The following is a 115763-nucleotide window of genomic DNA, read 5'->3' on the forward strand; positions in this document are numbered from 1 at the left end:
AGACTACGTAGCCACGCCCTTTTGGGAGTGAATAAAAGGCCCGTAGCACCGTGGGCCCTCCCCTAGCTGCCCCATGCCTTCAGGTGTGTGGCCTATCTGCTTCTTCCCTGCCTCTGCTTGCCTGCCTGCCTGCCTGCTGCACGTGGCTCCCGGCCTGCTCTCTGCCTGGTGAGGGACCAACTTAGCTTCTAGACTTCTTTCTCCCCTAATTAAAGCCCTCACTTTCCTGTGCATTTCTCTCACTGAATAAAAATGCTTAAAAGCTCACCATGTTGCCAGGTCCACTTGAGCCAGTATTCAGAATTCTCTGGATAGATGGCAAGAACCCACAGGATTATTAATATTGAAATTATCAATAAAGCTGGACAAGGTCAGCACCACACCGTATCCTCTTCCTCCTCTTTCTTTTATTTCCTTCTCTTTCATTTCCTCATGGCCTCCGAGTGTTCCCCCTTGTTTGGTGATTTCCTCCTCGGCTAGAACGCACGCACCATAAGCTGATGATAACTGACACTCCCCTAACTCACTGCACGTGAGGCACTGTTTGCTCTGAGCACTGCATGCGTGTAGACTCATTGAGCTGCACTCTGAACATCTCCATGTTTCAGAGAACAAAACCAAGGAACAGAGAAGCAGAGCAACTTGCCCTGGTCACACAGCCTGCAAGGGGCGGAGCTGGGAGCTGGCCCCGGTTGGCAGGCCATGCTCTCAGCCCTCGTGCTTCATGGCTGTAGTGGGGGGTGGCGCCTTCATGTGCGTTGTACTTAGCCACAGTCCCAGCTCTTGTACCCACGCCTAGAGGAAAGGAAGCACCCACAAATCCTGGTGGAATAAACAAGTGTTGCATAACTGGTTTAAAGGTAACGTCTGCCTTTGAACCGGACTGGTCCGACTCCAAACGCATACCTGGTGGAGTACAGACACTGGGGGATGCCAGGCTTCAAAGCAGGAATTCAATGTTGCCTTCCTCTCTTCTAGACAGGTTCACAGTCCCTAGGGAGAGCACACTGGCAAGGAAAGAACCATCCGCCAGGCAATAGACCCCGGTGCCCCAAGCGAGGGGCACACGGAGTTCCAGCCAGGGATTGATGACTTTTTTTTTTTTTTTTCAAGATTTATTTAGGGGCCGGCATTGTGGCATAACAGGCTAAGCAGACACCTGTGATGCCAGCATCCCATGTGGGCGCGGATTTGAGTCCCAACTGCTCCATTTCTGATCCAGCTCCCTGTTAATGTGCCTAGGAAAGCAGCGGAAGATGGCCCAAGTGCTTGGGCCCCTGCACCCACATGGGAAACCCGGAAGAACCTCCTGGCTCCTGGCATCAGCCTGACCCAACCCCAGCTGTTGCAGCCATTTGTGGAGTGAGCCAGCGGATAGAAGATCTCTGTGTGTGTGTCTTTCTCTCTCCCTCTGTAACTCTGCCTTTCAAATAAATAAAATCTTAAAAATAAAAAATTTATTTATTTATTTATTTGAGAGGCAGAGTCACAGAGAGAGGGAAAGAGAGAGGTCTTCCATCTACTGGTTCACTCCCCAAATGGTCACAACTGGGGCTGGACCCATCCAAAGCCAGGAGCCAGGAGCTTCTTTGGGGTCTTCTACTTGGTACAGGGGCCCAAGCACTTGGGCCATCTTCTACTGCTTTCCCAGGCCATAGCAGAGAGCTGAATGGGAAATGGAGCAGCTGGGACGTGAATCGGTGCCCATGTAGGATGCTGGTGCCAAAGTCGGAGGCTTAGCCCACAGTACCAGCCCCAGGGGTTGGTGACTTTTAACTAGGAAGGCAAGGAAGCTCCAGAGGAAATATGAGCTCCACCTCTAGGACATCCTCCTTGTGAGGTCAAAGGAGGGAGGGCTTCTAGATGGAGGTGCCAGCAGGCAGTTAGGAACGCTAGACCAACCAAGAGGAAGCCAGGCTGCGGGGTAGCACTGGCTACAGAGATGTGGTTATTGGGTGGGGATCGAGAGCCCACACACAGGAGGAAGCAGCCAAGGCCAGACCTCGGAAATGATGGCGCTACTGACTTGTCCCTGGGCGCCATGCCCACTCTACTCTGTGGTGCTGGGGCTGGAGGTCATCAAGCAGCCCCTCCCAGACCCCCTCATACGAGCTCACTGCCCATGAGCTTGTGGACGGGAACCACTGGGACGAGAGGGGGTGGGGGGCGTCCTCCCTGTGGCCAGCTCCTGCCCTAGGGTCAGCAAGCTTTATCTGTGAGCAGCTGGGGGGGAGCAGTGTGGACTTGGCAGGCCTTGGTCACAGCTTCTCGGCTCTGCCCCTGTGGTGAAAGCAGCCGTGGACAATAAGGCAATGACCCAGTGTGACCGTGAGGCAATAAAACTTGAGGGAAACTGGCATGTGAGTTTTTTTTAATAGTTTTCATGTGTTATGACCACTTAAAACATGGTGAAAACTGTCCTTGGCTCCCAGGTCATGGGGAAGCAGGTGGCAGCCAGACCTGGCCTGGTGGGCTGTAGTTGGCCCGGCGCCCACCTCCAAACTCCAGAGTCACTCCCAGCAGCTGCTGAACTGCACCTGCTGGAGATGTCCACGCCCCGGCCCCCTACAACCCACAGGGCAGCCCCGCGCAGAACCCTGAGTCTGAACCGAATGGGGGCGACTCTTCTGAGCCTGACAGCTCTGGGGACACCACTCAGGGAGGGGTGGGGGCGCAGGAATCAGGTGCAACCTGCTCTTGTGAGAGTTTGTGGGGAGGAGGGTGAGCAACTTGAGGGCAGGGTCTTATGTGGTGCCTGGGCCTCCCACCCATGAGTGGAAGCGTGGAGATGGTTCTGCTCCTGTCTGGCCATCAATCACCTCCCCTGGGCCTCCTTGAACCCTGGCATCCCTTCCCACGCTGTTCCCTCCCGACCCTGTGTCTGAAGACAGAACACACTTGGGCTCTGGCTGGGGGGGTCCCTGCTCCTGCAGATGTCCTCCTGGTGGACTCTGCCCTCCCAGGTAGCAGGCGCAGGTGAATTTCCCTCCCCCACCCCCACCCCCTCTACCTCCTCAGCTCTTGCAGGGGCTGAGCCAAGCGTGACAGCCGGGTCAGCCCTCCAGAGCTGCCGTGCAGGCGCAGAGAGCACTGTGGGTGTTTTCAATGCCATCGTGAGTTACCACTGCATTCAGTAATTATGTCCCTCATCCCCGTCCTCCGGCCCGGGCCCTGCTGTAGGTGCGGGTGACACAGCAGCAAGGAGAAGGAGGTCCACGCCTTCGAGGAGCTTGTGTTCGGGTGGAGGGGGGCAGGGCATACACAAGTGGAACAGAAGGGGCAGCTCTGAGAGCAGCCCTGAAGAGAAACGCAGTGCAGAGACGGGGCCCAGGGTGTGTGCCGCAGCGGCCAGCTCAGCAAGGTCACTCTGAAGAGGCCACAGGTGCACAGAGGCCTGAAGGAAATGAGGAGGCGAGAATGTTCCAGGCAGCAGGAAAAGCCAAGGCAGCGGCTGGAGGTAGGAGGACGCGTGGCACAGTTCAAAGACCGGCAAGGGGGCCAGGGCTGCTAAAGCGGCTAAAGCGGATGGGAGGGAGGGAGGGGGAGGAAGTAAGTCAGAGAGGGTCGGGCTTCCAGATCGTCTTGCTGACCTCGCAGGTTCGAACAGAGAAGTGACACATCTGATTTGCATTGTACAACGTGTGCTGTGATGACCACAGGGAGAAGGGACTTCGAGCTGACCCCTCCATTCTTAGAACATTCTGAAAATAGAATACAAAGTGACATCCCCCAGATACAGCTCAACTGGCTGCGTACAAGAATAATAGAAGGGAAGCTCTGGGTCAGAGTGCCCACAGGCTAAATATGACTTGGTTAGTGCCATGCTATGGGGAGAACCCAGATGCCAGACTGTTCCGGAATGTGTCGGCATAGAATCTGACACACGGAACTGGGTCGCCAGCCGTGTGCCGCGTTTGGCGTTTCTGGGACTCCCTGCCATGCCTTATGCTTGCTGGTCTGCCCACCTGCCCCGCAGCCCGGCCTGCAGCTGGGCCTGTTTCCCTCCACGAGGGCTGTCTCCCAGTTTTTCCTCCTCTGCTGCCTGTGCCTTTCACACTGACGTTCGTTTGGCAACTGCCATCCACACGACTGAATGAAGAGCGCCGTGGGAGACTCTGGAAGGCCCCTGACGTCCAAGGCCTTTGTTACCTGTGCCTAGAGAGCTGTGTCTGCTGTTGGCTGAAACCTCCGCTGAGCAGCTCTAACCCTGGGCTCTCCGCCACCTCTCACGGTCAGGCCATCACAGCCAGCCTCCGGCTGCAGCCCCCGAGGCTGGTAGGGGCAGAATCGCGCAGGGAGTCCACGGGTCCTCTTGAATGCCTCTCCCCTCCCCGCTAAGCACAGCCCTTTCTTCCCCCAGCAAAGCGGGACCCTGTGTGACTGAGTATAAGGCTAAAGCATGCGGGACACACAGCCGCTCTCCCTTTTCTGGAAGGGAATGGAGATGCGTCCGGAAAGGGTGAAACCTGGAGGCGGCAGACACTGGGTGGCTGAGCCAGGGCAGGGGAACGGGAGCCAGTTCCCACCCTGCAGAGAGCGGGCACAGGTGTCCTCTTCCTCCTCCCAGCGTGGAGACTTCCCAGCCATGAGGCTCCCCGAGGCGTCTGCGGCCTTGCACCCAGCCTCCTGCTCCAGGGCCCCTGGAAGAGTCCCCGGGGGTTGGAAGCGACAGCCCCGAGAGGCCCGAGAGGCCACGGCTGGGGAGTGGCTCCTGCACTGCCCCAGGCCCAACACTCAGGTCCTGTGTGCACAGAGGCGGGGCGGGATGGAGAGGTGAGTTGCCAACAAATCACAGAGTTGGCCCTGGCTTCCCTCCCCTTCCCTGCTTCCTGCCCTTGCCATCCCAAGGCCCATCAGATACAACACCCACTGGCAATGGTGTCTAACGAGCACGAATGCACTCCCAAGGGAGGATAGCTCCAGCCCAGGTACCCTCCGCACATGGCCTCCCATGTGAGCACTGGTTTGAGTACTGGCTGCTCTGCTTTGGATCCAGCTCCCTGCTAATGTGCCTGGGAAAGCAGAGGATGATATCCCAACTAGGTGGGCCCCAATCACCTTTGTAGGAGAACCGGATGCAGTTCTGGGCTCCTGGCTTCAGCCTGGCCCTGCCTGGCCACCATAGCCATGTGGGGAGTGAATTGGCATATGGAAGATCTCTCTCTCTCTCTCTCTGTCTCTCTCCTGGGCTGGGCAGGGGCAGAGCCACGTTGCTGGAACAAGTCTTCCCAGGCTGAAAGAAAGCTATGGGTGTGATTAGGGTGAGTAGAGTGGAACTGGTTGTTCATCCATTCCATCCCCACCAAGGGCAGGATTTGAAGGAGTTACCAAGCTCTCTAATCCGCAGCCTTCTCATCTGTACAGTGGGGGTGGCAATCGTCTACTCTGGAAAGTTGCTGGGGATTACGTGACACACTGCAAGTAGAATGCTTAGCACAGGGCTTGCTGCATGGAAAGCCTCCCAGGAATTCAGTTTATCAGTACCACTGTCTTCCATGTTATCTGCAAAACAATAAGAATCCCGGGGTCTGGTCAGTGTCATGGTCAATGCCCACAGCACTGATGGGAAGACTGTCCTGGGGCCACTGTGTCAGGAGGCAGGGACTGCAGGGAGCTTCTGCGAGGTGCCCTGGGGGAGAGCCCAGCAGTTGTGCCAGGCAGGAGCTGCCAGGCGGGGGCCCCCCAACACGATGACAGAACTGGGAACATCCTGCCTGCTTGGCCCTCACTGAAGAGTGGAATTGGCTTGCTGTCTCCACGTCCCCACTGTGGTCAGCCTGCACCACCACCTACTCCCACGCTGTTGGAAATCTCCGTAATCAGAGTGCACAGTGGAAGGGGGCCCCGTGCTTGTGCAGAGACCTCTCTAGGGGAGTGTTGGGAGCCACCCCCGTGGCGTGGATGCCCTTATGCTTATGCGAGGGGAAATTCGGCGCTTTGAGAATCTCTGACCTAAGACAGAGTCTCCAACTTCCCTAACCCACAGTCTTGCCCAGGGGAATCTGGGCTTTCAAACACTGGGAACTGGGTGAGAAGGAGGCATCAGATCGAGGCTGAGGAGAGGAAGGGCGGGGCACTGCCAGCTTCATGAGGCAGAATGAGAAATTTCTTTGCTTTAAATTTTATTTATTTGGAAAAAAAAATTTTTATTTATTTGGAAGGCTGATGAAGAGAGACCTCTCACCACTAGTTCACTCCCTAAATGCCCGTAACAGCCACAGTTGGGCCAGGCCAAAGAGAGCAAGGAACTCAGAATCTCCCATGCCTGGACTCAGGAGTGGAGCCCGGACTCGAACTCAGGCACCCGGACATGGGATGTGGACGTCCGGGTCCCAAGCAGCATCCTAATCGCTGAGCCAGACGCCCAGAGAGAAGCTTCTTTACCTGGAGATGTAGCTCAGAGCCGCCAGGATCTCCCACACTTATTCTCAGCACACATCATTTCAAACGATTGCTCCCACTTTTCTTCGAAGATGCCACTTTTAAAATATTTTTTCGACTTTTCTATTTTTATCGAAGAATCGAGGAGATGTTAATCTGTCTTTAACACCTGCTAATTTCCTGTTTAATAAGGGAATGCTGTGAGAAGTAGCAGTTGCAGCTGCGAGAGGTAAAAATTCCACCCTGGGAAATCAAATGGTTGAGCTGCCGAGTCCAGAGCAGGCATCAGAAACAACGAATCGCGAGGCCTGAGCGGGATTTCCTGTACTCACGTGTGTGCTGTAATTGTAGTTTAACCGCCAGGCCTCTTCCGGCTTCTTCCTCTCCGCGCAGCTGCCAAATAGGGATTTAGGTAATGATCCCAATTTGCTGCTTCTTCAGGTGGCCTTATCTACAGATATAAACCGGCCGCTGAAGAGGCAGTGGGACTCAGCCTCTCCAAGCCCCCAGCTCCTCTCCCAGCTGCGGGTCAAGCCTGCATTGCTCTGGGAATCTTGAGGGTCCTAACTCCACCTCCCACCCACGTTTGCATGGGGTTAAGGCAAAGCAATGGGCTGACCGCTGTGGTATAGCAGGTAAAGCTGCCGCCTGCAGTGCCGACATCCCATATGGATGCCGGTTCAAGTCCTGGCTGCTCCACTTCCAATCCAGCTCTCTGCTATGCCTTGGGACCGCAATAGAGGATACTCCAAGTCTTTGGGCCCCTGCACCCACGTAGGATACCCAGAAGGAGCTCCTGGCTCCTGGCTTTGGATCGGCCCACCTCCGGCAATTGTGGCCATTTTGGGAGTGAGCCAGTGGATGGAAGATCTCTCTCTCTCTCTCTCTCTCTTCTTCTCTGTGACTATACCTTTCAAATAAATAAATAAATCTTTAAAAAAAAAAAAAAAAGACTTGGAGCAAATCTGAAAAAACAAAAAAAGACTACAGCAATGCCCCCAGAAGGCAATACGTGGCTGGTGGCCACCCCTCTTGGGTGTCTTGGCCACTTCACCCCCAACTCTGGCTCAGAACAGTGGGCTCCAACCCCTCTCACCTCGGCTCAGGCGTGCTTCCCCTGATCCCCTGATCCCCAGGCCAGCCACTGAAAGCACACAGCGCGTGCGCCTCTGCAAGAGGCAGGGTCCTTTGCTGTTCACTCAAATCTCACGTGGCCCTGTGACAGCCCAAGTGGTTGCAACAGTATCATCCTCCCCCCCCCTTCCGCACTCCATCCGACCCCAGGACAGATCCGGGCTCTGCCCTCAGCCCCACCGATGAGGAGGAAGGTCCAGTACCAGGCGGATCTCTTTGCACCAGCACGGGAAGCAGACAGGCTTAGGAGAGCACCGTAGCAGATGCTGGGCTTTGAGGGACATTGTCCTCTCTCCAGAGGGGCAGGGAAGCGATATACATGTCCCATTTGCCCAACTGCAGAGGATTCACGGTCCCTGGGGCCCTTCCCTGTGTCTCTCAGTCAGTGGACCTCCAGTAAAAATCTCTGCTCTCATGGAAACATGAACAGAGAAAGAGCAAAACCAAGATCTCACAGCCAGTGTGGTTTCGGCCAGGCCATCACCCCTCTCAGCCAGCCAAACCTGGGAATGAGAGGTGGGGACAGGCAGGGAAGGGCAGTCTTACAGAACATTCTGGAATTGTGATCTGATGAGCAGAGGGGATCCGTGCATCTAGCTGGCAGTGGCCAGACAGAGGAAATGCAGTGTCTGGCTGCTGGCCACTATCACTTGCTCCCACGGGCAGGATCTCTGGCCCTCTCCTGACCCCTGGCGGCCCACAAGATGAGGCAGGGGAGGGCAACTCCTCCCTGGTCTAGGGGCAGGGGGCAGCCAAGTGATCCCAGCACAGCTGGAAAGATGCAGCCCCTACCCCACAGCCCCAGCAGGGGTCCCCACGAAGTGCCAGCATCCTTCGCGGGGGATTTGCTCCACGGCAGTCACCAGATGTCTTCTCATTAAGAAGCCTGTCAATCATTCAGATGTATACAAAGAATGAACTTTTTAGCTGTCAATATGGTAAAATGGATATGTGTGTGTGTATCCCTGTGTATCTCCATGTGTGTGTGTCCCTGTGTGTATCCATGTCAATCTGTATCTGTGTGTTTGTCCCTGTGTGTATCCATGTCAATCTCTGTGTGTGTCCCTGTGTGTATCCATGTCTATCTGTGTGTGTGTCCCTGTGTGTATCCATGTCAATATGTATGTGTGTGTGTCCCTGTGTGTATCCATGTCGATCTGTGTGTGTGTCCCTGTGTGTATCCATGTCAATATGTATGTGTGTGTGTCCCTGTGTGTATCCATGTCGATCTGTGTGTGTGTCCCTGTGTGTATCCATGTCAATATGTATGTGTGTGTGTCCCTGTGTGTATCCATGTCGATCTGTGTGTGTGTGTTTGTCCCTGTGCGTATCCATGTCTATCTGTATGTGTGTGTCCCTGTGTGTATCCATGTCTATCTGTATGTGTGTGTTTGTCCCTGTGCATATCCATGTCTATCTGTATGTGTTTGCCCCTGTGTGTATCCATGTCTATCTGTGTGTGTGTCCCTGTGTGTATCCATGTCTATCTGTATCTGTGTGTTTGTCCCTGTGTGTATCCATGTCAATCTGTGTGTGTGTCCCTGTGCGTATCCATGTCTATCTGTATGTGTGTGTTTGTCCCTGTGAGTATCCATGTCTATCTGTATGTGTTTGTCCCTGTGCGTATCCATGTCTATCTGTATGTGTGTGTCCCTGTGTGTATCCATGTCTATCTGTATGTGTGTGTTTGTCCCTGTGCGTATCCATGTCTATCTGTATGTGTTTGCCCCTGTGTGTATCCATGTCTATCTGTATGTGTGTGTGTGTCCCTGTGTGTATCCATCTCTATCTGTATGTGTGTGTCCCTGTGTGTATCCATCTCTATCTGTATGTGTGTGTGTGTCCCTGTGTGTATCCATGTCAATCTGTATGTGTGTGTGTCCCTGTGTGTATCCATGTCAATCTGTGTGTGTGTCCCTGTGTGTATCCATGTCTATCTGTATGTGTGTGTTTGTCCCTGTGAGTATCCATGTCTATCTGTATGTGTTTGTCCCTGTGCGTATCCATGTCTATCTGTATGTGTGTGTCCCTGTGTGTATCCATGTCTATCTGTATGTGTGTGTTTGTCCCTGTGCGTATCCATGTCTATCTGTATGTGTTTGCCCCTGTGTGTATCCATGTCTATCTGTATGTGTGTGTGTCCCTGTGTGTATCCATGTCAATCTGTATGTGTGTGTGTCCCTGTGTGTATCCATGTCAATCTGTGTGTGTGTGTTTGCCCCTGTGTGTATCCATGTCAATCTGTGTGTGTGTGTCCCTGTGTGTATCCATGTCAATCTGTATGTGTGTGTGTCCCTGTGTGTATCCATGTCAATCTGTGTGTGTGTCCCTGTGTGTATCCATGTCTATCTGTATGTGTGTGTGTGTCCCTGTGTGTATCCTTGTCTAAGTATCTGTGTGTGTGTTACAAATAAAGGCCAGTATAGATCAGGGTGCAATGAAACCAGCATTCTCATTCATAACCCATGAGAGTTAAATTCATTCAAGTGATTCTGGCAAAATCTTAAAAAGTCCTTCTATTCTGGGACCTAATAATTGTATTGTTAAGAATCCAACCTCAGGGGTCAGCGTTGTGGCACAGCAGGTTAAACCTCCACCTTAGGCCTGGCCCAGCCCCAGCCTTTGTGGCCATTTGGGGAATAAATTAGTGGATGGAAGACCTCTCTCTGTGTCTCTCCTCCTCTCTCTGTAACTCTGTCTTTCAGGTAAAAACACAAATTTTTTTTTATAAAGAAACTTATTTTAAAAAAAAGAATTTAACTTCAGGGGCCAGCGCTGTGGTGCCGTGGGTTACACCGCTACTTGCCCCACCCAATACCAGAGCACCAGTTCAAGTCCCAGCTGCTCTGCCTGGGAGGGCAGCAGGTGATGACCCAAGGACTTGGGTCTCTGCCATCCGTGTGGGAGACCATCATGGAATTCCTGGCTCCTGGCTTTGGCTGGCCCCATCTTATCCACTGCAGGCCATCTGGGGAATGAACCAGGGTGGTGGATGGAAGCTCTCTCTCTCTCTGTCTGTCCCTCTTTCTCTGTGTAGCTTGCCTTTCAAATAAATAAATCAATCTTCTTAAAGAAGAAGAAGAAGAAGAAGAAGAAGAGGAGGAGGAGAAGGAGTCCAACTTCAAGAAATCAAGAGACTGACACCACAGAAGACCTGGAATTTGGGTAAAGGTGGTGGAGGGGGATAAGGTGAGCCAAGAGTGATAACTGCTAAAGTGAGGGCATGGGCAGGTAGACAGAGGCTGTTTATTCTATCTACTTTGGCTTATTTTGAAATTTTCAAGGATAAAACATTTTAAAGAAAAGTCAGAGATACAAAGATTTGTACACAAAGATTAATTTTTAACAGCAAAAAAGTGTAGACAGCATAAAAGAGCTACACTAAAATAGTAAAAAAAAAATATGGTGCCTCCAAACAGGGGAATATTACACAGTCATTCAAGATCCAAGGAGGTTTTAACGACGTGAAAAAAATGCTTACCACGTAAAGCCAAGTGAATGAGTAGGATGCAAGATCTTATGTGCAGCATTTAGCCAATTATATTAAGTAAAAATACATGGAAGCGACTCTGAGAACGTACTGAGTGTTAGACAGTAAGTGTTACACGGTGATTTCCCTTTGTATTCCTGCTATTGTACTGTGTTCTCCAAATTTCAACAATGTTCCCACTTTGCTTTTTTTTTATTTTTATTTTTTGACAGGCAGAGTGGACAGTTTTTATTTTTATTTTTTGACAGGCAGAGTGGACAGTGAGAGAGAGACAGAGAGAAAGGTCTTCCTTTTTGCCGTTGGTTCACCCTCCAATGGCCGCCGCGGCCGGCGCGCTGCGGCCGGGGCACCGCGCTGATCCGATGGCAGGAGCCAGGTGCTTCTCCTGGTCTCCCATGGGGTGCAGGGCCCAAGCACTTGGGCCATCCTCCACTGCACTCCCGGGCCACAGCAGAGAGCTGGCCTGGAAGAGGGGCAACCGGGACAGGATCGGTGCCCCGACCGGGACTAGAACCCGGTGTGCTGGCGCCGCAAGGCGGAGGATTAGCCTGTTGAGCCGCGGCGCCGGCCCCCACTTTGCTTTTATAAAATGGCATCTGTGAGTGCATACGAACTTGAGCACCAAGGGCTGCCATAGGTTAGCTGTGCAACACTGGACAAATTAATTAACTTCCAGGGCCCTGATCCCTTACCTCTAAAACAGGCCAATTGCCAATGTATTTTCAAGCCGCTATTACTATGCACTGGGCACCAGGCCAAGTAGTCCACCCTCCATTAATAAGCATACATTCTATCCATGCACACAATTTGCACGTGATCATCTCCATCTTCACCATGAGCTACGGAGTAGGTCATGATATCCCCGAGATACACGCAGGCTGTCAATCAGAATAGTTATGCGATGCGCTCAGGTTTACTCTGCTCGTAGCTGGAAGAGTCAGGATGCAGCCGTAGGTCTGTCCATCTTTGGAAGCCCAGCTCTTGGTCCCCAGCCTGGATGGCTCCCGGTTTCCGTTCGGTTGTGAGGAGTGAATGAGGTCATCCAGACAGCGTGCCAAGCACAGTACCTGGCTCCCAGCACAGAGCCACTCCATGTAATGCTAGCTCCCTTGGCCCTGACATCTGAACATGGGCATATGGTGGCCAAACAAACCAGTGAGCTCTTGGAAGGAAAAAAAAAAAAAGCATTCCTGCCCTGAGAGGGGGACTGGAGGACATGTGAGGACAGAAGAGGACAGGGCCGGAAGGCTGGCTCCCCCAGGGCTAGCGTCTCACATGTTCTGGGCAGCTGCTGTCAGAGACTTTGGCACTTCAGCAAGCCCGAATACAGGCACAAAGCACCTGCCCCAACTTCCACTTCCACCTGCTTCCTTGGGTCTGTGCTGTGCCCATGGCTTGGCGTGGCTTTTCCTGTATTCTCCCTTTCTTGGAGAAAAGAGGGGTCTTAACTGCGGAGTAAGACAAGACACCACGAGAAGCAGGGAGGGTTAGCTATCTAAGGACAGCTGACACAGCCGCAGCTGCCCCCGAGCTCCCTTTCGGAGTCACCGTCACTGCCTCTTTCCCTGGGGAACAGCGGGAGTTCAGCTCTGGCCCTAGTCTCTGTTCCCAGCCCATGGGCTTGTCAGGGCACTGGGACCGGCTAGCTGTCCACCTTATCTGCTAGGTGAGAGCAGGCACCACGCTGTTCACCACCGGATCCCTAGCTCCCAGCAGTGGGCCTAGTCCACGGTGAACTCCGTAATGCCTGATGGAGAACTGAATGAATGAATGAACGAACGAATGACACAGGAGCTCTCCATCAACCATCAGGTCCCCAGTGGACACTTACCCACCCTGTACCATGCTAGCATTTATAAGATGCGGTCCCTGACCTGGAGACATAACACTGACTTTTTTTTCCCAACGTCATAGAAACTTAGTAAAAACTTAGAGCAAGGGAAATCTTGCTTACTCCAAACCTCACGCTCTCTATTTCCCAACCCCCCACAAAGAACTCAAAATGGAGCCCCTGAGTCTCAGAAGTACATGGGATCCTGAGAGGAATTACAGGGCTCAAAATATCTAGCATCCTGTGCCCTGATCCTAGCTCTGCCGCCTCTGCTGTGTGGCCTCTGGCAACTGACTTCCCACTCTGGGCCTTTTCAACATATAGTAAGGCTTGGGAGGGGAGCAGTGGAGCAGGTCTTCTTAGGAAGCAAGAGCAAGTATTGGGTCTGACAGTTAACCTGTCGTATGTCCTCCTTCCTAAATGCTTAGAGACGGGTGGACAGAGCCGCACAGTCTACAGAAGCTTGGGTGGGGGGCTGCTTGAGGCTGGACAGAGGCATGGTGGGCTGGAAGGGTCTCACTGCTCAAAGGGCCGGCGCAGCTGTGTGCAGCAGCATTTTTGCTGAACAGCTGCAAAGGAGGAGACCTCCAAAGCCCCCAGGGTCTTCACGGCATCACCAGGCATGACCCCCTCCCCACCCTCCACCCCCACCCTACTTCCCCCATTTTAAAATAACACACCCCTCCTCTTCAGTGGCATGAACCAGGGAGCAATAGTTGTTGGGGGTGGAGCTTAGGGAGGCCTAGAAAAGCACAGGTGGTGCCAGGTCCCCCCCCCCCCCCCCCGCTTTGCCCCCTCAGGTCAGGCCCCCATCAAGCTTCCTGAGAAGGCATAGCAGAGTGAGGCGCTCGGTCGTGGGCTCCCTGGACGCCCGCATCCAGGCCCAAAGGCCGCCTGGCTTCCAGCCAAGCTGCTGGCAGGTTCATGCTCCCCGCCTGGACCCCACCAACACCACTTCCGGCCCTCCAGTCTCCATCTGGGCTCTTCCTGCCTGGATGTCTATACCCACGCCTGCCCTTCCCTCTGCAGCGCTTTCTCCCTCCCTTCACAACCCTTCTCTCCATATCTATTTCTTTCCCCTCCCTCCCTCCTCCCCTGCTCTCCCCGCAGAACCATCCCTCACCAGCACCAGACCGGGTCTCCCGCCCCCCCACGCCCGCGATAGCCACCCCCCTCCTTGGTGCTCACCCCTGCACCTCTCTCTTTGTATTCCTCTCGCCGGCATCTCTCCTCCCCCGCCCGGCCCGGGCCTCCCCCTGCCTCCCCATCTTCAGCCCAGTCTCCTCCCCCTGGCTCCTCTCCCTCCCTCCCCCCCACCTCACCCCACTCCCTGCCTGCAGGCCAGGGTTTCTCTCCGCCCTGGGGGTCTCAGTGCCTCTCCCTCTGCTCCCTACCTGCCTCTCCTACACTGCAGCTTAGCCGGCACCCATCCTTTCTGCCTGGGCTTCCCCCCTCCCCATCTTCTTCATCTGCCTCCTCCTCTCTCCACCCTCTCCTCTCCTCTCTCTGCCCCTTTAAATCTGCCTGGTCCAGCCTCCCCCGTGATGCTGGAATGGAGCAAACATTGATTTGTGCTCGGATGGAATCGGAATTTTGATTTTTTTTTCCTCTCCCAACCATCAGAAGAAAAAAAATAATAAAAAACACCCCCTCTCGCTAGCCCCCTCCCCCTTCCCATCCAGCTTCCAGCTCCTCTTGCCTGTCTCCATCCAAGACAGATTTTTTTTCCCCTACACTATTCTCATCTCCCTCCACCCCTGCCGCTGCCTCGCCCCCCACTCCATCAGCCTGCTCCTTCAGCTGGAAAGAGAGAGAGGGGCCTCTCTTCCAACGACTCCCCACCTCCCCTGTCTGGGGTGGAGCGGTCTCTCCGGAAGGGGAGGGGGCTTGGCTTGTCCAGGCGAGGTGGGAGTGGAGGTGTCCGGCCATGGATTCTGAGCCCGGGAGGCGGCCTGAGCCTCAGCCCACAGGGTGAGTACCGGCCCCCTCCCTGCCTGTCTGCCCATCCCCACCCTGGCCTTTCCCCTGCATAGCTACCCCCTGTCCCCAACCTTCCCCCAGAGGAACCCTCTCTCTGCCCACCTTGTCTGATCTCCCCCCAAGATTTTTACCCCACCCCCACCCCTGCTTCGCCAGAGAAGTCAGAGAACCGGAGCAGAGGGGTCCTGACAGCACCTGGGAAGCGGGTGGAAGTCTGCCCAGCCCCCTCTTGAGACCCCTAAACTGCCATCCTCTCCATGCGCTTTGGGGTTCTGGGCTGGAGAAGTGGGACGCCCGCTTGGGGTTGGGGCTTGCAGTCTCTACAGGGAGGGAGGGATGGGGAAGCCTCCGGGCCCCCCCAAAGCTTTGGGAGCTGCTACCGGGGGCGGAGGGGGGCGGCTGGGGGGCGGTGCTGAGGCTTTGGAGCCGCCCGGCCAGGGAGCGGCGGGCAGAGAGGAGGGGCCTCGCTCACCACCTTCCCCCCACCCCGTCTTTCTCCGCAGCCACTCAGGATGAGGGTCCGGCCCTGCCTGCCCGCGCTGGGGGCCCCCCGCCCAGCCCCGATCTAAGTGCCCCCGCCCCCAGGCCTCGCCCGGCTCCCAGGCCCCCAGCCGGCTCTCCAGCCCCAGGATGCGCTGAGCCACCGGGGGGCTGAGGCCGCGCCAACTACATGCATGTCCCCCGGGGGCAAGTTCGACTTTGACGACGGGGGCTGCTACGTGGGGGGCTGGGAGGCGGGGCGGGCACATGGCTACGGCGTGTGCACGGGGCCCGGCGCCCAGGGCGAGTACAGCGGCTGCTGGGCGCACGGCTTCGAGTCACTGGGCGTCTTCACCGGGCCCGGCGGACACAGCTACCAGGGCCACTGGCAGCAGGGCAAGCGCGAAGGGCTGGGCGTGGAGCGCAAGAGCCGCTGGACGTACCGCGGCGAGTGGCTGGGCGGGCTGAAGGGGCGCAGCGGCGTGTGGGAGAGCGTGTCCGGCCTGCGCTACGCCGGGCTCTGGAAGGACGGCTTCCAGGACGGCTACGGCACCGAGACCTACTCCGACGGAGGTGCGCGGCCCGGCCCACCGATGTCTGTCTGCTCCTCCGCCGGCGCCCTCCCCACCCCCCCGCCATATGCCCCGCGCCCCGTTGTTCCCCACACGCCTCCCCCAGCCATATGCGACCCCGGCGCCCATTCCCCCGCCCTTCTGCCCTCTCCCGCCACCGCCCGCCCCTGCCATCCTCGTGCGTCTCTCTCCCTCGTCCCCCGTCTGCCTGCCCTCACCGCTTGCTGTCTGCCTGCCCCTCCCCACCTGCCAGCGCCCGGCACCCCTGCTCAGCCCGCACGCCCTCGCTGCTCTCCTCTGCGGGCTTGCCCGTCGTAGTGCGGGTGGCTTGCCCCGGGTTTGTCGTAGACATATTGTCAGGTGGCCCTCACGCCCTCTGGGCCGCCTGTGTGCGCCTCCTCCTCGCAACGTCTCTCCCCCTCCCCCCCGCCACTGCCCAGAGCCACGTGCCTCCCTGCTCCGCTGGTCACCCACCCCTGCCCACCCAGCAGGGCCTCCCCACCTCCCACTCTCGGGACCGGGGCTGCCCACAGCCCAGCGACGAGGTCTGACGGTGTCTCCCATCCCCTCCCCGCCCGCAGGCACCTACCAGGGCCAGTGGCAGTCCGGCAAGCGCCACGGCTACGGGGTGCGCCAGAGTGTGCCCTACCATCAGGCGGCGCTGCTGCGCTCGCCCCGACGCACCTCCCTGGACTCCGGCCACAGCGACCCCCCGACGCCGCCCCCGCCTCTGCCCCTGCCGGGCGACGAGGGAGGCAGCCCGGCCTCGGGCTCCAGGGGCGGCTTCGTGCTGGCCGGGCCAGGGGACGCCGACGGCGCGTCCTCCCGAAAGCGCACCCCAGCGGCCGGCGGGTTCTTCCGGCGCTCGCTGCTGCTCAGCGGGCTCCGGGCAGGCGGGCGCCGCAGCTCCCTGGGCAGCAAGCGGGGCTCCCTGCGCAGCGAGGTGAGCAGCGAAGTGGGCAGCACGGGACCCCCGGGCTCCGAGGCCAGCGGGCCGCCGGCCCCAGCGCCGCCCGCCCTCATCGAGGGCTCTGCCACCGAGGTGTACGCGGGCGAGTGGCGCGCCGACCGGCGCAGCGGCTACGGTGTGAGCCAGCGCTCCAACGGGCTGCGCTACGAGGGCGAGTGGCTAGGCAACCGGCGGCACGGATACGGGCGCACCACCCGCCCCGACGGCTCCCGCGAGGAGGGCAAGTACAAGCGCAACCGGCTGGTGCACGGGGGGCGCGTCCGCAGCCTCCTGCCCCTGGCTCTTCGGCGTGGCAAAGTCAAGGAGAAAGTGGACAGGGCTGTCGAGGGCGCGCGTCGAGCCGTGAGCGCAGCCCGCCAGCGCCAGGAGATCGCCGCTGCCAGGTGGGCATCTGGGGAGTGCAGAGCCCAAAGCTTGGCAGAGAGGCCAGAGGGTGTGCTGGGGACAAGGGAGGAGGAGCTGCATCAGGGAGGACCGAGGCCCAAGGCCCGGAGGGGGAGAGCAGGCCTAAGACTAGGCCACAGTAGTTCTGGGCAGTTGGGGGTGTTTAGATGTGAGGCTACAGGTGGATGTGGGTGTCATCATGGGCAGCTTTGCAAAGGAGGACTAAGACTGCACGTGTGTCTCGGGATCCTCTGTGTGGTGATGTGTGTCCCACTGCTCTGTGTGGGAGTAGCCACGGGCACTGCTTTGTGCAGGCCCAAAGGCCTTTCTGGAACTCAGACGTGTCCCCAGTGGGAAGACTGGCATCCGGTCCAGCCTTCAGGCCAGAACATCAGCCCTGGGCGGAACAGGGAGGGAGTGTCCCTTCCTAACCACATCCTAGGCTGACACCATTTCAACCCTGGGCCTGGGGGAGGTCTCACTTTCTCACTTGTCCGCCTGACTTACCCACCTGAAAAGATGGTCTCTCCCATTTTGCCTCCTCTGCCTTCTTTCATCCGAGGGCTAAAGATGTGAGAGGAGGAGGAGGTGGCTTGTCTGTAAATGGAATTGCCTTTCTGCAAATCAGATTACAGTTCACACCCCAGGAACTTGCTGTCTAAAGCAGTGCTGTCCAATAAGAAAATAAGTCAAATATGTAACAAAGTCTCCTCATAGCCGCATTAAAAAAAAAAGACACAGGTAAAAGGAATTTAATAATATATTTTTACTTAAACCAGTATGAGTATATCCAAAAGATTATCGTTTCAACCTGTAGTCAATATAAAGCTACTGAGATAGTTTGCATTGCTTTCGGACCGAGTTTTTGAAATCTGGTGTGTATTTTACACTGACAACACATGATTTCAAATTGGACTGGCCACATGTCAAGTGCTTAATAGCCACACATGGCTTTTGAGTACTGAATTAGATAGCACAGATCGAAAGCAAGCCAGAAATCCATCTGTAATGAGATTCAGAGGCCCTTGATTTATACAACCCACACATTTGAATTTTTATACGTTGGCTTTTCTTTAAAAGACATGGGGGCGTGGCTGAGGGATTTTGTTTGCATCTGAGACTATTCCAGAGGGTCGGAGAAGAGGATCTCTCCAGTAGGCTCCTGTGGATTTGTATGATGGTGACTCTGAGTGTGTGTGTGTGCATGTGTGTGTGTGTGTGAACGTATCAGACCCAGGGACTGTGCATCTGTAGATGTTTCTGAGCGTCTGGGTGTTTGCGCGAAGCCAGGGAAGGGGGAAGGCAGAGCACCGGGGAATATTTAAGGCTGGAGAGGGTGGAGGCATGTACAGGAAAATCTGATCTCAGTAACTAGAGGATCAGGCAGTGGGAAGAGGCTGGTTGGTCTCCCCAGCAACAGGCCTGGCAACCCTGATTGGCTGCCAGCTGCCATGGAAACAGCAGAGCCTCCAGAGCAGGTGCCTCTGTCAGGTAGCCTGCGCTTGGCCTGGTGCCTGAGCACAGATGAAGGCCGTGCCTAGGATCTGATCATCCATATCCTCCTTCTGCAAAAAAGCCGGCTTCACGGCTGCCAGAGAACTTGGTGCAACCCAAGACTGATCCTCACACCCTGCCCCAGACTCTGAGACCTGCTCCGTTTCAGCCTGAACGCCCCAAGACAGAAGGGCGGGGCTCTCTGAGGTCCCTCCAAGCAGGCCCTCAAGGTCCCTGAGCCTCCAGGTTTGAGGACAGGAGACTGACCATATCTCCCCCATAGCACATAAAACAGTACGTGGATAAGAGGTGGACTTAGATGACAAGAGCGGCCCCACCCCCCACCCAGGCTGCCTTCCTAAGCCAGATAAAACAGGTCTGTAGCCAGAGACTCTTGGGCCTAGATCCATGCAAGCCCATGACAAAGGCACCTGATCACGTCTGTCTGTCCCTCTGTGCTCCATCTTCAGTCAGGCACACACACACACACACACTTAACAGCAGACAATAAAGGGGAAGGGGAAATTGAGGAAGCATCTAACCTCAGGGAGAACTGAGAAACTACAAAAAGAGGTGGAAGATTGATGCTGCTGCCAGGGTCTCTGTGCCCGAGGAGCAGGGCGGGAGGGGATGGGGCTGAGTTACAGTGCTGAGAACACAGGCACAGGATCGCAGCAGAGGGGAGGCCCACCTTGCTCCAGTGCAGGGGCTCAGAAAAGCACGAGATGGGGAAGGGGGTGGGGGTGGCAGAGAGAACAAATGTGAACACAAAGGAGGCTGAAGAAAAGCAAGATGGGAAATTCTCATGTCAGGAAATCCATGCTGGAAGAGGTAGGATTTAAAAAACAAGGAGAGCAGGCAGGGGAGAGGGGAAGGGAGGCCCCGGGCCAGGGGGTGGGAAAGGCCGGGATGCAAGTACGGGATGGTACCCTGGACCCTACAGAGAAACCTGTGACCCCGGGGAGTGTGCAAGGGGTTGATACCAACAGGAGCTTGCAGGCACCTTGCTGGCCTGCAGAGGATGTGCCGGCACAGAGGTCTTGCTTGTCACCCAGAAGGGAGCAGGACAGGAACGGAATAACTGGAGGGCCCAGCCCCTGCCGCTGGAAGAAGGAAGTGTTACTACGGGCCCTAATGGCAGAGGGTGTGAGAGGAGCAGGAGGGTGTGATGGCAGCGGGCAGAAGCAGCCCCGGCCTGTGCAGGCAGGGGAGCAGCAGGCAGAGGGAAAGCAAGGGTGAGGAGCTCAGCTCAGGAGGATATGGCGGGATGAGGGCAGGGGTGAAGGTCTGAAGGGCCTGGGCAGGGGCTGATTTGGAGCTGCGGGGGGAGGTCTGCTAAGTCCCTGTCCCTGGGACCCGACAGGGCCGCCGACGCCCTCCTAAAAGCAGTGGCAGCCAGTAGCGTCGCTGAGAAGGCCGTGGAAGCAGCACGGATGGCCAAGCTGATAGCCCAGGACCTGCAACCCATGCTAGAAGCCCCAGGTGAGAGGAGGGCAAACCCCCTGGGGAACCAGAACCGCTCAGGTGTGGAGCAGCGGGGATGGGAAGCCCTGGAGGGGGACTGGGGAGGTGTGAGGGTCCAAGGGGGCGGATGGCGGGGCCAGGCCCTGTTGTCTTGGGTGTGGGACTGGGCATTTATGAAATAGGGTGATGGGAGGTTTGGGGTTTGGGAGCAGCTATGGGCCGGTGGGGGTGGGGTGCAGCAGATTCCTGGGCAGTGCTGTCATGGGTGGTGGGGCTAAAGCTGTGAGCCCCCAGCCCAAGGCCTGTGAGGCCCCGCTGATTCCCACCTATCCCTGCCAGGCCGCAGACCCAGGCAAGACTCAGAAGGTTCCGACACGGAGCCCTTGGATGAGGACAGCCCCGGGGTGTACGAGAACGGACTAACACCCTCAGAGGGCTCCCCCGAACTGCCCAGCAGCCCTGTCTCCTCCCGCCAACCCTGGCGACCCCCTGCCTGCCGGAGCCCACTGCCTCCCGGAGGGGACTGGGGTCCCTTCACCAGCCCCAAAGCTTGGCCCGAGGAGTGGGGGGGCCCGGGGGAGCAGGTGGAGGAACTAGCTGGCTACGAGGCTGAGGATGAGGCCGGGCTGCAGGGGCCAGGGCCCAGAGACGGTTCCCCCCTCCTCGGAGGCTGCAGTGACAGCTCAGGAAGTCTTCGAGAGGAGGAGGGGGAAGATGAAGAGTCCTTGCCCCAGCTGAGGGCCCCAGGAGGCTCGGAGCCCGAGCCTGTGGCCACGCCTGTGCTGAAGGGCCCATCCTCGAGGGGTCCCGCTGCTGGGTGCCTGCTGGAAGAGCTCGAGGAGCCGGCTGCCACCGAGAGGCCTGCCCAGCCGGTGAGACCCCCTCTGTCCCCAGTGTGTGCCCTCTCTTCCCCAAAGCCTTGCCTCCCACCCTGTCCAGATCTCTGAGGGGCCTTGATTGCAACCCAGCTTCCTCTCTGCCCAGCCAGTCTTGGACCATCTCCCACCTTCCAGACCTTCTGAGCTGGAAGGAGCCGTAGAGACTGTGAGGTCCAAGCCCTTCGTTTGGCAGAGAGGGGAACTGGGGCCCGGAGCTCCTAAAGTAACTTGCCCATGGTTACCAACTAGTGATTAACGGCAGAGCCAGAACATTTGCCTCTGTTCTCTTTCCATATCATTTCCAGTCCCCAGATTCCTACTCCACCCCCACTGCCACCTCCGCACTTTCTCTCTTTGGTGCCCAGAAATAAAAAAGGAAAAAATCGTTCCCTCCCTATTCTGTCTCTCCCTCCCTCTCTTGGGAAGAAGAGAAATTGGAAAAGAGGCAGAAAACTGGGAGAGGCGGGGCTTCCCCAGAACCCTCTCTGCTGATTGGACTCCAGGCCCTCTCCTGTTTCCTAGCAACCACATCCTCACCCCTTCATCTCCCCCCCCCCCCCCCCCCCCATTGCAGCACAAGGCTGCCGCCAATGTCGGCTTCTGAGGCCGGGCTCTGTCTGCCTGGGCCACAGACTACGGGTGGGAGGAGTGTGGAGAGGGCGGCAGGGGAAGTGGGGAGCTTTGCAATACAAAGTATCGCCCGCGCCTCTGCAGGGCAGCGACTAGGACCCTCAGGCTTGGCCACTGCAGCCAGCCCAGGAAGCTGGGACCTAGCGCTGGCCCCGGCCCCCAGGGACTCAGCCTGCTTCCCCTTCTGTCTCTCTAGGGAGCTGCCAACCCCCTGGTGGTGGGAGCCGTGGCCCTCCTGGACCTCAGCCTGGCGTTCCTGTTCTCCCAGCTCCTCACCTGAGGCTGCTCCCCGGCCCAGTTCTGGCTTCAGTCGCCTGCCTCTTCACCCCGCGACCTGCCTCTCTCTCTCCCGCCTCCTGGTTGTTTTCTCGCCGGTCCGCCCTCCTCCCTTTCTTTTCTCTCATTCCGTCTCTTGCTTTTTCCTCCCCTCTCTTTCCCTCTGTCTTCCTCACCTTCTCTCTCTAGATTGTTTACATACGAAGGGCTTTTCTCTCTCAGAGGCGCTCTCCCTCCTGTCTCTGAGACACACAACTCTAAGTCAGACCATTGCCCCACATGCTCCCCACCTTTTCTTTAAACCTAAACTTCGCTGAGGATGGGGGTTTGGTGTCCTGAGGAGTCTCTTGTGAAGGAGGAAGACCACGGGGAAGAGGTGACTGGGGGCCGGGCCCGGTGTGGCCCGGCCGGGCGCTGGCTGAGCCCCTGAGGCTTCCGGGCCGTCACCTCCCGCCCTGGAGGACCTGCTCTTCCGTCCACGCACCGAGCTCGGTCCTTGCCTAAGCCCGTCCTTCCCAGGGGGAGACAAGGGGAGGGAGTGCAAAGTGCAGGAACTGCCTGGCGGCTCCCTTGTGCTCTCTTCAGCAGCCGGCCAGCCCCTCCTCCAGTCCCCGCGGCGGGGTGCCATGCAGAAAGGAACAACCCACACCCAGGTCCACCACCTCTCAAACTCTGCCCCCCACCCTGCGACCTCGCCCACCCTTCTGTGTCCCCCTAGAAGTTTATTATCGGTTGCTCTGGACTCACTTGTGGCCTTTGATTAAATTCCTAAGGGGCCTGAAGGAGACACTTCTGTGGTAGAGGGTTAGGGGGGCACAGCAGCCGGGACCCCACTCCCCAACTCCAGCAGTTGTGGTGGTGGCGGTGGGCTTGGCACTCGGGGGGGACTGGAAGCAGGCAGGAGAGCGGGCGCTGGGACACAGGGCAGCGGCAGAAGCGGTGGCAGCTGAAGCAGCCTCCCAGTGGGTCCTGTCCCTGCCCCCATCACACGACCATCTCGTGAAACGGGAAGACAGGAGGCCATCGAGGGAAGCCATCTCTCACACACTCTCCACGGCAGGGCTGAGGCGGGAGGCAGACCCCAGCTGAGAGGTGGGTGTGGGTGGAGAGCCCTGGAGAGGTTGTGGCTGATCCCCGGGACTAACTCACCCCCAGGGAGCTCTTTCCTCCCTCCCCTGCATGAGGCATAGGCAGACCGCCTGCCAACCCCTCCCTCAAGGAATGGCCTTGCCCGGGAATGCCCACCACACACCCCCTCTTCTTTTTTTCTAGTCAAACTGTTTACTCCTTGGCCTGCCTCCCTCCTTCCTCCCCTCTCTCAACCTTTACTTCTGATTTCTATTTCATGGAATTTGGGATTGAAGTTATACAACAGTGCCGCCAACACCAAGTCTTGCAGGAAAAACAAAGAAATTTAACAAAAAAAAAATATATTAATAAAAAAGTTCAAAAAAGGGGGGGATTGTCATCTCCTTTGGGGTGCGGTGGGGAGGATGTGCCTGGGGGAACCGCAGGACTGGCACAGTGTCTCCGCCCCTCCACCCCCTACCCTTCTGCTGGCAAGAGCTCTTAACCCCTGACCTCCAGAACCTTGGCTCCAGGTCCCAGGCTTTAAGAGGCCTCAGCAGGTTGGCCCAGGAGGGGCGGGGTCCCGTGGTGGAGGCGGGGAGAGGGAAGAACCCGACGAAGCGCCAACCCCTGCTCGGCCCTGTATCAGGAAGCGCTGGGGCACAGGAGCGGAGTTGAGACCCACGCCAGGTGAGCCTGGCGTCCTGAGGTGGGGAGCCGGGGCCTCCTGGGATGGGATTGCGGGAAGGAACCCCGCAGCGCTGGCTAGGAGAGGGATGGCTGGGCTAGAAACCGGCGCCCAGGTGCAGGCAGCGGGGGGGGGGGGGGGGGGGGGGATAGGCGGGGCCCTAGCGCCTGCTCGGCGCGAGCGAGCGCAGGGTGGGGCGGGGGCGCATGCGCAGTGGGGGCCCTCCTCGGGCGGTGGCTAGGGGCGGGGCGGGAAGACAGAGGTGGGGCTCACTGTTAGGGTAGCCGTGGGACCCAGGCCCTCAGGATCTTGGCACAAGGCACGCTTGGGCAGAAAGGCCAGAGTGTAAAAGCCCTCTGCTTGCACTCCCGGGCTCTGTCCCCCAGGATGGTGGTGACTTCGCTGAAGCTCCAGGATCTAATCGAGGAGATCCGTGGGGCCAAGACCCAGGCGCAGGAGCGGGAGGTGATCCAGAGGGAGTGCGCCCACATCCGGGCCTCCTTCCGCGACGGGGACCCTGCGCAGAGGCACCGCCAGCTGGCCAAGCTGCTGTACGTCCACATGTTGGGCTACCCCGCCCACTTTGGACAGGTACTGGCCGGCGACAACCTGCCCCTGAGCCTCAGCCCCTCACCTCCAGGTGCCCTGATTGCGTTCCCTCTGCACACGGTTTCTGAGCGCTCACAGCCCGCGCCGCAGGGTTCTGTCCCTGCCAGCTGGCCCGAACTCTGCCTTCCCTGGCCAGTGCTATTCCGGGCACCTCCTCTCCTCTCCTCTGCCCTCCTCCTCCTCCACTCCTGGTCTCATGAAACTGTTCACTCGCGCCGGAACCTTCTCCGCCTCTCCTCTTGCTGAAGGGAGGATGATGGGGCGTGCCGGCTCCCCAGTCGAGCTGGTGTTGAGGAGGAAGGCAGGTGGAGCCCGGCGAGCCTCGGCGCCTCTGGTTTCACCCTGGCCCTCTGGGTCTGCTCCCTCCCCTGTAGATGGAGTGTCTGAAATTGATCGCCTCCCCCAGATTCACAGACAAGAGGGTGGGCTACCTGGGGGCCATGCTTCTGTTGGATGAGAGGCACGATGCCCACCTACTCATTACCAACAGCATCAAGAAGTGAGAGGCTTCTGGGAAGCAGGGAGATGGGCGCGTGGGAACTGGGACAGCCCACGGGACTGCCTGCGCAGGTGCTGGGAAGGTCTGCTGTTCCCGGGCTTGACGGCTGGCCTCCCCACCATGCAGCGACCTGAGCCAGGGCTTTCATCCAGTACAAGGGCTGGCCCTGTGCACTCTGAGCGCCATGGGCTCCGCTGACATGTGCCGGGACCTGCTCCCAGAGGTGGAGAAGCTGCTGCTGGAGCCCAGCCCCTACGTGCGGAAGAAGGTGAGACGGCAGGGGCTCCCAGAAACTGCCCACAGTCTGCCACGCCGCGGAGGTGGGGAGTCCATCCTCGGGGGTCCCTGCCCTGGCGTCTGAGACCCCGGACCTCCGCAGGCTATCCTGACCGCAGTGCACATGATCCGGAAAGCCCCCGAGCTCTCTAGTGTCTTCCTCCCGCCCTGCACCCAACTGCTTCAAGAGCACCACCATGGTAAGGCTGCAGGGTTCCCTAGCCTGCCTTTGGACAGAAGTGAAAAAATGAGACAGGAGCACTAGCTCCGAGGAGAAGGGCAGTGCACACCCCCAGCCCCCCACCCCCCCACACACACAGCAGACTCTCCCTGCCCCGCCCCCAGGCATCCTGCTGACCACCATGACACTGATCACTGAGCTCTGTGAACGAAGCCCTGCAGCCCTCAGGCACTTCCGAAAGGTGGGCAGGTGCAGGGGCAGCTGGGGAGGAGCGGGCTTCCGGTTTGGAGAATGAAGAAGGCCCAGGCAGAGCTGTGCCCTCCCTCCAGGTGGTGCCCCAACTGGTGCAAATCCTCCGGACCCTCGTGACCACAGGCTACTCCACAGAACACAGCATCGCTGGAGTCAGCGACCCCTTCCTGCAGGTGGGCCGACCTCTCCCTGCTGCCTCCTTGGAGCGGAGAGGGCTTTGCAGTAAGACCGGGCCAGTGGTCACCTCCCAGAGAACACCTGGGTTCTGGCAGTGTCCTGAGTAGGAGGACAGCAGGTGAAGGACGGCTCTGGTGGAAAGATGAGGCACAGAGAGGTCAGAACGTCCAGGTTGGTAACCATGGAAAAAGTCTACTGGATTCCGCTGGCCTCGCACACCTGTGATCCCTTCCAGGGCTCAAGGGGCCTGTGGAGGTGGGAGAGGTGCGCAGAGCTGCAGGGCACGGCCAGACCCCTCACAACGCTGCCCTTTGGGTCACCAGCCCCGTGCCCCTTTCTCTAGGCTCTCTTCTGCCTTTCAACCTTTAATCCAACCACAGGTGCAGATACTTCGTCTACTTCGCATTCTGGGCCGGAACCACGAGGAGAGCAGCGAGGCCATGAATGACTTGCTGGCCCAGGTGGGGCGCTGGGGAGGGGCATGGGTCAGCTGTGCTGCTGTGTTACCCCAGCCCCGCGCACCCCTTGCCCTCCCTGTCCCCTCAAGACGGTGGGCTCCCTGCAGGAGAGCTCAGTCTTTAGCGCCCAGTCTGGCCTTGGCACCTGGCGGCCACTCCTTTGGATGGCTGAGGGGTGGAGAGATGATGTGGTAGAGACCTTGCGGAGCCCCGTGCAGATGGAGCTCTCCTTACTGTCCGCTCAGGTGGCCACCAACACAGACACCAGCCGCAACGCGGGCAGCGCCATCCTGTTTGAGACAGTGCTCACCATCATGGACATCCATTCTGCAGCCGGCCTGCGGGTATCGGCCTGTCCTGCTGCGGCCCCGCCTACTGCCCCTGGCCAGGCACAGGGGTCCTGTTCACCAGTCTCTCCTTCCTACCCTGCCATCCGGTGCCCCGGGGTCCCTGCTCCTGAATGAGCAGGTTGCTCCTCCCCTGACCGCCACCTCCCTTAGGTCCTAGCTGTCAACATTCTTGGCCGCTTCCTGCTCAACAGTGACAAGAACATTAGGTAACAGACCCAGGTGTCTGGCTGGGCTGTGCCACCGCGTCCTCCAGAGCCCCCTCATCTGCCTCCCTCTGACGGGGCTGCGGGCTGATGGCCATGGCGTGATAGAGCCTCTCCCCCCCCCCCGCCCGAGCAGGTATGTGGCCCTGACGTCGCTGCTGCGGCTGGTGCAGTCCGACCATGGGGCTGTGCAGCGGCACCGGCCCACGGTGGTGGAGTGTCTGCAGGAAACCGACGCCTCCCTCAGCCGGTGAGCAGAGAGCAAGGGCTCACCCGGCAGCAGGGGAGAGGGCCCACAGCAACTCAGAGCACCTGCAGCAAGGGCATTACAGGGACGGCTGCCTGGGGCAGGGGAGGGCCCGCATAGGCCCTTGTCTTTTTCCCTCCAGGCGGGCCCTGGAGCTGAGCTTGGCCCTGGTGAATAGCTCCAATGTGCGAGCCATGATGCGGGAGCTGCAGGCCTTCCTGGAGTCCTGCCCGCCTGATCTCCGGGCCGACTGTGCCTCGGGCATCCTGCTGGCTGCGGAAAGGTGAGGCGACAGGTGTGGGGAAGCAGAGCGGGGTGAGTCCCGGCAGGGTCAGCCCTGATGAGCCATGTCCCCCAGGTTCGCTCCAAGCAAACGGTGGCACATAGACACCATCCTGCACGTACTGACAACGGTGAGGCGGGGGCTGGCCAGGGAGCGGGGCAGGAGTGGGCAGAGCTGAGCATAGTTAACTGGCTGTGTCCCCCCATCCCCCCCTAGGCAGGCACCCATGTGCGTGATGACGCAGTGGCCAACCTGATCCAGCTGATTGGGGGGGCCCGGGAGTTACACGCCTACTCAGTGTGCCGCCTCTACAGTGCCCTGGCAAATGATATCTCCCAGGTACCAATCCCACCTTCCCAGGCCCAGGGCTGCCCACCTGCTCCCTCCATCCCAATCCAGCTACTTGGTGCAGAAGACACCCAAGGCCAGGGCTGTTTTTAGTGAGAACACTGGGCTTCTGTCCTGGCCTTGCTACCTACTGGCTGTGTAGCCACAGATGACTAATGGGACTTTATTTAGGTTCCTTCTACCCTGCCTGTCCCCCAGAGCTGCCATGAGCATCAGATCAAAGCTCATTCTGCACGTCTTCGATGTTGCTATTCCCTTGAATGCTGAGTTAACTGATGCCAGCCAGCATCTGTAGTGTCCTTTTTCATCTTAAGCCCTGTGGGCCGAAACCACCACCCCTTCCTGGGGGGACCCCCTGCCGCCATCGTGTGTTTAGGGCATGTAGTTCTGATGCTTGGCCACCAGAGGGCAGTGGGCACCAGGACAGAGCCAGCTATCAAAGTCGGCTCTTCCCACCCTGCCAAGCCCCACTATCTCTGCACGACCCAGGGAGGCTGCAGAGTATGGAACTGACCCAGACACTGACCTGGGGGTGTTTCTTACCCCACACAGCAACCGCTGGTGCAAGTGGCAGCCTGGTGCATCGGGGAATACGGGGACCTCTTATTAGAGGGGAACTGCGAGGAAACTGAGCCCCTTCAGGTGAGACCTGCATGGGGGTTCACTGGAGAGGGACAGGGTGGGCAGGGCTGGGCCCTGGCTCACTACTCGTCCATGCCCGAAGGTGGAAGAAGAGGAGGTGTTGGCACTGTTGGAAAAGGTGCTGCAGTCCCATCTGTCCCTGCCGGCCACCAGAGCCTACGCCCTCACGGCCCTCATGAAGCTCAGCACCCGGTTCCGCGGGGACAACAAGTGAGGAGGGGGCCTGAGCCCGTGAGACTCCCTTCGCTGAGCACCCCTGCAGACACAGGCCCCACTGCTCCCCTGGTCCCTAGGGCCAGCTATCCCGGGGGTCTCCTTACTCTGTGCAGCCTCTCCCTGCCCTGCCAGAGCGTGGAGCGCAGGGCAGGGCCCACTGCCGCTGCCGCTCACGCGCCGCACTGTGGCGCAGCCGCATCCGCCAGGTGGTGTCCATCTACGGGAGCTGTGTGGACGTGGAGCTGCAGCAGCGGGCTGTGGAGTATAACGCGCTCTTCCGGAAGTACGACCACATGAGGTGTGCCTGGCAGCCCGCTGCAGTGCGGTCTCACTCGGCCCTCGCCTGTGGCCTTCCCCATCCACGTGGGAGCCTCCCCCTGAGGCTCTCCGATGCGGTGCTGGCTTCCGGCCCTCCGGGCTCACGTGAAACCCACAAAGAACTCACAAAGGCCCCTCCGACCCGCCCTGCCCCGCCCTGCGCCACGGTGCCCTGTGGTCTTGGCCCCCACCCCCAGATGCTTCCTGTCCCACCCGCCCTCCCATCCTCTCAGGGCTGCCATTCTTGAAAGGATGCCCCTGGCGGAGCGAGGCGACACTCAGGTCGAAGAGGAAGAAGAGGAAAGCAACAAGGCTGCCCAGCTTTCGGAAGCCGCAGCCCCTGTGCCCACGGAGCCCCAGGTGAGGGAGGCGGAAAGCCTGGCTTGAGGCGGCCCCGGGGGAGCCTCCACACCCAGCCCTGAGCCTTCCGTCCTTGGCCCAGGCCTCCAAGCTCTTGGATCTGCTGCACCTCCTGGACGGCTCTTCTGGGGAGGCCCCGTGCCCGCCCCCTCAGGGTCCCCTCCCGGGAGGCACCTTAGTACACCTCCTCGACCTTCCCTGTGCACCTGCACCCCCAGGTGAGCTGCAGCGGAGGGAAGACGCCTCAGAGAAGGCGGCTCCTGATCCTGAGCCAGGGACCAAGGCTCGTCACCCTTCCCGTGCCTGGGTCCCCCAGCCCCTTCTCAGCAGGGGGAGGGGTCACCCTATTAGGCCTCTCTTTTGTCTTTTTACCATGGCCTGTGGGCCCCCCCTATCTCATGCCACATCCCCCATCACCACTCCACTGGCCCTCACCCCTCAAGCCCTCCCCGGCCATGCGCTTGGTGACTCAAGTTCTTTTTATATGGGGTGTTCTTTCCTCAGCACTTCAGACTGGCTCAGCCGTCAGCTCAATGCCGGCTGCCTTTCCCTGCCACTCCTTGCAGTCGGGTCTTCCCAGTTAATCCCGGCATAATTTCTCGCCTTCCCGATACCACTTACGGCCTGTGATGGTCTGGCTTCTTTCCTTTATTGTTTCTCCCCAACACCCCCGAGTGTAAGCGCCAACCTCATGTTCCTGTCTACTTTGCCACTACCAGTAAGTCTCGCTGAGAGCGTGCTGAATGGACGAAAAAATGGACGAACGAGTATGTTCTCAGCCTGCCCACTGAGCGGCCTCTCTCTCGACCCTAGCTGCCATCCCCGACTGCAAAGCGTTTGAGCGTGATGGGGTACAGCTGAACCTCTCTTTCATTCGACCACCTGAAACTCCCGCTTTGCTCCTGATCACCGTCACTACCACCAACTCCTCGGGGGGTGATGTCACCCATTTCACCTGCCAGGCTGCTGTGCCCAAGGTTTGTAAAGATCAGGGTTCAGACCTGGCCTGGGCACTCCAGGAGAAAAGGCCTTAAAGTAGAGGGGGTGGCTGGAGACAGACCAAGACGGGCACTCGGGGGCCGACGGGAAAGCGGTCTGGAAGCACCGTGGCTGGAGGCTCTCTCCAAACCACCTGTGCCCAGAGTTTGCAGCTGCAGCTGCAGGCCCCCAGTGGGGACACGGTTCCAGCTCAGAGCAGCCTGCCCATCACCCAGCTTTTCAGAATCCTCAATCCTAACAAGGTGAGCTGGAGCCCCTGGGTGGGAGACCCAGGGATGGGAGAAGTCATGGACGCTGCCCCTGGTCTCCACGCTCCTGTCCCTAGGCCCCCTTGCGGCTGAAGCTGCGCCTCACCTATAACCACCTTGGCCAGTCCGTCCAGGAGACCTTTGAGGTGAACAACTTGCCTGTGGAGACCTGGCAGTAACTGCCCACCTGTCCCAAAGCCTTGGAGCCGCAACAGCTGGAGGCCTACACCTGAGGTCTACCAGCAGGTGGCGCTCCGGCCCTGTGTTTGCCACTGCAAGAACAGGGGGGAGGGGTGGTCCCTTCCCCCACAAATAATGAAAGCCCAATAAAGCCTGAAGGGGTTGGAAAGCCATATTTGGGTATATTTGAGGTAGAAAATGCGTGTGAATCACAGCGAGGGGAGAGCCTTCTGACACGACATATGTGTCTCCTTCCACGGCATCCTGGGAACCCGTCTCCACCAGGAGTGTCTTCAGATGGGAGCAGCTTCCACAGGAGGCACTCTACCAACTGGGGCAGAGCTGGGCACCGTGGCACAGTCAGACCAGCACTCCCGCAGTTCCGGGATTCCCAGCCACTTCCCCAACCTGCTGCTACTCCCCACACCCCCAGGCAGGGAAATCCCGCTGCCTCCCCTCATCTCTAACTCAGCTGTAAGGCGGTTTAGGAGCCGCTGGCAGAATCAATGGCATCGACCAAGGGAGGGGGGGTGGCAAGGGATTTTCCTGTGCTTAACTACTGATCACGGCTAAGTGGAAATCCTATAAACACGAGCGGAAATCAATGGAGGCTGCTTAGCGGCCAGGGGAGAGGGGCGGCCCACAGATTGCATCTGACGGATGAGAGAAAGGAGGCAGCCAGGGAGGGCTTGAAGAAGGGCAGCTGGGGATGGGGTGAAGGAGCAGGCAGAGCTGTGGACGGAGGGGTCACTGTGCGATGGGAAGAGACACAGCGACCCCAGGAATGCATCCCACTGGGCCCAGAGTCCCGCTTGATCTAGGAAGGGCCCCCGGAGCCCAGGCTGTCACCAGGATGCTTGGTCCCCATCCTCTCTGCGGCGCTGTATGCTTCTAGCAGGCGCTCATAGTCCTGGGGCCGGAAGCGCTGGAGGTACACGATCAGCTTGGCAGGGGCTGTCTCCCGGGCTGGCACACCTACAGGCAGGGTGAGGAGAGAAGCAGAGCAGGAAGCTCCCTGAGTCCAGCCCCTATCCACCCAGCCGGGACCCCACGGTCATTCCCAAGGTAGCGCTGGGATTCTGAATGCCATCGGTGCAGCCCACTGGCCCACGCCCTCACCGGCCTGTGGAAGTGGGCCTTCCTCCAGCGAGGAGAAATGGCGAAGAGGTAGCCAGGCACCATGACGACAGCACGCTGCCGCATTGGCCCCTTGGCAGTTACTACCTCTGTCCCCCAGGCAAGAGGAGAGCCTGCAGAGGCAGGCCGAAGCCCATCAGCTAGGTACAAAGCACACGCAGAGCTGTGCATGTAGAAAATTGGAGCTGCAGCCATGGGGTGGGATTCACACGGGACATTCTCCGCGTGGCAGTGGGCCTGTTGCAGTGCCTAGTGTGAGTGCCCGACACCAAGCTGAGCACGGAGAAGGCGACTGGGCACACGTCTGCCGGGAGGAGGGGGAGGCCCGAACAGCCTCCAGGACTGTGAGACCCCAGGGATGCCCAGCCCCATCCTTGTACTGGACAACCAGCCGGACGGACCAAGCCTGAAGACCAAAACAACCCGGCCCAAAGCTTACCCCACTGTCTCCCAGAAATACTGGTTTTGCCTTTTACTTAGAGCCACTGGGACAAAAGAAGCTATTAAAAAAAAAAAGAAGAAGAAGAAGGAAGGGGTGGGCGTGCCTAGGTTCCGTTCCCAGCTCTAACTCCTGGCTCCAGCTTCCTGCCAGTGCACTCCCAGGGAGGCAGCGGATGACAAGTACGTGGGTCCCTGCCACCCACGTGGGAGACCAGGATGGAGTGCTTGACTCCAGCCTCAGCTCTTGGGGGCTTTAGGGGAGTGAACCAGCAGATGGCAGCTGCTTCTCTGCCTCTCAATTTTTTTTTTTTAAAGCTTAGACGTTTGGGTGAAGGTAGGGTCCAAGCAGAGCACGGACAAACCGAAGTGCAGGAGACCTGCCTACAGGTATGAGAGCGAAATGAGATACAATTAGAGACACACAGGAGGGTCAAATCCAGACTGCACAGCTACTGTGAAAGAAGAAAGTGGGTTGGATAGAACTTGCAGCCAACTGGGTCCTTCCGAAAATTGCTAAAGCAATTCCTGTTACAGACATGATCCAGAGACACCCCACCCCCACCCCGTGATCTGAGCCAATGGGTGCCACCCGGAAGGAAGAGTGAGGTGGGAGCAGGACCAGCCCCGCGCCCTCACCAAGCTTGATGCTGAGGCCATGGATCTTCTCCAGCGCCGTGGGCACCTCGGCCTCCTCCTGCACCAGGGCCTCCACCTCCCCCACAGCGTAACCAAAATCGGCTGTATCCAGGTCCACCCTGAGCAGCGGCTCCTCTTCAGCTCCTCCAGGGAGCACCAGTTTCCAGGCACTCCGTGTTGTCACAAAACTCGCTACCTCTTGCAGCCCCAGGGAGCCCAGCACCGCAGCCACGCCTCTTGCCTCAATACCCTGGGGCCCCAGCACCTCACAGAGCCTGGCCACAATGGCAGGTTCAGCTACAAGTTCCCTGTACTCGGTGTGGGGCCCCGTGACACCTGCGGAGCCAGGACATTTGAGCTCCCACCCCCTATCCTCCCGTTGTCGCAGCCAGTGGTCGGCTCGCATGAGGCTCAGCTCAGGGGTGTCATAGTAGGTGTCTCGGAAGGTGACCCGGCGCTCCAGGGTGGCCCCCAGCTCCTGCAGCCGTTGCTCTGTGCCAGGCCCCGGAATGAACTTCCGCTCCACCTCAATCAAGCCCTGGGCCATGCTACCTGCAATGGAAAAATCAAACATTCGCGGAGCTCCCAGGGGTGCTCGGCTTGCGGCGTGACCGCCCGGCACAGACCGCAGCCCAGAGTGAACGTGTGAGGCACACACAGGTCGCAACACCCTCTGCCACGCTACAGCCCCTGACTCAGTGGCAGGAGGCCCCCCCTCGGCTGCGATGTCCCAAAGCTCTGCAACAGTGACAGGGCTCCGGTTAAGTCCCTGCCACCGCTGCCGTCCTCAATCCAAAGGCGTCCCGAGAGAGCAGGCCGTGGAGCGGGCATCCCACTTCCAACGCCCTCTCCGTACACCGGGCTACCCGGCAGGCCAGAGGCTCACTGCCTGGAGCGACCTGCCTGTCCTCGCTTCCGCACCGGCCGGCGGAGCCTCGGGTCTCACCTCAAAGCCCGAGGGTCTCCCTCGCCAGGGACCCGGAAATGGGGGGAAGGGGAGCCCACGCCACACCGCGAGGAATGCCGGGAGCAGTCTCTGGCCCCCGACCTCGGCCCGGCTCTCCGCGCGGCCGGCCGGTCCCAGCACCAGCGGCCATGTTAGGCCGATGTGCCGGTGCCGAGGGAAGGCCGGAGCCCGGGAGGCCGGCTAGGTTACGGACGGCTAGACCTCCACGGTGGACAGGCGAGCGAGCTGTCCCATGGCGCTGTGCTTCTTATTCTCGAGCCCTCCTGGCTGCCGGGGGTCGGCCCGGGTCTCGGGCCTCAGGATGAGCAGGCACCTTGGGGTTCCAGTGCATGATGGGAGATGTAGTTCCAAAGGGAGAGTTTTGCCTGCCGGGCCTCCCCACCCGTCGCTATGGTAACTGGAAAGCTGCAGTCAGTGCCCGCGGGACTCCACCCACCTACAGCTGAACTAGGGCTGCAGGGCGGTGGGGAGAGTTGGGTGCCAGGAGCTGAGGCTTCAGGCTCCAGCCCCTCCCCAACTAGGCACATGGACAAGGGGTTTACACAGCCACTCGTGCAAACACTGTCCAGCAGGTACCTAACTGACCATTATGGAGGACCACTAAGGGCAAGCCAGCGGCCATGGGCTGGGGTGGGGGCATAACGGGAAATTGAGTCCAGTTAAGCTCCTGTGCAGTTTTCAAGGGAACCTCATACTGCCATGGAGGTTTAGGGTAAGGGTGGATGAGAGACTGTCAGAGGCAGAAGTGATGTTTGGGATGGGAACGAAAGATGGGGTGGGATTTCAACAGTTGGAGACCCAAATGGAGACCAGAACAAAGGGCCAGAAACTGGAGAGCACCTGGCCAGAAAAAGATGAGGCTGGGGCCAGTGCTGTGGTCATAGCTGGTTAAGCCACCTCCTGCGATGCTGGCATCCCGTGTGAGTGCAACTGAGTCCCAGCTGCTCCATTTCCAAGCCAGCTCCTCGCTAATGGCCTGGGAAAGCAACAGAAGATGGCCCAAGTATTTGGGCCCCTGCTACCCACATGGGAGACCCGGATGGAATTCCAGGCTCCTGGCTTCATTGCGCTCATTTGGGGAGTAAATCAGCAGGTGGAAGATCTCTCTCTGTCTCTAACTCTGCCTTTCAAATAAACGAATTCAAAGAGAGAGAGAGAGAGAGGAAGGGAGGGAGGGAGAGAGAAGAGAGAGAGAGAGAAGGGAAGAAAGAAGAGGCCAGAAATGCCATGGAGGAGCAGATCGGAAAAGACCTTGAGGGACAGTCGCTGAGCAGGTCGGGAGCCTAGATGTGTTTGTTCCTTTAAAATGCAGGGAAGACATGGGGCTGGCCTTTTGCTTTGGCAGCCAAAACAGAGAAAGCTCCTCCTCTGCACTCCCTCTGAGGACCACGGCTGACTCACACCTTACCTGGCTGACTGACGCTCCCAGATGGGTGACAAGTGCTTGTTTCTCCATGCCTGCTCCCCAGGGCTTTCCTGGAAGCACGTGTCCAGTGGGAAGTCCCGTGGGGAGAGAAGGCCGCTGGTTTACAGACTTCTCCCCACCCCAGGCCGGCGCCACCCTTCTCCCTGGCCCGCATTTCATCCCTGCCTTGCCTCTCAGGTGTGTGGACCCAGGAAGGAGACCTACTGTGTCCTCTATTAGAAGGTCCAGTCCAGCAGGCCAGAGGCAGCAACCTCCCGGAATGGCACGAGCAGACCCAGGGCTGAACCTGGGCTTGCCCGCCCAGCTTCCCTCTCTGCTGCTGGGTCTTGGGCGAGCTCCCCCTCCCCCCCAGCCTCTCCATGGGTAAATGTGTGTGAGGACTCAGAAACAAACCACATGTCACATGGCAGAACCTGGAAATGTCACCTCAGGGGGCGTTATTATATTTTGAGAAGTATGCTTAAACAGCAAGTGTGGGTTCTGGAGCCAGACCAACGAGGTTGGAGTCCTGGCCTTGTCACTTATGGACCACGGGTCAGTTAACTCTCTTGTGCCTTGGTTTCTTCAACTGCAAACTGGGACTAATAGTAGTGTCCTGCCTTGTAGAGTTGTGGGATTAAATAAGTTAATACACGTAAAAAGGCTCGGAACTGTTCCTGTGCACACAATCAATCCTGGAAGTTACTGTTTGTGTTGGTATAAGACCATGGGAGCACTCAGGAGCAAATCCACTTTAGAGGAGGAGGAGCCAGAGCCTTCCTCCCCCTCCCCAACTCAGAGGAACATGGGACTGCGGGAAAGGCAGGATCCCAGATATTTCCAAGTAACTGGTATAGAAAGGAAGGTTCTAGTACCCAATCAAGGAATAACAAGACAGGAAGAAGGGAATGAAAAAAGCCTCCGGCGGTTCCGGGCAGCCCACAGAAGCCAGGGCTTGCCCTAGAGCCCATTTAAAACAGAACAGCAAAATACACGTATGGTTTCCATAGGCTGGAGGAAGAGGACGGGAGAGTTTAAAGCGACCTGCCCTCTACAAGCACTGGCTTGGACACGGAGCGAACCAAGGAAGCGCCCGAGCCCCTCGGCCCGCCTGCCCCGGGGTCCCGGGTGCGTGAGGCTGACGCACGCGAAGCTCGTGGGCCACGGGGCGGGGGCGGAGCGGACAGACTACAACTCCCGGCATGCGCCGCGGCGGGCGGGCCGCTGCACCTGCTCAGTGGGGCCGCCCCGGGCGCCTGGGTATTGATTATTCCATTGTGTGGGACGCCTCGGCTCCAGCCAGTGAATGAGGCGGAGGAGTGAGGGCGAGGAGGAGGAGGAGGAGGAGGAGGAGGGCGAGGAGGAGGAGGAGGAGGAGGAGGCAGGGAGCGAGCGAGTGCCCTGGGTGAATCAATGGAAACCCCCTCACGAAGCCGGGAAAACACTTCAGCCGCAGCCAAATAGCATTGATTATTTTCCTTCACTTCCCTCACCACCGTGAATTTATTTATTTATTTTTTCCATCTCCGTCCCCGACGCCCCGGAGCGAGCGCTGGAGGGAGGGAGGAGGAGGGGAAAAAAAAGGAATCAACACATCGGAGAAGTCCCTTCCAAGAGCCGCCCCCTCCCCTCCCCGCCTCGCGCTGCTCGGCGGCCGCGGTTCGACTCCCGTCCCTGCTTCCAGCTGAGGTGTAAGTGCATCGATTTCCGATGCTGCTGGGTTGGTTGTGTTTTTTTTTTTTTTTTTTTTTTTCTCTCTCTCCTCTCCCTCTCACTCTTCTCCCCTTCCTTGCTCTTTGGAAGCTCGAGACGGAGGGGAGACGAGGCGCTCGGAGGCCGCCGCTGGAGGGGACGGAGAGGGACGGGAAGGGGCTGGGGGAGGGGACGCGGACGGACGGACAGACGCCGAGAGCCCGGGGGGAAGTGGGGGCAGGAGAGTGGGAGGGCGAAGGCGCGCGAACTGGGTCGGGCGGAGGGGGAGACGGGGAAGGGAAAGGCAGGGGCCAGCCGGACACACGGAGGGTAACGAAAGCCTAGACGGGCCGCGCCGAGCCATGCGGGGAGCGGGGTTCCTGGAGGGAAGGGGAGGCCGGGTGAGTGCCAGGGCTCGGAGCTGTCAGCCTGAAGGGGCCAGGGTCTCGTGGCCCCCCGCCGGCTGCGGGATGGGGGAGGAACCGCGGCTGCCGGCTGCATGGGCCGGCGCGCTAGGGCGTGGGGCGGAAGGGGACGTGGATACCCTGTCTTCGTTTTTGCCTGAAGTTGAGTTTTTATTTTTATTTTTTTTTGAAAGGTGCTAGTAGGTGAGGGGAGGCCCTGTTCATGGTGCAGCGTGTCCGTCCCGGCCCCCGACCCCGACCCTACACCCGCTCCTGCCTGCCCCTCTCTGATTATCCGTACCGTTTCTGAGCACTGGACCAGGCTGCTCGCAGTGCCCGGAGCCCGCTTGATCTCTTGGTCTTGCCATGCTTCACCTCGTGTCTCCACCCCATCCGTGTCCAGTTCCGTGTCGCTGCCTCTGCTTGTGCCCCTTGCCATCTGCGCGATCCCCTCTCGCTATGGGTCCCTGTCACCGAGGGGCACACGCTGCCCGGCTGGGGCTCCCTTGCTCTCCCTCCCTGCTGGGGCTGTCCGGATCTCTCGGGCCTTTTCACGCTACTTTGGAGTTTTCTTGTCAGTCCCGATTGTGGTTGTCGCTGGTCACCGGGCCTGGATGTGTTCCCCGACAGCAGGGCCGCCTCTTCCGCCTGGGCTAGGAAAACTCTGGAACTACCTAGCATTGTGGACTGTTCCCACTGCCATGTGCCTGTCTCCCCCGATCAGGATCTCACCTTCTGGTCTCCTGTGTGTCATCGGCCTTTGCGGGAGCCTTCTACCACAAGCCTCTTCCCTGCTCACCCAATTTTCCTCCCTTCCCCCACTTTACCATCCTATATTTTTCACCCCTTTTTTCCATCCGCGATCCTCATGATCTCCCTGCTTATTCTGCACCTTTGTTCCACAGTCTGCCCTCTCCCTACCTGTTCTCCTTGGTCACCCTAAGTTCCTTTGATCCCTTATCCTCTTACCCAGCATTTTAACTCCAGTAGCAGCAGATACCACAAGCTGGGAGCTGTCGGGGTATGGTTTGTGAAGGCACATAAACAGGCAAAGAAATCAATTGAATGGGCTTCCAGGGGCATATAACCCCTTCACCAGTCAGTGCCATCATGTCAGTAAACTGTCAACTTTGATTCTGTAAGGAGACATTCCCTAGGACTCTAAGCTCCTCCCAGCCTGGTGGCACCCTCCCCACCCCCCATACACACACACACTCTTCAGCTCACTCTAAATACCAGTGACTTTTTCTGCACTTTTGAGTTCATCTTCTTTCCGGGCCCTGGCTATGACAGTGTTTCGATTCAGCACCATTCTCAGTGAGGCCGTTTTTCTCATTGTGACAAGCTGTCTTACGCACGGGGCCACATTCATCCGGCCTCACGGAAGGGCCAAGCTGGAGACAGAATCTGGAGAGTTTATGTTGGTGTTAAGCCCATCACTGTCTCTCCAGACCTCGGATCTGGAAGGGTAAAAGCAGGAGGGAGACAGATATGGGTAGCAGACAGATGATTTCAGAGGTGAACAGAATTACAGAAAGGGGGGGCAGGTGCAACAGACACATGGGAAGAGGAACGCATGACGTGAGGGATGTGCAAAGAAGGGAGGGAAATCTGGGGGGGGGGAGCGGGGGAACTCAGGGTGATTGATGAAAAACTGAGAGAATGAAATAAATACAAGTAATAGCTATAGGAAGGGAGAGGAGATAAATGATAGAATATTCCCAAAGAAGAGGTCGACAGGAACGAATACAATGGGGAAGGGGGAAGGGAGGGAGGAAGTGACATTGAGTAAGAGAATGTGGTACAGCAAAGGTAAATGGAAGTGGGGGGGGGGGGGCTGAAGCTGAGCAGAGCTGCGTGGAGCCAGCTCTGCGGGTGGGGGGGAGAGGAGAGGAGGAGGTATCAAAGGAAACAGATGCCTCTGGTGTGAGGAGGGCACAGCGGGGCTGATGCAGAGACAGCACTGCAGGGGGGTGGACGATTTGGAAAGGCGCAGCAGCAGTGCCACGGAGCTGAGCCCCCAAAGAGAAAGTCCGGAGAGGGAGAGGACACAGAGAGAGCAGGCCAAGAGAGGGAGCGAGAACCTCACACGGTCATTCCAGGGGCCTCATCACTCACTTCCCTACCCATCTTATTCCCAAGCCAGGAGAACACAGCAAAGAGATGAAAAGTAGAATTCCCATTCCCTTCCACTGACAGGAACTTGAATCTTCCTGGCCCCTTGAGAACCGAAGACCTCAAGCCTCTGATGTCATAAATTGCTAGTGTTGCCTTGGCAACCGGACAAGGTTCCTCCCTCCATGATGTCAGAGGCAGCTGGTGTTACCTTGAGACGCATCCAGGAACACGTTGCTGCTTTGCTGGGGAGAGCTACATCACATGTGGGGCTGGGGCCTGAGTAAAATCTGTGGGATTCCTGGCTCTGGTAGTGTGGCCTTGCCTCTCTCTCGGGAGCTGTTCTTAGCTCAGAATGACAGTTGTCACAAAGCAATGTTGTTAGAGCCTGACGGGAGGGACCTCAGGAGACAAGGGGCATTGAGGAGGGGATGAAGGCAAAGGAGGAGGCCGAGAGCTGGAAACGCAGTTTCAGAACCTGCAGGGAGGCAGCGCGGTGAGCAGCAGGCAGAGTGGCTGCTTGTGTGAGCTGAGCCTGGCTTTGGATTTAGGAACGGAGGCTAGAGCTGGCAATGCCCGGGAGTGGCAGTGGGAGCTGGATGAGGATGTGCACTGTGGCAAGGACAGAGAAGAGGGAGGGGTCTGGGCTGCCAGGGGGCCCAGTGGGATCTGGCGGTAGAGGAACAGGGAAAGGGGTCCCTTTAGTCCAAGAGGCTAAGCTGTCTGGTGAGAGGCTGAGGGTGGTCACGATGACCACCCGAGAAGGGGCTGCGTCTGTCTGGCTTCCAGTTGTTTCCTAGCACCTAGCACAGCGTCTGCTACCCAGGATAGGTGAATCAGCGTCATCCAATGTGGAATTAACAGGGAAAGGCTCAAGAGAGGAGTTGGCCCCCTAACTAACTCTTGCCTCCCATCGGCACCCCCATAAACAAATGGGCAAGTTGGGAAAGTAGAGACGGGAAAGGGCTGGAGGGGCGTTCCCCGGGGATGGAGAGATCTGAGGCTGAGACAGGACAGACTTCGGGTTATAGGCACACTTGGAGGCAGCCAGGGTTGATTTGGGGAGTCTTTTTTTTTTTTTTTTTTTTTTTTGAGATTCCACCAGGAGGGAAAAAAAAAAAAAAAAAAAAACCATGAATGAACAGTCCTAGGAACCCAGAGGAAGAGGTGGAGGCGGCTAAGGGAGGGAGGCGGTTTCCAGAAAAGGTTGAGAGTGGCTTCCTAAAAGAGTCAGCAAATCTGAATAGGAAGTGGCACTCCCACCTCATCCCCAAGGGTGGAATCGGTCATACCCGCGTGGACACGCTGGCTACTTCATCAAGCAACACCTGGCCGAGCCCAGGTGATTACAAAGAAATCAGCATTGGCCGCATGGGCTAAAGGCAGGGGTGGCAGAGGTGACTGCTGCCCAGGGCTCCCTGGAAAGAACCCAGAAAGTCAGCCTTCACGTGCGGCTGCTGCCCACTGCCTAGAGCCCAGAGGTCTCTAGAAGAGGAGGCGGCCAGAGATGCGGAGAGAGGTTGGTCTACGGACACAGAAGAAGAGAGGGCAGGGATGAGCCCGAGCAGGGATTAGCACCTGCTCCGTTCCGTTCCTGCAGTGGAGACTCAGCACGACCCTCAGCGGGCTGCAGAATCTAGGAAAGAAGCCAGGGAAGAAAGCCCAAGCTGGGAGCCCTGGGAGGCCAGGGCAGCTGTGGAAGGGGCCGGGGGCGGGGGCGCGAAGGGAGGACATGGTGGCTGTGTGCACTGTCAGCCGCTGCCACGGACTTGGGCAGCTCATATTTTGCGGCAGGCGACAGGCTGTCGACACTGCGGTCCTTTACCTCACCGTTAGAAACTCATTTCATTGATTTTTCCATCTTTCTTCTCGGGCTCCTCGCACTAAGCTCAGTCATCCCACCACCCACATTCCCAGAACCCCTTGGCCTCTCTGGGGAATGCCAGAGGGGGCCGTGGTGGGGAGGGACTGCCTGCCCACGCCTCCCCCACCCCAGGCCAGTGAGGCAGGGGTGACAGGTTTGGAGAGCACTTCCTCCCCTGAGGTAATCCCACTGGCTGTCAGTGGCCCTTCCATCCAGAGCGCAGGGCCCACGTGTGAGGGAGCGACGGCGAGATCCACTCTGGTACCTGCCAATAAGCTATTCCCTGGATGTGGGGGGTTGCAAACGCGGGGAGGGAGACATCTTTGATGGCTACCAACGCAGCTCAGCATCCTGCAACAGTTTGGTTTTGTGTGTGTTTCCTTTCAAAAGTCCAGTGAGAGCAGGTGTGTTCTGGCAGGAATATGGGATTGCTCAGGCCTGGGCATTCCACTGGAACCTTGCATGCACAGGGGCCTGTGCACGGAGGGTCTGGTCCTAGGGAGCCTGCAGATGGGCAGTCAGTGGGGCACGATGGGTGTGGGCCGCAAATCTTCCCTGTCCCTAGTGCCTTCTGCAGCCACAGTTAGCTACCCTCCGCCTCTCCCTTTGGGGCTGGGCTTGGGCTAAAGGTCAGGAGTCAATTGCCAGTCATTTGGCTTCTCAGGGAAGGAGGGAGGGGTAGAACAGGAACTGGTGGGCTAAACGCTATTTCCATCCTCAATTTTTTCATTTCTTGTGTTGTCGCCAATCCTGCTTCCTGTAACCAAGTCTGAAGCCCAAGGCCCTCTGCCTCTGGTGTTGTTGGCTGGGTTCTTGGGTCTTGGATATGAGTCTCGGGTTTGCTGCTTCCCTTGATTCACGCCCCCCTCCCCCCCCCCCCCCCCCCCGTGGCGGTGGTCTCCGTCCCATGTTCTGTGTGCCTGGCCACAGACGCCTTCCCTCTGCCCACTGCCAGCCTCTGCAGGTTGTGGGGTCCCCAAACACTGGCGCTCTTGGGGAAAGAAGGTGCATTTGAGGTTAGGAAGCGAGAAGGCCAGGGACGGACAAGGAAAAGGTTCTGGGTAGATTGGGCAGAGAGAAGAGGGAAGTGTGACAGGGACGAAGGCGACTTCACCTGAGTGACAATTTGCTGGGGGGTGGGGGGAAGGAGTAGGCTGTGAAGAATAAGAGATACTGGAGAGAGAACAGGAAGCCTGACCCCCGACCCCCACCCACCCACTTGGAAGTAAAGAGGGCTGAGGAGGAGGAAGGAGGAAGTGTGGTTATGGGAGACCAGAAAGCTGAAAAGCCAGTCTCTGCCTCAGTCCTGAGTTCAAGCCTTGCTGGCTTTGACCCTTGTGGGAGGAACTGAAGTGGCAAATTAACGATGATAATGAAGTCACTGCTCCTTGTTTGTCTTTGCTGGTTTCCCCTTGAGATTTGTCCTTTGGCCAGACAGGGCAATGTGGGGGAGGGGAGAGACAGCAGCAGTGGAGGGCGGGGGAGGGTGTGGGAAAGTGGATGGAGAGATGGACAAATGGGCTTGAGAGAAGAGGGGAGGGTGAGCGGAGCGCAGGGAAGCAGGACCCGGGGATGGGGGAGAGGAGGGAGGAGGGGAAAGGAGAGAGGTGTGGACTGCCGGGCAGGGAAAAGAACAATGGGGAACAGCAGAGGGAAACCTGCCCGGAGGAGCGCGGGAGGGAGACGGAGAGGTGGCACGGAGTGTCGGTGAGCCGGAGGGAGAGAGCTGCAGCTGGCGGGGCCTGTGGGCGGGGCCTCATCTCCATCTCTAATGGCTGTGAAATGAGGTTAGCTCCATTAGAGGCGGCGAGAGTGTAACGAGATCACACTCATTAGGGCTGGGCCATCCCAGTAATTACCACCACCCCAAACACGCCCGCGCCAGCCGGGCCGCCAGGTACTTACAGACACACAGCAATGCACCCACACAGGACATCCTGCTGCTGACCAGGCCCGCACAGGTGTAACGGGGAGGACCCAGCTGGTTCTGGTGCACCTTCACCAACCCCAAAGACCTGCTCCTCAGGGCTACACACGCATGGGCAGAAAGCAGTAAACACACACACACACACCCCTAACCCAGGAAATAAGGCGTGCAGATGAATAATTATTGTTTCCATTTATTGATCACATCCAAAGTGCCAGCCTCACTAATGATCACCTGCACGGATACGACTCCATGAGGGACTGTTCCCCATTCTCTACAGGAAGAAACTGAACTGAGGCTTTAAGCAATTGAGCTAAGGTCATTTACATGTTAGAACTGGAAGGAGAATTTGATTCCAAGTCTGTCTGACTCTGAACGGCTGTGTTTTTCACTAACACCAGCCTGCTTATCTGATGTTCATATACTGATGTGGATATCCAAATGTGGACTTTAAGAGGCACACACATCATCTGGATAACCCCACCTGTGATACCCGTCTTTCCGCCACCCCCCCTCCCCCCCCACAGACTCAGTGCCCCTGCACAGACTGCAGTGTGAATGGCGCCCCCTGGAGCTCGCACAGAGCAGTGATCCTGTTCTGGTCCATCTTGTACTAAGAGAGAAACTAAAGTGGAGGCAGGCAGCCTTCCAACTACAAGAGGAGCGCAGCAGCACCTGTGCGCAAGGCAGCGCGCATGCGGGCAGAGTAGCATGCTCAGAACCCCAGACCTCGCTCAAACGCGAACCAGCCCATGGCTGGACGCTTCCGGAGTCACTCAGGAGCAGAGTGCCAGTCTTGGCTCCGCTTCTTTCTAAGTGGGAGATCTTCAGAATCTGTGTCCATGTTTGTCAGAAGGAAGAACTGGAGCTCTCGCCTCAGACTGTGGTGAGGGAGTCGGGGAGGCCACGCTTCCTGGGGCTCGGCCGGTGCCTGCTTGGTGCGTGGCCCACATCTGAGCAGTGCTGCAGTTGCAGGTTGAGTACTCTGTCCAAGATGCTTGGGAAATATTTTTGATTTTAAAAATGATTGTTTATATTTATTTGAAAGGGGGAGAAAGAGAGAGAGAGATCTTTCATCCATTGGTTCACTCCCCAAATGCCTGTAACAGCCACGGCAGGGCCAGGCTGAAGTCAGGAACCAAGAACTCAATTCACTTGGGTGGCAGGGACCCAAGTACTCAAGGCATCGCCTGCTGCCTCCCAGGATGCATGTTAGCAAAAAGCTGGGTCAGAAGCAGGGCCAGGACCTGAACCCGGGCACTCCAATATGGGATGCAAGTGTCTTAAATGCTGCACCAAATGTCTGCCTCTTGGAATTTTAAATTTGCATGTATTTGCAGATACATAACGAGATGGCTTAGGGATGGAACCCAAGTCTAAACATGAAATTCATTTGTGTTTCATATATATCTTTTATGCAACTTAAAGGTAACTTTTTTAAAACATCTTTTAGCATAGCTGCATATTTAAAATTTATTCAAGAGACAGAGAAACAGAGGCAGGCAGAGAGGGCCCCCCTCCCCCATCTACTGGTCTACTCTCCAAATGCCTGCACCAGCAGAGGCTGGGCTAGGCCAAAGCCCAGAGAACTCAAGCCTGTCTCCAATGTGAATGGCAGGAAGCCAAATGCTTGGGCTGAGACTCGAACCCAGGCAGTCTATATGGCATCTCAACCACCAGGCCAACGCGTGTTGACTGTGACCCATCATGTGAACACAGGTGTGGGATTCTCTGTATGTTACACCACATCAGGCTCATAATGCATTAGATTTTAGATGATTGTGGATTTTGAGGTTAGGGATGCACAGCGTGTATAGTTGTTGTAAAAGTATTTAAAGGGAGTCATTGCACATTACAGGTTCGTGCAGTCAGAGAGCCAGACCGACTTATATACACAGTCACTTACAGTGGTGTCTTTCCACATAATTATAGAAGCATTACCTGCAGTTCCATCCAAGCTCAGGGCTATCAGTGTCGTCCACACAAGTCCCCTGTGCCAGCACCAGATAGGAACCTGATTCTGGATGCAAGGGCACAGTCCCTGCCTGCCCATGCCCAAGTGTTCCTGCAGAACGGGGGGTTCTGGGCTGGCATCACGTGGTCATCAAGCTTGAGGTATGTAGAACCGCAGGGCCTCGCGTCTCTCTAGCGTGTTGTAAGATCAGACAGCTCCACACTGCTCTCCTGCCCTGGATGCCCACTCCCCGCAGGTGCGCTCACCTCAACAAACGCACTTCCCTTCCGCCCCTGTCTACTCTGTATCCACTGCCAGCTTCTTCCCCCGAGCCTCCCCTTTCCTCATCTCACTCGGTCCTGCCATGCCCACCTTCAAGCATCTTGCAAGGGGACAGGCCACCTGCCTATTGTGTTACCAGAGCTGGGAGGCTGGGCAGAGTCAGTGTTTACCTGGGCACATCGGGAAGCAGACTTGCCCTGCCCCACCCTCCCTCCCTCCCTGTCACTTCTGTTTACTTTTCCTGCTTGTGTATCTCATTTGCTGCCATACTCATTCATTCATTCATTCACTCTCTCTTTCTCTGACAAAACAGGTTGCACAACAATAAGTGCTTGCTCCCTAAATATTTGTAGGAGCGGGAAAGCAGAGATCTAGGATAGGTAAGTAGAGTTTAAGTGCAGGATTAGAATTAGTGTTTGTCTTGTTTTTCAATGTAGAGGACCAGGTTTAGAGGCAGAGAAAATTAGTTTTAAAACGCAAGAAGAGGGGGCCAGTGCCGTGGCTCACTTGGTTAATCCTCCACCTGCGGCGCCGGCATCCCATATGGGCGCCGGATTCTGTCCCTGTTGCCCCTCTTCCAGGCCAGCTCTCTGCTGTGGCCCGGGAAGGCAGTGGAGGATGGCCCAAGTGCTTGGGCCCTGCACCTGCATGGGAGACCAGGAGAAGCACCTGGCTCCTGGCTTTGGATCGGCGCAGCGCGCTGGCCATAGCAGCCATTTGGGGAGTGAACCAACAGAAGGAAGACCTTTCTCTCTGTTTCTCTCTCTCACTGTCTATAACTCTACCTGTCAAATAAATAAATAAATGCAAGGAGAGGCCACAATAATTCTGATGCAGGTGCTCGTTGCTTCTGCGCCTGGTCCAAGTGTGAGCCTGGGCAAAGCTTCTGCTCTTTGCCTGGGATCACGGGTGTCAGCAGGCCCCACACCAAGACAAGAGGGACAGTCGGAAGTAACTCCGCAGTCAGGAGGGCTAGATGTAAACCCTGTGGCTCTGCCCTTGGCTGGAAAGGGCAGAGATTCGGCGACTGATCCTGGTCAGAAGAGGAGTGAAGCAGAGGCCAGTTGTCGGCCTCCGGGCAAACAGCCTGCTGCGCTCTATGAGAGGGGACAGGCAGGAGAGAAGGCAAAGAACTCTCGGTGCCCAGCCAGTCCACGCAGGCATCACACGTTACCTGTTCTGGGCTTCACAAAGATGGAGAACGGGGCTGCTGCTCCCATTTTCCTGGATCAGGAAACTGAGGCTTGATGGGGAACTTCCTAAGGGGAAGTTGGGACTGAGCCTGGGTCTGCGTGGATCCAAATCGCATGTTCTCCCACTACCTAAAAACCATGATGCTCTGCTCGTGAGAGGTTCCTTGCTGTTTATGTCAGACAAGCCCCCTGAAGGAGGGCACACAAACTCATCTCTCCTGCTTGTCTTTCCCCTCCCTGCACGCAGCCTGCACGTGAACGCCACAGGTTGAGACAAAGAGGGGAGAGAGGTGAGGGCAGAGGGAGCTGGAAGAGAGCAGTGCTTTGGGCAGGAATCTCAGAGGGAGAGGAGGAAGAGCAGGTTCTATAGAGGGCCTCTGAGTACGGGAAGCAGTAGCTAGGACAGTTGGAAAGACAAACACACCTGGAAGACTCCGGTGTGGAAATCATTGTATGCAAACTGTAAGCAAACCATGCTGCCCTCTGACAGACTTGTATACGAAAGCTGCAGCCATGTCGTTGGGTTTGGACACAGGACGAAACAGGGGCCTTTGTTTTTTGAAGCGCCCTTGGAGACACTCTGCCCCTTCTCCGATAGGCCCCCTCCTCTGTGTTGTTCCCTCTGTGACCACCAGGGAGCAGTAGTGTTTCTCACCCGCTCCTGGTCGGCTGGAGGTGGGAGGGGGGTTGCACCAAGGAGCCCAGGTCCAGCTGGCTGCTCTGGAGGAAGCACCCCAGGTCTACTGCACCGCCTGCCCTGCAAGCCAGCGTGGCTCCCGGCTCCTCACCCAGGCTTCATTTCACCCTTGGCCCTTTGTTGCTTGTAAATTCTCTGGTTTTGGGGTCTCACTGTGTTTCCGCTGCCCGGCTTGCTCTCAGAGCCTGCCTTCTCCGCTTTCCCTCTCTGTTCTTGCAACTTCACATCCGGGCCGTGTGGGCTGTCCTGTATAACACCCCTGCCCTCGCCCCACGGCACGCTGGGCCCTGCTGTGTGCGGTGCTGCCTCGTGGGTGCCCTGTCTTCCTTTCTCTGCCCACCTCCTGCAGTTCAGGAATCATGACTTGGGGGTGGGGGGCACTGGCTCCCCAGCTGAGCTCTGAGACATGTCTTCCAGCGCAATAACCAGAGGGCAGTGGCGGGCAGCGGGGAGAGGTGGTGCCAGAGAGCGGGGAGCGGCCTCGGGTTTCTCAGCTCCATGGGCATCTCCTCCTCGCCCCTGTGAGGGAAGACGCACGAGAGAGGAAGGGGCAGCAAGGACGCCCTGGAGCCCGGGGCCAGCTGGGAGCTGGAAGAGTCATCTGGGGGAGGACTGCACCCTCACACCTCTCCACCCTCCTCCCTCGGCTCCCGGCCTCCCTCCTCCCATCCCCCTCGGTGGCAGCAGCCTTGTAATTTAAAGCTCTCTCTGTCGCCTCTAATGTGATCCTCTCGTTTTATTGACTCTCTCTGCCGGCTGTGGCGCCCCTGCACATCAATCTCCTCTAATCACACCACCGCCACCGCCTGCTCGGCTCCCCTAACCCCTCTGCTCCGCACCGGCCCCCGGCCCGCGCCTCTCCCCAGTGGACAGTCCCCACTCCACACCGCACCTGCCCTCTTCCTCCTCCCCTCCTTCCCAGGCTGCGGCGTCAGGGCCTTCCAGGAGTCACCTTCCCTCTCCTCCACCCCCCCATGGGTCCCCTGGGAGAGGAGATGCCCTCTAGGAAGCCAGGCTCAGAAGGGCAGGGGGTCTGGAGGAAGCTGAGGGCATCTTGGCCCACACCCCGGGGTGGCAGGAAGGGGGTGACTCTTAGGCCTGTCCTGTTTCCGCACCATCTCCAGGGCAAGTAGGAAGGGACAGAGAGGGACACAGATTCAGAGAGGGAAGGAAGAAAAGATGGAGGAGGAGAGAGGAAATGGAAGGAGAAAAAAAAAGCGAAAAAATAATTGCTGCAGCTAAGGGTTTGTGATAAATAGTGGGTGATGGGAGAGCAAGGGAGGAGAGGGGGAGGGGGAGTTGAGGGCCGTGGGGGGGCTGGGGGGGGGATGCACTGAGGCAGAGATAAATTTGCAATTGAAATTCTTTCCTGAAGAGAAGGGGGGGCAGGTTGGGAGGTGGGGGAGACATTTGCAATTTTAAACAGCTCCCAACCTGCCCTGGACAGATCTGGGTCTCACCCAGGAGCTAGCCAAGAGCTTCGCTCCTTTAGTTTCTAGCCAGGAACCGGCCGTCTTTGTCCTGGGAAGTCGACATCTTAGAGAGAGAATCCAGGAGTGGGCCAGAGTGGCGAGTCCGGCCGCGGAGTCTGCTCCCAGTAGGCCGGGGGGTGGTGGTGTCTCTACTGCTGGCCAGCTGGGAGACTGCACCCACTCGTGCCCAGCTGCACCCATTCAGTGGCAGGACCCAGCACAGGCTCCTCTGGCCAGGTGGCTTCTTCCCACCAGGTAGAGTAGTGAAAGACGGTAGGGCCCAGCCTCTAGGACTGAGTGGAACATCAGACCCTCAGGAACCCGCGCACCTTCTTCCCCACCAGGGCTTCTGTGCGAGCAATCTCCCCCACACCTGGAGAGCCTCTCTCTCTCTCTCTCTCTCTCTCTGGTCCTCTCTGTCCAATTCCTTCACTTCCTTTTGGGTTCTCCAGTTCCCCCCTCTCCATTCCCTCCACCCAGGTACTGATTTGCATTTTCATTAGCATGCTAATCCAGCCCCTCTGGAGCTTCTTAATGGCTATGACTTCACGCCTGGCTGGACCCCCTGGAGGAGGGAAGGGAATAGGGGCCTGCAGGCTGTATGGGACCAGACCCAGGAACCCACTCCCAAGCCAGAAATCTGGAGGTGGCCCAAGGAAAGTGAAGCCGGGCCCTCCACCCTTCCCTGAAGCCCTCTGGACAGAGCTCCGGAAGTGTGCTCATCAGCCAGCTGCTGTTAGGGCCTGGGGAGAGCTGGGAAGGAGGTAGATGGGCTGTTGGCACCTGGGAGTGGTAAGGTGTGGAGGTGTGGAGGAATCTGGGGAGTAGCTGGGAGACTTGGTGCTTCTGGTCAGTGGCAGGCAACCAGGAATCCTGACTTCCAGGCCTGGCAAGGCTCCTGCTTGCCTGTATTGGGTCTGAGGGACGGTCTGGCAGGAGGAGGGGCCCAGGCCACTGCGTGGGGAGAACCCTGTGCCCAGCCCGTGCTTTTCTGGTTCCGCCACCTCAGAGCTGTGTGGTCATCAGTAGCTCATCTGACCTCTTCCGTTGGTTGCCTGAATCATCTATAAAATAGGGTTGCCCTTGTGAAGAGTGACTAGTTGATGCAAAGCATGATGTGTGTACCATACTGGCCTTCAGTAACATTAGCACTGTCACGTGTTCTTGTATCTTTTGGGGGAGGAGAAGGCAGCGGGCAAGCTGTTGTCTTTCAACTGGCTGAGGAAGCTCCCACGCATTCCACATGGTTGAAACCAAAGATAGATCTAGAAGGCACCAGACAACTGCACAGTGCCCACGGGCCAGGGGGAGTCAGTTGTGGCTTCTCTCTGGCCAGAATCTGAGGGTCTTCCCAGAGTTCACCTCTTCAAGAGACAAACATTGACTGCTCACGACAGAGCGGTCAGGGCAGCACAAGGTCCCCGCTCTGATGGAACTTACCTTCCAGGAACACTGGAATACCAGGTAGCTCAAGATCGCGAAGAAAGTAGCTCTGGGACTGATTTAGCTTCTGTCGAGAGCAAAGACCTGTTGGAGGAGATATTTATTTATCATTTTTATTTATTTGCTTGAGAGAGAGAGAGTTCCCACCTACTGGTTAACTTCCTAAATGCCCACAACTGGTCCTGAAGCCAGGAGCTGGGAACTCAGTGTGGATCTCCCATGTGGGTGATGAGGACCCACTACTTGAGCCACTGCCACTGCCTCTCCGGGAAAGCTGGAATGGATCAGAAGTACAGCCAGGGATCCGAACCCACACTCTCTGCTCTGGCATGTGGGCATCCCAGCTGGTGTGGTGACCAGCAGCCATCCAGCTGCCCTTGCGGAAGTGATGTGTAAGCACAGAACTGAACGTCAAGGGGCCACCACACAGAGAATGGGCAGTCGGCCAGGCTGAGTAAGCACCGAGCAAGGGCCTGAAGGTGGCCATGAACTTGGTGTGTTTGAGAGTCAGGAGGAAAGCCAGTGGGCTGGAGCAAGCTGGCAGGGCGGCTTGGAGAGCGAGAGATGGTCCAGATGGACCTTTCTGTAGATCAGGAAGAGTTTAGATTTGAGTCACAGTGCCATGAGAAGTCACTGGTGGGTTTTGAGCAGAATACAGTAGGATTTACTAAAAGATGAGGTTTTAGAATGCCTGAAATTTGCTTCAAAACAATGCACAAAAGGCAGGAAAGTGGGTGAGGACATAGATGAGACAAGATTGGCCATGAATTGACAAATTTTTTGTGAAGATTTATTTATCTGTTTGAAAGGCAGAATTATAGGGGGCAGGAAGGGAGAAACAGAAACAGCATCATCTACTGGTTCATTCCCCAAATGGCCAGGCCAACAGCGGGAGCCAGGAACTCTGTCCAGGTCTCCCACGTGGATGGCAAGGGCTCAGGCACTTGAGCCATCTTCTGCTTCCTTCTCAGACACACTAGCAGGGAGCTGGATCGGAAGTGAAGAGCCAGGACTCAAACCAGCGCTCGAACATGGAATGCTGGTATTGCAAGCTTAACCCACTGCACCACAGCACTGGCCCCCAGGTTGATAACTGTTGAAGCAGGGAGGTGGGTGGTAAGGGTGCTGTGTACTCCTTTGGCCTACTCTTATCTATGTTTGCATTTTCATAATTGAAAATGAAAAGAGCATTCTGGCGGCTGAGTGGAGAGAATCCATCGTAGGGCAACGCTGGAAACGAGGGGCTGATGTGGAGTTTGCCGTGTTTGTCCAGGGAAGAGATGATAAACAGCCGGGCCAGGGCGGTGCTCGTAGTGGAGATGAGCGGACATGGCAGAAGCTGAGAGAACATGAAGGTTGCAGCCCAGGCAGGTGGATTAGTGTTGGTGCCAACTTTCAAGATGGGAAAGACAGGGAGAAACAAAGAGTTGTGGCTTCCGACACGTTCGCTAGAAGCCGTGTGACGCGGCAGGCTGCTGAGTGGGCGCCTGCGTGTGGTGTTCAGGGAGCAGGATGGGGCCCCGCAGCCTCACGGCACCGCTTTCTCCATGTTTCCCTGCAGGTCCCTGGCTGTCGCGCTGAAATGAACCCCCAGCACTCCTCCGTCTACGATGGCCACCCTTAACGCAGCCTCTCCCACCGGCACCACCCCCTCCCCCAGGCACAATGCCCCATCCCCAGCTCCGGCCCCCGCCTCCTGCGGCACCCCCTCTGATCCTGTCACCAAAGATCCCCCTGCTGTCCCCTCCAGCTCTGAGAGCATGAGGCCCTCAGAGCCGGGGGGACAGCCCTTAGAGTCGGGCTGTGGCCTCGTCCCACCAAAGGAGACTGGGGAGCCCCAGGAAGAGCCTGGCAGTGGTGGCTTCCCAGCCGAAGGCCCCGGGGTGGAGCAGGAGCAGGAAGAAGGGCTCCCTCCCCTGGACCTAAGCAACCACTTGTTCTTCACGGCGGGTGGGGATGCCTACCTGGTGGCCACGCTGCCCCTGCCAGGCGGCAGTGACCTCCTGTTACCAAAGGGCTTTCCCTGGGGCGAGGCAGGCGGCGAGCAGGAGCCCAGCCTGCCCCTCCTTGCCCAGCCGCCCCCCACACACCTCACTGCCCTTCATGTCCAACGTGGCTTTGACCCAACCCAAGGCTTTAGCTCTTCTGACCAAATTCTGTCCCATGATACCTCAGCGCCATCTCCGGACGCCTGTGAGGGAAGGGATGGAGCCTTCTGGAGCTACCGGCTGGCTCTCAACCCGCCCGGAGATCCCAAAGATGGCCCCACAGGGAGTGGCGGGGGAGGCCACCGGGCGCCCTTCTGGCTCTGCCTCCTGTGCCGCCTGGGCTTCGGCAGGCCCCAGGCCTTCGGGAGCCACGCACAGTCTCACGGGGTGACGCTAAGCCCTGCCCAACACCAGGGCCTGCCGGGCAGCCCAGCTGTGCTCTGGGAGGGGGACAAGGGCTGCACGGCCCTCATGAGCTTTCTGGAACCAAAACCCCCTGCCCGCGCCCCTCCAGAGATATCCCCTCACGACAGCAACACGGTCAACACAGAGGCGAACGCAGCCCAGACCGAGGTTGGCTCCCCCGAGGCAAGCGTCCAGGCCCTCGTGCTCCCCACTGAAGAAGTCATGGCCCTCAGCCCACCCTCCCCAGCCACAACCCCGGCCACCTGGGACCCCAGCCCAACCCAAGCCAAAGAATCGCCAGGAGCAGCAGGCGAGACAGGGCCAGACTGGTTCCCTGAGGCGCAGGACGAGGATGGAGGGCCCTGCCCCCCACTCAACCAAAGCTCACCCACCTCCAAGGAGGGGGGCACTCTCCCCGCCCCCGTGGGCTCCCCGGAAGACCCCAGTGAGCCACCCCAGCCCTACCGCCTCGCTGACGACTACACCCCAGTCCCTGCAGCCTTCCAGGGCCTCAGCCTGTCCAGCCACATGTCCCTGCTACACTCACGCAACTCCTGCAAGACACTCAAGTGTCCCAAGTGCAACTGGCACTACAAGTACCAGCAGACCCTGGACGTGCACATGCGGGAGAAGCACCCCGAGAGCAACAGTCAGTGTAGCTACTGCAGCGCCGGGGGCGCCCACCCGCGCCTCGCCCGCGGGGAGAGCTACAACTGTGGCTACAAGCCCTACCGCTGTGACGTCTGCAACTACTCCACCACCACCAAGGGCAACCTCAGCATCCACATGCAGTCGGACAAGCACCTCGCCAACCTGCAGGGCTTCCAGGCGGCGCCCGCTGGGGGCTGCGGCGGCAGCGGTGGAGGTGGTGGTGGTGGTGGTGGCGGCGGGCAGGGAAGTCCCCCAGAGGCCTCCCTGCCGCCCTCCACCGGGGACAAAGAGCCCAAGACCAAATCGTCCTGGCAGTGCAAGGTGTGCAGCTACGAGACAAACATCTCCCGCAACCTGCGCATCCACATGACCTCCGAGAAGCACATGCAGAACGTGCTGCTGCTGCACCAGGGCCTGCCGCTGGGCCTGCCTCCTGGGCTGGTGGGGCCCGGCCCGCCTCCCCCGCCAGGGGCTGCCCCTCCCAACGCACCTGAACTCTTTCCGTACTTTGGGCCCCAGGCCCCCTTGCCTGGCCCAGGGATGAGGCCCGACAAGCCCCTGGAAGCCCAGCTGCTTCTCAATGGCTTCCACCACCTTGGAGCACCTGCCCGCAAGTTCCCCACACCCGGTAAGCTCCATGCGCTATGTTCCTTTCTCCCCTTCTCCCCTCCCCTGGAGCCAAGCACTACCTCCTGTTCTCTCCCAACGGCCAAGCACCCACTTAGGTAACAACCATAACCCCCCTCATTAACCCACCTCCCCACATTGCAAAGTGGCCCTGCCCTGTGCCTTCCTCGGGCCACTGATCTGTCTCTGTCCCCCAGCCCCCGGCAGCCTCTCCCCTGATGCCCACCTGCCTCCAAGTCAGCTCCTGGGCTCCTCGTCCGACGGCCTGCCCACCTCGCCGCCCCCGGAGGACAGCCCGTCCCTGAAGGTCTTCCGCTGCCTGGTGTGCCAGGCCTTCAGCACGGACAGCCTGGAGCTGCTGCTCTACCACTGCAGCGTAGGCCGCAGCCTCCCCGAAGCCGAGTGGAAGGAGGTGGCCGGCGACACCCACCGCTGCAAGCTCTGCTGCTACGGCACCCAGCTCAAGGCCAACTTCCAGCTGCACCTCAAGACGGACAAGCACGCTCAGAAGTACCAGCTGGCGGCCCACCTGCGGGAGGGTGGGGGGGCCCTGGGCGCCCCTTCCCCGCTGCCCCTGGGAGACGGGGCTCCGTACGGATCAGTCTCCCCGCTGCACCTGCGCTGCAACATCTGTGACTTTGAGTCCAACAGCAAGGAGAAGATGCAGCTGCATGCCCGGGGCTCGGCCCATGAAGAAAACAGCCAGATCTACAAGGTGAGGCTGGGCTGAGGGAAGGGCGAAACCCAGGATGTGTGCACCCTGGGGACAAGGTGCTCAGACAGACGGGAGAAAGAGAGAAACCAAAGGACAGTGGCCTCTGATGGAGTGAAGACTTTATTCAGCTCTCCTGGTGTTTGGGCTGGAGGGAGGGGTCCGTGTCAGCTCAGCCCATGTGTCACTGTTGAAGGTTCAAGAGGATGCGCCCACATGCCATTCACTCACGAGGAGGGTGCTGGATTGGCAGGAGGAAGAGGAGACTGTAGTACTCAGGGGGCGATAGGAGGGAAGAGGGGGCTCAAGTCGGGGGAAGCAGGTGCTGCTAGTCAGGCTCCCGGAGGGGAGGCAGAGATGTCCCCTGTGATATGGCGCCGTCCCTTCCGGGCCTGAGCCAGCCTCTTGCTGTGTTTCTAGTTTCTGCTGGAAATGGAGGGAGCAGAGGCAGGGGCCGAGCTGGGGCTGTACCGCTGCCTGCTGTGTGCCTGGGAGACGCCCTCCCGCTTGGCCGTGCTGCAGCACCTGCGCGCACCTGCGCACCGCGACGCCCAGGCCCAGAGGCGCCTGCAGCTGCTACAGAGTGGCCCGGCAGCCGAGGAAGGACTGGCAGCTCTGCAGAGCATCCTGAGCTTCAGCCACGGGCAGCTCCGGGCTCCCGGTGAGGAACGCGCAGGCTGGGCAGGGAGGCCGGTGGCTCTGGAGAAAGGGGTGCAAGGGAGAGGCGGGGCTGTGAAGGGATGGTGGGACAGGGCGGGGCTTCAGGAGGGAAGGGGAGGGGGAGGCAGGCACCATGCTGCCGGTGGAGAGCAGGCCTCGAAGTGAGGGGAGAATTCTGAGACGAGACTGGTGTCCTAGCAACGCTGGGCATGGGGGTGGCAGGCTGGAGCTGGCCAGGAAGGAGAGAGAAGAGGGCAAGAGGGACATGGATGGAGTCTGCTCCGTGCTGGGCCAACACCTGTTGGAAGCAGCCAAGTGCCGTGGGCATGCTCCATAGGCAGTGGGGGTGGGAAGAGGCCCTGACAAGCTTCCCGGCCTCTTACAGTCTCCTAGGAGGTCTTCATCCCTAAAGCAGGGCTGAGGTTGTACCAGCAGAGGCTAGGAAGAGCCAGCCAGGCACCACTGGTGCAGAGGGTGCAGGAGCAGAGCCCAGAAGGGGCTGTGGGAGGTGGGCACAGGCGTCTGGGCTTTCCAGAGGCCAGCGGTGGGCGAGGGCGAGGGCACGGGCAGTGGGAACCAAGAACAGGCAGCATTGACTGGTGCTAATTGAATTGCCAATATGCCGGCTGGAGTTAAGTGCTGGAGGGGGCCCAGATCAATAGCTAACGATCCTGGCGCAGGGCTGAATGGAGTTAAGGAACTTTAACACTTTAATTAGGCCGCCACCGAAAATAAATTCCTACGCATCTGTCAATTCTTACTTGAGTGGTAATCTCCTCCCTGCTGGGCCTCCCGCCTCCTGCTTCCCATTCCACCTCCACGGCCCTCTTGGGGGCCCACCTACCACATTTCTGGGCCCCCCACTTTCAGGGTCGGCAGAGGCGGGCAGGGCGCTGAGTTTGGTTCTGTTTCACGCCCAGCACAACCGTGGGCCCTGCCAGCTCTAATTCAGTGGCTCTTCGCCCTCTCCTGCGAGTTGAGTCATGCAGCCTTTTTCTCTTTTGTGACTGGCTACTTTCCGGCCTCCTCAGCCCCATGTCCTTCCCTCCTTGAGAGTCACCTCTTTACCCCGGCCCTCCCCTGTTCCTGCACAGGCAAAGCTCCTGTCATCCCCTCGGCCGAGCCGCCCACCCCTGAGAAAGATGCCCAGCACAAGACAGAACAAGCGGGTGAGTCGCTCAGTGGATGCGCTGCCCCTGCCCCCAGGCCTCATGCTCTCTGAGACGCCCAGGGACCTTGCAGTAAGGCAGGTGCAAACCTGACCGGAGGGCGGGCTCGTCGGGAGGAACGCATGCCGAGCTGCAGAAGGCCAGGTGCTTCCGTCCTCTCTGGGGACCCACACCTGGCCATCCTGCTCACCTGCCTACTGACCTTCCTGTCCTTCTCTCTCCCTTTTTCCTTAAGTCCACCTCCCCGCCCTGGGAGCTGTATGCTACACATCATCTTAGGGGCTGGAGGCTGTGAAATGAAGGGGGGTGGGCTGTCTGAGACCCTCGATCTTCTCTCTCTTCATCCTCAGCTTCTGAAGAGGCGGAGAACAAGACTGGCCTTTCTAGAGACGGTGCCAACCAGACCACGGTCAGAACTGGGGCCACGGGGCGGAGCCGAGGCAGGGTCGGGCTTGCCTGAGATCCACTCATACCCCCAAGGCAGCCCCAGTGCTGTCATACTTGCTTCTTACTGCTCTCACCTGGGTCCAGTGACATTTTGCCCACACACTGGGCAGAGCTGGCCCCAAGGGGTGAAGCACAGAGGGAAAGGAGACAAAGGGATGGCAGGAACGGGAGGAGAGGCGAAGAGAGGGGCTGAGTAGATGGCAGGAAAGACTGGAGGTGGACAGAGGAAGGAGGCGAGGAAAGAAAGGAAGAATGGAAGGAAAAGGGCAAAACCCAAATACTCACTGCTGCCCCACCCCTGGGGAGCCCCGAGACGGAACTGTCTTGGGACTCCCTTGCTGGGACCCCAAGCAAATGATTCACCATGACAGCAAGCACCGCAAAGCTAAGTCCCCAGTCCCTGGACCTGGGCAGGTTCCCAGCCTCTGCTTTTGAGACGCGGTCCTGGGCCTCAAGGCTCTCCCGACCGCACGGCCCTGGGCTGTACTTGTTACTACTGTGCCGTGCAGTAGGGCTGCATCATGGCCAGCTGCAGACACGCCCCAGGTGCTCGGCCTCTCTTCCTCCTAACTCCCATTCCCTCTAGCACACCTATTCCAGATGAATGCCGAGGGCCAGGTGTGTTAAGATGAGCATCTGGATCCCATCCCCTCCCTCCCACACAGACCTAGGCCAGGGCACAGGTGCCTGGAGAGGAGGAGAGGTGGAGGGACAAGCTTGAGCTAAGGTTGCAGGCAGGAGGGGCCCACGGGCAGCTTATAGCCCACTCCCCTGGAGATGTGGGCAAGAGTGTGCTGAGAGAGCCAGGCCAGAGTTCTCCCAGGCCGATGCGATGGCTGGGGCATTTGTGTACGTTAATAAGAAGGAAAAAAGGAAGAGAAAGTGGGAGTGTGAGAGCCTGTGGGAGAACGAGGCAGCTCTGAACAGACAGGTAGAGCCCTCTTAGTTCAGGGACCTGGGATAGGCAGTGTGGGCAGGTTCGAGGGCGCCTCTGGGTCCAGAAAGTGCCCCGAGGAGATGGCAGCATTCCAGGGAGGACTCCGGCAGGATGGGGTGGACAGCTACGAGGCCATCTGTCAGCCGGAGAACCAGACTGGGCAGCAGAGACGGAAAGATAAACCAAGGAGAGGGACAGGTGGAGAGGGGCCAGGATGGAGAGAAAGGGCCAAGGAGGCAGGTGAGATGGCGGCCTCAGCCAGGCCTCTGTCCCATGCAAGGGCAGTGCCAGCTTTTGAGACTTGTGGTTGCCCAGGTGTTTCCTGTCTGGCTCCTTCTAAACTGGGAATGGGGCCCAGCGTGCACTCAGGAATCCAAGGCACCGTGGGGTGGCGGGTCCCTGCTTTCCCATGACACCTCTCGCCATCCGTACTGCCCCCAGGTATACTGCTGTCCATACTGCAGCTTTCTGAGCCCAGAGTCTGACCAGGTGAGAGCTCATACGCTCTCCCAGCATGCAGTGCAGCCCAAATACAGGTGTCCGCTGTGCCAGGAGCAGCTGGTGGGCCGGCCTGCGCTGCACTTCCACCTCAGCCACCTTCACAATGTGGTGCCCGAGTGCGTGGAGAAGCTGCTGCTGGTGGTGAGCAGGGGCAGGGGAGGAAGGGTCGGGGTTCCCGGGCAAGCGCATGTTGGGGCAGGGAAGCACATCACAGGGTCTTTTAGTGGGGCGAAGCTCAGAGCTGAGAAAGCTACACACCTTGCTCACTTCCAGAAGACCTGGGGAGCAGGGTCAGGCAGCCTGGAGGAAAGAGGAAGCCAACAGGAGGGGCAACAGCTGTGGCCGGCCCCCAGCTGTGGGAAAGACAGGAATTGGGGGGGGGGGTGTTCTGTCCAGACAGGAGGCCGGATCCATGAAGAAGTAGCTTGGTGCAGGTCTGGGTATGGGACGGATGGGTCAGGTGTGACCTCATGGGTGGTGGAGAAGCCAATAGGGTGTCTGCCGTCACAGGCCACAACTGTCGAGATGACCTTTACAACCAAAGTGCTGCCTGGGCCAACGCTGAGCCCCCCGGAGGATGGCCCTGAGCCCCCCACCCCTGGGCCAGAGCATACGGTCAGCAGAGAGCAGGCAGCAGGTAAGGCAGGGGACAGCAAGGGGACCTGGGCTCCAGGGACCAAGAAGGGCTAGGGACAACTGAGCCATCACAGCCTCTTCTGTCTCCTCAGAAGGCCCCAAGCTGCCCCCAGAAGCCAGTCCAGATCCTCTCCCTGAGCCTGCCCTGGCCCCAGTCGAGGTCCCGGAGAAGACCTCAGGAAGCCCGGATCCAGCCCCTTCCCCAGCCACCTCCCCAGTGCCCCGGCCTGATGCTCAAGCTGAAGACGTGGCCCCTCCACCCACCACAGCTGAGGAGGAAGAGGGGAGCGTGGGGGAGCCCCGCTCTGCAGAGCCCACGCCAGCCGACCCTCGCCACCCTCTGACCTACCGGAAGACCACGAACTTTGCCCTGGACAAGTTTCTCGACCCTGCGCGGCCCTATAAGTGCACCGTGTGTAAGGAGTCCTTCACACAGAAGAACATCCTCTTGGTTCACTACAATTCTGTGTCCCACCTGCATAAGATGAAGAAGGCCGCCATCGACCCCTCTGCCCCTGCCCGGGGAGAGCCGGGAGCCCTGCCCACTGCTGCCACTGCAGCGGCTGCTGACAAGCCCTTTAAATGCACCGTGTGCCGAGTCTCCTACAACCAGAGCTCCACCCTGGAGATCCACATGCGTTCGGTTCTGCACCAGACTCGGTCTCGGGGGGCCAAGGCTGACGCCAAGGCCGAGGGGCAGGAGCGTAGCCAAGAAGAACCCAGGGACGGCGAGAGCGAAGGGGAGGTGGGCGCCGAGAAGAAGGGTCCCGACCCCGGTGGCTTCGTGTCCGGATTGCCCTTCCTGTCCCCTCCGCCCCCTCCCTTGGACCTGCACCGATTCCCAGCGCCCCTCTTTACCCCGCCAGTCCTGCCCCCCTTCCCTCTGGTGCCCGACTCTCTGCTTAAGCTCCAGCAGCAGCAGCTGCTCCTGCCCTTCTACCTCCACGACCTCAAGGTGGGGCCCAAGCTGGCGCTAGCTGGGCCTGCGCCCATGCTGACCCTGCCAGCCGCCACCCCTCCTGCCCCACCCCCGCCCCCCAAAGCTGAGCTGGCCGAGCAGGAGTGGGAGCGGCCCCCCGCAGCCACCGAAGAGGGGCCCGAGGCAGGGCCCTCCTCACCTCCCCACCCCTCGCCCAACGAGGCCGCCCGCACGGCAGCCAAGGCCCTTCTGGAGAATTTCGGCTTTGAGCTGGTGATCCAGTACAACGAAGGGAAGCAGGCTGTGCCGCCGCCCCCGACGCCCCCTCCGCCAGAGGCCCCGGGGGGCGGGGACAAGCTGGCCTGCGGGGCCTGTGGGAAGCTCTTCTCCAACATGCTCATCCTTAAGACCCACGAGGAGCACGTCCACCGCCGCTTCCTGCCCTTCGAGGCCCTGAGCCGGTACGCCGCCCAGTTCCGCAAGAGCTACGATAGTCTCTACCCGCCCCCCGCAGAGGCCCCCAAGCCTTCCGCTGGGTCTCTGGATACACCTGCTCCCCAGCTGGGCCCGCCCTTCCTGGTCCCGGAGCCCGAGGCAGGGGGCCCCCGGACCCTTGAAGAGCGGAGCCGGACAGGAGGACGCTGGCTCTCGGAGGAGGAAGAGAGCTCCAGGGGGACTCTCCCTTCCCTGGTGCCCGCGGGCCGCCGCTTCTCCAGAACCAAGTTCACGGAGTTCCAGACCCAAGCCCTGCAGTCTTTCTTTGAGACCAGTGCCTACCCCAAGGATGGAGAGGTGGAGCGCCTTGCCAGTCTCTTGGGTCTGGCTAGCCGTGTGGTGGTGGTGTGGTTCCAGAATGCCCGCCAGAAAGCCCGGAAAAATGCCTGCGAGGGGGGACCCGTGCCAACCGGAGGGGCTGCCGGGGCGGCCTCTGGCTGCAGGCGCTGCCATGCCACCTTCTCCTGCGTGTTTGAGTTGGTGCGGCACCTCAAGAAGTGCTACGATGACCAGACTCCCGAAGAGGAGGAAGAAGAGGCAGAGAGAGGAGAAGAGGAGGAAGAAGCAGAGGCGGAGGACACTGCGGAGGAGGAACAGGGCCTCGAGCCCCCGGCAGGGCCTGCGGGTCCGCCCCCGCCAGCTCCGGATGGGGAGGAGCGAAGCCAAACCCAGGCTGCAGAGGTGGCCAGCAAAGAGCCTGAGGGGAAGGCGCCGCCTTCGCCAGCGCCAGCGCCAGCCCACCCCTGTGACCAGTGCGCTGTCTCCTTCCCCAGCCAAGACCTCCTGACCAGTCACCGCCGGCTGCATTTCCTGCCGGCTGTGCAGCCCAGTGCTCCTACCCAGCTACTAGATTTGCCCTTGCTGGTGTTTGGAGAGCGAAACCCCCTGGTAGCAGGTACCCCGCCGGCACCGGGGCCACCCCTCAAACGGAAGCACGAGGACGGTAGCCTGTCCCCCACTGGCAGCGAAGCCGGGGGTGGCGGGGAGGGCGAGCCCCCCAGGGACAAGCGCCTGCGTACCACCATCCTGCCCGAGCAGCTGGAGATCCTGTACCGCTGGTACATGCAGGACTCCAACCCCACGCGCAAGATGCTGGACTGCATCTCCGAGGAGGTGGGGCTGAAAAAGCGCGTGGTGCAGGTCTGGTTCCAGAATACCAGGGCCCGCGAGAGGAAAGGCCAGTTCAGAAGCACCCCTGGGGGGGTGCCCAGTCCTGCAGTGAAACCGCCTGTCACGCCCAGCCCTGCCCCCTTCCCCAAGTTCAACCTCCTACTGGGCAAGATCGATGATGGGCCTGGGAGGGAGGCCCCAAAGAAGGATGTACCTGCTTTTCCCTACCCCACAGTCCCGCCTGCCTCCGGGCCTCCGCCTTTCCTAGCGCCTGGGAAAGAGGCCACCACCCCAACACCAGAGCCACCCCTGCCTCTCCCGCCTCCTCCACCCCCACCCCCACCCCCTCCCCCCAGTGAGGATGAGGGCCCAGAGGAACCATCTAAACCTTCTCCGGAGAGTGAGGCTTGCAGTCCGTCTGCAGGAGATCTGAGTGACTCGTCGGCCTCCAGCCTGGCTGAACCAGAGTCCCCAGGAGCTGGGGGGACCAGCGGGGGAGCAGGAGGCGGGCCTGGGGTTCCAGACGGAATGGGGCAGCGGCGCTACAGGACCCAGATGAGCAGCCTGCAGCTGAAGATCATGAAGGCCTGCTACGAAGCCTACCGTACCCCCACCATGCAGGAGTGCGAGGTGCTGGGGGAGGAGATCGGGCTGCCCAAGAGAGTCATCCAGGTCTGGTTCCAGAACGCTCGTGCCAAGGAAAAGAAGGCCAAACTGCAAGGGGCGGCCACTGCGGGGGCTGCAGCCAGCAGTGAGGGCCCCCCGGCAGCCCAGCGCACGGACTGCCCCTACTGTGACGTCAAGTACGATTTCTACGTCTCCTGCCGAGGCCATCTCTTTTCCCGCCAGCACCTGGCCAAGCTCAAAGAGGCAGTCCGGGCCCAGCTGAAGAGCGAAAGCAAGTGCTATGACTTGGCCCCAGCACCCGAGGCACCTCCGGCTCCCAAGGCCCCACCTGCCACCACACCTGCCTCTGTGCCCCTCGGGGCCACCCCAGCCCTGCCTCGCCTGGCCCCGGTCCTCTTGTCTGGCCCGGCTCTGGCCCAGCCCCCGCTGGGCGGCTTAGCTCCTTTCAATTCAGGTGAGTGGGGAAGCTGGGAGGAGTTGGACTTCAGAGAACAGCTCCCTCCAATGGCATGCCCGTTTCCCTCTTGACTCTTGTCCTCTCCTCCTCCTGTGGCCTCCCTTTGCTTCAGGCTCCTGGAGAAGAGGGGGCTTGAAGCTGGGTGATGGGAATGGGTAAGTATGTGGCTGGAGGTAGCCTCTGGCAGGAGAGGCTGGCGGAGGCTGGCGGTGCCTAATCCTTCACCACTCTTTCATCTCCCTAGGCCCTGCAGCCTCCTCTGGCCTCCTCGGCCTTGCCACTTCGGTCCTGCCTGCTACCACAGTGGTCCAGACTGCTGGCCCAGCCCGCCCTTTACCTCAGAGACCCGGGCCCGACCAAACCAACACCTGTGCAGCAGCAGGCACCACCGACCCCGTCCCGGGCCCGCCTCCCGAGCCCCCAGGGGACAAGGTCTCTGGTGAACGAAAGCCGGCTGCGGCCCCCGCCAACTCCTCCACTGACGCCCTCAAGAACCTCAAAGCACTGAAGGCCACTGTCCCAGCCCTGTTGGGGGGCCAATTCCTGCCCTTCCCATTGCCCCCTGCAGGGGGGGCGGCTCCGCCAGCTGTCTTTGGCCCCCAGTTACAGGGCGCCTACTTCCAGCAGCTGTACGGCATGAAGAAGGGGCTGTTTCCCATGAACCCCGTGATACCTCAGACCCTCATTGGGCTGCTCCCCAATGCCCTCCTCCAGCCACCGCCCCAGGCCCCCGAACCCACAGCCACAGCGCCTCCAAAGCCTCCTGAACTGCCCGCCCCAGGGGAGGGCGAGGCCGACGACCTGCTGACGGGCAGCCCCGGCATCTCCACGGTGGATGTGACTCACCGCTACCTGTGCCGCCAGTGCAAGATGGCGTTTGATGGGGAGGCCCCGGCTACTGCCCACCAGAGGTCCTTCTGCTTCTTTGGACGGGGCTCTGCGGGTTCCATGCCGCCCCCGCTGCGGGTGCCCGTCTGTACCTACCACTGCCTGGCATGTGAGGTGCTGCTGAGTGGGCGAGAAGCCCTGGCCTCCCACCTGCGCTCCTCGGCCCACAGGCGCAAGGCAGCCCCGCCCTCCGGGGGCCCACCCACCACTGTCACCAACGCTGCCACTGCTGCCACAGCTGCTGTGGCTTTTGCCAAAGAGGAAGCAAGATTACCTCACACGGACTCCAACCCAAAAACTACTACTACCTCTACACTTCTAGCTTTATAAACAGAGAAACCAAGATAGGGAGAGGGGAGGGCCTCAGGGCGCCCTCTTTTGCCCCAAGGGGTGTTTGGGGGGAGCTCAGATCCCTCACCCCAACCCTCGGCTCCGCCCACCTTGTGGGAATCTCCACTCCGACCCTCCGTGGGCTTCACACCCCACCTCCAGCAGAGTCCCCCCTCTTCCCCAGACCCACACACATGCACACACACCCTCATCCACCAGTCCTCACAGATGGAGCCCTCGGCCCAGCTCTTTCCTGAGGACTCACACGTGCCCGCCCACCATATGCAACAGCGAGCCTTGGTTCCATCTTCCTCCCCACCGAACTCCCAGTGCGCCCCCATTCCTGTAAACACACACACCACCCCGTGCTACTCCACTGAGGAAACACCAAAAAAAAAAAAAAAAAAAAAAAAAAGCAGCAGCAGCAGAAGCAGCAGAAGCAAACCCAAGACGAAGAGGGGGAGAAGAAAACAAATGAACTTTGCCACTCCCTCTTCTCCTTCCTCCCCCTGTGAGAGCGCCACACCGCTCACAGACTTTCCAAATACCCAGCTGGCTCCCAGGGCTGGGGCCCGGAGGGCAGGGAGCCCATGGGACTCTAACCAAACTGGAGGTTGCGGGGAGACATGGGGGCAGTGCTCCCAGTTTCTGCTCCCCGGCTCCCTCCTCCCAGCCCTCTCCTCCCTGCAGCCTGGACTCTGGGGCAAGCCGCTGCCAGGGAGCCCTCTGCCAGCCCCCTCCCTGCACCCTGGGAACTGCAGCAACTTATTCTCAAAGGCTTTAAACAGAGATCCTCCCAGCAGCTGTGGGCCTGCCCCTTGTCCTAGCCCTGTCACATGGTGGGGGGGAGGGGTCCAGCTTCCGGGGACCAGCACTGCCCACCAACGGCAAATCCAAAGTTCTTTTAAAAAAACTGAAACACACACACAACCAAAAAAAAAAGAAAAAAAAAAGAAAGAAACCCCAACTAAACAAAAACGAGAGTGCATGTGCACATAGGCACGGCGGAGAGATGGAGAGACCAGAGGAATGAACTAAAAAACTTGAAAATACAGAGAAAAAAACTCTCCCACCAAAAAAGTGGTTTTTCCTGTCTGTGTTAACTTGCCCCCTTCTTCAGGGTTTCTTTAAGCCACCTTGCCTCTGGAAGATGGATGGCCTCACCCCTGGCTGTGGGTCCGGGGTCCTCACAGGACTGTAAGCAGGGCAGCCTTCCCATGCCAGCCTGTCTCCGAGGTGGGGGCTGGGAGCGGGGAGACTCCCTGAAATTGAGTACTTGTCAGGACAGGTGGCATCCCCTCGTTCCCGGCTGTGAGTTAGAAAAGTTTGTTGCCGAGAGAATCGTGGCAGTCCCAGGAATCAAGGGGTATGTGGGGCCACGTGGTTTCTCAGCCCACCGCCCTCTTCTCTCATTTACTTCGTTCAGACCACTTGCAGGGTCCCCTGTTTCCCATCTGCTTCTCTCCCCCTCATCTTCTGCCCTGCTCCCTGCTCCCTGCAGCCCAGCCAGCTCCTCCACGAAGCCGCAGGAGGCAGGACCCATCTGAGGGGTCCAGAGCTGATGTTAGGGGAGCAGATGGATGGACAAGGAGATGACTGAGGCACAGGATGAGTCTTCCCAGGGTCATGATACCAAGGGGACCCACATTCTGACCCAGAGAAGGGGCCTCACCTGTAGCTGGGCGACCCCAAAGCCCAGCTGAAGTGGCGAAGGGTAATGAAGTAAGTGCTTTATCTTGGCAAAGAAAAGCCTGTGAAATCCCCATGCCCTCTGGACACTTTCTCCTACTCCCTTTCTCCAAGCTAAGACATTTCCCCTTTCAAGGCATTTTCCTCCATCCTTCCCCTGCAGGCTCCTACCGCCAGCATCCATGTCAGACCCACACACAGCCCACCAGCCCTGGGACATAGGTTTTCTGGTCTCTCTGTCCCTCTGCTGTGTGGCCATGCTGATGCTGATGGAGTGCCTGATGTGCAGGAAAGAGGGAAGGGTGCAGAATTCAGCTCACCCCCCAGGCCCCACGTAGTCTATGAATCTTACTTCCTATCCCATTCACTTCCGCTCGGGCAAACGGGATGGGGTGGAATTCGTTAAGTTGATGATACCAAAAATGCAGGTGAGAGGAGAAGAGCGGGCGCCCTGTGCTTGAGCCTGCTGCCACCCTCCTCCCCCTGCCTCTCAGCGTCTCTCGTGGACCCTCTGTCCCTGTCCTTTTCTCTCTACTGCTGAAATTCTGTGTATAAAACTATTTTCTTAGCAGCATGTATATGAGGAAAGAAGCTTTTTCACTCTGTGCTTTCTGGGAATGTGACTTGTGTATAAAAAAAAAATGAGAACAAGAGGAAACGTTTTAAAGAAACCCTTGACAAACACCTGGCGTGGGCTGGTTACAGGTGCAGTGTCGGGAATTCTAGGGGTTGGCAACCAAGGTAGGCTGGCTTCAGTTTGAACTGTGACATTTTCACTAGAAGTTAACATAGCCAGAAATCTCAGCTCTTGCCCTCCAAAATACGCTCCTACACCATGGACATTCAAAACAGCAGGCAGGAGCTCACTCAAAGCAACTGTACTTACCTGGGACCCTGGAGAGCAGGGAGCAAACGAGCCTGGCTGACTGCTGACGTGGGCCGACCCTCGTGCGTCTTGTTCCTGGTAGCTGGAAGCCTTGCTCCTGAGCCCCTGTCTCAGCCCGCAAGTCCTGAGCGGCAGCACTCCTGCTCCGGGGAGTGACACCCAGTGGCTGTTGTGGTGGACAGGGGCTGAGTCAGCACAGCCCCTGCTGAGTGCTGGAGGTACCCGCCAGGTCACCAGGATTAAGTCACGTTGCCTCTCCGGTGGAGTGACAGACTCGGCGCGCGTGCTTGGCACAGCAACACCCATTTTACAGACCTTCCCCCACCATCCCTGGTTCATAAAAGCAGGCTTCTGTGGCTTGGGGCAAAGTCCTAAGGCTTCTGTCCTATATGGTCCCATGGAAGTACCCAAATTAAAGTCTACCCTCCTCACCACCAGGGTAAATACCAGGAGGTAGCAGGTGGCAATGGCCTACAGCTGTTGATTCTAAACCAGAGTCTGAGAGGATGGCTTAGGGTGCCCAGTCCTCAACTAGCAACAAAGATCAGTCTGCTGGGAGAGGCTGAGAAGACCTGAAGCCTCAGGGTCTGCAACAGGATCACAAAATGAAACCCGCTCTTACCTTGCTCCCGCCCGGCGGAGTCCGTGAGAACCAACAAAGCCAATGGTCCAGGCTCAGGGCTCATGGAACAGGTCCGCGACTACCTGGACCTCCACCACCTGGACATGTTTCACGACACAGTCCTTCACCCTCTGATCGTCCACCTCTGTGAGACAGTCACCCCTGCAATACAGAGTGTCTCGTGTACAACTCCAGCAGTAAATCAGGCGGGCACACCCTCGGGAAGCAGCGGCAGAGACCACACATGGGCCAGCAGGATGGAGCTCGATGAACGTGGACAGGGCACGGAGGCACACCCCAGACCCATAACCCACGCTCCTGGAGGTGTAAACACCCTCTGAGCCATGCTGAGTTTCCTCACACAGAAGGAGCCTGGGAAAGCTTCTAAATAGAGAAAGAGGAGAACTCCAGGCCCAGGAAGGGCGCTTCAACACTAACCCTGGGGGAAAGGACCTTAAATTGTCCTGGATGCTGCAAGGGGAGAGGTGGAGGGAAATCCAAGGGAGACTGTTGGGAAAGCTCAAAGGGCATCTGTCTGGAACACAGGGGTAAACCGGGCTGGGAGCCTGTGTAACACGGAGAGCCTAGTGTTGGGGAAACAGGTCTCTCAGAAGCCTCCAAGTCAGAAAGTTGCACTCACGAGGCCGGCATTTCTCAGACTGCTGGGGAGAAACGCCCCAGTACCAAGGAGGCTGTGGATGCAGCCTCAGAGTTCACGGGGTTACAGCTGGGGCACACCATACTGCAAAATCAGAGAGAAGACACCTGGAGGAGACCTAGGCTGTGGCCCACGCAGTGTGGGCAAAGATGGCGCGCTTCCCCAGGGAAAGCCCCTCCTAGAAGAGACTTTGTGGGAAGGACATCAAATTGGGTGACCTTGAACTAGAGGACCCAGACAGCCCTCCATACACTGCACAGACAAGGACCTGGACCTTTTGTTTGTTGCAGTTCCCCAGGCTGGCTTGAAGCCAGAAGCAGAAGCAGCAGGTTGAGTGATTATAGGTGGACCAGCAAGAGGCTGAACCTGGCCAAGGAGAGCAGGGAAGGTGACGCAGACCCGGCTGACTTACAATCAATCCTACAACCGAGAGCACATTCTTACCCAAGTCATGGCTAAAACGCCGACTCAAGTGTTAACAGCAGGGCCTGCCTCTCATCGATAGTCCCTCCCACGCACCAGCCCCCACACCGTGTCTTCTCAACTGGACTTGAAGAATGGCCCACACTGGACATCCCCACCGAGTGCCCACACAGCTGCAGCACCTGCAATTGCTGACTGTGGGCAGTGAGCTGGGCCCCACCCTCTGCCCGCCCCTCCCTGCCAGGACCCCGGCCTGCCTCCAGAAAGAAGAGTGACAGGACCCAACCTGTCCCTCGACACGAAATCCAGACAGATCTGAAAGATCACTGAGAAGTCTCCTGGCCATGCTCCTAACCTAGTGGTCCTCAAGGATGAGGTTTCAGAAACATGGGCAGGCATCAGAATCTGGGGGTGAAGGAAGAGTGACTTTTGAAAGTGTCCCCAAAACAATTTTTTCATGCTCATTACCACCGATAAGAATCCCTGTTCTAACAAGTTACCTGCACCTGCTTTGACCTGTGTCTTCCTGCCCACAGCCGAACCTCACCCAGGCATGTTCCATGACTTGTACCCCAGGCAGGGATACTGTACGACAGCATACAGTCATGCATCTTGATGGGAAAGAAGATGCAAAAAATCTAGGGAAATCCAGACTAGACCAACTGTCCTGCAGGGAGGGTGCCACCTCTTAGAATGGCCTATCTGAAAGTTTCTCCCACCTACATCACGGTCATCTGAGTCCTTATTTAAAATGCACATTCCTAGGCGCCCCCCACCAAAGATCAACTGAAACAGTAATTCCTACAGTGATGCTATGCTCGTTGGAGTGAGAGAACCACTGGCCTAGAGAGCTCACCCCCTCCATGAAAACCTTCAACCTGCCCCCGGTGCTGCAGCACCCAGGACCAACCCTGCTACACCAGGGCCTACCATACAGGGGCCTCGCATCCCCTCATCTATGTCTCACTACCCTGATGCCATCCCCCCACCCTGCCACATAATAGAAATCTGACAGTGTCTTCTGCTTACGTCGGCTGGTGTTGAATAGAAAGGACAGAAGCGTAGCCACTCAGCCCTTGGCTGGCTGCCTTCCTCCGCTGCTGTGTGAACTACCTCGCCTCTTCTGAAGCTGCCACCCACTTCCAGAGGTGCTGCCATCAGAGCCCCCCTACCCCTGAGCAGCTCAGTCAGCACGGACACTGAACGGCCTCACTTCCCTCCGGGCAAGCCCTCTCTGCCAGAGCCACCCACCCTTCCCGTCACCATCACCCAGAGCCAGATTTCCCACCAGAAGAACCAGACTCTGGCTACGAGGAGGCAGGGAAGCAGAGCCTGCTGGAACTTATTACAGGCCCAGCTTTGTGGGCACCTGTCTGTGTCACCCTACATGTTGGTGATTCTCCTCCTAGGGGCCTTCCTCTCCACCAGGGCTTGTGGCTAATCCTCGGGCCCCCTTCCAGAGGCAAATGTCAAAGATAGAGAAGCATACCCAACTCCAACTGGGTGCCATTGAGAAATTCCAAAACACAAAATGTTCTTGCACAGTCTTTCCCAGGTGTCTGTGTCTTCCTAACACCAGCCATCCTCTCTGGTCCTCTTTCTAAGATTGTTCTCGAGTATGGACCTTTTAATAAATGAGAGGGAACTACATCTCCACTGCAGCTCAGCCAATCAGCGCGCACACAGCAGAATGAAACACACTCAAGTACAAACCACCCCCACCCAGCAGCAAGGCCCGAGCGCCTCTCCTTCCTGCTCTTCCCTTCCAACCTCTTCTCCCAGCCTCTCGGTGACAACGTAGCTGGCAGGGCTCTCTCCAGGCTCTCTTTTCACCTTCCTAGGATTTGTTTCTGCCTTGCTGCTCAGAAAGATGGACAGTCCATTGACCTGGAGGACGACTTGGGGATGGCCACAGCCTGTGCCCTTGTCCCTCTGTGCTCTTTCCTTGCCTAGTCGCTCAAACCCTGAGTACGGTCCCATCTGAGTCCCTTTCTCAAAGGCGGTAAGGGTAGAAGGGAGGTGGGGTGTCCAGTGGGGAGGAAGGCAAGGCAGGGGTTGTCTGGGGGTACTGACTCAGCCCAGCTGTTAGGGGCATTGTCTCGAGCCACTTCCCATCACAGAGCTCCACCCAATGCCTGGCACGTGCATGTGCATGGCCCCTCTCACTGCCGCCGAGTGGCGGTGTGAGCATGTTTGGCGACTTTGGGTTTGCCGCAGTGCCAGGATCTGAGACACCATTCACGTGCCAGTGCAGCACTGCCAAGCATGGCGGCATCCAGTTGGTTGGGTGCCAAGCAGTAGGACCCAGGTGGTGATGGAAAGATGAAAGAGGGGTGAGGCGAGGGGGGAGGGAGGAGGAGAGGAAGGCCCCAGGGAGAAAAATTAGACACTTCACTTGTTAGAGTGGAGGGTCCGAATGGGATCCACCGAGAGGTGCCTTTCCCACCCTAGAGCCCAGCTCAGCAAGCAAGCTCTTCTCCCACCCCCCACGCCCACAACAGTGGTACACACAGACCCGGCGAGAGGAGCTGGCCATCTTCCGCAGGAAACTGGCTAGGGGCCAGGCAGCACTGCCAGCCGCTCTCCATCCTTCTTCCTTGGGGTCTTGGCAATGGCGCGCTTCCTCCTTTGTGTCCTCACAACGCTCTCCGTCTGTTGCTCCTCTCCCCATGCCTAAGAGGGATGGGAAGGAGGTCCTGGCAGAAAGAAGTCTGCTCTCCCAAACAACACCCCCACCCGCATCTCACCTCCTCCCTTCTCACTTCTGGCACAACAGCCCTCTCAATCGGATTGGCAGGAGCCCCTGACACCCTCCTGTATCCCACACAATGCCAGAGCCTGTGCCAGGCTCCATGGGCAGTGCCAGTACCTCCCACTTTCCACCCTAGACCCCTCGCTGTCTCCCGTCACTCTCTGACAAAGGGCCAGACCCCATCCCAGACAAGTTCTTCCTGGGGGGCACTGGCACAGTCCCTCCTCCCTGGCTTTCCTGCTCCTTTGGGCACTTCGCTGGCCACTCTCTCCACCACACTACTTCCTCAGGCTGGAAGAGAACTGGCCACATCATCATCCAGCCACTGCTCAAAGCCAAGCTTCCAGAGGGACAGTGACACCAGCAACACACTCCTGCCCCTCCTCTCTGCCTCCTGGGTCCCCCATTCCCCACTGCCCCAGCGCTGGGCACCAGCCTGACAGATGTGATGCCAACAGCTCCATGTCCGCGCCTTCCTTCCAGAACACGGGGACTCCCGCCGCTGCCCTCTTCCGTGAGCTCCTCCCATCGCTGTGGGCAAAGGGGTGGCAGCTGCAGTGCCAAAGCCTGCAAGCCGACAGCATGAAGCAACTCATGCCCCCTCTTCTCCCCTCCCGGGCCCCACACCGTCCCCCTCCAGCTCCCACTCCATCCTCAGTCCTCCTGGTTGGACACTAGATTGGCAACCGCGATGCCAACCCCCACCCATGCCCAGGAGGCTCGCATACAGCACACGCTTATTCGTACACGTACATGCGCGCACACAAACACACATACACACACACGGCCCCATGAGTGCCAGGCAGCGGTGGCAGACACACAGCAATGCACAGTGACTGGTACCCGAGGAGGCAGCCAGATTCGGCACCTGATTCAGCACCCATTTGGGATTGGGTGGGTAGGCGGGCGGGCGGAAGGGTGATGGAGGCAGACGATGGCCCTAGGTTGGCAGCCGATGGAGCTGGGAGAATGGAGGGAACAGATGCTCTTTGCCCAGCCTCCCTCCCTCTCTCTCCCCGAGATCAGTGCCAAGCTGGGGGGATGGGGAGGGGGAGGATGGGGGAAGGGTGGCATTTGGAGAGCTGGCAGGCGGAGGGAGCTGGGTCCGCCCAGGCTGGGCAGTGCCGGCACTGGCTGCCGCCTCTCCACTCTGCCATCTGTCTCGCTTCTCTCCCCACCCCCTTTCTCTCTCTTTCTCTCTCTCCTTCATCCACAGCAAAACGAAAAGAGGAAAACAGGGTCCTCATTCCGCCCACCCCCAACCTCTGCAGACCCCCTCTCTCCCCCCACAACTCACCACACCATACCACCACCAAGCCATCTGCGCTCTCTCCTCCTGGCTCGGTCACCTTCTTGCACTCGCCTTCGCCCTCACGCCAAAACGGGTGCAATTTTAAAAATACACATATACACACACGTATATGTATATTTTTAAAGCAACTTAAAAGCAAAACTATTTTCTTTGGAATGCCCCGTCCTTCTGAATCTGGGTCTTCGGTGCCAATATTTATGGCAGGCAGAGGGAGGGGACCTTGTCCTCAGCTGGTGCCCATGACTCCCATGCCAGGGAGGAGGGGTGACTGGGGTGGGGTGGGGGTGGGGTGGGGTATCGGGAGAGCTCTCCTCTCTCTGCGCCTGTGGTTGTTCCTTTTTTTTTTTTTTTCCTCCTCTTCCACTTCCGGAGCAGATTCAAATAGATCTAGAGCCTTCCCCACCCCCAGCCCCACAGCCCCAGTTCCCAGGGCCCCTGTGCCCTTCTCTCTCTGCTTTTGATTTTATTCCTCGATCACCCCTTCCTTTTTGTGTGTGTGTGTACGTGTGCGTGCGCGCGAGTATGTTTGCATCTATGGCGGTGGGCACCGTGCCAGCCACCGCACAGCCATCTGCGATGCCTTCTGCAGCCTCCGCTAGTTCTCCCTGCCACCTCCAGCCCCCAACCCCCCTGCACCCCAGCTCCCAACCCCCCAGTCCCCAATCATTAATTAGCTACTGAATTAATTAAATCGTGAATGCTAATTAACATTCCTACAAGGCAGGCTGCCAGGCTGGGGGGGTGGGTACGGACAGAGGGGATGTGAAGAGAAGTAGATTGGGGTGGGGGAGGAGGGAGAGCTTGTAGAACTGGGGGTAGGGGGACAGAAAGAATCCAAAATGAGGTCAGGCCAGGGGACAGAGGAGACTGGGTGTGGAGGACAGGCACCCAAACCGTCAGTGCAACCTAGCCTTTCCTGCCCAGATAAGACATAGCCAATTCCTCGTCCCCAAGCTTCTCTCTGTCCCAGCCCAGCTCAGCTTCCCAGAGTGGGGGTCTCTGGCAGCTTTTTTTTTTTTTCTCACAGAAAACCCCCAAACCAGAGAGCCCACAGTAAGCACCTGTCAGTCCAGCCACCTCACCCCTCCTGCTAGGTTACAGAAGAGGCTGTGGCCCTGGCGGTGCCCATGCTGGCCTGCCCTCTCTACCTCCCTATTGAGCATCCCCCAGAGGGAGGTGTGGGGCTGGGGAGCGGGAACTGTGAGGGCCGCCAGTTCGGTGGGCATACCAGCCTGACACCACTGGCACTGCCCACGAGGCTGCCTTGAGAGGACCAGCACAAAATACTCTTGCCTGTGGGGTCCATGGTAGCAGTCGCGGGCATGCCCACCCACCTCCTGGTCAGAAACCAGGGGAAAGAGAGGAAGGGCTACCTCACTCTGCGTTGTCATTAACGACAGAGCTTGCCGGTGTGGGACCTTCCATCTAGGCGTACTCTAGGAAGCACTGAGCTGATGAGATGCCCACCCCCTGAAAAAGGAGCTCTCTGATCACCTCAGCCTGAGAAATAGGGCTCGTTCCCCCTCTTAAGAGAGCCACATGCTGGTATGCTAAAGAGCCTATGGAATCTGTCCAAGAAACTGGGCATGGTGATGAACCCACTGATTCTCAAACTCATTCGGCCACGGAGCCCCTACTGTCTTCATTTGTTCATCTAAGTTTTCATTTCATGCCCACAGAGGCAATGATCTGCTTTGGGGAAAGCTCTAGAAATGGTCACACGTGGTTCTGGCCTGGGAGCCGACAGATGGATGAGCTGGTCGCAGGTCGGCAGGATCCTAACCGCCCGGAGTCACAGGGACATCGTGCACCACTGTCCCCCAGATGCACTGCGTGGTGGAGAAGCCCCTGTCATATTTGGGGTCACATAGCCACACTTCACAGCCAGAGACCTGAGCAACCAACCCTTAAGCCTGGTTCCTCCACAGAAGCAGCTGAGACTCAGAGAGGTGAGGCAATTTGTCCAAGGTCACAGACGCCAATGACAGCTCTGATACTCAGACCAGCATCTCCCGCCCTCTAGCCTAGCAGTGCTTCTCCATCTTCTGATAGCAAAGCCTCAGACAAGACCAGTGAGGGATTTACCAGAGGCATGCAGCCCTTAAGGAGCCTCCTGCTGACCCTTCTCCCCTGCTAAGGGCTGGCTCTGCTCTTCCACCCCTGCCCCTTACCGCACCTTGGAAACCCTGCAACATGCCCTGTATCCCCCTGGGGTGGGTGAAGGGGACAGGAGTTTGCTCTACAAAAATCTTTCCAAGTGCTTCTGATACTGCGGATTCAGAACTCCAACAGGAAGCCGTCTCCACTTTCTCCTCCAGGACCTCCCCCACCACTATATACCATTGCTATCAACCCAAAGCTTCTTTCTACTCTTTCCGCTCGCAATCTCGTTCTGTTTCAGAACTCCCAATATCTCTGGGACGTCTCCTGCTGTATTCTTAGCAGTTCCCCCTATTGCTGTCTTTGCTATGGCATCTGGGGTCCCTGAGGTCACTTAAGCTTTCCATCAGCGTCCTTGAAGGGACAGGTCATGAGCACATGCCAGTCAGCAAAGTGGGCAGCCGCAGAGCCAGTACCCCTGGGCTTCTGAACATCCCCCACCGTGAGGGACCAAGCTCCGTCCTGCCATGCAAACCATCACGTCTCGCGGTGGAGCTGGAGAACAAAGGCGACGGGCAGAGACCAGCTTGTTAAAAAGGTTGAAGAATGGTATTGGACTGTTTTTGCTTTGTGGGTCTTATTTTTTGGGCCTGCCCTAATTCACACCTACCCCGCCCCCCAGACTACAAACCCCCTCCCAAACTTAAGTAGAGGGAGTGACTCTTCACACCATTTTCAAGAGAGAATGGCTTTGAGATATGATTTAAGAGACCTACACCTGCGTGTCCAGGCAGTGACCCCATCTCCTTCCTCTCTAACGCCTCTCCTGGAAGCCCCATGCTCCTGATGGCCGTGTGCCACTGGGCTGACAGAGCCACTTCAGACTGCAGCCCACTGTCCACCTGCTGGACTCCGTGAGCCGAGGAAGCAGCCCTACTTCCATCTATTGCATTTATTACTCGCCACAGACTGTGGAACCCAGCTTCTAACACCCTGCATTACCCAGCCAGAGACAGCAAGAGGCAAAGGCTAGATACCCTCAGGGGCATATTTTTTAAGCCAGCTTTTATCCTCACATGGCATCTTCCGCTGAACTACCCCCTCTCGATGGTCGGTGGCAGAGGCCAAAGTCCAGCTTTTCCAGGGTCATGGATTCCAACCTGGTTCCTGTTCCTTTCCAGGGCCTGTTTTCTCTCTCCAACACCTAGGTACTCAGCCGTTGTCAGAAGCAGCCTCCAGAGCTGCGATATAAATGATGATTATTATATTATCAAATAACATTGCCAAGCCTGGCCGGCTCTCTGTAACGTGGCGGCAGAGGCAAGCTACAAAATTCAATATTGATAAACTGTATATTGTCTTCTGGAACCATCACTCTGCCTGACAGCCATTCTCCAAGCCTCCCACCATCAGCAGCACTGAAGGCGGGCAGGCTGATTAGCAATGGCCCCTGCAGGGCAGGGAGGCGAGGCAGAGGGTTGACAGTCCTCAGCACCCCCCGCTGTTACAGCCTCCCTGGCCCAGATACGCTCCTGCTCCTCCCGTGGGGTCTTCGCCTGGCTATTCTACGCCTGGGGTGCATTTCCCCAGATAATTGCCTGGCCCGCTCACTGCCCTCCTCCTGCTTTTCACTCAGTGAGGCCATCCTGACCACCACATTTACCACTGTAGTTCATCCCCCACCCACCCCCATCTCCCTGCTCTGCTGTTTCTTTTTTCCATGGCATTTATTACCTTCTAACATACTACATAATTTACTCACATATTATATGTATTATTTATTTTCTATTTTTCATCTCTGGCTTGTAAGCTCCACACAGGCAAGGATCGCTGCTTTGTTCACTGATGTACCCCAAGCACCATTAAAATACTGTCTAACACGGGGGTCAGCTACTCTGCAACTCTGCTTCCAGTCCAGCTGCCTGCTAATGTGCTTCCTGGGAAGCTCCAGTATCTGAGTAGAAGCCATCCACGTGGGAGACCTGGATGGAGTTCCAGGATCCTGGCTTTGGCTGGCCCAGCCCCGGCTGTTGCAGCCACTTGGGGAGTGAATCAGCAGATGAAAGATCTCTCTCTGTAGCTCTGCCTTTCAAATAAACAGTGTCCAACACAGGGAATGTATTCAGTAAGGACTTGCTAAGTGAAGGAGGCTGAAGTTCAGATGGTATATTTTGGCAGATTTTGGTTAATGCCATCTGTTGGGGTGGGGGCAGAGAGGGAAGGGTCATTATTTCAGTGTTCTCTACTTTCCAGCAAAATGCTGGGGAGCACCCCACAGCCTCCCATTTCTGCCACAGCTTTGAGAACGTGTTCGTCAGGAGCACCCAGATGTCTGCACAAGGATGTATCCACTAGACTTCAAGCACCCTCCCAACTCCTATTCAAAAAGCTTGCTTACTTTCTCACAGAATTCACTGCCCTACTCCAACACATCCCAGACTAAAGAGCCAACCTCAGAGCCACGGTTTTCTAACCTGAGTGAGTGTAAGAATCACCCGATGGGTTTCAGGACAATGCTTACTCCCAAGCCTCCTCTAGAGACTGACTCAGCAGGATGGAGAAGGACCTGCACTCTAACGGGGAGACCCTCATCTCCCCGCCCCCACGATGCCTGCGGTAACAGGTGTGATGAATCTGCATTGATGAAGTCGCACACCTTGACGAATCTGGGTGCAGACACATCACGAGGTGACTTACTGTGAAGGGAGCCTTGATGCTATGAGTATTTCTTCTCTAATCCGCCTAACTTTAGCACGTGACCCTGCCCAGGATTAGGACATGAAGAGAGGACATGGCATTTTCTTTTCTACAAAAAAAGAAAATTACAGTAGCCATGGAGAAAGATGGAAAGAAACCGAGAAAGTGGAGGAGGGTGTGGCTGTGAGATAAGGTGATGTGTGGGTCAGGCACTATGCCCAGAGTCTTGACTCTGCACCTTGTAATATTTTTGACAACCTTCTTCCAGCAATTAAGTGCTGGGTTTAAATGCCTTATCTCAGAGAGTAAGCAGATGAAAATGAGGTGTGTCTGGAATGGTGAGACATGTCCCCATGTCCATTCTACTTGGGCATACCCGGCATGAAGCAGAGCAGTAGCCTGGGCCCGGGTTTCCAAGTGCCCAGTGCCACACAGAGCCTCGCCCAGATAGGCTCTCATGGACAAAGCAGAAGGGACCCCACATTCCACCCGCGAGGTTTCTAGTCCTTGAGGCAAGGTTCCTTCCCAGGAGGGGTGAGTATTAATCGATGTCCCCAAAGAGATGACACAATGAGCTTCATCAGACCTTGGCACCAAGGTTCCCGGATTCTCTAAGACTGAGAATTGGGAGGATGGAAACAAGCCAAGGCAAGGGGGTTATCACGGCTTCCCAGGGTCCTGGGGCAGCCTGAGGGTCCTGGGCCAGGTGGAGAAGGATGCAGAGACAGGGGGACTCCTGTCAGCGCTTGCTGTTCTTTCTCCTCCTCCTCCTCTTCCTCCTCCTCCTCCTCCTTCTTCTTCTTTTTTCTTTTTAAGACTTATTTATTTATTTGAAAGGCAGAGTTACAGAGAGGCAGAGGCAGAGAGAGAGAGAGGAAGAGAGGTCTTCTATCTGCTGGTTCACTCCCCAAATGGCCACAATGGCTGGAACTACGCCAATCTGAAGCCAGGAGCCTGGAGCTTCTTCTGGGTCTCCCACATGGGTGCAGGGGCCCAAGCACTTGGGCCATCTTCTACTGCTTTCCCAGGCCATAGCAGAGAGCTGGATCAGAAGTGGGGCAGGGGCCAGTGCTGTGGCATAATGGGTTAACGCCCTGGCCTGAAGCACCAGCATCCCATATGTGTGCTGGTTCAAGACCTGGCTGCTCCACTTCCAATCCAGCTCTCTGTATGTGAGCTCTAGCTGTTGCATCCATCTGGAGAGTGAACCAGCGGCTGGTAGATCTCTCTCTCTCTCTCTCTGCCTCCCCTCTCTCTGTAACTCTGACTTTCAAGTAAAATAAATAAAATCTTCAAAAAAAAAAAAAAAAAAAAGTGGGGCAGCCGGGACTCGAACCAGAATCCAATGAGATGCCAGCACCGCAGGCAGCAGCTTTACCTGCTATGCCACAGTGACAGCCCTTCTGTTCTCTTTCTTTCAAAGATTTATTTTATTTATTTTAAAGACAGAGTTATAGAGAGCAGCAGAGCCAGAGACAGAGAGAGAGAGAGAAGTCCTCCATCCACAGGTTCACTTCCCAAATGACTGCAACAGCCAGAGCTGAGCTGATCCAAAGCCAGGAGCCAGGAACCTCTTCCAGGTCTCCCACACGGGTACAGGGGCCCAAGGACTTGGGCCATCCTTTGCTGCTTTCCCAGGCCACAGCAGAGAGCTGGATTGGAAGTAGAGCAGCTGAGACTCAAAACAGGCACTCATATGGGATGCCGGCGCTGCAGGTCGGGGCTTTATTTATTTATTTATTTTTATTTGACAAGTAGAGTCAGACAGTGAAAGAGAGAGAGAGAGAGAGAGAGAGAGAAAGGTCTTCCTTCCGTTGGTTCACCCCTCAAACGGCCGCTATGGCCAGAGCTACGCTGATCTGAAGCCAGGAGCCAGGTGCTTCCTCCTGGTCTCCCACGTGGGTACAGGGACCCAAGCACTTGGGCCATCCTCCACTACCTTCCCGGGCCACAGCAGAGAGCTGGACTGGAAGAGGAACAACTGGGACTAGAACCCGGCACCCATATGGGAGCCACAGTGCCGGCCCCCCTGTTCTTCTTTGGCTCCTTCATGGTGCAGTAACTTGCTAAAGGCAGCCATATTCCTGCCCATTCTACAGACAGGAATGACTAAGTCACTCAGATGTAATACAGTTAGGTCAGAACCCAGGACTAGGGACTGAAATAAGCGTTTTGAGTTTCTTCCACGTCTACTAGGTTAAATTTATAACTGTTTGTCACCTGGAGGTGACCAAACGCCAGCTTCCTTTCCTTCGATAATAGCAAACAACTTTTACTCAGTATTTGTATCAGGTGCTACACTGACTCATCTATTTAATGGCTCTGTGAAATAGGGACTAATTACACCTATTTTGCAGATGGAGAAAGTGAGGAGAGGCTAATTAGAACAGCGAGGATTCTAACCAGGCTGCCAGAACCCCAGAGCCCACTCTTAACCACATGGCTTACTCACTCAACTCTGGTAAGTGATCAGTCTCCCCAGTGCCAGGAAAGTGCTGGGTCTCAGTGCCCTCCCACCCTAAGATCAACAGCAGAAAGGTTGGCAGGTTTGGACACGCCTTCAGTTTTTTAGGCTCTGAGGTGATTTAAGTCCCTAGTACCGTATTCCAGGAGCTCTGACCCGCGAGCACTTCCGGTCCAGTGGGTCTCATGTCTATGGGTTTCACTATCATTCAATGCACAGCTAAGGGACCGCCAGGCCTACACCAGGCCTGCAGAAGAGCAATGGTGAGAACCGGGAGCCACAAGCAAATGGTGTCTGTGCAGCACAGAGTACAGGATAAAGCAGCTACAGTGCTGCTCGAGACCCCTGCATCCCGTTTCCCATTTTGGGACGCCTGGGTCTCAGCCCCAGCTCTGCCTGATTCAGGTTCCTGCTAACGTGTACCCTGAAAAACAGCAGGTGAAGGCTCAACTAGTTGGCTCCCTGGGTCACACGGGAGACCCAGATTGAGTTCCAGGCTCCTGGCTTCAAGTCTCGCCCAGCCCTGGCTGCTGTGGGCATTTGGGAAGTAGACCAGTGACAGATTTCTCTATTTCTGTCTGTCTCTCTCTGCCTTTCAAATAAAAATAAATAATTTTTTAAAAAAGAAACTTAATAGCACTGGTAAACAAAATTCAAGTTTATTTTTAAGGAAGTCCAAAGCAGAGATATGCAGGAGAGAGGTCAGCAAGGGCTTCCTGTGGGTGGCACATTAAGAAAATTCAGTGTCACTGTGAAAGTGAGCAACTGAAGGACTGTGGGCAGGGGGATGATGCTACGATTTATGCTTCAGACAGATGACTCCGGTAGTTAATTGGAGGCTAGGTTTGAACAGGTCAAAACCAGCGGCAGCGATAACAGGAGGCTGTGGCTGGTTGAGGTCTGCGTTAATTAGGAACTAAACAAAAACAGTGGTAACAGGCTATAGGAAGTAGCATCAGCTTTCCTTAAGCTGCTGGTATACAGGCGTGAGTGTGTGTGGAGGGGGAATCCAGAACGACTCTCAGTTTCTGTGCTTGGGTGATCAGGAAGATAATGGAACCACCCACTGGGAAAATGATGGAGTTGGCTTTAGAAATGTTAAGCTAAAGTTTGTTTAGATCACCCCACTGTAAGAATCCATGAAGAGGGGGCTGGTGGGGGCCGCTGCTGTGGCTTAGCAGGTAAAAGCCGCTGGCTGCAATGCTTGCATTCCATATAGGCACCGGTTTGAGTCCCCTTTCCCCTCCTCGCGCTGCAGCTCTCTGCTATGGCCTGGGAAAGCAGAAGATGGCCCAAGTCGTTGGGCCCCTGCACCCGCGTGGGAAGACCCAGAGGGAGCTCCTGGCTCCTGGCTTTGGATCAGCACAGCTCTGGCCGTTGCAGCCAATTGGGGAGTGAACCAGTGGATGGAAGACCTCTCTCTCTCTCTGCCTCTCTTCTCTCTGTGTAACTCTGACTTTCAAATAAATAAATAAATCTTTAAAAAAAAAAAGAAGAAGAAGAGGGGGCTGGTGGCCCTTAGCAGGTAAAGCCGATGCCTGCAGTGCCAACATCCCATATGTGGGTGTCCCAGCTGCTCCACTTCTGATCAAGCTCTCTGCCTTGGTCTGGGAAAGCAGTAGAAGATGGCCCAAGTCCTTGGGCTCCTGCACCCACATGGGAGACCCGGAGGAAGCACCTGGCTCCTGGCTTTGGATTGGCCCAGCTCTGGCCATTGCAGGCATCTGGGGAATGAACCAGTGGATGGAGAACCTTCCCCCCCCCCCGCCCCCCTCTGTAACTCTGCCTTTCAAATAAATAAATAAATCCTTAAAAAAAAAAAAAAAAAAAAAAAAGAATCCACGAAGCAGATCAATGTAGGAGTTTAGGAGTTGGAGCTCAACGAAGAATTCTGGGCTGATGATAGAGAAGATTCAGAAATTAGTAGGAAATTGATGTGGCTGAAACCATGGGAGTGAATGGCATGACCCAGTGAGAAAATGTGGAGTTATTAAAAAAAGGGGGGGGGGGGAGCAGAAAATGTGGAGTTAGATGTGCAGACAGAAGACAAAGATACCAAAGGGGCGTGTGAACCAAAAATTAAAAAAAATGAACAGAGAGGGTGTGTCACAGAAGCCAAGGTCGGGGAGCTTCAAGAAAGAGAGGTCGCAGGTCAAGTGCTGACGTCCACTGGGTTTGGGCAAGGCCAAAGAGCTTGTGACCATACTGCTCTGCCCCATCCGGCTACGGACACCAAACACCGCTCAGAGCTGCTCTGCTCGATGACTGGTATTTTAATCTATTTACTCAGGCTGGAGCTCCCAGAGACAGGTCAGGACAGGCAGCAGCGCTCCAGGAGAGCAGCTGGGCGAGTGTCACCTGGAAGCTGAGTGCCGAGACCCACATCTGAGGAAGGAGCTCACTCGGCAGACCCAGAACCCTGGGAACGTTACGGCTCTCAGGACAGATCCCCTTAAGTCTCAGTGCCCTCACTGATAGCACAGAACTGGCTGTAAAGATGAAACAAGGGGCCCATGTAGTAGCTCAGCGGGTAAAGCCACCACCTGTGACGCCAGCATTCCATAGGAGTGCCGGTTCGAGTCCCGGCTGCTCCACATCCTATCCGGCTCCCTGCTAATGGCCTGGGAAAGCAGTGGAAAATGGCCCAAGTGCTTGGGTCCCTGCTGCCAGGGAGATCTGGAAGAAGCTCCTGGCTTGAGTGTGGCCCAGCCGCGCGGCTGTTGTGACCTATTGGGGAGTGAACGAGCAGACAGAAGTCCTCACTCTCTGTCTCTCCCTCGCTCTGTAACTCTGCCTTTCAATTAAATAAAAATAAATCTTAAAAAAGATGGAACAGGCCAGCGCCGCAGCTCAACAGGCTAATCCTCCGCCTTGTGGCGCCGGCACCCCGGGTTCTAGTCCCAGTCGGGGCGCTGGATTCTGTCCCGGTTGCCCCTCTTCCAGGCCAGCTCTCTGCTGTGGCCAGGGAGTGCAGTGGAGGATGGCCCAAGTGCTTGGGCCCTGCACCCCATGGGAGACCAGGCTAAGCACCTGGCTCCTGCCATCGGATCAGCGCGGTGCACTGGCCGCAGCGCGCCTACCGTGGCGGCCATTGGAGGGTGAACCAACGGCAAAGGAAGACCTTTCTCTCTGTCTCTCTCTCTCTCTCACACTGTCCACTCTGCCTGTCAAACAATAAAAAATAAATTAAAAAAAAAAAGATGGAACAAGCTCCTTTTCCTGAGGAAAACATCTTACACCATAGTTGGCACTGAGGAGTTACCCCACAGTGCTAACACATGTTAATTCCCTCTCTCCCTGTGTAAGTTTTAACAGTTTAAACATGGCATCAGAGAAGTCAAGTCCTCTATCAAAAGCCACAAAGAAAGTCCGCTGCAAAACCAAGGCTGGACTGCAGAACTGCCAAGTCTCAGTCCAGGGTGGCATCATCTGTAGCACACAAATGCCCAAAGCTTTTTCTGGGTAAACGATCCCTCTTTCATTAACCATTATATTTTGCACAAATCTGAATTTTTAATATAGTAACCATATTAGTAATCGGACCAGTCCAGGGAGAATTCCAGGGAACCTGTGTCCTTAGAAGCCCCCAGCCTCCGCCAACATGGCAGAGTCCATGAACAGGCCCAGCAGCAAAGGAATGCAAGAATCCTGCTGCCCAGATCTCTTCTTCCAAACATCATTTACTACTAGCCTTACCCTTGACCTTAGCTGAAGCTAAGCAGACTTCCAAGCCCTTCTGCTTGGCAGAATTCCCTTTCAGCCAGGAGATAAGGCCCGGGGTGCACAAGGTCGAGGTGTCACTCTGGTCACTATGCTCCACTGCCCTGCTTCTGAAATGCCATCAGAAAATGAAACTCGATAAAGGGCGGGATGGGAGAGGGAGAGGGGAGGGCCATGGGAGGGAGGGAGGTTGGGGGGAAGCCACAACAATACCAAAGTTGCACTTTGTAAATTCACATTTATGAAATTCAAAAAAAAAAAAAAAAGAAAAGAAAAAGAAATGCCATCAGACAGTGTACCACAAGGCCATGTTCAGGAGGGAAGCCGTCACTGAGGATCTATAGTATGTCAGCATGGGATAGTGTCATAGAGAAAAACAGACTGGCAGGCTGGCGCTGTGGCTTAACAGGCTAATCCTCCGCCTTGCGGCGCCGGCACACCAGGTTCTAGTTCTGGTCGGGGCGCCGGATTCTATCCCGGTTGCCCCTCTTCCAGGCCAGCTCTCTGCTATGGCCCGGGAAGGCAGTGGAGGATGGCCCAAGTGCTTGGGCCCTGCACCCGTGTGGGAGACCAGGAGAGGCACCTGGCTCCTGGCTTTGGATCAGCACGATGCGCTGGCTGCAGCGTCCATTGGAGGGTGAACCAACGGCAAAAAGGAAGACCTTTCTCTCTGTCTCTCTCTCACTGTCCACTCTGCCTATCAAAAAAAAAAAAAAAAAAAAAAAAAAAAAAAAAAGACTGCCAAGGGGGGATGGGGTATGTAGAGGGAGAAACAGGGGTTATAGAAGGTGGTCAAGAGGGGCTGGTGTTGTAGCACAGTGCTGCCTGGGACACCGGCAAGAACATTGGAGGACCAGTTCAGTGTTGACTTCTGCTCCAGCTCCCTGCTAATGCATTTGGGGAAGCCACAGAACATGGCCCAAATACTTGGGCCCCTGCACCCACATGAGAGACACCGATGGAGTCCCAGGCTCCTGGCTTCAACCTGGCCCAGAGCCAGCCATTGCAGCCATTTGGGAAGTCAATCAGCAGATGAATCTCTTTCTTCACCCAACCCCTATCACTGCCTTTCAAATAAATAAAATCAATCTTAAAAAAAAGAAAAACAAGATGCAGTCATAGGCAGGCACCGTGGCTCACTAGGTAGGCTAATCCTCCGCCTGCGGCGCCAGCACCCCAGGTTCTAGTCCCTGTTGGGGCGCCAGATTCTGTCCTGGCTGCTCCTCTTCCAGTCCAGCTCTCTGCTGTGGCCTGGGAAGGCAGTGGAGGATGGCCCAGGTGCTTGGGCCCTGCACCCACATGGGAGACCAGGAGGAAGCACCTGGCTCCTGGCTTCGGATCGGCGCAGCACCGGCCGTAGCGGCCATTTTGGAGGGTGAACCAACAGAAGGAAGACCTCTCTCTCTGTCTCTCTGTCTCTCTCTCACTGTCTAACTCTGCCTGTCAAAAAAAAAAAAAAAGAAAAAAAAAAGAAAAAAAAAGATGCAGTCACAAAGTAAAGATTCAAAGGGGATGTTTAGAGAAAGTTCTCTGAAGCACGGACAGAATCAGTTCACGACATAATCCGTGTAGGCCTCAGTGACTTTATCTGTAGAAACTTCAGGACCTACCCAAAAGCAGGACACTGAATGCCCTTGAGGAAGGTATCTTTTTTAAGATTTGTTTTACTTATTTGAAAGACAAAGTGAGAGAGAGAGAGAGAGAGAGGTCTTCCATCTGCTGGTTCATGCCCAAAATGGCCACAATGGCCAAGGCTAGGCCAGACAGGAGCCAGGAGGTTCTCTGGGTCTCCCATGTGGGTAAGGGGCCCAAGCACTTGGACCATCCTCCACTGCTTTTCTAGGCACATTAGCAGAGAGCTGGTTTGGAAATGGAACAGCTGGGATTTGAACTGGCCCTTATATGGGATGCTGGCATCACAGGTGCAGGCTTTACCCAATGTCCCACAATGCTGGCTTCTCTCTTAAAACAGGTACTAAATAGTTGCTTGGAGGGCTGGCACTGTGGTGCAGTGGGTTAACGCCCTGGCCTGAAGCACCAGCATCCTATATGAGCGCTGGTTCAAGACCCAGCTGCTCCACTTCCGATCCAGCTCTCTGCTATGGCCTGGGAAAGCAGTAGAGGATGGCCCAAGGACCCCTGCACCCACATGGGAGACCCGGAGGAGGTTCCTGGCTCCTGGCTTTGGATCAGCGTAGCTCCGGCCATTACAGCCAATTGGGGAGTGAACCATCGGATGGAAGATCTTTCTCTCTCTCTTTCAAATAAATAAATCTTTAAAAAAAAAAAAAAATAGCTGCTTGCTTGGAGATAGGTTCTTAGCAAAGCCCTCAATAAATGTTTGTTTATAGATATAGTTAAATGTAACTCTGCTTTTCAAATAAATAAATCTTAAAAAATAAATAAAAGAGACAGAGAACTGTATGTATGTCAATTCCTGCCAATATTATTAGCAGTTACTGAATTATGAATCCTTCCTCCTTTTAAACTGTCAGCTTTTCCCTGAACTTGGACTCAGGGCCCTCAGGGTCAGGAGAGGAGTCCTGTGTGCCTGGTTCCCATATCTTCATTGCATGTGGAAGGTGCTCAATACATTTACTAACTGGCCTAGCTCAGGGAAAAGAACTGGGACTTGACCCAGGCTGTCTTATTCCTAAGGGTTCTTGTCACTTCACCACACCAGACTGGATGACATCACGTGAAGCGTCTGTCCACGGGTGTGCCCATGCAATGCCATCAACACTTCGACCTAATAAGCTGCCCCGATTTCTCAGGGTCCTGAGTCTGCAGACAACTGAAGTGCAGGCCTACCGCCACTATCACATAGGCCTGGACTGAGGCTCCCAAGTCTCTGACGGGTCTAACAGATCCGCTCAGTTGATCCTACACAGTACCTTACACAAATGATCCGCTCTATGGCACAGCCTATATTTGGTTATGATGACTGGAACATGCCTTCCAAACTGTGAAGTCCTCTGTGAGAGGGCTTGGGCCTTATCCCAGCACACAGCATGGTGCCTAAAAGGCAGTGCTGAGAACTGGCGCACACCCAGCCAGGCTTCCTGTCCCAGACCCCATGCCGCCCAAGTTACCCATGCCTGCAGCCATTCCCTTAGGGCCTTCTGCTCACTAAGTCACCTGAGAAGGGGACCCTGAGCAATCAAATTCATTAGCAGGGAGTGAATCGCTGATGCCATTTGTTCGCTGTCTCCTAACAGAAGGCCCTTTGGGAATGGGAGGAGGAAAGGGTGAAATACGATCAAGAGAGGAAGGTAAAGGCCTGGAGCACTGGGAGCCACAGTGAAGGAGGAGCTGGCAGCCATGCTGGTTACACAGAACGCAGCAGTCCCCCAAGAGAGCTCTGAAAGGTGAATGGGTAGGTGTCGCCAAGGTCAGCCAGCCAGGACCTCTTCTGCACAGGATTTAGCAATCAGGGAGCCACTGGGGTCCCAGCTGCGTCCTTTTGTGGAAGCCTGGACTTCACAGTTTTGCCTTTTCCTCCCTTCCCTCTGCAGACTGTGGGGAAAGCTCCCCACGGCCGGCCAGCCAGCCCTTTTCTCCCTCTCAGCAGCTCCTGACTAGGATGAATCAGAGTTGGCCAGGAGGCTGCGGGCTCCTCTCAGCCCTCATCCACTTAGAAGACGCTGCCAACAAGAACATTTGAGCGTGGCTGGAACCGCACTGCTTCCTGCCAGAGCTGGATCCCAGGTCACAGGTGAACTGCCAGCCTGGCAAGACATGTTGATAAGCAGGCCAGTTAAGTCGAACACTCCCTTCTCCCCAGCACCTATCTAAGATTCCTGTCCTGATCACCTCCCTATGCACATGGCAAGACAAGAAGGGTGTGTGTGTGTGTGTGTGTTGGGGTTAGAGGCAGTGGTGGTACGAGTAGGTTTTGTTTTTTAAATAACGAATTAATGAAAAAAGGACTGCATTATGGGGTAGCAGAGAGGAAATTGGACTAAAAGTTAAGAAAATCCGGATCCCACAAGGCTCTGCTGCTCACAAGTTCTGTGACCTCAAGCTGGGCACTTCGCTTCTCTGAGCCAGTTTCCTGCAAATGAAGGTACTTGCCCATATGTTAAGCCCAGGTGCTTTTTTTTTTTTTTTTTTTTTTTGGACAGGCAGAGTGGACAGTGAGAGAGAGAGACAGAGAGAAAGGTCTTCCTTTTTGCCGTTGGTTTACCCTACAATGGCACTGCGGCCGGCGCACCGCGCTGATCTGAAGCCAGGAGCCAGGTGCTTCCTCCTGGTCTCCCATGTGGGTGCAGGACCCAAGCACTTGGGCCATCCTCCACTGCCTTCCCGGGCCACAGCACAGAGCTGGCCTGGAAGAGGGGCAACCGGGATAGAATCCGGCGCCCCAACCGGGACTAGAACCCAGTGTGCCGGCGCTGCAGGCGGAGGATTAGCCTAGTGAGCCGTGGAGCTGGCCGAGCCCAGGTGCTTTGAGGCATGCTGTATTCTTCTACTCCCCACAAGCACCCTGCGAAGTAGTTATTGTCTTCATTTTGCAAAGGAAGAAACTGAGGCTGAGGGGATGAGTGATTTGCCAAAAGCAATGCAGCTGGAAGTGGTTAAGTTTCAAGGTCAGGCTTTCACAGCCTCAAACCCATTAAGCCGTTCACCATTGTAAATGACCTCCAAACTCCCTTTCACCTCTAATGCTCTGAAATTTCTTGTATGATCTCTCAGTGTCAGTGTTTTTTCACTGATCTGTTCATAGCAACAAGATGCAGACGCTAAGCTGCTCAACTTGCACTGTTTATGGCCACAGAGGCAAACATCCCCAATTACTCAAGGGTTCCAGATCCCGGGGGTTGTAAGAGGTGTCTCACCCTCTCCCCCGACTTTTCCATTACTCACAGGAGGAAAATCAAGGAGCAAAGAGAAGGCTTTCCAAATTCATCCAGTTCTTTCATTATTGTTTTCTGTAATAACCACTAAAACAGCTGAATTTCATAATGTAGCAAACACTGTTCATGACTTGCTTATTTTCAGGGTGGCATATTTATTCCTGTGTGTCACCCCCTGTGGGACAGGCCCACTTTCATTTGCACCTGCAATGTGGCACCATGCTCAAGACTGAGTCTGATCCCACCCTTTAGGGGCTCCCACTCCAGGGCAGCCCAACTCTCATATTCTAAGATCACACATAGGGAAAAGCAACAGCTAACAAAGAAAATGTTACAACAGAAAACAGCAGCACGTTGGGAATGGAGCGTCCCGTACACCCCTCCCCTCCTCCCCTCGCCTCCCCTCTGCCCACAGGCAGGTGAGAGAAGTCTTTTTGAGAAGCCATTTGGGCCATAAGCAAAGTTACATTCAAACGATCTCAAGTGAATTAGCACCTACGAAAGGCAAATGCAGACAGGCGCGAGGATGTCCTGAAAAATTAAGACACTTAGGCTCCTTAAAAAAAAAAAAAAAAAGACTGTTTCTCAGTGGACAGGCCCAGACCGAGGTCAGAAATAATAGGGGAAAAGTTACCCTGGAGTTTAATCACAAGAGGTCTGTCAATATTTAGCTTTTTCTGCAAGAGACCATCCAGCAGAAGCAATTAACATAAAACAAATTCAGGTGAGGCGGCAGTTTGTCCCATGCTGGCAAGGGACATGGTAGTCTCACACACTGCCGACGGAAGCCTTTTTAGACAGCAGCTGCCACCTATTAACATTCACAACTGCTAGCCAGCAATTCCACGTCTCAGCATTAAGATATAACTCAGCGTTCTTCATAACAGCACTGTGTGTTTATTATAATTCCCAACATTAGGGAAATCATTACATGAACTATGGATATTATGCTGTGGCTAAAAGTTGAGGAAAGGGGCAGGTATTAGGTGGAGCGGTGAAGAAGCCCAGTGGGATGCCCACATCCCATGGTACCACAGTTCCTGAATTCAAGTCCTGGCTCTGTTTCTGATTCCAGCTTCCTGCTAATGTAGCAGGCGATGGCTCACATGGTTGGATCCCTGCTCCTACATGGGAAGCCTGGATTGAGTTCCCTGTTCTCTCAGCCTGGCCCAGCCCTGACCACTGCAGGCATCTGGGGAGTGAATCAGCAAAGGAAGTTCTCTTTCTCAAATAAATAAAAACTAAATTAATTTTTTTTAAATTGAGGAAAATCTTTAGAAACAGACACATAAAATTTTCCAAGATATACTAGGTACTTACAAAAAGTTTGTGGAAAAAAGGAATTAAAAAGTGAGTTTATTTTGAAATCTATGTATAGGTTTTCATGATACACATTTTCCATGAATTTGTTGTAGATTTCTTATATTGTTAAGGAAAAAAAGGCAAATTACAAACTCTTCCTGTAATGTACTCCCATTTATGTAATATTAAATAACTAAAAAAAGTAGAATCATAAGCCCCTAAACACACAGAAATGCACAGTAAAGGGTCCAGAAAGACATACATTAATTTGATAACAGTGATTACGAGAATTTGAGGAATAAGGGTCAGAGGGTCTTACTTTATCTGTATTATTTGAAATTTGTTTAGAAACATATTCATGGATAGAGAATAATCACAAATAAGATGGAAAATGAGGGGCTGGTGCTGTGGCGTAGCAGGTAAAGCTGCCACCTGCAGTGCCGGCATCCCATATGGGCTCCAGTTCAAGTCCCAGTTGCTCCTCTTCCGATCCAGCTCTCTGCTATGGCCTGGGAAAGCAGAAGATAGGCCAGGTCCTTGGGCCCCTGCACCCACGTGGGAGACCCGGAAGAAGCTCTTAGATCAGCGCAGCTCCGGCCGTTACGGCCAACTGGGAAGTGAACCTGCAGATGGAAAATCAACCTCTCTTTCTCTTTGCCTCTCCTCTCTGTGTAACTCTGAGTTTCAAATAAATAAATAAATCTTAAAAAAAAAAAAAAAGATGGAAAATGGACTAAATATGAGTGCCACCTCAGTATATGAAATCGAAGGTGTTCACCATTTGTCATTAAATGCCAGACCAAGTTTAAATCTTGTGGCTGGGGGTGGGGAAGGGCAGGATCCACACCAGCCTGGAGTGAGGGCCTGAGTTCAGATGCTCACCCCACCCCTCACTCGTCCCAGATCACTGGCAAGCTGCTTCATGTCTCCAAAGCCTTGGTCTAATCTAAAGAGATCTAGCTGGCTCACAGGGCGCATGAGGTTAGGTGAGAATGTGCAATGCACTTTCCACAGAGCCCACCGCAGCCAAGCACTCGATAAATGGTAGCCATTATTTGTATTAATAATACTGAATAAATTCAGTATCAAAAATCAGATTCCTGAGATCATTTCGAAGAGAATCTTTACAACATTTGATTATGATTTAGCCTTTATATTCATCATGTTTCCTTTAAAGAATGACTAATTCTGTGAATTTTAGTCATTAAGTTTTAGAGCTGGAAAGAATTCCAAGAGTTCATCTAACCTAGTGGTTCCCAAATGCGGCCACAAAGAATCAGTCAGGAAGACTGCGGTGGGGAAGGAGATGTTCCGAGGCTCCCCTTCAGACTGGAACAGAATTTCTGCCTGGTGAGATCACAGGACCTCTACTTTGCCCCAGCCTTTCTGTATCTGCATGTACAGAACGCCCTTGCAGAGGGGACTGAGGGCTAAACACAGAGAACTGTCACTGTAGTCCCTTTTGTAGAGCTTCAATTTTTACCCATTCAACAAAGAAATCCTTAAAAAAAAAAAAAAAACTGGTAATAATAATGATAAGATTGTCTGGGGGAATCTATGGCAGTCAAACCACACACCAGACACCAGAAGGCCGGGGGGGGGGGGGGGTGTCTCTTCTCTATGCTTTGCCCCAGAAATCCCAATACAGAAAACTGCAACATTTTAGGTATAAAGAAGTGTGTGTCCATCAAAGAAGGAAAAAAAAATCCCAAACAGCAACAGAAAACAGGGAAACATTTTAAATGTTTAACAAGTAGGAAAAGATTTTACAAATCATGTTACATCTACAATAGAATATAATGTTTATTTAAGAATATTTTAAATTTATTTTGGGGGGACGGCGCTGTGATGCAGCGGGTTAATGCCCTGGCCTGAAGCACTGGCATCCCATATGGGCGCCAGTTCAAGTCCCAGCTGCTCCACTTCCAATCCAGCTCTCTGCTATGGCCTGGGAAAGCAGTGGAAGATGGCCCAAGTCCTTGGGCCCCTGCACCCCGCATGGGAGACCCAGAAGAAGCTCCTGGCTTCGGATTGGCACAGTTCTGGCTGTTGCGGCCAATTGGGGAGTGAACCAGCAGATGGAAGACCTCTCTCTCTCTCTCTCCTCTCTGTGTGTAACTCTGACTCCCAAGTAAAAAATAAATAAATAAATCTTTAAAAAAAATTTATTTTTAAGAGCCCAAGAAAATAACACAACATTAAATGGGCAGGACAGAATATAAATGTGCATATATGGTCTAATCACAATTTTGGAGTAGGAAGATAGTAGGAAATGTTTATTAAAAATGGGCTGGTAGGCCGGCGCCGTGGCTTAACAGGCTAATCCTCCGCCTTGCGGCGCCAGCAACACCGGGTTCTAGTCCCGGTTGGGGCGCCGGATTCTATCCCGGTTGCCCCTCTTCCAGGCCAGCTCTCTGCTATGGCCTGGGAAGGCAGTGGAGGATGCCCCAAGTGTTTGGGCCCTGCACCCGCATGGGAGACCAGGAGAAGCACCTGGCTCCTGGCTTCAGATCAGCGCGATGTGCCGGCCGCAGCGGCCATTGGAGGGTGAACCAACGGCAAAAGGAAGACCTTTCTCTCTGTCTCTCTCTCTCACTATCCACTCTGCCTGTCAAAAAAAAAAAAAGTGGGCTGGTATTGTGGCGGAGATGGTAAAGCTGCCACCTGTGACACTGGCATCACATATGGGCACCAGTTCAAGATCCACAGACCACTTCCGATACAGATCCCTGCTAATACACCTGAGAAAGCAGCAGAGGCTGCCCAAGTGGTTGGGCCCCTGACTATGAGAGAGATCCAGAAGAAGCTTCCAGCTCCTGGCTTCAGTCTGGCCCAGCCCCAGCTGTTGTGGCCATCTGGAGAGCGAACCAGCAGATAGGTCTCTCTCTCTCTGTCTCTTCCTCTTTCTCGTTCTCTGAAACTCGTCTTTCAAATAAATCAATCTTAAAAAAAGAGGCCTTTGGTTTCTGCCCTCAAAGAGCTAACTGGCTCTGTGGCCGGATAAGACATATATATCTAAGAAAGAGTAAGGAACGACATAAGATGATACGAAAGAAATACAGGTGAGTATATGTGTATATACATGTATATGTGCATACACACACAATGCACTTCATTGTGTTATCTTTTTTCCCCGAAGTAGAATATAAACCCCTTATGTAGAGTAGTTCTATTTCATTCCTCATTTTTTTTTTTTTGGACAGGCAGAGTGGACAGTGAGAGAGAGAGAGAGAGAGACAGAGACAGAGAGAAAGGTCTTCCTTTTCCGTTGGTTCACCCTCCAATGGCTGCCGCACTGTGGCCGGCGCACCGCGCTGATCCGAAGCCAGGAGCCAGGGCTTCTCCTGGTCTCCCATGGGGTGCACTTGGGCCATCCTTCACTGCACTCCCGGGCCACAGCCGAGAGCTGGCCTGGAAGAGGGGCAACCGGGACAGAATCCGGTGCCCCGATCATTCCTCATTTTTGTATGTAACCCTAACACCTAACATGTATGGCAGACAGTAGATGCTTAATTTACTCAGAGTGGTCTATATTCTCCACAGTTAATACACTAGTTCTGAGTGAACTATTTACCACAGCAGGAATAACCGGGGGCGGGGAGGAGGCATTTCAGTGATTGGGGGTAAGGGGAGGACGGAGATGGAACTTCCCCTGGCCTACATCAGAGGCAGCTCCCCTATGCTCGGGACACCTCGAGGACTTCAGTTCTGGGGGAGGAGTAGCTAGGCAGTGAGGGATTTAGACCTGTACAGAATCTACTCTTGTTTTCAGAGGAGAAAGAAATGTCGGCAAGCTGCTCCTACTTTTTTCAGGCTGGGCCACAGTGGTGACCCTAGTGGAATCCTCTGCACCAGCCATGCCCTTGTCAGGCCACACCCCGCACTGTCCCTTCTTCTGGCCCCATACAGAACTCCAGCCATCCTCCAGGCTCCCCACACCAGCCATGGGACAGCCTCCTTCCTGAGTCCACGCTGGGCGTGGGTGTTCTCTCTCTTGGGTAAGCAATGATCTGATCTGAAGAGAGGGTTTATTCCTGAAAAGCTGATAGGACACAGAGTGCAAACTCCAAGGTCACCCTGGATGTGGTGAGGACAGGCAGCTGAGCCTGAATCCTGCATTTTCCCATCCTGGATTTTCTTGGTTCTCTGGGACACAGTACACACTACAGGATTAATATTTGTCTATCTAGAAAAAAAAACTTCAAAGTTCATCACTTCCCCTGGCCCAGAGTGAACTGTAATCATTCTAAGCAGGTAGGATGCACCTGCTCAGGGTGCTCTCCTTCCATAGAGCATCCTGCTGCCTCGGAAGGAGGAAGTTTTCCCTCATTTCTAACCTAAAGCACTCCTACTAAAATTGAAAGTTATATCAAGGCAGCAAAGGAGCATCCTCTCAGGTGCTTCGTGCATGCTAATGTTTGAGACGCACAGCTCTACCTCCTAACCTTTAGAGGCTTCCAGACACTCTCATCTCTCCTGTGTTAATAATTCTAATTAATTTCCTTTCTAATAGGTTCCATGATTTCCTCTCTGCCTCTTCATCTCTCTCCCAGGTTTCCTTCCACTCTTAGATTTCCCATCCTCGTCATCCCGCTACTCCCCTTCCCCCATCTTCCATCTCTAAATCTCCCCTCCTAAATGGACAGAAGCCTTGCTTTGCCTACCCCGCCCTCCCTCCCTCCATTTTTCTGACCTGGCATTCTTCCCTGTAGGAATGTTAATTAGGATGTGGGATTTAATTAATTCAGCAGCTAATTAGAAATGGGAGAGGAAGAGTGGGAGAGGAGGAGGGCGGGAGAGCCGGAGCCCGCTTCAGTGCAGAAGGCACCGCAGATGGTTCTGGGTTGGCTGGCACCATGCCACCGCCCTCCAACCCCCCCACCCTACTGCACGTACAGCGAGGGGGGAGGGGCGAAAGTGAGGGGCATAGGCTGGTAGAGTCTCCAGACTCATTCAGTCCTGACGCTGCTTTGTGTTGAGAAGAGACAGACAGAGGGAGGACCCAAGGAAGGGAGGAGACACGGACAGACCCGCACTCAGAAAGATTCAACGCAGGGTGCATCCCAGCCGAAAACTCCTCTCCACTTCAACACCAGAAGAAGCCAAGGGGTGTTTGCTCATCCCAAGAGGCAGCCAGCGTCTTGGGGTTCCTTGGTTCCTAAGGACCACTGAGGACAAGATGGGAAGATACAGCCCCTGATCCTCTGGAGAAAAAGGGCTAGCTCACTCTCGCAACCAGGAAGCCACCCCGCTGCCATTCTTCCCGTGCCAGCTGTTTCTCGGCAGGAGCAGGCAGAGGAAGACAGCTACCGAAAATGGAAGAGGGGGTGGGGAGGGGGCACGGGCACCAATGGGCACCGGTGAGCAAATGGACAAGGAAGAAGAATGAAGGGAAGGAAGAGGTGGGGGAAGACAAGGAAGAACTAAATAATGGAGGAGGAAGAGGAGGAAACCGGGGGCAGAGCCTTGCTTTGTTTGCCAAGAAGGACAAAGAGGGACGGAATGCCTGTGCACAGCACTTCCACATAGTCCAGCCTAGGCCAGGCAGAGGGGCGTGGCAGCCCTGCAGGAAGGGGCAGGAGCAGATCCTTCCAAGGGTCAACCAGGGAGCCCATCCTGCAGGATCTCCCCAAATACTGGACATCTCTGCCACACCAGGGATTTGTCAAAGGCAATGGAAAAGAGCTTCCAAGTGAACAGAGAGGAGGCTAGACGGACAGGAGGCTGCAGAATCCGATTCCAGGAGCTCCAGCAGGGAGGTGGGTGAGGAACGGGGCTTTGAGCAGTACCCCGCTGGCTCTGGAGGGAGTCATCTGACACTTGGAGGGAAACTACTTCCATGAGGGGACTGATTTGAGGAATGAGAGAGAGAGAGAGAAAAGCACCCCTTTGTTGGGAGGTGTTTAAGAAGCTTTGGGCTTAGAGCCTTGGGAGGGACTAGTTAAGGAGGGCCAGGAGGTGGTCTGCCATCAGCGACAGACTACCTAAGATTCAGCTGAAGGAATCTGAGCAGGAGCGTGTGAAGCCAGATGAAGGTTTTCAGGTGTTAACTGCCATAAAGCTAAATGCATGGCAGGGAAGGGTCACTGTAGCTACGAGACAGGGTTTTCGTGGCTAGGAATTCCAATTTGATCTCTTTACCACCTAGGGCTTCCTGTAAGAGCCAGGAGGCAGTGAATCAAAACTGGGAGAGAGGAATTAGACTCGGGGGCTTTCTATTCTCCACAGCACACCCATGAGGTTAAACCTGAGGCTGGCAGATGAAATACAGTGTTCTCAGAGCGAGTTGCTGTGGACGCAAAGTGGGAACACATGCATGCTTCCTAAGCCTATTTTCTAGTGTAGGTTTTAGTTACCAATCAAAATGACAAGAACATCTATTAGTACAGCCATGATGATCGCTTCACACCAAAGACAAATCCTCCAGAACAGGATCAGCAGTGCAGATGGGAAGGAGAAGGTGGCCCACTGAGCCTTTTGTCATTTAAGTGGCTCTGAGATGAAGAGCTTGCTGCAAATGAACAGCAAGCACAGAACAGAGATTCAAGAGTGCCAGCGTCCACCACCACGTGGCATCGAGCTCCAAGGGGAAGGTGCAGGGCAGAAGGCTAAGCAGAAAGGGTGTGCCAGTTGGCCATATGGTCAAATCAAACCTGCAGAGCAATTTACTCCCTCCCTTGGCACTCTCAAGGCCCTTCCAATAGGTTGGGCTGTAGGAGGCCTGGAGGAATGCTAGCCCCTCCCCGGTGAGCCAGTCCATCACCCAGCCCAGCCTGCACCGCCCAGCTCTCTCCCTGACCAAGACTGGCTTAGATACAAAACCACTCCATACTGCTGGCTTCAAGGCTGTCAGTAACTTGGGATGAAACTGACACTGGTTTCCAAGAGGGAGTAAAGGAAAAGTCAGAGTAGATGTCAAAGGATACAGGTTCTAATGCCAGCTCTGCTAGTGAGTATCTGTCTGGTCTTGGACAAATCACTCTCCTCATAGGGTCTAAGAGAGGCAGAAAACAAAAATCAGCCAATTTTAGCTATGAGACCTTAAATCTTCCAAATAATACCAAAGCTGAAAAGTCTAACATTTCCTACAACACACACATAAGTATACCCAGAAACTTGTTTTTAAGAGAAGAACCTTCATTGTCTGTGTTATACACCAGGACCTTAAACACAGTCCCCTGAACAGAAGTGAGATCTCTAAGAGGGGCAGTAGGAAAGTCAGCTGGGAAAACAGAGGCCGCTGGCTCAGCTGCCTCCACAGATACACCTTAGCCAGGCAGGAGAGGCAGGCAGAAGAGACAAGCACCCATAGGCACTTCCAAGGCTCAGATAATAAAGAAAAACGCGTGGTGTTTGAGCCCAACAGCAGAAACCAAACATCCTGGGGCTGCCACGTACACTCAGGAGGATCCGCTCCCACCAGGTCGTCACGGAGAAGCCATTCCAACCATAGTGTGGACAATTTTTGGGACATATACAAGGCAAAGGCTGGGGACCACTGTCCAGGGAGTTACTGGGATGTTATTCGTTCATAAGGAATAATTCAGTAAGGAGAAAATTAGCCATCCTAGAAATTGGATAACTTTACAATCAATAACACTGCTGAATTAGCCGAGAGGTCTGGGGTAGCGGTCGCACAATGAGAAGTCTCCAGATAAATTTAAGACGCAAAGGGAGGCAAGAGCTGGGATAACGGCTGGTGAGTTTGTGATACCTTCTGGAAAGGTTACACAACAAAGGGAGCTGTGCACTGAGTGGGACAACCACCCACATTCAGCTGAGATAAAGGACAGACATGAAATGACAGAAAGAGGAAGCAGATGACAAGAGCGCGCTGAGGCCCTGCAGCCAGCACTGTGTGCAGCAATGACCAGACAGCCAGGGTGCCCATTACGTAGGTGTCACAGCTGCCTTGGCAAGGGCCTTCTGAGGACTCGAAAGATCAATAACAGCCCGTCTCCCAGAGGGCATCTAGAGAACGGTATTCCTTCAGTTTTCAATACAGGACTAAAAAAAAAAAAAAAAGTACAGCTATCCCTGACAATCTAAACCACAAGTTTTTGGATGAAGCTCTTAACATCTAAATTCTTGCTCTCCCCTTCTCCCATTTTTCCCAGCATGTGGAACCAAATTCCATAGACTTAGATAACAGCACATTGTGCCAGCTGAACTCTAGCCAAACCCAGAAACTGATTTGGACAGCAAAGGATACCTTTCCTCTCCCGCCCCAGCCATCTCCCTGGCGGAGCTCCTTGTTGTCCCAGCTTGGTCTCTGATACTCTGACCGACTTACTTCCCCTCACCACGTTCTCTTTTCAACCACTCTCACCTTCAGCCCCCTTTTCTTAGGAGTCATCTGTAAAACGCCAACGGCAGGAGAGATAACCAAATAGAAAGGGGGTAAGGACGAGTGTAGACTTCAGATGGGGGAGTGGAACGGAGATCCTGGTGGGGGGCAGGCAGGAAGAGAGAGAGACAGAGAGTAAGAGAGCTGGAGCGGGGGGAGGGGAGGAAGATGGCACTGCGGAAAGAAGAGCGCCACAAAATTAATTTGAGGAAGGGAACAGTAGAGCAGACGCTGGTGGAATAACAATCAGGCAGCCGAGGGCTGGGGAAGGGGCGGGCAGCCGGGTGGGGAGGAGGGTCTGGCCTGCGGAGCCACAGCAGCACCACCTACAGGAATGGTGAAGGGTTACAGACCGCAACAAAAGAGGCCCCCGCCTGGGCACAGGAGTCCACAGGCGGTGGAGGGAAAAGCCACGGCTTCTGCCCTGGGAACCTCCCAGTCACACAACACACAGGCTAGAAGAGTAAATTGTACGTGGCTCTCCTGGGAAGAGAGGGACTTAGCGAGGTAAGGGAGGGCAGAGGACTGGCTTTTTCCATTCCCAGGGCTTCCCCCTGCGAACTCGGGCAGCAGAAAAGCACGTGAGAGGAAGCAGCCGGATACTGGGAGCAAAGTGGGCACCGGCCTCTTTCTTCACTAGCTGGCTCACAAAGGGCTTTCTCTTTATTTCCAAGTGATTTCCTTTCTCCAGTGGACGTTGAGACTATAGCTCCATCCCCTGGGGGGGGGGGGCAGGGGCAATGGATGCCCCTCACTCAGCTGCTTCCTCCCAGCCACCATTAGGAACCCCCAGGGAGCCCAGCTCCAAGAGGAAAGGGGAGAAGGGTCCCCCACCAGCCAAACGGACCTGGGGGGGCGGGGTGGAGAGAGTGAAGGAGAGGATGAAAGAGAAAATGCCAAAGCTCTGCAGAGGGAGGGGAGAGGGAAATGTGATCAGTAGTATTTGTTGTGCTTTCAGGGAGGAAGGATCCGTCACATTTTTAATAATAATAAATACATGAAGACAGATTTGCCAGCACCGCTCTGGCTCCTTGGGAAAGGTGGGGGAGGGGAGCCAATGCAGCTGCAGCACAGGCCAGTATCCCCCTCCCCTCCCCCATTAGACAGGCTTGGTGTTGCAGCAGCCACCCCCTCCCCCTCCAACCGCAGTCCTCCCCTTCACAGCCCACCCTTCCCATGGTCCCTTCACATAGCTCTGCTCCTCCCTCCCCTACCTCTCTCTACTCCTCCCAACACTACTCTTCTCCTTTCAGCACTGGTTCTCATTTAACACAGGCTTACTCTAGCTCCAAGAAGCCCTGCTACTCACATCTTAGATCTGCTCCTGCAAGCCTGAGGCCCTGCTGCTTCTCACCCGTGTCCCTCACTAGCTGACGGCATCCCCACCCCCCCGGCCCCCGGAAAGAACCCAGCACACTTCAGTATTTCCCGAACTCCACTGAAGGGGCTGCTTTTCTCCCCATTTTCCTCTCAATGTGACCTCCTTGCTCAGCAATGGCCATCAGAGGTGCTTGTGTTGAGCAGGGTGTCAGGGCCTCAGGACTCAGTGACTACTGCCACCTATTGACCCAAATTTGTTCAAGATAGACCTTTAATGCGCTTCTTACACAGCCACACTCTGTTATTTCAAAAGCATCAATAGCTTCAACATGCAAAGGCATGGCTCTTGGGGCTGCTCGGAGACCCTCTGAACAATGAGATCAAAGAAATACAAAAGCAAGACTGGGCAGAGAGCCAGCGCAAGGATGCCTTTCTCTATGCAGAGGCAGCAGAAGAGGCCCAAGGAATAAAAAAGCAACTGTAAGTCTCCTCAAGAGTCTGTAGGCAAAGAGGAAAGGCAATGCTTTTCTCAGGTGCTGGTAAAAATCGTGTGCACAACAATATAATGTTACCAGGAAAACAGAACGTACATTCTACCCAATGCCTCCCTTCATCAAGTTGGCCGAATCTTTGGTGTGAGCCTGGGATTTATGGAGCTAACAGATTCCAGGGAAGGCAGGGAACATTCGGGAGTGTGGCCGATTCTCACCCAATCTGTACCAATCAGAGCTGGAGACCGGGCAGGTGGACAGGGCTCCGGAAAAGGGCAGGCCTACACCACACAGTTCTGTGTACTGGCTTGGCTATCCACCTTTCACCAACCCAAGGCCAAAGAAATAAGTGTGAACTCTCCATGGTACTGAAAAATGCTAGCTCAGTCCTGAGAACAAGTCATCCCGTCCACACAGAAAACATGTTTTTCTAATAAAGGTATCCATGAAGACTCGTGAATTCGTGCCATCTTCCCAAGTCTCCATAAAACCCTCACAAAACAAAGCTTCTGAGGTAAAAACAAACTGTCTTCCCCACCCTCCAAGGTGAAAACACAGTTAGGATCAATGACTTGTACAGCGTAAGTCAGTACTTCCTCACCATCATCACAAGACAAAAGTGAGCAGTGCTCATGTGCTCTAACAACAGATTACTTATGGACACCAGAAATGATGTGCTGTCAGCCACTGAACTGGGGAAGTCTGATAAGCTTGTGCTCAAATGATCACAGAACCCAATCTAGGAGTAGGAGGAAGGGAAAGAAGAAAAGCGCGTGACAGAACAGACGTGAAGAAACCCTGAAATTCCTATTCTTAGTTTCCTTGCTTAACAGCCTAACAGTGGTTCTCTATCTGGGTTCTATGGAGTTCTAAAGGTTCCTTGGAGTTCCTCAGGAGTATTGGGAAAAAGAGTCATGAGAACATGGAATTCCAAAACTTCTCAACCCACTCCAATCAAAATAACCTGTTTTGCCTGTTTTACAGATTAAGAATCTACATAAAATTCTGTCAAATGTACTGCAAACATTGTTTGATGACTCTAGTAAGCATTCTTAAAAACAATTCACCTTGTTGCTGGAAATCTTTCAAGTAATGCTCTAAGGTCAAGGAAAACAAGATGTCCTGAGATTAAAGACTTAATTGAATACAGGGCCCAGAGAGGCAGGAATTTTTCTGTATACTGCTATGCCTCCAAGGGACCTTTTTCCTTTTTTTGAAAGGCAGAGTGAGAGAGAGGCAGAGAGAAAGGTCTTCCTTCCATTGGTTTCCCTCCCAAATGGCCGCTACGGCCAGCGCACTGCGCCGATCTGAAGCCAGGAGCCAGGTGCTTCCTCCTGGTCTCCCATGCGGGTGCAGGGCCCAAGCACTTGGGCCATCCTCCACTGCCTTCCCGGAGAGAGCTGGACTGGAAGAGGAGCAACTGAGACAGATTCTGGCGCCCCAACTGGGACTAGAACCCGGGGTGTCGGCGCCGCAGGCGGAGGATTAGCCAAGTGAGCTGCAGCGCCAGCCCCAAGGTACTTTAATAGTGTCTGGCACTTGTGGTTTATTTGAAGGCAAAGCCTGGAATAGAAATGGGACAGTAGGGAGGTGGGAGTAGGCGCTGTGGTGTAGTGGGTAAAGCCACTGCCTGCAGCACCAGCATCCCATATGGGCGCCGGTTCAAGTCCTGGCTGCTCCACTTCCCTTCCAGCTCTCTGCTGTGGCCTGAGAAAGTAATAGACGATGGCCCAAGTCCTTGGGCCCCTGCACCTGTGTGGTAGACCCAGAAGAAGCTTCTGGTTCCTGGCTTTGGATCAGCGCAGCTCTGGCTATTGCGGCCATCTAAGAAGTGAACCAGCAGATGGAAGACCTCTCTCTGCCTCTGCCTCTCTGTAACTCTTTCAAATTAGTAAATATTTTTAAAAACAAAATCAAAAAAACTATCTATGAATAGTTTTAAAAGAAAAAAGCCCTGAACTGCAGGACGCTTGAGTCCTCCACCCTGTGTTCCCCAAGCACTGGTTCTCCACTGGACGAGCCATGTGATGTTGGACAAATTGTTTACTCTGAGCAAAGACTTTCTTTGCTAGTAAAATGGAGATGTCATATATTTTGTAAGGGCTAAGTGTAAAGGATTTAGTGTGTAACACAAGGTAAGATCTTAAAAAAGAGGAGCACATCCTGCAATCCAAAAATCTTAATAAATTAGAAACAAGTGTGCTGGTGCTAAGTAAAGCATTTTTTGTGCTGAGCTACTTACCCAGTCAGCTCAGCTAGGAAAAGAAAAGAATTTCTAAATTTGTTCTTATGGTTCTTTGGATTCATTTGAGGAAGAGGAGTCTGAGAGCCCGGGGCCCTGTTGGGATCCCTCAGATCTGACAAGGACTTGAAAGTTAAGAGGCCTTAGAAGTAAGCCCATCTTGGTGTCATCCACAAAAGCTCTAGGTCCTTTTATCTGGACACAATCTCAGAGATTCAGTTTTCATCTGAAGAGAACTAAAGGCCAGAGATATTAAGTGGTTTGCACAGGATAAGAGTCAGCAAAAGACAGTCAGTCTAGTCTTGGAACTACTTTCTTTTTTTTTTTTTGACAGGCAGAGTGGACAGTGAGAGAGAGACAGAGAGAAAGGTCTTCCTTTTGCTGTTGGTTCACCCTCCAATGGCCGCCACGGTAGCACGCTGCGGCCGGCGCACCGCGCTGTTCCGATGGCAGGAGCCAGGTGCTTCTCCTGGTCTCCCATGGGGTGCAGAGCCCAAACACTTGGGCCATCCTCCACTGCACTCCCTGGCCACAGCAGAGAGCTGGCCTGGAAGAGGGGCAACCGGGACAGGATCGGTGCCCCGACCGGGACTAGAACCCGGTGTGCCGGCGCCGCAAGGCGGAGGATTAGCCTGTTGAGCCACGGCGCCGGCCGGAACTACTTTCTACCAGGCTGCCGCTGGCTGGCTAAAAACAGACCCTGCCCCAGTTAGTCAGACCAGCATACATCCAAATTCATAGACTTAGAATCAACAAGGTGTTAATGATATAATGACCCAAATTATATTCCTGCCATGACACTGTCCTGGAAAGCTACCCACTAAAATCCCATGTCCCTAAGCCCATTCTTGTCCCACAGACTCTACCTACCTACTTATCCTCCTGTTCACTTTTTGTATCATCCACGGCCTGAGATCACTCACCAACAGGTTACATTCCCTGGATAGAACGCAACACAAGGTAACATCTTAAAAAGCTCAGGTGTCTAACTCCTACCGTCTCCCAATTTGAGTTTGGCTGTTATTTCTGTGAGATTTTTCACACTTTTGGCTGTCAAGCTGGGAATATCTGTGTTCTTTTGCAAGGTCTTTGAAAAGGGCAGGCCTTTCCTGACTCTGGTAAATCTTAGTTGAAGAGGGCGAAAGGGGCTGCAAAACACAAGACTATATAGACTCTACTTTGCTATCCTCTGTAAATCTCTCAATAACTGACCAAGGTCAACTCTATGTTGAGGCTATTTTAGAAACAAAAGAAAAAGAGAGAAGTGCGGGTAAGAATAAGCTTTGCTGATGTGGAAAGGTTCTATCTTGCTTCTTAGTAGCGGCAAGCACCAAAGGTTTCCTGAACCACTAATGCCACCTGGTGGCCAGGCCAGATACATGAATAAAACCTAAAATCCACATATTTCAGATCTCTGTACTGTACTATAACAAATCACACAGGCAGCTGGAACAATGTGAATTAGAAGAGTTGATTAGGGACCAGAACTGTGGCATAGCAGATAAAGCCACCGTCTGCTATGCCGACATCCCATATGGATATTGGTTCATGTCTGGCTGTTCCACCTCGGATCCAGATCTCTGCTAATGGCCTGGGAAAAGCAACAGAAGATGACCCAAGTGCTTGGGCCCTTGCTACCCACGTGGGAGACCCAGAAGCTTCTAGCTCCTAGCTTTGAGCTGGCCTAGTCCTGGCGATTGTGGCCATCTGGAGAATGAACTAGTGGACAGAAGACTCCTCTCTCTATGTCTCTCCCTCTCTCTATAGCTCTATCAAATAAATAAATCTTAAAAATATTATACTAAACTATTTTTTTGCAAAACAATCAATTTCTAGTTTCTTAGGAAAGTATTATATAAAAAAATTTTATAAAATCAAACTTCTCTCATTAAAAAAACACCTTTCCCTTTTCACCACCAGTCACCAAAAATACCCAACACCCAGTGAATTCAGTCATAAAATACATGTGCAAAAGGGGTTTTTAATTTGTAAGAAAAATCAGTTTTATTAGGAAAGTTCTTCCCACATGGCCAAAACAACGAATTTCAAGGAAACAAAACCTACATACAGTGAAATTAGAAGTGTTCCAGGATGACAAAAAATACAGAAATATGTACACCCATAATCACCGCCGCCTCCGAAAACCTAAAAGGAAGGGAAACCAAGAATGAGGCCAAGGACAGTTGGAAAAGCTGAAGAAACAGGAAAAAGGGGGGCATCCAGCAAGAAGGGTGCAACAGGGCGGTCCTTGGCAGTACTTCCTGTGTCTTCCCAGGACAAGACTACAAGTGGGAGTGAAACTCAAATAGGATAATGGTTCCTTCAAGTAACACCTATAGTGCCATTTAAGGAACTCCGAACAGAAGCTATAGGAACTTTAAGAGATGGAATCTAGGGGGTCCCCTTTGTGAATGATGCAGATTTCCAGGTTGGAAAGAAGAATAAAAGCCCACCTAGAGATGAACATCCAGTATGAAAGGCAAACCTCAGGGGCTGGTGACTCGGGACAGCAAGTCCTGACGGCCCATGTCCCAGTCCGTACTCCCCACCCTGCACCTGATCATCTAAGTCCTACGGTTCACTGACCTTTTTTCTTCCGCCCTTTCTTAGGTATCCTCTTCTGCTTCTTGACAGGATTCTGATCCTGGAGACAGGTGGAAAAGAGAAGGAACGGTGGTGCGCTTTCCAGTGCCAGCGTCCCTCCCCAAGTTCCTCACGGCAATGAGTCCCACATCTGGCTGAAAGCACCAGGCTGCCTGCGACCCGTATCAACCCTACCTCATCGAGGTGAGCGGCTCCTCCTGTCAAGGCACTGATGTCACTGAAGTGCGTGAGGGAATGAAGCTGTGAGCTCATGACATTTGCGCGCTTTCGCCGTCCCTTCTCTCGCTTGCTGACGCTTAAACGCACCATCATGCTCTCCTCATAGTTAATCCTGCCAGAGAAAGACAGTTTGCAGCAGGCTCAGACTACGGCGACAGAAGCTGTGGCCCAGAACCTGGGCCTGGGTACTTACTCGTCTTTATTCAGAGTTCTCAAGAATTCTCATGACAGTTCAGCGTAACACTTAGTAAGGACTTAACTGAATACTTAATACCGCAGTACGTTCCTCAATGCAATGGTCTTTGTGCTAGAACTTTCTTCATCTTTAGAGATCAACCTAGAGCCCACCCTTAGGATAATTTAAAATATTTTACCAGAAAATTCTTACATTTTAGCTCCATAAACAGGATTCTCTGAATAGGACCTTTCACACAAACTTCCAACCACAGAGACTACATCTAGGCAGAGTCCATGTTTCTGTTTTAAATAAATAAATTCCTTTTCTACTTTTCTTCCCTCACCTCCAATGCCATTCTAAAACCCTGCCTATGTGGGGCCAGTGATACGGTGCAGTGGGTTAGGCCACACCCTGTGACACTGGCTTTCCAAATGAGTGCCAGTTCAAGTCCCAGCTGCTCTACTTCTGATCCAGCTCCCTGGAACACCCAGAGGGAGTTCTGAGCTCTCGGCTTTGGCCTGGCCCAGCTCTGGTCATCACAGCCACTGGACAGTGAACCAGCAAATGGAAGATCCTTCCCTCCCCCCAACCCTGTCTTGTAAATCTGCCTTTCAAATAAACAAAAATCTTTAAAAAAAATAAAAAATAAAAAAAGACCTGCCTATATTGCCCTCAGTACAAAAGTGAGAGCTGTCCCGCAGAAATGCAGAACTTTAAAGGCCTTTTTTTTTTTTTTTTTTTTTTTTTTTGACAGGCAGAGTGGACAGTGAGAGAGAGAGACAGAGAGAAAGGTCTTCCTTTGCCGTTGGTTCACCCTCCAATGGCTGCCGCACTGTGGCCGGCGCACTGCGCTGATCCGAAGCCAGGAGCCAGGTGCTTCTCCTGGTCTCCCATGCGGGTGCAGGGCCCAAGGACTTGGGCCATCCTCCACTGCACTCCCGGGCCATAGCAGAGAGCTGGACTGGAAGAGAAGTGACCGGAACAGAATCCGGCGTCCCCAAAAAAAAACCGGGACTAGAACCCGGTGTGCCAGCGCCACAGGCGGAGGATTAGCCTGTTGAGCCACGGCGCCGGCCAGAATTTTAAAGCCCTAAGACGTGAAACGCCATATACCTCCCATCACACAGCATTTGATTTGGCCTAGACAGACGGAAAAACATTTTTTTCTAGTTCTTATTCTGTACTCTTCAAACCTGGACAGCCTTCATCCTAAGCTTTTCACTCCACTTTCTGTATCCCCCTGGCTCTCGATACCAGGCATGAGCACTTCATCCCGAGCCCCAGGGCTCCAGTGTACACGGGAGACAGGTCGTTTCTAAAGGCCAGGGCTCAGACCTGTGCTGGTCCTCCTGACTCTGGCGAGTAACATGAGGATGGCGAGCATCGCGGATTTCCTCTGGCGCGTCTGAGTACTGTTCCTTAAGTTCGCGGATGACAGAGCTGCTCAGTGCCCGCCTCTTGGCTCGTTCCAGCCGCTTTCTCTCCCGCTCGGCCTCTGTTTCGTCTGCGTGACAGAAAGCAGGAAGGGTTACTGTAGAACAGAGAGGAGGACAGACCACGGCTCGTGCCACGCAGGCAGCAGCAACCCATACCGTAGTGCACTGGGACCAGGCGCGGTGGGACGTATTTCTTAGACGCTCCTTTTGCAGATTTCTTCTCTGACGACTGCCCATCCTCCGCTTCATCTTCCTCTTCATCCTCAGAGCTCAACTACAAGAGGAACGTGACTACAAACCTCAGAAGCATTAGGCAAACAAGTGAGAGGAGAACCCGAAGCTGGAGTACCCTAGGAGGGGAGTATCTGAACAAAACAGAGAAGAGGGCAGTGCACACCCAACACTCGAAGGCGCGAGCTGGAAAATGCAATAGCAGAGAACCCCAGGAGACCCCAGAGCACCACAGGCTCACGCAGGAACAGATCCCTCACGAACGCCAGGAGGATGCTACCCCTTACCTTGCTCATCATACTGCTGGGATGAGGCTTAAAACGAAGTGGGTCATTCTCACCTAAAGTAAAAAATGCAAGAGATGCCGCATGGTTTGGAATTTTATGCTGGCCCCCACAAATTGATGATGGTCTCCCACTTACTGAGGCTGCCTGTCACTGCAGTCCTGACCAGTTTGTCAATTTGATACTTCAGTTTTTGGTCCAAAGGACGAAGCTTTTCCAAAACCTACAACATGGCAGTTAAACAGGATTACATGCCCTTCCCACATCAAGTACATACCAGCACTCATATAATAAATAAGCTGCCAAATAAGGCACCTAAATATGTACAAAGTTGGCGAAATGGAGAGAAAAACTATTTTTCCATTTGAGTTCTTTACTTAGATATGACGACACCTACTTAAACACGAGCTACTGCGTCGTGGCCTCAGGGTTCAGGATTTAGGAACCTAGAACTGCTCGAAGCCAAACGCTCCATACCGTGCGAATCTCCACCAGTCTCAGAACCGCAGCGTGCCCCTGCAGAGACCCTCCCGACGCCTTGTCCAGGAGGAGGTGGCTCAGATCCATGAGGTACATGAGCAGCAGCTGGTCTTTCACTTCTAGGAAGCTGAGTCCCTAAGTTGAATAAAATGGTAAGAGACACAGACTCAGTTTACCTAAAGAATCAGGACAGACAGGGGCAAACAGGAGTGTTTTTGCAAGCTCAGCTTCTTCCTAACCAGCTTCTATAGTGTATCTAGAGTTCAGAAGTCCCTCCTCCCTCCCTATTTACAGTCTTGCTTTCCCAAGGTTTCGGTCGCCCACAGTCAGTTGCAGTCCAAAAAGATTAAATGGGAAATTCATTTAATTAATAAATACTGCAAGTTTTAAACGGCACACGGTTCTGAGCAGCACAACACCTCGCACTGTCCTACTCCATCCCCTCTGCAAGTGAACTGTGACCCGCACTGTGCCCGCGACCTGGTTATCAGAGTTCCTGTCGCGGTCTCGTGAAAGGACCATGTGACGACGCAGCAGGATAGACATGAAAGAAACGCAGGGTTGATAAGGGTCAGTTCTGCAAGGTTTCATGCGCCCACTGAGAGTCCGCCCAAGACATGAGGGGACTACAGTAGTCCCAAGAAGTAGCTAGACCTAAGATGAGCAACAGAGAAAACCCAGTCTAACACTAGGGAAGCAAACCTCCGAATTACTGAGACACTAAACACAGGAAAATCAGCACAGTCAGACGACCGCAGGGTTGCTCAATCTCAGGGCCGCAGACCTGTGGGGCTAGAGAATTCTCCTGGCGGGGGCTGTCGTGGGGATTAAGAGGTTCTCAGCAGCAAACCTGGCGTCAAGCCACTAAGTGCCCTCCCAAGCTGAACAAGAAGTCTCCACACGCTCCCAAACCTTCATTTAATTTGATCAAAGTAACACTGGTTTTATTTCTATATGATGGAATTACATGCTACAGATTAAAAAAGCATTGATTTACCTAAGCTGACATGGAATTGAAACTTTGTCGGCTGGCGCCATGGCTCAACAGGCTAATCCTCCGCCTTGTGGCGCCGGCACACTGGGTTCTAGTCCCAGTCGGGGCGCCGGATTCTGTCCCGGTTGCCCCTCTTCCAGGCCAGCTCTCTGCTGTGGCCCAGGAGTGCAGTGGAGGATGGCCCAAGTGCTTGGGCCCTGCACCCCATGGGAGACCAGGAGAAGCACCTGGCTCCTGGCTTCCGATCAGCGCGGTGTGCCGGCCACAGCGCGCCAGCCGCGGCGGCCATTGGAGGGTGAACCAACGGCAAAGGAAGACCTTTCTCTCTGTCTCTCTCACTGTCCAACTCTGCCTGTCAAAAAAAATAAAATTAAATTAAAAAAAATAAAAATAAAAAGAAACTATGTCAGCACAAGTCATTGCAAGGGTATATAACATAGTTCCAACTGTATAGTATGACACAAGTTTTATATGCACAGAAAAATATCTGCTATACAATTAACTGCTATCTTTGAGGAGTAAGATGAGGAAATGGAAGAAATTGAGTGCTTTTATGGAGAAATGTACTTCCAACAAGTACATATTATTCTTATAATGAAACATAAACCTCAAAAAACTGTCAGTAGTTCTCTTACAGTGGTGATTATCATGATTTTTCATTTTCTTCCTCGTGCTTTTACTTACCTTCTAAACTTTCTAAAATTAAAAACGCAATGTATTTATAGGTAGAAAAATCAACCAAATGCTACAGGTTTTTTTTTTTTTTTTTTTTTTTAAGAAAGTTACATAAGTGGCCATGACTTTAGATGTAAAATAAGACAAATAAGGCTTTTGACTACATACAATGAAACCAACAAATTCCCCAGCCCTGGGAAAACCTGTTTCAGACAGGATAAATACTAAGGCAAATATTACACAAAATAATAGAGCTGAGACTCAAACTCAGACTGACTTCCACACCTAACCCCTAGTATCCTCACACCGACAGGCTAAGCCCTAGAGATCAGCACAAGTATGTGGTGTAGGAGGACGAGCGAAGGGTTTAAAGACACACGAGTGTACGTTTGGAGTTGAAGTTCTAAATCAGGCATACAGTAGCAAATACTGGGTAAGTCTCTAAACCTTGTGACCTCAGTCTCTTCAGCTGTACAAATGTGCAATATTTCATCCATGCCCCCAAAGAATAATTTGGAGGCTCAAGTAAGAACACTTCAAAGTTACTTTGTAATCTGAAAAGCACCCAGTAAAAAAGTCTTTGGTCATAAAAGAAAGTACCTATCCAACAGATAAACAAATAGATAGTGACCTAAGAAGCATGCCGGCAGCCCATATATCTCAAAAAAGCAATGAAATGGAGCAAAGCATGATCCCTGGGACAGAGATACATCAGAGTCTGAGAAGTATGCTCTTCTGACATGCTAGGGCACTGCCAAGGTCAAACTGGGTTACAGGTATGAGAGAAAAAGATGTAAAAATCAGAAGAGATGAAAGCAGGTCATAAGAACAAAAGTATATGATGACAGGGGCCAGTGCTGTGGGGCAGTGGGTTAAGCTACCACCCGCAATGCCAGCAACCTTTATGAGTGCCAGTTCAAGTCCCAGCTGCTCCACCTCCAATCCAGCTCTCTGCTAGTGCACCTGGGAAAGCGGAGGATAATTGCCCAAGTACCTGGGCTCCTGCCACCCATATGGGAGACCAGGTTGGCATTCTAGGCTCCTGGTTTCGACCTGGTCCAGCCCTGATCATTGTAGCCATTTGGGGAATGAACCAGTGGATGGAAGATCTCCTTCTCACTCTTCCTCCCTCCCCTTCCCCTGCATCTTTCAATCAATGGCTTCTAAGCATTATGTCATAATAGGCAGCATTTTTTCTTTTTTTTAATACTTAGCAGAGGCAGAAAGAGAGGTGTTCCTTTTCTGTTGGTTCACCCCCCAATGGCTGCTGCGGCCAGCGTACCACGCTGATCCGAAGCCAGGAGCCAGGTGCTTCCTCCTGGTCTCCCACGTGGGTGCAGGGCCCAAGCACTTGGGCCATCCTCCACTGCACTCCCAGGCCACAGCAGAAAGCTGGACAGGAAGAGGAGCGACCAGGACAGAATCTGGCGCCCTGACCGGGACTAGAACCCGGGGTGCTGGCACCATAGGCGGAGGATTAGCCTATTGAGCCACAGTGCCGGCCAGCATTTTCTCTTAACATATAAAATAAGTATTTAGATAAAGCACAACAACTCTTCCGTCGGCCTACCAGGCTCTTCGCAGAAGAGCGTTACTTCCCACTCCTCCCACAGTTCTCTCCTCCTGCCTCTCGTACTGCTACACCTGTTCCTACTGCTTTGCTCTGTCCTCCTCACTAGACCCCAGCACAGCAACTGGACCTTAAGTCATCTCTGGAGCTCACAGACAACACAGTGAGTCTGCGCTGGAAGAACTACCGAGAACATCACGTCAGGGCTGCACCCTTCTGGCACGCCTTACCTTCTCTGTAGGATAGGCTCCGGCTTTAACTTTCTTGGTCAGTGCTTGCACCTGTGCAGTGACAGCCATCACCTGAAATCAGCCCAAAGAAAACAGCTGGTCTACGTCAACTCACGTCTGAGAAGGGCGAAGGGCAAACACTACACAATGCCACCGAAAAATGACCTCAAACACTGTCTACAGTAAGGGACTAGCATCTTCTCAGTTCTGGGCAGGTGGGGAGAGACGTTTCCAACAGCTCTTCAAAAGACAGCCGGCTGGTGCTGTGGTGTAGTAGGCTAAGCCTTTGCTTGTGGCACTGGCATCCCATACGGGCACCAGTTTGAGTCCTGGCTGCTCCACTTCCAATCCAATGCCCTACTAACGGCCTGGGAAAGCAGTGGAAGATGGCCCAAGTGTTTGGGCCCCTGCATCCATAGGGGAGACCCATAGGAAGCTCCTGGATTCGAATCGGCCCAGCTGTTATAGACATATGGGAAGTGAACCAGTGGATGGAAAACGTGTCTTCCACTCTCTAATAAATAAACAACTCTTTAAAAATGAATAAATTTACGGGGGAAAAAAATCTCCATTTCTTTTTAAAACTACAGAAACTACCTTTACCAAACCAAGGGGAGGAGATAGGGACTGGAGCAGTGGTGGCAGGGGCACCGTCACTTTATCTGGACTGACAACTTACAATGCATAGACAATACAGATGTGTATTAGTTGGGCACCCAAAAAGCAAATCATGCCGCCTTTCCCAGCATCGGCTCCCTATGCTGTAGGAATAAAGGAAACCGACTCAGGTGACTTCTTTTTGGAGTTCTCAGTATTCCTTCGGGTACAGAAAACAATCACTTTGAATTTTGGCCTGAGAGCGTTTTCATCAAATCATTTAACTCTACTGGCATTCGGGAGCATTCAAAACCTGCCCTCAAAACACCGGCAAAGACGGAGGGTCAGGCACGGCCAGCCACAGCCAGCGCGTGAGTACCTCATTCCGAAGGGCAGACGCCACTCACCTGCTCCTGCAGGCTCTTCAGGAGGGTCACGGCGGCCGGCAGGTCCGCCTCCAACACCCCCTACGCAAGGCAGAGAAGTACACAGCGTTAGAGGGCAGCACGTCTCGGTGAGAACCGCCTTCCCCTTCGGACACCCAGACTCGGCCTTCTCACTCCGGTAACCCAGTCAGCCCTCAGGTTACCCGACAGGAGCCGAAGGCACCCCAGGCCCCGGGGCAGCGGGGCTCCTTTTGACCTAGTGTGCCAAGGAGGCCACCCCCTGAAGCAAATCACCCCCTTCCCTGGTGCCAATAAACTGCCTCGACCCGGGGAGGTGAAAGGAAACGTCCACGAACGCTCTACGCAGAGAAACCCGCACTGCACTCACCGGCGCCGCCATCTTCGCAAAGCCCGCCCCTTCCGGAAACACACTTCCTGAGCGCCAATGTCGTCACGCTGGGCTTGAGAGAGACTACCGCGGCTTGTAAATATAAGCCAATCGGAATACGGGCCGCCTCACTTCCGCCCCGAACAGGATGAACAAGAGGAGGAGCCTGTTCCGGCCAATGGAAAAGAGGAACTGGACAAATCCGTCAGATTCACTGAAGATAGAATGACGTGAGACGTTCTTGGAGAGAAGTATGTGATTGGTAAGTTGGAGAGAATGATTAGCGCTAAACCAATAAAAGCTGAGGAAATGAGTGATTGAAAGGTCGAAGGGCCCAATGGACAATAGGAGTTAGCCGAGCGAATTGAGAGCTTATTGGCTACGGGATGCCGCAGTCTTTCTCACGGCGCTTTCCGCGTAGTGCCGGAACCGGCCGCTAGGTGGCGTCCTCGGCCTCGCTCCGGGATGGCCACGTTGCGAGGCAGTCATGGCCGCCTGCTTCTCCAATGTGGCCTCCCGCGCGGTAACTCACGGACCAAGATCTGTGACAGTACTGCTGGTGCGAACAAGTCACTCGGCCTCTGAGTCTTTTTCCATCCGTAGATGAGAAAGTTGGGCCAAAGCAGCTCAGGGCCGGGGTTGGGGAACCGACTGACCTCGCGGTGCGCGAAGGGTGCAGACATGGCTGGGACGCCGCCGCCTCCTCGCAGTTTGGGAACAGGAGCGGGCAGGGGAGGACGCGCCCCTGGCCACACAGGTGCAGAGGCAGGCGGAGCGCAGTCCACCTTCTCTCAGGACCCAGCCCCGTCAGCTCGCGCGGGCTTCTCAAGGCTGGTGCGGTGTAGTCGATGGGTGTTAACTGTTCGATCGTTTGCATTAGGAAATAAAGCTCGTTAGGAGCCTGCGACGGGCTTGAATTTTTCCTGCAGCCGCAGAGCCGCCCTAGGGCTGCTGATTGGATCTCTTGACTGGGAGCTGCCTTCTGGGATCCGGGAAAAACCCCGTGGCTGGGCAGCCAGGGCGGGAAATGCTGGTTTCTAAGAATTAGGGTCCCGGCCTCGGCCCCCAGGATGCCTCACTTCGCCGAAGCCTCTGCTCTGTGTCATGAGGTTTCTCTGCATTTTCAGCCCTGGCCAGTTAGACACAGACTTCTTTCCTTGGAACTTGAAATTTAGTTTGTTCCTGTGCATTAGGATATCAATGAGGAAACAAATCACACTGCCTTGTTTTATTTCTGATTATTAAAGTACTTGTCAGCCATTCCTTTTGTTAACAAGAAAATCTTGGCGTCAACTGTACAATAAATCTTTGCAGATGTCTTCTGGATTCAACCAACGTGCGCTGGCCAAGAACAAAGGAGCATTACATTTATTGTCTTCTCTTTCTTTCAACAGTTCCGTAAACTGGCCATCATTCGTAACATCTGCAAGTAGATGTTGAGCTCATTTTTTACAGTTTTATTGAGATGTAATTCACATACTAAACAATTCATCATTTAAAGGATACAGTTCAGTGGTTCCTGGTGTCTTCACAGAGCTGTTCAGATATCACCATAATCTTTTTTTGGGGGGAGGGGACTATTTATTTATTTGAAAGGCAGAGTTATACAGAGAGAAGGCAAGACAGAGCGAAAACTAGAGCTAGAGCGAGAGGGAGAGGAGAGAAAGATATTCCATCTGCTGGTTGCCTCGTAATCAATCTTAGAACATTCTTACCACTCCAAGGGAATACAGTACCCATTTGTAGTCACTCCCTCTCCTCTTTTTTTTTTTTTTTTTTTTGACAGGCAGAGTGGACAGTGAGAGAGAGAGACAGAGAGAAAGGTCTTCCTATGCCGTTGGTTCACCCTCCAATGGCCGCTGCGGCTGGCGCGCTGTGGCCGGCACACCGCGCTGATCCGATGGCAGGAGCCAGGTGCTTCTCCTGGTCTCCCACGCGGGTGCAGGGCCCAAGCACTTGGGCCATCCTCCACTGCACTCCCAGGCCACAGCAGAGAGCTGGCCTGGAAGAGGGGCAACCGGGACAGAATCCAGCACCCTGACCGGGACTCGAACCCGGTGTGCCGGCGCCGCAAAGCGGAGGATTAGCCTATTGAGCTGCGGCGCCGGCCCCTCTGCTCTTTTCACAACACACCTCCAATCCTACTGTATGTGCTTGTAGAGTTGTCTATTCTGATGTTTCGTTAATATGGAATCAGGCTATATATTGCTGGATGCGACTGGTTGCTTTCACTTAGCACAATACGTTCAGGGGACACCCATATTGTAGCCTGTATCAGCATTTCTTTTTGTTGCCGACTACTATTTCATTTTGTGACTGTACCACCTTTGACTTATTCCTTCATCAGTTGGTGGACATTTGAGTTGTTGCCAGTGTTTCACTTTTATGAGCAGTGCTGCTCTGAACATGTGCATACACGTTTTTCTGGGGTATAGATTTTCATTTTCTTTGGGTGTCTCCCTGGGAGTGGAGTTGCTGGGTCACATGGTAACGTTGTTTATGAGGACTGCCAGACAGGCGCCCGAAGTATTGCATCCTTCTACGTGCCCACCACCAATCAAACGGTTCCAGTGATTTCATATCCTTGCCAACACTTGCTAGAATCTGTCTTTTAATTATAGTCACCATGCTAAGTATGAGTAGTCTCTTATTGTGGTTTTAATTTGCATCTCCCTAATGGCTAATGATGTTGAACAACTTTGTTATGCTTGTGAACCCTTTGTATAGATTTTTTTTTTTTAAGATTCATTTATTTGAAAAGCGGAGTTACAGAGAGGCAGAGGCAGAGAGAGAGGTCTTCCATCCACTGGTTCACTCCCCAGATGGCCGCAACAGCTGGAGCTGCACCGATCCAAAGTCAGGAACCAAGAGCTTCCGCTGGGTCTCCCACGCAGGTGCAGGGATCCAAGGTCTTGGTCCATCTTCCACTGCTTCCCCAGGCCATAGCAGAGAGCTAGATGGGAAGTGGAGCAGCCAGGACTCAAACCAGCATCCATATGAGATGTGGGCACTGCAGGCAACGGTTTTACCCGCTACGCCAGAGTGAGGCCTGTATAGATCTTTGAAGAAATATCTAGTCAGATCTTTTCCCCCCTTTTTAATTGAGTTTTATTTTTATTATTGGTTTAAGAGGTTTTTTTTTTTTACATATTCTGAATACAAGTCCTTTGTTATAAATATGATTTGCAATATTTTCTCCTATTCTGTGAGTTGTTTTTTCATTTTCTTGACAGTATTATTTGAAGCACAAAAGTTTTTAAGGGGCCGGCGCTGTGGCATAGCAAGTAAAGCTGCCGCCTGCAGTGCCAGCATCCCATATGGGCGCCAGTTTGAGTCCCAGCTGCTCTACTTCTGATCCAGCTCTCTGCTATGGCCTGGGAAAGCAGTGGAAGGTGGCCCAAGTCTTTGGGCCCCTGCACCTGCGTGGGAGACCCAGAGGAAGCTCCTGGCTCCTGGCTTTGGATCGGCGCAGCTCCAGCCGTTGCGGCCATCTGGGGAGTGAACCAGCAGATGGAAGACCTCTCTCTCTGCCCCTCCTTCTCTCTGTAGAATCCGGCGCCCTGACCGGGACTAGAACCGGTGTGCCAGCGCCGCAGGCAGAGGATTAGCCTATTGAGCCACGGCGCCGGCCTTGTTACTGTATTTTTGACATCTAACATTAACTTTTGAGTCTTTCCCAGGGTTTTCATCTCTCTGTTTATATTACCCTTCAATTTCTTTTTTTAAAGGTTCATTTTATTTATTTGAAAGGCACAGTTACAGAGACACACACAGAGAAAGAGAGAGAGAGAGAGAAAGAGATCTGCCATCCACTGGTTCACTCCCCAAATGTCCACAGCAGCCAGGGCTGGGCCAG

General features: G+C 55.3%; 5 protein-coding genes across 13 annotated transcripts; 3 read left to right on the forward strand and 2 right to left on the reverse strand.

Annotated features, from left to right (window-relative positions):
• The first annotated feature begins 15490 nt into the window (after positions 1 to 15490).
• Positions 15491 to 21968, forward strand: JPH4 (junctophilin 4). The gene is made up of 5 exons (XM_062204643.1): positions 15491 to 15869; positions 16450 to 17221; positions 20080 to 20198; positions 20520 to 21052; positions 21885 to 21968. Exons 1-5 carry the CDS (start codon positions 15491 to 15493, stop codon positions 21966 to 21968), a joined length of 1887 nt encoding a protein of 628 aa, XP_062060627.1.
• Positions 21969 to 23651: 1683 nt separating this feature from the next.
• On the forward strand, positions 23652 to 30733 carry AP1G2 (adaptor related protein complex 1 subunit gamma 2). Of its 7 annotated transcripts, none has more exons than XM_062205410.1 (22): positions 23652 to 23722; positions 24107 to 24311; positions 24704 to 24828; positions 24955 to 25096; positions 25208 to 25304; positions 25450 to 25526; positions 25615 to 25710; positions 26038 to 26175; positions 26418 to 26516; positions 26673 to 26728; positions 26862 to 26975; positions 27115 to 27255; positions 27331 to 27385; positions 27472 to 27594; positions 28156 to 28245; positions 28328 to 28455; positions 28655 to 28759; positions 29013 to 29139; positions 29222 to 29357; positions 29953 to 30116; positions 30282 to 30380; positions 30464 to 30733. In XM_062205410.1, the coding sequence occupies exons 2-22, from the start codon at positions 24108 to 24110 to the stop codon at positions 30563 to 30565; spliced, it is 2418 nt and encodes an 805-aa protein (XP_062061394.1). In that variant the 5' UTR covers positions 23652 to 23722; position 24107; the 3' UTR covers positions 30566 to 30733. The 7 variants fall into 7 exon arrangements, 6 of the variants coding, with proteins under 6 accessions (XP_062061394.1, XP_062061396.1, XP_062061397.1 ...); XM_062205412.1 differs by having other exon boundaries at positions 29031 to 29139; XM_062205413.1 differs by having other exon boundaries at positions 26095 to 26175.
• THTPA (thiamine triphosphatase) lies at positions 30701 to 34069 on the reverse strand. The gene is made up of 3 exons (XM_062205417.1): positions 33727 to 34069; positions 32781 to 33332; positions 30701 to 31541 (listed from the first exon to the last, which is right to left on the reverse strand). The coding sequence occupies exons 2-3, from the start codon at positions 33325 to 33327 to the stop codon at positions 31384 to 31386; spliced, it is 705 nt and encodes a 234-aa protein (XP_062061401.1). The 5' UTR covers positions 33328 to 33332; positions 33727 to 34069; the 3' UTR covers positions 30701 to 31383.
• A 2498-nt stretch (positions 34070 to 36567) lies between these two features.
• On the forward strand, positions 36568 to 64821 carry ZFHX2 (zinc finger homeobox 2). Its single transcript, XM_062205418.1, has 10 exons — positions 36568 to 36843; positions 51757 to 53867; positions 54064 to 54581; positions 54999 to 55239; positions 56333 to 56407; positions 56758 to 56816; positions 58233 to 58433; positions 58803 to 58929; positions 59021 to 62533; positions 62781 to 64821. Exons 2-10 carry the CDS (start codon positions 51806 to 51808, stop codon positions 63752 to 63754), a joined length of 7770 nt encoding a protein of 2589 aa, XP_062061402.1. The 5' UTR covers positions 36568 to 36843; positions 51757 to 51805; the 3' UTR covers positions 63755 to 64821.
• On the reverse strand, positions 50194 to 111948 carry NGDN (neuroguidin). 3 transcript variants are annotated; one of them, XR_009867295.1, is made up of 13 exons: positions 111908 to 111948; positions 111541 to 111600; positions 110537 to 110608; positions 107065 to 107202; positions 106726 to 106810; positions 106591 to 106643; positions 106229 to 106346; positions 105972 to 106140; positions 104414 to 104570; positions 104222 to 104279; positions 66952 to 67113; positions 66330 to 66495; positions 50194 to 50279 (listed from the first exon to the last, which is right to left on the reverse strand). XR_009867295.1 is itself a non-coding variant. In XM_062205419.1 (11 exons), exons 1-11 carry the CDS (start codon positions 111917 to 111919, stop codon positions 103761 to 103763), a joined length of 942 nt encoding a protein of 313 aa, XP_062061403.1. In that variant the 5' UTR covers positions 111920 to 111947; the 3' UTR covers positions 103610 to 103760. The 3 variants fall into 3 exon arrangements, 1 of the variants encoding a protein (XP_062061403.1); XM_062205419.1 differs by lacking the exons at positions 50194 to 50279; positions 66330 to 66495; positions 66952 to 67113 and adding an exon at positions 103610 to 103780 and having other exon boundaries at positions 111908 to 111947; XR_009867296.1 differs by lacking the exons at positions 50194 to 50279; positions 110537 to 110608; positions 111541 to 111600; positions 111908 to 111948 and adding an exon at positions 108065 to 108168 and having other exon boundaries at positions 66343 to 66495.
• Between the last annotated feature and the right edge of the window lie 3815 nt (positions 111949 to 115763).

Source organism: Lepus europaeus, chromosome 11, assembly GCF_033115175.1.
Source record: "Lepus europaeus isolate LE1 chromosome 11, mLepTim1.pri, whole genome shotgun sequence".
NCBI lineage: Eukaryota > Metazoa > Chordata > Mammalia > Lagomorpha > Leporidae > Lepus > Lepus europaeus.

What these genes read in the sequence shown, in the direction of transcription:
- AP1G2 (XM_062205410.1), top strand. Translation starts at nt 24,108, where the DNA reads ATGGTGGTGACTTCGCTGAAGCTCCAGGATCTAATCGAGGAGATCCGT. An exon ending in ACCCCGCCCACTTTGGACAG is followed by an intron (nt 24,312 to 24,703) that starts GTACTGGCCGGC and finishes CCTCCCCTGTAG; the next exon opens with ATGGAGTGTCTGAAATTGAT. An exon ending in CGGTTCCGCGGGGACAACAA is followed by an intron (nt 28,456 to 28,654) that starts GTGAGGAGGGGG and finishes ACTGTGGCGCAG; the next exon opens with CCGCATCCGCCAGGTGGTGT.
- NGDN (XM_062205419.1), bottom strand. An exon ending in CCAGCAGTATGATGAGCAAG is followed by an intron (nt 106,347 to 106,590) that starts GTAAGGGGTAGC and finishes TTCCTCTTGTAG; the next exon opens with TTGAGCTCTGAGGATGAAGA. An exon ending in AGTCAGGAGGACCAGCACAG is followed by an intron (nt 104,571 to 105,971) that starts GTCTGAGCCCTG and finishes TTTCTCTGGCAG; the next exon opens with GATTAACTATGAGGAGAGCA.
- JPH4 (XM_062204643.1), top strand. Translation starts at nt 15,491, where the DNA reads ATGTCCCCCGGGGGCAAGTTCGACTTTGACGACGGGGGCTGCTACGTG. An exon ending in CGAGACCTACTCCGACGGAG is followed by an intron (nt 15,870 to 16,449) that starts GTGCGCGGCCCG and finishes CCCCGCCCGCAG; the next exon opens with GCACCTACCAGGGCCAGTGG. An exon ending in CCGAGAGGCCTGCCCAGCCG is followed by an intron (nt 21,053 to 21,884) that starts GTGAGACCCCCT and finishes CTGTCTCTCTAG; the next exon opens with GGAGCTGCCAACCCCCTGGT.
- ZFHX2 (XM_062205418.1), top strand. Translation starts at nt 51,806, where the DNA reads ATGGCCACCCTTAACGCAGCCTCTCCCACCGGCACCACCCCCTCCCCC. An exon ending in CGGGCAGCTCCGGGCTCCCG is followed by an intron (nt 55,240 to 56,332) that starts GTGAGGAACGCG and finishes GTTCCTGCACAG; the next exon opens with GCAAAGCTCCTGTCATCCCC. An exon ending in TGGAGAAGCTGCTGCTGGTG is followed by an intron (nt 58,434 to 58,802) that starts GTGAGCAGGGGC and finishes CTGCCGTCACAG; the next exon opens with GCCACAACTGTCGAGATGAC.
- THTPA (XM_062205417.1), bottom strand. Translation starts at nt 33,327, where the DNA reads ATGGCCCAGGGCTTGATTGAGGTGGAGCGGAAGTTCATTCCGGGGCCT. An exon ending in TGGCCTCAGCATCAAGCTTG is followed by an intron (nt 31,542 to 32,780) that starts GTGAGGGCGCGG and finishes CCCTGCCTGTAG; the next exon opens with GTGTGCCAGCCCGGGAGACA.